The sequence below is a fragment of the Camelus dromedarius genome, chromosome 19 (genome assembly GCF_036321535.1).
Source record: "Camelus dromedarius isolate mCamDro1 chromosome 19, mCamDro1.pat, whole genome shotgun sequence".
Classification (NCBI taxonomy): Eukaryota; Metazoa; Chordata; class Mammalia; order Artiodactyla; family Camelidae; genus Camelus; species Camelus dromedarius.
This window is the reverse complement of record NC_087454.1, coordinates 26388812-26504400: the sequence shown is the minus strand read 5'-3', so window position 1 is coordinate 26504400 and position 115589 is coordinate 26388812. Positions and strand designations below refer to the sequence as shown.

General features: G+C 48.1%; 1 long non-coding RNA gene across 1 annotated transcript; it reads left to right on the top strand.

Moving 5' to 3' along the window:
- Window positions 1-895: 895 nt before the first annotated feature.
- LOC135318582 (uncharacterized) lies at window positions 896-62258 on the top strand. Its single transcript, XR_010376748.1, has 5 exons — window positions 896-965; window positions 10574-10765; window positions 33149-33477; window positions 38423-38536; window positions 62157-62258. It is a non-coding gene; the product is annotated as an uncharacterized LOC135318582 (long non-coding RNA).
- The last annotated feature ends 53331 nt before the right edge of the window (window positions 62259-115589 follow it).

The following is a 115589-nucleotide window of genomic DNA, read 5'->3' as shown; positions in this document are numbered from 1 at the left end:
TATGATAATTCTATGTTTAACTTTCCGAGGGAATGCCAGCATACAGTTGATGAACCATTTTACATTCCTACCAGCAATATATGAGGGTTCCACTTTCTCCACATCCTCATCAACATTTATTTTCATTAAAAAAAAAATATATATATAGCCATCCTAGTAGGTATGAAGTACTATCTCATTGTGGTTTTTATTTGCGTTTCTCTTGCTGTTTGTTTCGTGACTTTTCTGACCTTGTTTTGTAAGGTTTGTATCCTTTAACATGTGTGGTCATTAAAGTCTGTTCTGTTAGATTATTGGTCAGTTAGTGGTTCATAAGGGCATAAGAAATTTCCCTGAAAGAAAAAATATCTCCCAGTCTTGCAGATGGAGTGTGTTTGTGTGCGTGTGTGTCTGTGTGCGTGTGTGCGTGTGTGTGTGTTGGGATGTGCATTCAACACTCAGCCAGTCTACATTTCTGCCTACACCTTCACTTCTTCTACAGAGCCTGAAAATCAGCCAGAGGTAAGAGCATAGGGCCTTCTCAGGTCTTTTCTAAGCATGTTCTCAGCCCTGAGTATGTGCATGGCCTTCTAGATTCCCAGAAATGTGTGGCAAATTTTTATAATCCTTATTTATCAAAGCATCTCATTCCCCAGCCTTTCCTCCCAAACCTTTAGGTTAGTCTGTTAGTTTCCTCAGCTGTTATTCCTTGTCTCAGGAAGCAGCACCTAATACATTTGCCTTTAAAAGTTTTGAACCAGTTTTCCCTGGGTAGCTGCCTCAACCCTGGGAATATTCTGAGTTAGGTGAAGCAAGGCAAGCCATTTGAGGCAGGTCTTCAAGGAACCACAAGACAGGTCAAAACAAAAATCACGTTTGTTTGAGAATAAGGTCTATTCTGTTCCCTCTGGTCCCAGGTACATACTGGGAATGCCAGCTGTTGTCTTCAGGCCGCTGCCAAGCTGAGAAGGGGACATGGGATCAGGGTAAGTTAAAATGTCACAAAGCTCTCTTATCTAGACAACTGTTTTTTCTTGATTAATCATTTCTCTGCTTGAGTTAAGATTTTGGTTAGATTCCAGAGTTCTGAAAAAGCTGATTCTCACACTGTTTGCCAGTTAATTCATTGCTTTTGTGGAGAACAAACTTTTGGAGTTTCTACTCCACAATTTTTGCTTTTGTCACCTCCCCATATCCCTCTGAAGTCAGTACATATTAGGAGCTAAGTTCCTGAGAAGTTCAGTGTTCAAGGAACTCCTAAGAGCAAAGATGTGGCCCATCTGAAACTTGAGAGTGTCATTTCCTCCACATTCTCACCAACACATAACATAATCAGTTTTTAAATTCTAGCCATTGTAGAGTATGTGTAGTAGAGTTTCATTGTGGCTTTAATTTGCATTTCTCTAATGACTACTGATTTGAGTATCTTCGTGTGCTTATTTGCCATCTATCTTCTTTGGTGGAATGCCTCTTCAAATAGTTTGCCCTCTTCTTATAGATTTGTATGGTTTATTTTTACTAAGTTTTGAGAGTTTTTATATATTCTGTATTTAAGTCCTTTGTCAGAAATGTGATTCACAAATATTTTATCCCAGCCTGTAGCTTGTGTGATGCTATTTGTAGGTTTTCCAAAGATATTCTTTATCAGGTTCGGGAGGTTCCCTTCCATCCTTACTTTGCTTAGAATTTTTTATCAGGAATGGATATTCATTTTTTTAGAAATGATTTTTCAGAATCCATAGACAGGATCATATAACTTTTACTTTTTGGTTTCTTAATATGGTAAATTATGTTGATTGATTATTTTAAATGTTAAACCAACATTGAATTCTTGGAATAAATCCCACTTGGTCATGACATATTATTCTTTTACTATTTTGTTGAATTTTATTTGCTAATATTTCATTAAGAATTTTTATATCTATGTTTATGACAGATATTAGTCTTTAGTTTTATTTTCTTATGATGTCCTTGCCTGATTTTGTTATCAGGGTTATGCCTAACTTATAAAATGAGTTGGGGAATATTTCCTTCTTTTTAATTTTCTGGAAAAGTTGATGTTAAATGGGTATTATTTCCTCCCTGAATGTCTATAAGGTTCATCAGTGAAGCCACCTGGGTCCAAAGGATTTTTGTTTGAAGGTTTCTAACTACATGTTAAAATTTAAAGATAGACAGAACTATTCAAGTTATCTATTTCTTCTTGCATAAGTTTTGGGAGTTTGTGTCTTTTAATAAGTTTGCCCATTTCATTAAGTTGTCAAACTTAATAGCCTGCTATTATCTTTTTATTATCCATAAAATCTGTAATAATGCACTTCTGTTATTTTTGATTTTTGATATTAATAATTTGTGTTTTGTCTATTTTTTCCTCGTTAGGCTAGCTGGGAGTTTTTTGATTTGAGACTGTTCTTTTCTGATATGGATGCCTAGTGCTATAAATTTCCCTTTGGATAATGTTTTAGCAGCATCCCACAAATTTTGATAATTTTTTGCTTTCATTTTCATTCAGTTATCCTATTTCCTTTGTCTATTAATGCTAACATTTGTGTCCAGTTCTAGTTGGTTTTAATTAATTGACTTTCCTCTTCATTATGGGTTATATTTTCCTGCCTCTTCGCATGCCAGGTTAATTTTTTTATGAGATATCAGACGTTGGGAATCTCAATTTACTAGATTTTGGCTATTTTTGTATACCTATAAATATTCCTGGGCTTTGTTCTGGAATGCAGTTAAGTTACTTGGAAGCAGTTCAGTCTTTGCTTTAAAAATTTCTCAGAGCAGCGTTTAGTCTAGGGTTAATTATTCCCTGTTTTTGAAGCAAGATCATTCTGAGTACTCTGTATACTTCTACATGAATTATGAGGTTTTCCAGTTCAAATAGCTGGAGCAGACACTGCTCTTGATTCTGTGAGAGTATCTGGCAGTCTTTCCTTTTATCCTTTGAGGAGGTTCTTTCCATGGCTTTGGGTAGTACTATGGTCTCAATATTTGTGTTCTCCCCAAATTCATATGTTGAAATCCTAGCCCCCAAAAGTAATGGTATTAGTAGGTGGGGCACTTGGGAGGGGCTTTAAGTCATGAGGATGGAACTCTCATGAATGAGATTAGTGCCTTTTAAGAGAGGCTCCAGAGAGCTTCCTAGCCACTTCCACCTTATGAAGGTACAGTGAGAAGTCTGAGAGCAGAGGAGGTCTCCCCCTGGACTGTGCAGGCATCCAGATCCAGAACCGTGAGAAATAAACTTCTGTTGTCAGAAGCTTCCCAGTCTTTGATATTTTTTATAGCTGCCTGAATGGATTAAGACATTAGTTAGTTTCTTCATGTATGTTCTGACCAGCATTCAGTTGAATACTTGAGGGGGACCCTCTGGAGCTCTCCTCTCTCCGGTCCTCTGTCCTATGAACTCTGTCTACCTTGGTCTCCTCAGACTCTCAGCTTCTCAAATCAGGGAGTCCATGGGGCTCTGCCTTGCCTCGCCCTCCCTGCACTGGGGCCTCGAAGCTCTCTCCAGGGCCTCAGCTGATGCAATGGTAGAGCTCATCTCATTTGTTTTCCAACTCTTCAGGATCACTGTCCTTCGTGGTTTGAAGTCTAGTCTCTTGAAAACCATTGTTCCATATCTTTTGTTCAGATTTTTTTGTTTTAGGTGGCAGGCAGAGTGAAGTCTGTCTTTTCCTCCATCTTTGAAAGGGCATTTAAAATGTTTTCTTTTTATTTCTACTTTTACTGCATTGAGATCAGAGAATTCTGTTTGTAATATTCCTACTATGGAACCTACTTATATTTCCTTTGTGATATAATATATAATCATTTTCAATGAATGTTTCATGTCTGCTGGAGAAGAAAGTATATTTTTTATTAAAGGGTGCAGCATTTAATACATATTTATGAAATCTAATTTATGATTCATGTTAGTTAAGTCTTCCCTGTTCATACTTATTTTTTGTTCATGTGCCCTTCTCATCCTGAGAGTGGTGTGTAAAACTATCCTATCATTATTGTTCCATCTATTTCTCTTTGTATTGCTATAATTTCTATTTTATAAATAGATGGTTTCTGTCTAATCTGGTGCATAGATAGTAATAACTCATCAATTTTATTGTATTGTAGATTGTGGCTTTTTACATTATAATATGTTTTTATTTGTCTTTTTTTTTTTTTTTTTTTTTTTTTGCCTACATTCTGCATTTTCTAATACTAGGCTTACCCTTGTTTTAGAGTTGTTCTATTTAGCTGGCATAACTTTTCCCATTCTCTTTCAATTTTTTAGCCTTTGAATCACTTTGTTTCAAATGTTTCTCCTATTTATGGAAGAGATCAGAGTTTTCCTTTGTAAGATATTTTAAAAATATATATCTTGTATTAGGCAAGTTAATCTCCTTTACATTTATTGATATGACTAATACATGGGTGTCAGTTCTTTGTAACATTTTATATTATAATTAATCTATGTATTATGTTATGTTTACTTTGTTTCTATATATGGCTCCTTTGTTTTTTTTTTTAATACAAAATTCTTTGATATTTATAAAAGTATACATTTTGACCTCATAGTTTCCTTTGCATTGCCATCTTTTAAAGTATCCTCCTCCTCCTTTTTCCTTACTTAACCTTTTACTATCTGGACTGTCAATTCTAAATGGTATCGTTTGATTCCTACTGTTCCCTGTGCAACAGTGATCTTATTCTACTTTCTTTTTTCTGTCTTCCTTCTTAGCTCAAATTTTAAGTTGCGTTTTTTTCTATATCAGAGCACATGAAATTTACAAACTATTTTCCCCCTTTGCTCTTGATCCTTGTTTAAATTTTAGATCTGCATGCTTTAGATTCACTATAAGTACACTACATCCTCCATCATTCTTTTGCCAAGGATCCCCCCAGTCATCTCTTGATCAGATAGAATTCATCCTCTAACAGGTTATCCAAGAAGGGCTCATGTGCACAGATTCTTTCACTCTTTGTATATATAATTTATTTTTCCATAGCCTTGATAATTGAATGACAGCTTTGTTGCATATAAAATCTGTGGTTCACAATTTGTTTCCTTTCTTTTGGTTACCTGAAAATAATGTTCCATTCTTGCCTTGCTTTGCGGATTGCTCTTGAATATCCTGATGCCAATAGAATTTTCATACTCTTGTAGGTATTATGGGTATTGTGTCTAGAGGCCTTGAGTATGGCTTCTTTTGCCTTTAAAGTCTAATCATTTTATAGTCTGTGTCTCTGAGTTGATTATTCTCAGTCAATTTTCCTAGATGCATTGTTGGCCCTTACATAAATTTAGGTTTTCTCTTATTTCTATAAAAGATTCTTGAATTTTGTTTTAAAAATATTAGTTTTATTCTGTTGTTCCCTCCAACTTTCAGGGTTACCAGTGTTTTTGAACATGATAAAAAAAAGGTGGAATATAATAGAAAAGTGGAGGAACTTGGTTTAGATAGGACCACAGATAGTTCATTTATGTCATGGGCAGGGAAACAGGGGGAGTGGATGTGGATGCTGACAGGTGGTGCCTAAAGAAGTGCTCTCCTAATCGCTTTGGCTTTTTCAGTGGTGAGGAAGCAAGACCTAAGCTCTCTCTAATTCCCCCCCACCTGACAAAAAGGAAAGAGATGAGTGCATTTGCCAAATTTAAATTTGTGTTCTGAATGTAAGTTATTTACCAAAATCTGTGAGTGATGTTCTAGAAGGAGCTCAGAGAACACTCAGTCCCTGGCCCTTCTACCTAGTGGAACACCCAGGGCTACTTGCTCCTGGGATTTGTTCACATCCATAGGGACTGAAGACAGCATTGATGGGGCATGTGAACCAAGGGAGAGGCCAGACAATCCAGAGGACTGTGTGGAAGGTGGTGGGGTCCTGCCCTATATTGCTTTAGGAGCAGTGAGAGAAAACACAGGGACGTGGACTTTGAGTGAGTATAGGAAAGAACTTTCAAGGACTGGGTGAAGATGTGTGAGGTAGTGAATCCTCTCTCCCGGGGAGTGCACATACGGTAGCTGAACATCATGATGTTGGGGATGTTGGGTTAGAGATTTGGTCCTCAGGGTAATTGCCAGATGGTCTCCATAGCAACTCCAAGTTGACTGTTCATCTTCTCTCTATATCTGAATGCCCTTTGTCAACAGCTCTTGTCCACTCTACCTTCAACATATATTCAGAACCCAGTCATTTCTAACTTCCTGCATCTGAAGCGCCCTGGACCAGGTAATGTTTTCTCTCTCCTGAATTATTTCATAGCCTTCCAGATGATCTCTCTGTTTCCTTCTTGGCACCCCTATTCTTCTACCCCAATCTATTCTCAAAACATCAGTCTGTTGATCCTCTTAAATTATAAGGCAGGCAGTGTCACTCCTGTGTGTCAAACTCCGTGTTCCCCAAGTCCTAATAATGGCCTACATGGTCGCATGTGATCTGCCCCTCTCCTCACCCACCTCTGACCTCATCCTCAACAGAGCCCCTCCTTGCCTGTTGCTCCCCACTTACATGGGCCCCCTGGCTGTTCCTCAGAGGTGCCAGACATGCTCTCTCTGCCTTCAAAGGGCCCTAGCAATTTCTTCTTCCTAGAATACTTCTGCCTCAGATATTTAGAGGGCTCACTTTTTTCTACTTTCTCCTTGGATTTCATTACTATTCAGAGAGGCTCTGCCTGTCCTTTAGAAAAAAGCACTCCCATCCTTTTACCTTCCTTTATTTTTCACAATAGTACTTACCACCCACACATGATATTTTTAATTTTTTGTTTATATTCTGACTGCCTTGCCTGACAATGGCTTTGTCTGTTTCTTCATTGCTGAATTCTCAGTGTCTAGAAGGGACCTAGAACAGAACCAGTGCTCAAGAAATATTTATGAAAGGAAAGAATAAGTGAATAGATGTGATAGTGTTTTCATAGGGGTGCAGGACAATGTGACAGTCAGCCAGGACTTGTCTCCTTCCTCCTGGAGGAAAGGGAAGGACCAAGGGTTTTATAACTTGATGGGGCTTTAAAATCTTACTGTGTTCCAGTTCCAGCAGAGATGCAGCAAACGCATGGCAGCCTCTGTCTCCCACTGACTGTGAAACCTGGGCAGAGAGCACCATACAGCTGTTTGAAGTCTCTGAACAATAAGTATCAGCAAGTGGATTAAGGGGTGGGTGGAATGAGGCTTCCAAGCACTACCAAACTGGTAGTGAATTGAGCCTCTTTTTCCCTTGGGCCTCCCCTGAGCAGAACTCAGCATGGCTTGAAAGTGAGCGCTTGGTGCAGAAAGAGAGAGAGAGGAAGGAGACCCTCTGATTCTGGTTAGAGCAGTGAAATAAAGGACTCCTAAAGTTTAAAGCATGGGGAGGGATCCCTGAGTTTCCCTTTCTTTTTTTTTTTCCCCCAGCCTCATGTCCCAGCCACCAGGGAGTCCATGGCAGGAGTAGGGGTGGCAGCTGACGTGGCTGTCAACATACAAAGGATGGCCAGGCCTCTAAGGAAGGGAAGCCTGTGCTCTCACCTCACAATGCTCTTTCTTCCTGCTTTGGGGGAGTGTCCCAGCGTTGGTCACCTCAAGGCTCCTGATACCCATCACTCTCACCTGCCACTTTGTAACCCAGATCCACGGATGTGGGACTGCACGTGCTCTTGGGGACCCAGCTGCTGTCATATCTGGGACAAATCAAGAAGCCTGGCTCCAGATCCCCCAAAATATTCTATAGCTGGGCTCTACCCATCACCCCACCTAGGCCCTGAACTCCTCAGATGAGCTGAGCCCAGCCCACTGGACCGAAGTACAGAGGGCAGAGACAATGAGCCACTGGCCTTTTAGAAATTGTCATGATCCCTGGGTCAACTGTGACTTCTGGGTCTGGGGAGTAGGGTTAAGCTGGAGCTTAAGGAGAGGCAGGCAGAGGAGGAGCTCTGAGATCTGGCCTTCTGGAATATTCCAAAGAGCACTGGGTGGGCCAAGCCATGGTATCTGTGATGAAAAACAGAAGCCCAGGAGGTGGGGCCCCTGTTAACCTTCCTTGGCCATTCTGAGACTCCAGAAAAGGAAGGTTCTTAGCACTGCAGAAAGGGTTTTATGAGTGAAGGGAGATGCTTGTGTTTCTTTGCACCTGTGCTCTGCCAGTTACTGCTTACTAAGCTCGGGACACAGGATAGGATACCCATATTCCACATGAGCAAACTGAGGCACAGAGTTTAAACAAACCTCGGTGTCCAAGGTCACAGCCTTGGTAAATGACAGGGCTGTGGAAGCCTTAAATGTACACATTTGCCTGTGTTGGAATTGACATATAACACAGACAATTCCTTAATTCCTAAAGTCCTGAATCCTAACACATGTGCCCTGAACTTTAAGAAGGCAGAGGCCAGCAGCAGTGTGAGGGAGACACAGAAACCACAACAATTCACTTTCAGTGTCTGGCTGGGTACAAGTCGCCCTGCCCTTGTGCTGAGAAGTGGAGAACCAGGCCCAGGCCCATTGAGGTCTTCAGAAGTCTCCCTGTGGAACTTTTCATGCCTCCAGCTGGTCCCCTTGTGTTTGAGGAATACACAGCTTGGGCAAGGATGGACTGGCCAGAGGACCGCCTGGTCCAAGGTGGCTCTCAGCTGAGAGGATTCATGGTACTTTTGGAGGGTCCCAGACCCACATGCCTCCTGATCTGCATGTGATCACTACTTGAGGGGTGTGGCTGTCCCCCTAGACTGTTCCTGGGCTGGAAGTGGTAAGGTGGAAGGCAGGATGCTGTGGGGAGGGGAGCCCTTCCATCCTATCTGATCTCAGACCTGCCTCCTTAGTGCCCCACGCCTGACCCAGCTATATTTAGGAGCTCAAGTAACTAGATTGACTGCACCAGCTCAGCCCTCTTCCCTTCTGAGAACTCTGGAGGGGCCAATTCTTCATACCTTTTAATCAAGTCTTCCGTTTCTCCAGGCAACCAACACAAAAGGCCTGGGCCCAGCAAAGGAGCTGCTTCAGCTCCAACACACAGGTTCTCTTCTCTGTTCTGCATTCTTCCAGGCTGGGTAATTACAGATCTGTCTCAGAGGCATTCTGTTTCTTAGCATCGGCTGCCAGTTTGTGTTAAGCTGGTCTCGCCACTTCTAGCTGGTGTTTCGCTGCAGAGTACTATCTCCCAGCACACGGCCGTCCGTGGTCTGCGCCCTGTATGGATGCCTTCATGTGCACACTAGTACACAACAGCGTGTGCCCTCTACATGCCAGGCCAAGCTGGTCCAGGTTCAGGGCCCACCACGGTGAATAGAGGGCAAGATCGCTGTGCCCCTGGAGTTTCCATCTTAGTGGCAGAAACTGTAAACCATGAACATGTCAGGTAGTGAGAAATGCTGAAGGAATTTCAGCGAAGGGTGAGTGGCTGGCTCCGGTGGCTACTTTATTTTTTTATGGGGGTGGGCCGGGGACAGGTGCATTCATGTTTGTGCAATTCTAATGATTACAATGAAAGCAAACACTTTAAAAGTTTCTCCTGTGCTTCAGCCTCTGTCCTATATACTTATGTTAACTAACTTAATCCTCACAACAATCTTACATGGTTATTGCATGAGTTCCTTACACAAATTACCACAAACTGGGCGGCTTAAAACAACAGAAATGCATTCTTTCACGGTTTTGGAGGCCAGATGTCCAACATCAGGGTGTCATCAGCACTGGTGCCCTCTGGAGTCTTAAAGGGAGAATCTATTCCAGGCCTCTCTCCTATTTCAGGTGGCTGCCAGCAATCTTTGGCACTCCTTGGCTTGTGACTGCACTCCAGTTCCTCCCTCTGTCTTCACATGGCCTTTCCACCTGTGTGCCTCCGTCTCTTCTCTTTTTCTGTGTCTTAAAGGATAGTCCTCATTGGGTTTAGGGCCACACTAATGCAGGATGGTCTCATTCAGAGATCCAATGGCTACTTTAGATAGTGTCATCAGGCTGCGCCTCTCCCAGGAGACATGGAATTCAGAAGGTCAAGCATTCTAGGCAGGGGGAACAGCAGAGACAGAAGCCCTACTTGGGAATGAGCATGCTGTGTTTGTAGCTAGAGAGCAGTAGCAGGGCTGGGGCGGGAGGGATGGTAGGATCTGAAGTCAGAGATATCAACAGGGGCCTGGTCTAAGGAGTTCAAGGTGCCAGACCTTGGACTCTGCAGTCACATTTCCTGGGCCCAGTTCCCTACTTGCCCACTTATCAAGGGAGTGTCATGGGCTAGCTAGAACTCAAAAGGACACGTCTGTCACCTGGAGCAGGAAAAGGAGGAAAGCAAAGAAATGAGGGAGTAGGCCCGGGCCTGGAGGAGACTGGACAGTAAGGCTACTTCCTGGAAGCCTCTTTATTGCTTTTGGCCTCACCAAGCACTATGGAGATGGCTGGGATAAAGGCATTAAAGGCCCAAGGTCACGCTGGCACTGGGCTTGTGGCAGGCCACTGCCTTATTTCTTTCAAGTGCCTAATGAAGCAGTTGGTTGAGATGGTTAATAAACTTTTTTCTAGCTACTCTTCTCAGAACACCCATGGGAGGCTGAACTGTTTGGGACTCGGGGGTATAAGGAGAGCATCCAGAGGTGGGGGACCTCTTTGGTGATGAGCCCTGGGTTGATCTTTGGTTTCATCTTTGCCAGGGGCAGGTGCAGAAGGAACTGCTGTGTGGGGCTGGCTGGGGGCCCCCCTGTGCCCAGACCTCTCAGGTGTGTAGTTAGCCGTCAGAAATGCCTGCCTCTCCCCATCTAGATGATCAGAGGCATCGACAAGTTCTGCTTATTTACAAACACACATTCGCACCCCACAGTGCATGGGCTTCTGAAAATGTACAGGTAAGTCAAATTTTTGCAAATCTGATTCTGTTCAATGCACTTTGGTTGCTTACTGTTTAAAGAAGGCCTGTTGCAAATCCTCTTGTGAAGTAAGTAGCTCTCCTCCAATGAATATCAATGTTCATATTTCAGTCTTTCAAATATGGGAGTCCCATCTGTTCAAGTGTGTCTGTGTGTGTCTGTCTATGTGTCTCTGTGTGTGTGTGTCTGTGTGTATGTGTGTCGACATTCACTCTAGTGCATAAAAAGATCCACGAATACAAAGGGTTCCTTTCTCTACCTGGCTTTGTTGTGATACGTTGCTGGAAAAAGACACACTGTTCCAGCAAAGGGCAGCCCCCAAGCGGCTCAGATCTCTGTCTGAGTGTGTGGCCTGTCCTTCCTGGTGTCTGACTGTGGCTCCCCAGGGGCATATCCCCACAGAGGCCACCACGGGGTGAGGCCCAGAGGGAACCCAATCATTTGGGAAAAATGAAAACTGCTTGTTGCCTAGAGTGGGATGGGAAAGGAGAGACAGATGTGGGAGAAGGGGTGACTAGGAATGCTCCTGTAATTTGTTCACAAGATTGTGTTCTACCATCAATTATTCATCAGAGGAGCCACTGCTGTTTGCTTTCATTTGCGTGCAGGACAAGGACGGTGGCCCTAATGGTTGTGTATTTCCATGCCAGGAGGAGCGGCCTGACTTCCCCTGGTAAATTCAAGGCACCTCCCTGGGTATCGCCCCTTGTCTCATCACCTCACACCACTGAACTCTGTGTGGGAAGGGGTCCCCTTCACTACCAAGCATTTGGCAAACTGGTGCAGGAGCTAGCCAAGGAGCCCCTAGAAAACTCTTCATCATTTATTTATGGTCCCTGGCCTCATCCCTGAAATAATTAGGGTCGGATATTTTCATATCATGCAGTTAATTGCCATCTGCACTGCGTAACAAGTCAGGGCACTGGGTAGCGATCTGGAGGCTCAGGAGGACGGTGGATGGACGTGAGTCATGGTGTTGGCTGCCACAGCCTGGGTACGGGGGAGGGGAGAGAGCTGTGGGAGGTGCAGGCTCAGGTTCACAGGGAAAGTGTTAAGATCCTGGCAGAAAACTAGGTTCTTAGCACAGCAGACTTCCCAGGCTGCCCCGGGAACTGTCTTATGAGCATGCAGATTTGAGATAAGAAGCCCTGGGTTCTAGCCCTTCTGGTTCCCCAGGAGTGGGGTCTTCAGTGGGGTCCCTGCATGTGTGAGATTTGTTGAGGGAGTGCTCTTGGGATAAGCTGTGAGGAAGTGAGGGGAGCAGAAGAATCTAGGCCAAGAAGCCACTTCAGGTGAGGCTAAGCCATGGCCTGACCCCATGGGGAGCTCTGGGGTTGAATGGCATGCGGAGTGGTCCCACCTAAAGACAGGTGGGTGGCTGTAAGTCCCTACCCAGTATCACTAGCCAAGGGCTGTTCCCAGGGGAGGGGCATGTGATGGAGGCCTTAACCTCCTGGGTGTCTCCCAGGGGAGTGGCTCCTGCTGGCTAGGGACAGTCCCTTGGAGAAGGGTGCAGTGTGAGCCGTTAGCAGCCAGCACTACAGCAGCTTGGGGTGAGTGCCCAGCTGGTGAAGGAGATCTGGGTGGGGCAGCAGGGGCGTCTGATATGTCTTTCCATGCTAAGACTTGTACCAGCCACTCCGAGGCCCAGTTCCCTCCCATGTGGAAGAGGATTAAACAGCTTTCTACTTCTGTCTTACGGTGCAGAGGGTAACAAACTGGCAGAGCGTGGGGAAGGCATCTTGTAGCTGTGATGTGCTCTGTAAATACCTGCTAGTATTACTGCACTGACCCTGCGCTGTTTAGGGAAGAGGTGCCCGGATTTAACTACATGTAGCTGGAGTGCACAGACCAGCATTTGGCTAGATTTATAAGGCTTCTCTCGGCTCCTCTCCCCTGGCCTGGGCTCCTTCCTTTAGACAAACCTACCTTTGGAAGGCACTATCCTTGGGGATAATTTACTAAGTGGAGAGGGTTAATTTCAGATTCTCAGCCATAGATGCTAGTGTGAGGACCATTTTCAGATGGTCTTAGACTAGAGCAAGGGAGAGGCATGAGGACCAAGCAGACAGGCTCGGGCACTGCAGGAGGTCCTCTTCCCATCCTCATGTATTTGGGGGCAGGTAGACTTGGAGGCTGGGAAGGGCTGAGCACTCAGGCCGGTGACAGTGGCCCTCCATCACCCCAAGAGAATAATAAATTCAAAGGAAGCCCTCCCTCCCTGCCTCTGCCAAACCCCCTCCTTGCCTCTCCCTGGCCCCAGCTCATGGGAAAAAGGGGACCCCCACTGAAGTGGCCCCTGTGAGATGAGCAAGGTTGCCTCTGTCTAGGGCGTATCCCAGAAGGAGAGGTAGTCACGGGGGAGGCAGTGAAGGGGGCCGGGAGGACAGTGCTCTGTTTTGACCGGTAATGGGGAGACAGGCAGCTCCTGAGAGCCTAGCTGGGCCTGTGTGGGGAGGGGAGTGGGGAGGCCGTGTCAGCAGAGCCCTCTGATGAGCCTGGGGCTGAGTGTGGCCTGGGGACAGGGAGTGTTAACATTGTCAGGGTCAGAAAGGCTGACCTGTCAGGCCTTCAAGGGAGAGGTGCTCCTTCCCACCTCAGGAAGGACTGCCGTGCCTCCCTCCCCTGCGCTGGGCGCTGCTCCCTGGGCATCCTGCCGGGTGCCCCCTCGTGATGTCAGATGTCATCCTGCTGCAGCCCAACCTGGCCTCCAGGGCGTGCCCCATCTCCCAGGGGTGGGGAGGACTGAAAAATCCAGGAAATGCAGGGGCTTGAGGAAAATGCATTTTGGTTGTCATTAGTGGGAATAGGGGATTATTTCTGGGGAAACAACTCGATTCTACCTTATAGGGCATAAGCATGGTGTGTGTATGTGTCTGTCTGTTGGGGCCGAGGCTGAGCTGTCCCCCACCCCAGGAACAGATGCCTGCATGGAGCAGACTCATCAAGGACAAGTCTGATTTAGGGGATCTTTGGCTTCACTGCTGCTTACCCAGGTCAAGGCTGGGCTGTGTGCATTGAGGTGGGGAGGACAGATGGGCTGGGCAGAGCCCCTGCCTCAGGGCCCACAGACTAAATTTACTCAGAGGAGTAATGTGAGGGGTCAGGCCTAGGGTATCGGAGAGGGGAGGCAGTGCAAATTCACCAAAGTGGTCAGGAAGGCTGCATGGAGGAGGGGTTAGGAAGGAGAGGGAGCCTGGCTAGAAGAAAATCTTGCCAGAATCATCATCATCACTATCATCAGAGCTAATACTGATTGAACACCTACTGTGTCCCAGGCGCCATTCTTGGACCTTTACATATTAACTCATTTAATCCTCACAATGACCCTGTGAGGTAAGTACTATGACTTTCATCTTAGGGACAAAGAAACTGAGGCCCAGAGAGGTTAAGTAATGGACACGAGGACACTCAGCCAGTGAGTGGCAGCATCAGGATTTGAATTCAATCAGCCTTGGTCTGGGGCCTCTACTCTTAATCAGTACACCTTTCGATACAAGCAAGCACAAACTGAGCACTTGCTGTGTGCTAGGCACCATTTTGAACCTTTTGTTCATGGATGCTTCATTGTTAAGCCCATTTTACAGATGAGAAAACTGAGATATAGAAAGTTTCACACAAGATTACTCAGGGTCACACAGCAGTGGAGCCCGCACTGGACCCCAGGTGCTCTTGAGTCCTTAGTGACCTCACCACACCTCCACATGGAGCGGGTGGGGAGGTGGTGTGGGTGAAGGCCTTGGATGTGGTACTTAGGTGTGTGGACTTGCCCTCCTGCACGGGAGCCTTTGTGTGATCTGATGACCAGGAGGAAGAAGAGACATGGGGAGGATGCACACAGACTGGGTGGAAAATGCAGCCTAGACTCAAGCTTATTATAAGCACAGGAAGCCCTATCTGGAAACTCCGCTTACCCAAGCAGTGGGGCAGGTTTTCTAGCTGAGCAGAGAGGCTCTGTCTCCTCTATTCCGTAACTTGGGCCCCACTTCCTGGGAGCTTTCTGAGGCTGGGGCAGGGTACAGGGCCTGCCTCCTCCATGGCTCCTGTGGCCTAGTTTCCAGGCAGCCTCCAGGTACAGGGGCCTAGCAGGCAGGTTATAAATATCCCCGAGTGACAGTGAGGCCTTCACTCTGACGCTGATGTGGATTAAGCTGGATATGCAGCCTCAAGGTCCTAGGCATGGCTGTGGCATCCGGTGATCTGGGAGGCTCTAGTTGAGGCTAGTGCCAAGGAGGCAACAGCAGGGGAGCAGGAGCCTGAGCCCCCTGGTCCAGCCCTGCTCAGACTTCCCTCTCACGTGGTCCAAGTTCTTCACTCCTGCTCTTACCTGCTCAGGGTTTCTCTCTAAATCTGCCCCTGCTCCCAGCTTCCTCTGCCCTCCCCCCAGCCTGCTCGCTACAGGTTTTCTCAGCCCAGTCTGGGCCCAGAGGCCCTCAAACCACAAGGCCTTGGTTAAGGGGATAGGTTGTCAGGTTGGGGGGATAGATTGTCAGGTGAGGGGGGCGGGTTGTCCCTGGAGGCAGTTCCTGGCTTTCTGCCCATCTTCACCTTCAGCCGCACCTTCTTTCCAAGTACCTCTTCCCCTACCCTTTCAGAGTGGACTTGGCCAGTGACTCTGTGTTGACTCAGCAAAGTTGTGCCCAGCTCCCTGGGCACCTTGCATGTGTATGTGCGTGTATGTGATCAAGTCCACTCTGTTTATGAAAAATGACATTTAGAAATCTCAGCGTCTCACAGCCGATAAGGACACAAAGGATGAATTTATTCTGAGAATGAGACTCAGAGGAGGCACACAATGTGTGTACAGCTGAAGCCCCAATTTTCTGAACCCTCTGACTCCCAGCCCAGTGCTCCCCAGTAACAGCCTGCCTTTGGATTTGGTTCCATATCAAAGGAGCCCCAAGAGGGCCCAGGAACCTCGGTTGGGGTTAAGGGGACATGGGCTCAGGGAGCTGGGTGCTGGAGGGGAATGGATGGACTGCCACCTGTGATGAGCATGTGATGCCCTGGGGAAGAAGCTGCAGGTGTTTGGAGAGCCAGCATAAGAGGCTCTTGGGATGGCCAGGAGGGACTATCAGCTGGACTCAGTGACCCAGTTGATGTGGACACTGGAGGAAAGATGGTGGAAATCCCAGCAGATCCTCTCAAAGACAACCTAGTGCCGCCCTCATTCAGAGACCAAGGGCCCTCCCCTCCTCCTGAAGGCTGAATGGGAAAGCAAATTCAGACCATGGCTTACCTGGAGCCTGAGGGCCAAGCTGGGTCAGGCGGTGGAGACCGTTCTGGTACATCCAGGGGAGGATATAATGCCCAATGAGCGGCCCCATTCAAGAAGGCTGGCTGAAGAAATGCATGGGCTGTCAGGAACATTTTCTGGGAACCTGACCAGGCTACCTCGGCCCCAAAGGACTCACCTCCACCATCTCACTGCCTCCGGGAAGCCCAGAAGCCAGTCAGCCTGGAAGGAGGAGGCACTGCAGGGGCCCCGGTGGCTCAGAGGTGAGTGCCCAGGCCCTCATCCTGGCACGCCTACCCAACTGGTGCCTGCACCCAAGGGGAAGAGGAGGCTGAGGCTGCCTCTGTAGGGTCAAGTTCCTGCCAGACCCACATCTGAGCACCATTCTGTTCCTACAGGAGAATAAAAATAAAAGAGACTGTCAGAGACTGAAATGACCCAGAGTAGTGGAGCTCGCATGAGCTGTTCTTGGCTCCTGACACATTTGGTTAGTCTAGACACCCTTGACACAGCCTCCTTCCACCTTGGACACACAAACTCTCCGCGCAGCCCACCTGGTCCCAATGCTGAGTCCCCCAGTTCTGAGTTTGCTTACCCTCTCTCTGCCTACACGCCCAAATGTAAAGTGGGTGTAACAGTAATATCCACGCACTGGGTTGTCCTACGGATTAAACCTCAGGATTAAAGGTTAAGCAGCACTTAGAGCGGTACCAGCCAGTAAGTGCTGGGGAAGTGTGAGCTGCTATTAACGCCACTATTAGTAACTGAACCCGTTAATTAGGTGATAGCCCTAACACTTGGATAGCCAGACCCAGTAGAGTCTTTAAACATTTTCTGGCTTTCTTTGCAGGAGACCAGTCCTCACACTGAAAGTCAAAGGTAAAGAAAAGCTTGGTGATCTCACCTGGCACCAAGGCGCCACCACTGGGCATGTGCAGCCGGACACAAATGACTCTGCCAGGAGCTAGTGGTGGGCAGCCTTGCTGTGAGTGGAAACCAGAGATGCTATTTGCTGAGTATCGCTGCCTGTTGAGTGACCTACAGGCACAAGCCCTAAGAGGGACTTACCATCACTCTGATATTACAGATGGGGAAGCAGGCTCAGGGAGGTGGAGGAAGTCGCCCAGCATCACAGAGCTAGTTGGTGGAGGAGCTGGGATCTGAACCTCATCCCCTTACTTTGGAGCCATAGGTACTGGGTGCACTGAGTGCAATGCCGCACGAAGCTGGGTGCCTGCTGGGCCCCTCCTTGAGGGTCTGTGAGCAGGTGTCACACCACCTCCTGTCCCCAGCTGCCTCCTCCCCAGAGCAAGGCAGGTGAGGAATTAATGTGGAAGCACAGGGCTCTGCTACTTGCTCTGGTCGGGCTTGATGGATGCTGGGTCAGTTTTTCCTTCCTTCCTTTCTGTTCAGGCTGATAACTGTCATGCTGCTCAGAGAACATCCACTGACATTTAAGCCCCAACTCTTTCTAAATGTAGAAAAGACAAGATTGGCCCCAGCTGGTGCTGCAGGGAGGTGGCCACTGAAGGGATGGGCCTTTCTGGCAGCGTTGAAGGGGTGCGAGCCGCTGGGGCCGGCTCTTGGGCTTCCTTTGAGTGGAGCAGTGAGGACCCAGCTTTCTCTGCTGGGTCAGGAGACCTAGAGCCGCCCTGGCTGATCTGAAGGCAGAGGGGGATGTGCCACTACCCTGTTTGTGCTTGATCCTCAGCCTGGAATTCCACTGCCATAGCCACCTTTGTTTCACAGGTGGCAAACTGAGGACTCATAGCCAGGCACTTTATTTGGCCAACAAAGTGTTTCACAACTGTGACTGTGAGCGCTGTGCTAAGTCTTTCTGGTTCCTGTCACTCCCTGTCGTCCTCCTTTCTGCTGTGCGCATTCCCTTAACCTGCTTGCCACCTTGTGAATAGTGCCATTTCCAAACTTCTTGTCGATGCACGTGGCCCTGGGAAAGGTAGAACCTATTAATTCTCATGGGTTACACTTTGTGGGAAATAATTTTTCACAGCTGTCCTCCAATAACTCCTGCTGACTAGGGCTCTGGGGGTTTGAGGGTGGGCTGGGGTCATTTTGGAGCCTGGAACACTGGCTTGGACTAGAGCAGGGCAGCAGGAGGGAGAGATGGTCCTGGCCAGTGGAAGGTGGGAAAAAGTTAGGAGGTTCTTGGCCAGCTTCACTATTTTTCCAGGGTGGGTCTCAATGGGATGGATTCCAGCCACTTTTTTTTAAGCACCTACCATGGGCCAAGGATGATCCTGGATGCTTCTGAGACATGATTTAAGCCAATTGTCCCCACATCACAAATGGGAAAACTGAGCATCAGAGAAGAGTTACAGTGGACAAGAAGCCATGAGGGTCTTGCTGATACTCAGAGGGAACCGCTGTGTCCGCATGGCATTGGGGAGTCACGTTATCGTCACATGCCAGTGTCCCTTCCACTGATTCATGGAACATTCCTTCCTTACCAGGATCCAGGCTGGATAGAGTCCAGGCCTCTGGCCAGTTCCCAGGCTGATGGGAGAGGCAAGATGAACAAGTGGGAACTGTCTAACTCTAGAAGGTGGGTGCTGGAATAGTCCTGCACCAGCGCCACCGACACAACAACCGGCAGGGTTTCCTAAGGGCTCATGGGCACAGTCTGCTTAGGGCTTCGCAGGCATTAACCCTCTCAACAGCCCGGCCAAGGAGGTACTGTCACCATCTCCATTTTAGATAATCAACTAACTGGGTCTCAGAGAGATTAAGTAATTTGCCCAATACCATATAGCTAACAAGTGCAGGGCCAGGGTTTCTTACCACAACATCACCCAACAGGTAAGAACAAAGCGCTGCAGAAGTGCAGAAGGTGGGGCAGCCACAAGGAGAATCCCCACACAGAGCTCACAACAGGTCCGTGTGCAAGACAAGTTAATGGAGACCTCTGGGGCAGGTAAGTGACCGGCCCAGAGTCATAGCAAGCAGAGAGTGGACCTGGGTTTTCATCCCAGGTGTCTCAGAGACCTCATTCATCCCTTTACCTGCACTGGCCGGGAAGGGCTCCTTAGTGATGGGGAGGAGGTGATGGTGATGAGAAATGCTACAAAGAGGGGACATCCTTAGACATTCTCAGCTCCGAAGCAGAAGCTTCTGTAATTCGGTGTATGAAGTGCTGGGCCTGCCGACCTGGGTCTGTTGGAGGAGACTCCACGTGCATGCTCTGTGCCCCATTTGAGATGCGCAGCCTGCCTCTGGCTGACGCCGTCTGAGCCTCTCAATCCCCAAGAGTGATTCCGTCTCATGGATGAGGGCCTCCAACATCTGTACCTGTCGGGCGACAAATCCAGACACACACTCTCTGTCTGGTTAAAGATGCATCGGGCCCAATTAGGCGCATGAACCTGCCTGCTGCCCGTGGATCCCTTTAGCTGAAAGCCACAAAGATAAAAGGAAATGGGGAGGGGGGGTGCAATTCATGCTGGGCACTTGCCTGCTGACACAGTGTGAAGGGTCTGGAGTAGAGACATGGGGGAGGGGCGGAGGACAGCTCCCACCACCTGCGGGACGTGGAATAAAATGCCTGCCTGGTGCAAAGCAAGGGGCCCTGTTCCCCACAACCCTGGGTCCCTATCAGGTACTTGAAATCCCAGCGCAAGTGTCACCTGCCTTTGGAGGGTCCAGCAGGGAGGGTTCTTGTCTTTTATGGCCCTGCCCCAAGCTCAACGGGGAGGGAGCTCAGGCAGCCAATGGGCAGAAGCATCCAGGAGAGCAGGTTGTTGATGGGATGTGTGCTCAGCCAGACTGCCCTGCTTCATGCCTTCCGGTCCAATTCTTCCTCACTTTGGGTACCCTTTTTTTTTTTGCTAGCAAACACAACTGAGAAAAGGCACCCCTGCCACTCCCATCCATTAGCCCTTCTCCAGCCTGACTGGAGAGCTCCCAGGCAGGTGAGCTACAGGTGGGAAGACGCCAAGTGGACATCTTACCTGCTTCCCAGCAGGGCTCTGCTGAGCCTGGATTCAGCCACCTCATCCTTACTGGCTACCCCAGCCCTGTCTGATCACAGGGGCCCCAGCTGCCCCCATGATACGTTCACATGCCTTCCAGGGCAGCTGCCAGTGATGGGACACTGCCTCCTCCATTCTCCAGGCAGTACCTTACTGAGCGCAGGAGCATGTCTGCTACGCCTCTCTGGCTCTCCATGCACTAAGCGTTGGAATAAACAGGGGATTAATTCAGTGAGTGATTTCTTTGCCCACTGCTGCTCCCCGTCCTCTGCTGCACTTGGCCACCCCTTAGTACCTCCAGAGGATATTGGCAAGCTTCCTGGCCACTCACAGCTCTTGACCACCCCTGCCCTGTTTGGAAATTTCCCACTCTGGGAGACCTGCCTCTTGGGGCAAGAAACCACACTTTCTTCCCAGCGTCCCTGACAGCTTGGACACAGGCATGGACCTGGACTCTGCCAAAGGGATGCCCCTGTGGGAGGCTTTGGCTTGAGGCAAGCCTGCAGGTGCAGGTGCCTCACAGTTGCTGTTTCCTGGTCAGAGCTGTGGCAGAGGCGTCTGGCTTTGTTGGGGCGGCAGTGCTGGAGGTTCCAGGACCCAGTACCTTGAATCAGCTGGGGGAACCTTGATATGTGTGCCCAAACACGCAGCTGTGAGGTCTTGGTGGGAGCAGAGCCAAGGGGTGGGTTAGGCATTATTCCTGACTCTGTGGCCTCCCCCAAGGTCTGAGTCTGGTTCCCCCAAAGATTTAATATCATCTTTTTCTGCTTAAACTAGCCAAAGTAGGTTTGCAAACACCCTAACTGACACAGCACTCCCTAGAGTAGGTCCGGGATCTGTGTCAATAGGGTGTGTGGGTGTGTGCGTGCGTGCATGTGTATGCATTTACACAAAGTTGTACACAGAGCCAGGTGACATATAACTCCTGTCCTCAAGCTCACGAGCTGCTAAAAAATAGTAGTTGTGATGGCAGTGAAACTTGCAGGCGAGAAGGCAGCACAGTCTGAACAGGAGGAGGTGGATGGCTGTGACCAGGACTCAGCGGGACCCTGCACGGGCAGACTGGAGGGCTGCCCATCTGGAGGTGAACGGGAGGAGGAGGGAGCAGAACAGAGATACAGTAGCATCTGCATCTGCAGAGGAGGCACAGCATCGGGCCCTCGAGCAGGACACAATCCCACCAGAAGACTCCTTTCCAGCTCCCAGGCCCGGACCCTCTGGCAGACACAGCCACCCCTGCTGTCCATGGAGCTCCTCCCCCAGGTGCTCAGGCAGCCTTTATCCCCAGCAGGGAGCTGAGCAGGGATATAAGGCTCAGGGCTTTCGGGGGACTCAGCTGCTGTTCCCTTCAAAACGCTCAACTTGGCCAGGACTGCGGCAGATAGTGCCCTTGGTGGTCTCTCAGTGAAGCACCGTAATTGCCCATCAAGGACTCTCCGCACTCTGAAGCTTGTGCCTGGTGAGGCCCCTCCTGCCTTTCCACACCCCTGCCTCTATTGTCTCCCTGTGCCCCAACGTCAGTTCCCTCTCTCCCGCCTCCCCTGCAGGTATCCCACACCAGCCCCATCCTTCCCTTTCTTCCCTCTGTCCCTTTCTTCTCCCACCACCTCTCTTAGCTGCTTGTCTGCCACCTACTTTCTCTCCACCGTGGCTCCTAACTTCTCCTCCTCTTCCATCACTCGTCTGCCTGTTCTTTCCCAGGAGCCCTGCCAGCGTCACTTCTCACCTGTCTTGCAAGTCATCCAGCTCCATGAATTCTAGGGTTGTGCTGGTGTGTCCTCCAGGACATGTCAAACTCTCCATGTGCTGGGGAACCAGACAGTGTACGATGGTCAAGGGAAGGAAAAGAGGGCAAGTGGACACTGGGAGAGTCAACTCAAGGAGACCTGGCTCCTGTCCTCCAGGACAGGGAGGGTGTGGAGGCTAGGGGATGAGGGCAGAGACAGGCTGGGGCTATTCTCTGCTTCTGTCTCTCCGTCTCTGAGTTTCTCTTGGTCATTTGTATCTCCGGCTAAGGGCAGTGTAAAGGGTAAGTTGGAATAACTTCTCAGCATTAACCACTGCTTCCGTGAGGGAGAACGTTATTTTAATTGAGTCTCAGCTTGTTCACAGCCACTCAGTTGCCATAAATAATGGATGTCCAAATGGACTGTAAACCAGAAGGACTCAACAAGGCCACACGATGCAATTGCCACCAGCCTCTGCCTTCTGCAAGGAGCCCAGCACCCCTCTTAATAATGCATGGTCCCAGCCTGTCATAGCCAGATGCCCAGAGATCCCAACGAGGAGCCTTGTTATGCACTGGACCAAAGTGAAGCAAGGGGGAAGGAACTGGAAAATTGCTCCCCCAATCAGATCCTTCCAAAGTGAGGACAGTGAGTGCCCCACAGAGAGGTAAGGAGGGCTTCGGTCTTCAGACCATCTTGTTTATGAAAACGTCACTGAAACACTGAAACTGACCCCCACTCTCTCTCCTACATGCACCAGCAAATGGTCTTTTGGTTTGGGGCTTTAATCCATGGGTATGAATCCTGTGACCATCTGCTTACCAGGTCCCCGATGACTGCACCATTCTCTGTATACAGAGCAAGCTGCTGTTTAGAGCATCTGAACCTATTTAACACATTTGTGCTGTTTGCAGAACCTCCCTCTGTTTGTAGAGCCTGCCAACAATTGCAGAATGAGGGCTACTTGCAGACTGATGCTGTTGGCTATTTCTGCCTCTGGGATTCATAGTCAGTGCCTCTGCTCCCACACAGGGGACCTCCTCCATTCCCAAATCCCAGTTCCCACTGTGCTCCCCCTCTCTCTGGCTGCCCTGTGCCTGCCCCCAGGGTCTTCAACTCTGATCCATGGGCCACCCAAGTCAAAGGTATCCCCCACCTGCTATCCCCCTGTATTGCAGCTGTGCTCAGAAATGGTCTCTGGTAATGGGTCTTGAAAATGAACCTCAGACCTGGAGGTTTCTGGGGCAAGGGGTGTGAGGGTGCCCTGGGAGGGACCCCAGTGCTCCTCAGTGCTGCCTGGTGGGCACTATTCTCGGTGCCCTGGGGCTTGCCTTGAAAGCTCTGGGCAAACACAAGGTATTTATAAATCTCAGTGTCCGCTTTCTTCTAACACGCTCTTGTTAGTTTCGTTGTGGATGCCTGTAGGGTGGATGATGGGAACCAAGCTGTGGTTGTTTAGTGGTTTTTAGCTTTAATAGCTTTGGTAATGTAGCTAAAGCCTGTTCAACTTCTGTTGTTTCTGGTACCCAAATGCTTCAGGCAAATCAGTCCCTGGTTTTCTGGTTATCTCCTCAATGGACTAGACTCAAAGCACACAGGTCATTGGGGTATTTGAGGTCCTCAAAGGGCCAGCGGTGGCCCCTCTGGGACCTGAGTCAAAAGTGATAGCTTTGTTCAGTGGTGGCCAAGCTGAGCCTCCTGACGGGATGGCCTTCCCTTGGGCCCAGCATCGCCCCTGGCTCACTTGTCATAGACAGGATTTGAAATCACTGCTATGCTGATGACTGATGCTACTCATAACAGCTAGATTCGTACAACCCTGTGCAGGGAACTGTGTTATCAGAAACATTACTGCATAGATGCTCATGAAACAGACAAGGAAAACAAACTCCAGAGACATGTGGTGCCGTCTCCAAAGGGCAGACCCCAAGTCTGCCGACTTCATACCAGTTCCCCCTCTGGGCTGGGGGTTCTTAGTCTGGTTCCAAAGGGGACTTCAGCCCCCACAGGACTTTCTGTGAATGCCTTGAAGTTACTTTCAAAAATACTGCTGGGAGGGTGTGTGCACAGCTCCCCCTGGGGCGAGGCTCTGTGCCTTCGGGAGATGCTCACAGGGCAGAGATGTAAGGATCATCTCCCATGCCAGCCCCGTGAACTGGGGCTCCCCTGGTGCTCACTGATTCACTTGGCAAATGCTTACCGAGCAGCACGAGGTGCAGGCCCATGTTAGGCCCTGTTTAGGGGAAACAGATGAGCAGAGTAGACAGGGTCCCCACCCTCATGGAGTCTTTGTTCTAGTTGAAGAGGAGACGGGCAATTAAGTCAAAATAAAATGAAAGAAGGAGTGCCTGGTTGTGAGAAGGGACATAAAATAAATAGGGACACCGAGAGACGGGTGGGAGGTGGGGAAGGTCCCCTTGTGTAGGTGACACGAAAGAGAATCTCCCTCCTCCAGGAGCCCGAGAGCTCCCTGAGGGCAGATGCCGTGTCTCCCCCATCAGACTTGGAGACCAGGAAGGGAAGGCACCATAAGTCCTCCCCTGGGTCTAGGATGTGCCATGGTGGGTAGGGATGTTCAGCCACTCTGTTGTCTTGAAATACTGACGAGTCTGAAATGGTCTTTAATTTGGAGGTCATTCACTCAGTTATTTAACAAAGACCTTCTCACTCCCGGCATTTCCGGCCTCAACACCCTGATCTTTCTGCCCTTCTGAAGAAGTTTCTATCCCTTTTCAGTCCTGCAGTTTCTTCCCCAGCGTCATATTCTAAGAATAAAGACATATAGGCTAAGGCCAGACAGACCTCCCTGCCCTCTGCTGTCCCACAGCCTCTGCTCCTGTAGCCCGGTGCCCCCTCCTCTCACCCATGAGTGCCATGCTTTAGAAAACTCCAGCAGCCTGGCCAATGCCCCCTTCACAGTGGAGCATATTACCAAAACTGGCTGTTGTAATGGTAAACTAAATGATGCCCTAATACCCAGATCCATCTTCCTGTGAAATAACTCATTATTCAGGCTCCAACTTCAGGGAATTAAGGCAAGAACAGTTAGAACAGTTCCCAGGTAGCGTTTGGGAAGCACACTGGGAGTTGCAGGCCAGGAGCACAGTGAGGGAGGGGCTGGGCCTGTGAGGAGGGCCCCCGGCTGGGCTTTGGGGGAGGACTGTCAGGTCAAGCCACCCCTCCCTGTTTTCCTTGAGAGGAGAGGTGGGCACCACCTCTGCAGAGCCAGCAACAAGCTACAGGGCCCCCACAGGAATCCCTTTGTTCCTGCCGGCAGTGCTGAGGCCAGAACAGCAGCTCTGAGCAGACAGCAAGCCACAGGGACAAGCGCCTGGCCTCAGCTCCTGGAATGAGGCTTAATTCAGAGAAGGGCCTGGGGCCTCTGAAGATCACTCCATGGAGAACAGTGAAAGTGGCCTTGGGGCCAGGTCAACAGCTGCAGCTATGACCCTGTCCCTGCAGAAGGACGCAGAGGTGAAACTCAGTAAAACCACCTCAGGTCAAAGCCTCACCAGCTGAGGCCAAAGAGTCTCCAAGAGGAAGAGTAGCCCCAACTCCTGGGAAAGCAGGGGATGTGACACCTCAAGTCAGAGAAGGTGCCTTGACCCCCGAAGGCAAGAAGAGGTCTGGGAGTGCAGCGACAAGTCCGAGGAAGGGGAGGAGGCCCTGCAGGACACCCAGCCAGGTGAGGCCTCGGAGAAAAGTGTGCAGGTCAGATCTGCCTTGGGTCCTGCCAAGGGAACTCTGGGAAAGGGGCCACCCCAGCACCCCCTGGGAAGGCAGGGCCTGTAATTTTAAAAAAGAAAGAAAGAAAAAGAAAATGGCCTTTATGCACACGGGAGCCAGTGCAGGAGAGAATGTGGTTGGAGGGGAGGTGGCACTGCCTACATGAGCGGTGGAGACAAGACCTCTGCTGGAGACCCCTGGGCACAAAGGGGCTGCCTCCTCCCCACTGTTATCTGTTCTTATGTTGGCAGTGCAGGGGCCAGAGGTCACGAGGGCCTCCAGAGAAAGAGATGTGCTGTTGTTGGAGCAACTTGTCCCTCCTGATTTCATTCATTCATTCATTCATTCATTCCTCAAACATTGCAGGGTCTCCCACAACATGCTTCCACAGTCTGCCTCAGGGAATGCTGAGAACATAGCAAAAAGGTGGGAAGCCCAGGTTATAAATCCTAGCTCTGGGACAAACTGGCCATGAGACCGTGAGATAGTGTCCTCATCTGAAGAGTGAAGAGGTTGGAATCGAGCGGGAACAGCAGGGTCCCCTCCAGCCCTGACGCTTGAGTGTCTGCATGGCTGAGAGCGGGAGGCCTCCTCACAATGGGATGGAGACTCTGTAGGAGTTTGGAGCAGGACCAGGATGTGCTTCTGGGGTGGGAGGCCCAGGAAAAGAGTACAAATGCCAGTTTGGAGGCTGGAGTGGGAAAGGCTGATTAAGAAAGAGCAAGAGAGGATGTGTGAGAGAGAAAAAGAGAGATGGTGAAGGGAATGACAGAGAGAGAGACAAACAGAGACAGAAAGAGGGACAAAGGAAGAGGGCAGAGAGAGAACAGGAGGGGATGTTCATGTGAAGAATGAGGAAGTAACCCAGTTCCACCTGGCTCTATTCAACACATTCTTACTCTGGAAAATCTCCCACATGCCAGGCACTGTTCTAAGTACTGGGGAACAAAGACCAGTGAGACAGTTGCCTCTTGCCATCGAAGAACCATCAGTGATCCGGTGATAAGGCAAAAAGCGAGCCAAATGTCAAAATGTTGACCAAGTCAGAGTCTCTCTTGCAAGGTGATCTTAATCTGGAATTCATGGACAGTAGGAATAGCTAACACCTCCTCTGGGTTCAGCCTTCACAGTAACCTTAGGAGGTGGGCATAAACTATCACTTCTTTTATAGGTGAGAAAACTGAGGCACAGAGAGGTTAAGCAATATGCCCAAGGTCATGCAGTCAGTACGTGGCGCAGTCAGTACCTGGCACAGCCATGATTCGAACCAGAACAGCCTGTTCTCCAAGCCTGTGCTTAACCATCACCGTCCATGGAAGACCCTGGAACCTGGGTTGGAAAAATGGAAACTGCACTCCTCCAGCGCCAGGCAGGGTGGAAGCAGCTCACCTCCTACCAGGCAGCTTCACCCCAGAGGGGACTGATTCTTACCCTGCGTCTGCTTTGTATGATAATAAGGAGAAGTCTGGTGCTGTATAAATAAATGCACCTCACGAGAGAGGGAACAGAGAGAACTTTGTCGTGGCAAGCACTGATTCTTACAGTCGGGACCAGCCTGTGGCAAGACTGGAGAGTATGCCAGCGTTTCTCTGATGTTTTCCAAGCTCTCCCTACAGGGAGCCGAGGGGTAGGTAGAATCTGTGACTGTGGACTAATGATCCATTCTCTTTGAAACTCAGTCTTCTCATCTGTAAAGTGAACAGATTGAATTATACCCACATACATCTCATCCTGTGTCCCAGACCCCTCTTTTCCTCCACCGTATCTCCTGTCCTTCATTCCTCTCAGACATCACATCCATCAGTGCTGTATCAGAAACTGGTTCAGGCAGTGGGGCCTGGCAGGCAAGCAGTTCCCATCTGACAGATTGAGAAACAGGTAAATGGCTGTCTTCATCGATTAGGAATCATTCAACTACCTACATCTGAAAAATACAAAATAATACTAACTTAAACAAGATGGAAGCTTACTGCTATTGTAAAAGAAATTCAGAGATGAACCAACCACACATACAGGGTGGATCTTCAGTTTCAGGCACCTGGGCTGCCACCTCATAGTCCGGAATGACTGCTAGAGCTCCAGCCTTTGCAGCCACATTCCAATTAGCAAGTAAGAGAAAAGAAATTAAGAATATTGCAAATAAGTAAATAAATAAAAAGAATATTGTGCATTCTCCTTTTTAGGAAGGCTTCACAGAAGTCTCACGTAACCTGTCCACTTAGCTCTCGTCGGCCAGAACCTAGTCATATGCACATACTTGGCTACAAGGGAATATAGTTTTATATGTAAGCTGAGTTTCAAGCCCTGTGCTCAGTTAAGGGATTTTTTTTGCTACAAAGGGGGAAAAATGGATATTTTGTAGACACCTAGCAGTCTTTGCCATTTTCTCTTGACTTTAAATATGCTGACATCCAGGGTGATAGAAATGGTCATCCAGGTCTGTCACAGAAGGTGGGGTCCAGGCATCAGCATATACGGACAGGAGTCCAAGCTTCTAGACTTGGCTAGAGTGGGAGAAGTTTCAGATGGGGTCAGTGACATGAGGCAGGAGCTCTCAGGGCATGACGTGACAGCTGTGCTGCCTGCCCAGGACCGCCACCCTCCCCAATTTCCTGTGCCCTGAACCCGAGGCAGCCCCAAACCTCAGTGGCTAAGTTGCCCAGCTGTGGGGTTTGGGAGCCAAGAAACGGGGAGCCAGGCAACTCATTACACCAGGCATATGGCCTGGGAGAGAGGGAGAGTGAAGAAATGGGAAATGTCAGGTGCTTGGACCAAGGACAGAAAGGTCTGAACTCCTTGTCAGGAGGAGAAGTTGACTTATGGCCCCAGGGTGGGTCCCCACAGAAGGGAGAGCTGGGCCCTTGTTAAGGAATGGGAGGAGGGGCGTCCTGGAAGCGGGTTAATAGCAAGCCCCCACCCCATCCCATAGAAGGGAAATGGTATTCTAAACAGAATAAAGCTTGGGAGACAAAACAAAGCTATTTCGCTGAATAAATGTTCTGCATTAAAGCAGCCAGAATAGCGATGAATTAAACATCAGGTCTGAATGAAGGGAAAATGCCGTGATTTATAATTGCTTCAGGCAGGAGGCAGCCTGGGAGAGAGGCTGAGGCCCCATTAGGGACCAGGTTTCTCCACAGAGGTGCGGAAGCATCGGGAGGAGATGTGGGCCGCCTTCAGGGTGGGGAGACTGGAATGGAGTCTTCTAGAAAAGCAGGTAGCCTGGGGAGATGAAAGAAGTGCGTTCAGGCAGCCAGGAGGCCCACCTGCTTGTCTTAGCTCTGTATGAACTTGGCTAAGTTGCTTGGCATCTCTGGCCTCCTTTGCCCATTTGTCTGATGGAGAAAATGACACCTGTCTCATCTCCCTTGGTTCTTGGGAGGATAAAGGGAAGTAATGGATGATAGAGGGCACTGCACATGTCATGTGCTGCTGTTACTTCTTGGTCTCATCATCGCTGTGAAGGCAGCGATGACACCAGTGCTGAGTCTCCTGGCTTCTCGTAGGTGATCAGTGTTTGGGGAGGCAGAAGGCAGGAAGGGCTAGAACAGGATGTATTGGCAAGTGTTGGGAGGTGTCTGTCAGAACAGCTCCATGTTAGATGGGCTTATCTTCCTGCAGGCAGTGGGGTGTAGTGGTTCAGATCCTGGGGGCCTGGCTTGGGGGGTCCCAGCTCACCCACATATTAGCATGTGACCTCAGGCAAGTTATGAAACATCTCTGCACCTCAGTGTCTTCCTCTGTAAGATCAGTATAGTAATGGTACCTCATTGCAGAGAGTCCTTGTGAGGATTAAATGAGTTAATACACGTGAAACTCTTGCAGTGTTGCCTGGCACATAGAAACTTCCCTGTAATTGCTAGCTCTTACTAAGCTTCTAATGCTGAGCACATCAACTAAATGTCTAGAAAAGAAGCCATGGCTGGCCTGATAGGCTCCGAAACACTGCCAAAGTCATGTTACTCATAACTCTGCTCTGCACAGGAATCCCCTGGGGATCTTGTGAAAATGCAGATTCTGATTTAGCCGGTCTGTGGTGGGGCCTGAGATTCTGCATTTCTAACCAGATCCTGGTGATGCTGGGACCACATGTTGAGTCCTGAGAGGCAAAGGGATGTTCCTGGTGAATCCCCCTGGTGCCTGTAGGGCTATTTCAGGAGGCTGTTAGGTCAGCAGGTCTGCACTGCTGCACTCCACTCCCACCTTCTGCTGGAAGGCTGCCTTCCTGAAAGAAGGAATCATCGGGATACAACAGGGATGAGCCTTGATTTTCAACTGACAGAACTTTATCAACTCACAGAACACTACCCAAAAGGCTCAGGCTGTCTTGCTGGGAGATTCCTATCTATTACAAAGAACATAGAAATTCATCCCTAAAAATTCCCAGTGGCTGACGATGGTGCCAAGGCTGCTGGGAGAAAAGTGGTGAGTGGGCGGCGTAGCTGCAGGTAGATCCCCAATGGATGCCCCGATCCTGGTGGGGCTGACAAGCCTGTCCCTTGTGGGCTGTATACCTGGGGCAACTAACCTTCCCTGAGCCCAGCTTCTTCAGTGATAAGTGAGGGTTACAAGAGACCCTGCCTTATAGAGCAGTGTTTACGGGTCTGAAAACTTGTCCAAGATTGTTAAGTGAAGAAAGCCAATTGCAGAAAAGCTTGATTCCATTAAAAAATATCCAATGATACACATTTGTAACCTCATGGGAAAGTCTAGAAGAATATATATCATGGATAGTAGTTATCTTGGGGAGGGAGAGGTGGGATCATGAGGGCCTTTTACTGTCAATAGTGTGAATTTCTATATTGTTTGATTTTTAAAATAATGAGCATGCATTACTTTGATAATCAGAATGCCTCCATTAAAAAAAATCTGCTTAAAAATGGCTAATGCCAACCTTATAGGCTGTTGTGGAGAGACAGCATTTGGCACTGCCCCTTCTCCTAGCCAGCACAGATCATAGGATCTGGGGTCAGAAGGCCTGGGTGAGAGTTCCGCGTTGTCACTCGATGGCTGTCAAATTTGGGTAGGTCCTATGTCTCCCTAAGCCCTGGGTTCCTCATCAGCAAACTGAAAATGATAAAAAATACCTAAACCAGGAGGTCAGCATCCTGAGTACCAGTGAAGACAGAGTGACACCAACCCCCCCACCCCACCCCAGGAAGGAGGAGGAGAATAGAGAAAGTCTGGGATCCCCACTGAGCTCTTAGGGTAACAAAATTGGGGTTTTCTCTGACTAGCAAGGAAAGGGAAGTCCCTTTGCCCAGACTATGGTATGGCTCTAAGTACCCTACATACCTGTCTGAAAACTTTCATGCCCCTGAACCTCTGTTCAGCTGTTCCTGCTCCCTGGGATGCCCTTTCCTCTTCCGCCTGGCTGTTTCCTGCTCATCCTCCAAGACTTGGCTCCTCCAGGAATCTCCCCTGAGCCTCCTGCCACAGCCTGGGGACAGGGGCCCCTCTTGGGGATTCCCTCAGTAGGCTACATTTCTTTTTGTTTCCCATTTAGGACTGAGAAGTGAGCTGGTCACTTTTTAATCTGTGGCATCTGGCAAAGTACTGGGTGCATATTTTTTTATTTTTATCTATCTATCAGCCTTTTACACCTTTTGATTTAAGCTCTTAGATTATCCTGAGATTTCCTGGTTGGTTCTTCCATGCCAACACAGGGGTCCTTCTGTTCTACAAAGGGGCAATAGGAGAGGGCAGGATTGCTAGGGTGGTGGTGATGGCATGGTGCCCTCTAGTGGCCAGGTACAGAGGCGGCTGCAGCATCTGGGCCAGAGAAAGAGGGTAGGAGTCAGGTGGGACACTGGCCCACATAAAACCAATGAACGTCCCTAGGAGCAAATAAGTGAGTAGGGGAGGGGGGCGTTGTATTAGCTCTTTCTACCTCCATAGACCCAAGTAGGGGCTGTGGTTTGGCGTAAAATCATTAGAAAAGAGAAGAACCCCAGAGACTGCCCCCTTGTGGAGAGCAAGAGGTAGCCACGTGGAGGTGCCTCAAGGGCAGAATGATGGAGCAGAGATCTTTTAGGTGGGTAACTGAGAGAGGGATACCAGTGCGTGTCTCCTCCTCAGATGTTGACCTATGCCTGAGAATAGAGAGGCCCTTCAGCTAGGGGGCTGGATCAGTTTTCTCTGGCAGGAAAATCATATTTGAAAGCCCCTTGGTCCTCCCAGTATCCTTCCTGCCCTGACATCCTAGGATCCATGAGGCTTCCTTATTTCTCCATGGCCCCTTCTCTAAAGCCTGTCCCAGGGCTATGCTCAGAACATGCCGACTGCTCCAACAGACATAAGACATTTCCTAGGGATATAGCCATACAGAATAAGACTGAGGGGAAAGTGTTCAGTATAAAACTGAAACAGTGCTCTTTCTCCAGGCCATGTGAGGAATTTCCAAACCTACAAAAGCCATCTGGTCCAGCCCCCTGACTCATACCCATAAACCAGGGTAGGCAGATACTGGTCAGGCTCTTCTTTCTTATCATGTGACACCGGTGACATTATCAGACCTCTTGTCTTTCAACACCTCTAAGACCTCACTTTCCCCAGTCGCCCTTTGTGCCTGGCCCTTTGTGGAACCAAGGAGGGGCCCACCGAAGTGTCCTGAGAAGAAGGGACAGCCAAGGGAGGTGATGACTTCACCAGAAGCCCAGTCACATCCTCCAGTCCTCCATATCACTCCCTTTTAACCAAGGTTCGCTGCCTGGAGTCAAACTTGAGTCTTTCTTGCTGCAACATAACCCAGGTTCCCTAGTTATGTCCCCCTAAGCTAGAGAGAGTCTCATTAGTCTCTACTTGCCTCCCTCAGCCCCATTTAACTCCTACACCCCCACCAGGAGGCTTTTCCTACTGGTTCTATTTTTTTCCTCCAACTTTTCATCATTTCTCCTATTGGCTCTGGCTCTCCTCCAGAACCTCCAAATCCTTTTTAAATGTGACAGCTAAAATAAGATGCCAGGAGAAGGCCAAGTGCAGTGGGATGATCGCACCCTATCTTGCGTGTGCTGCTTTCTCCTTCCTGGGCCCTCCCAGTGGTGGAGGCTGGCCCTTCACTGAGGATGTTATCAGGTCCCCTACGATCCTGGGCCCCCTTGGGTTTTCTCCTCGCCTCCACCTGAATTGGCGGGGCTTGTGCTTAACTTCTAAAATCCTTGCCTTGTATTTCACCTGTCCTGATTGGATAATTTTTCTAATCCATCAAGTTTCTCCTGAATTATATTCTGGCTCCCTTGTACTGAATGTTTTCCTTGTAGTGCTCCAGCATAAACCAGAAGCTAGTTCTGGTCCTTCTTTTATTCATTTGCGATTCACTCATCCATGTATAGTCAAAGCTACTTTTCCCCTTTGCACCAGCCACTCTGCTAGCTTGGGGAAAATGTCATGCCCGAGGCAGTCCCTGGCTTCTGTGGAGATCGGTCTCAGTGAGGACCATGGACATGGAACCAGGGCTGCTCTGTGGAAGGCCAGCCGAAGAAGACGGGTGCTGATGTGACAGGGGGACTCATTATAGCATATAGCAACTGTATTTTGCTAATGTTAGGTATGCTGCGGTAAAACAAAAACAAAAACAAAAACAAAAACAAAAACAAACAAACAAAAAAAAAAACAGAATAAAAACAAAACTCCAGATCTCAGTATCTTAATGCAATGAAGATTTTCTCACACATGCATTTGGTCGTAGGTTGTGTAACTCTACAGGGACCATGGCTGCCTCTGTCTTGCGGTGTCGTGTCAGCACTGGCCAGCTCCCGGCTGACTGTGGCAGAAAAAGGACTACGGGAACCCTCACACCTGCTTTTACGTGCCTTGGATTGGAGGAGACCCACATCGCTCCTGCCCACTCGCCATTGGCTGGGACTGGTCACGTGCCCCACCCCTTCCGCTTAGGCTCAATGGAGGCTGGGAGATACAGCCTCGCCGTGGGCTCTGGCTGAGTGGTGGGCTGGTCAACGCGAGGCATCGTCTCTCCCACACGGATTTACGTGGCCGGAGCCTAGAAAGAAAAGCTCGGTGAGTCACTATCACCACAGTCAACCCTTTCTCGTCAGCCACCTGCCTCCAAAGCAGCTCTTGGTCTTAAAGACGCCTGCTATGCCTTACCCTGGGAGGCCCCACCGTCGGGTCCTAGCCTTGGGGCAGTCCGCGGAGGCCTTAGCCCAAACCCGAACTAGCTGTGGGGTCTTGACTAAGTGGCCTCACAGCGGGTAGAGGGTGGGCTGGTCACATCCCACTGTGTTGGTCTTGGACCTGTTGTTCTCAAATCCTTCCGCTGCCCTGCATCTCAGAGGGCTGGTCGGTGCAGGCTGCCTCCCCCAACACTCCATGTTGGCCGGGTTTCATCTCCCCGGCGGCGTCAGGAAGCGGAGGGTCAGGAGAGAAGCAGCGGGATCCGGGGTTCTCTCTCCCCGCCTGGAGCAGCTATGGCCCAGCTCCTGGTCTAGAGGCCGTCGCGGTCCCAGCTGTCCCCGGTGGCTCTAGCTCCCAGGCTCCGTCAACACCCCCGCTCCTCCCCTCTCTCTCTCCAGCCTGAGAGCTGGCAGGGGCTTCTCAGGATTGCTCATTTCCAGGTTACTTCTGGCTCTTGACTCCCCCAGCATGTGTGTAACCAGGCCCCCTCATTATTTTCCCTCCACTGTGCATTTGAATTTGATTTCTGTTTTCCTGTTTAGATCGTGACTGATAGACCAGTTCCTTGGCAGGACCCTGGCAAGGGTGGTGGGAGGGAAGCAGAGGGAAAGGGAGTGGGTGTTAAGTCAGGTAGAGAGCATGAAAAATAGAAATTAGGTGCAAATGATGGTCCTACTCCCTCTTTGTGGTCTCCAACCCAGACCTTCAACCTCCCCAGGGCTGTGTCCTCCAAACTAGTCCTTGGCCAGAGAAGGTGGGGGGAGGGAGGAAAACGTGCATTAGAATAAGCTGCGGCTGATGCCCTCTAGGTTGGCGCTGAGACAAAGGGATAAATGGGCACAGCTGAGCTCTCCAAGTCAGAACAGAATTTTCCAGGAGCTTCCTGCAGGCAAGGCCCATGTTGCCCCATCCATCCCAAAGCCCTGCCCTGGGAAAGCTCATGGGGGAGACGTTTGGGTGCCGGCAGGGCCTTGCCGTATCACATAAATCATCCCCAGGAAGGCGACCTGTTCCTCAGCCAGCGGGCTGGGCTAACTCCACTATCCATCCTGGCCTTGCTCACGGCGGCCCTGGCCATGCCTGCTGCAGACAGCTGGAGTTCTCTGTATGCAGAACAGCTCCGAGGTGGGGAAATAAATAAAATCAGAAACCATAAATATACCCACTGGCCTCACAGGAGGTGAACCAGCAGCCCCCTGGGGAGCTAGGCTTCGCTTCCAAGGAGTTGATTAAATTCCAAACCAACCAAGCACCGTCCCTGGGAAAGGTAGGTCCAGGGCTCTGGGAAACGAATAAGATCACAAAGTTTTGTGGTTTTTTTTTGTTTGTTTGTTTTTGTTTTTTAAAAACAGGGACTTCAGAGTGAGAATCAGAACTTTAAAACTGTATGGGACCTTCCTGGTGGCTCTCAGCCCTGGCAGCACATTGGGATCACCTGCAGAGCATTTTAAAAGAGAGAGAAAGGCCAGACTCCTCCCCTTCCCAGTCCCTGAAGATGCTGACTCAGTAAGGCTGGATGGGACCTGAGCTCCTCAGATGAAGAGCTCCTGAAATGCCCTCCAGTCCAGACACTTCAAGCTCCAATGATAAGGAACTCCGGGGTTCTGAGAGTGAGGCCAAGGGGTTTTTCCGCTCAGTGGAATTATGCAGCTCTTCCCAATTCACAGAAGAAATCAAGTTAATAAAGAGAATGATCTATATTTAAGGTTTGCCCCCTATAAATTTTTCCTCCTCTTTTCTACCTGATGCTGCATGCCTGTCTAACCAGTGAGAAACCAATATGAACAGGAAATCTCAGAAGCCATTGATCACATCTACTTTGAAGACTTTTTTTTTTTTGTAAGCTCATGTGCTTGAGCTTATGTTTCTGTATCATGTTTCTAGCACAAATGTAATTAAAGGTAGCATTTCTAGGCAATTTAAGCCCTGGATAACAGAATCAGGTAGCAGTTCCCTCAAATCTTCTTTAGAGTAAAGTGAGTTAAATATAAATAAATACAACCCCATCTTTTGACCGTGCTCCAGAGGGCCATAACTTACATGGTACAGCCCTTCTAGAGGTCAAGACACAAACCCCGAAACTAATCTTCCAGGGGTGAATGTCAACCCTACTGCTAATTAGACAAGTGAGCTTGAATAAGGTAATAAACATCCCTGTGCCTTAGTTTCCCCACATGGGGGACAGGGATGATGAATAGTACCCACTTCACATGGCTGTTCTGAGGACTAAATAAGTCTGTGTATTTAAAGCTTTTTCCCCAGCACCTGGTGCTTAGTAATGCTATTAGTTAAACACATTTTAGGACTCAGTGGGGTTGTCGGATAGCAGAGTTAGTATCTTTAAAGAGGATGCTTCAGTCAAAGGAATCGTCCTTTATCCATTCTTTTTTTAAAAACAATTACTTTTTTTAAGAACAGTTTTAGGTTCACAGTGAAGCTGAAAGGAAGGTACGGAGATTTACCATATACTCCCCGCTCCCACACACACACACACACACACACACACACAGCCTCCCCCTTGAGATCAGCCGTCAGAGTAGTACATTTGTTGCAACTGATGAACTTGTATTGACACATCATTATCACCCAAAGTCTATAGTTTACCTTAGGGTTCACTCTTGGTGTTGTACATCCTGTGGGTTTGGACAAATTTATGATGACACGTGTCCTTCATTATGGTATCATACAGAGCATTTTCACTGCCCTAAAGATCCTCTGTGCTCCACCTATTCATTCCTCTCTCCGCTCTAACCTCTGATCTTTCTATTGTCTTCAGTTTTGCCTTTTCCAGAATGTCATAAAGTTGGAATCATATAGTAAAGAGCTTTTTCAGATTGGCTTTCTTCATTTAAGTCTCTTATGTATCTTTTCATGGCTTGATAGCTCATTTCTTTTTAGCCCTGAATAATATTTCATTCTGTAGATGTACCAGTTTACTTATCCATTTGGTTGCTACCAAAGGACATCAGTTATGAATAAACTGCTATAAACATCCATGTGCAGACTTTTATGTGGACATGAGTTTTCAGTTCCTGTGGGTAAATACCAAGGAGCACGATTGCTGGATCGTATGATTGGAGTATGTTTAGTTTTATAACAAACTATTAAACTGTCTTCCAAAGAGGCTGCACCATTTTGCATTCCCACCAGCAATGAATGAGAGTTCCTGATGCTCCACATCCTCCCCAGAATTTGGTGTTGTCAGTGTGCTGGATTTTAACTATTCTAATAGGTGTGCAGTAGTATCTTGTTTTAATTTGTATTTCCCTGATGACATACAGGTAGAGCATATTTTCATATACTTATTTGCCATCTGTATATCTTCTTTGTTGAGGCATCTGTTAAAGTCTTTGGCCCACTTTTTAGTTGGGTTTTTTTTTTGCTTATTTTTGAGTTTTAAGTGTTCTCTATACATTTTGGATAATAGCCCTTGATCAGATGTGTCTTTTGTAATTATTTTCTCCCAGTGTTTGGCTTATCTTGGCATTCTCTTGACGTAGTTTTTTAAACACACAGAAATACATGAATCGGTCTCCTTTTAAAAATCCAGACACTATAGCAGCATATAGAATGAAGAAGTAACAGTGCCTCTTTGGGACCAACCCCACCCAATGCCACTTCCTCCTGGAGAAAGAGAGCCTCTGCTGTCCAAGCACTTTGAGTTCTGCTAAGTTTTTTTTCCTGAGAATCAACAGGTAATTAAGGCACAGATCCTGTTCTCTAGGGACTGGCAATCTGGGAGGGCAGGCAGACAAAATAAAATACAGTAGAGAATGGCAAGCGGAAGAAGACATCTAAGAGGAAGAAGCACGTGTAGTTTTTTTAGCATTACCCGTGAGGGAGGTTGCAGGGTGGTTCTGGTACCAGGTGAAGAGCTAGACCAGTGGTTCTCAAAGTGTGGTCCTTGGACTGGCAGTTTCAGCATTGCATCATGTGGAAGCTTGTTAGAAAGGAGATTCTCAGGCCCACCCGGACCTGTGAATCAGAGGCTCCAGGTGGGGCCCACCCAACAATCTGAGTTTTTCTCAGCTCTCTGGGGGATTCTGATGTGCCCTGAAGGTTGAGAACTATTGCCCTAGACGAACTCATACCTCTGAACTCACTCCCTGAGACTCCACATCCTCCTGCCTGTAAACCAAGAAGGGCTACAGACAGAATGACTGCGGAGCTGCCCAGGGAGATGCTGCTCTGGCCATGAGCGCATTACGGGGTTGGCGAGTGAAGGGCCCAGAGCTGTCCGCTGGGTGGGCAGCGGGGTGAAGAGGAATCACTTTGCACTTTAGCACTTTGCCCTTCGGGTCCTACCCTTTCCTGGGAGACAGTCTCAGCTCTTCCCTTTGCTTAGGAAAGTGTCGCAGCACACCGTGTAACTGACCCTCTGGAAGACTCAGCAAAGCACATATGCTGTCCATAATGAATGAGCCCATTTCCTGCACGAATCAGGGGGGTCGGGACAGATTAGCCCTGGTAATGGAGTTAAAGTCAAGCTCATTTGTTTGCAAGATTATTGGGAAGTCAGAGTCCCTTCAGACAGAGCAGGGAAGGTGGCAGCAAGTTCCCTTGGTTGAGACTTGTGTTGGGTGTGGCCTGGTCTCCTTTATGTGTGTATATGTATATTTTTGGGTAGATGTTCCTAGGAGAGAAAAAGGAACACGAATGCCTTGTTTCAGAGCCTGACCCTGACTGGGTAGAGTCATGCCTGGGACCTTTTAGCCTCTTTCCACCTTTGCCCCACCCAGGACCCAGTTCTGGCTTTACTCTCCAGCCTGGTGGGGGGGCAGGGACCTCTGCAAGTTTCTTAATGTCAATTAATTGTTTCTTCTTTCAGAGTTCACCTATTCCTGGGTTCTCACGTGTTGAGGTCACAAGAGAACCCAGTACCTGAGCCGTACTGGGTTCAGTACGGAGAAGCTGCACCGAAGGTTTCTGGAATGACTTGAAGGTATGTAAGTGTGGTAGCACGTGCAGGCCAAATCCACAGAGAACACGGTCCAGGGCTGAAGGGACTTGCAAGGCCCTGGCCACCAGCATCAACCAGGCTCCCACATCCTGGGAGGCTAGGCCCCAGGGAAGATGGTCCAAGGGCTCAGATCCCTGCTGCTCCTTCCTGGGAAAGCTGAGGTTTCAGGTGAGCACATGCTGTCCCTCACTGGGGAAGTTACCCCCTGCCTTTGCTGAAAATCTTATGGCTCCCAACACCTACTTTGGATAAATCCAAACCGCTCAGTGCTGCCCACAGGCCCTCAAGGATGTTGCAGCTGCCTGGGTGTCTGGTCTACCTATTGCCAACCCACCTGCATGCCCCTCAGCTGTGTTCAGAGCCTCCTCTGCATTGTGAACTCTGACCTATCCTGTATGAATGGCTCCCCTCCTCTTTGGGAGCCCTCCCTAATGGTTCAGGAGGACTTCCTTCCACTCTTCTGCATCCCCTCAGCATCCGTTGTTCTGTCATTTCTCCCACAGGACTTCTCACACCCTTTGGTGATGATTTGTCTGCAAGGCTGACTCCTACAGCAAGCTGTGGGCTCCTGGCAGGGGTGGGGGTGTTTCCTGTACATCTTTGCCTCCCCATGGCTCACACACTGGAGCACACATGGGAGGCGCCAAATGAACAGGAGATTGAAGGGGCTCAGCCTCCAGGAAGCCCCGCAGAGCTTGGGAGACCGTGGATTCCCCAGGGAGCCAGCCCCTCCAAGGGTAGCCGTGTTCTCCTAGCAGGTTGCACTTTCATCACCAGAATGCCTTTTTTTCTTCCAAAATACTAAAGCAGAAACTGGGGAAGGAAACGCATAGAAGCCACTAGATGATTTTCCTTATTGTCTCTACGCCAGGCATCCCTGGAGGGGTCAGAGCCCACTCTCTACTCCTCCCGCCTGCCAGATGGCTCTCTGAAATAGGCAGGTCTAATTTTATAGTCAGAAGGAGGCTGTAAGGATGGAAAACTCCTGCCTCAGAGACTTTAATACCCTGGCATCCTGAAGGATCAGGTCCTTCTCAGAGAGCAGGGCTTCAGCACTTAGAGCTAAGACTATCTTCTGGGGTGGGTGGAAGAGAGTGCTGGTATGGTGGAGTGGGGGGAGGCTGTCTCAGGAAGTGGCAGTTCCTCCCTCTTCCCTCAAATACATCCCTGCCCACTGACTACGACGTGGCTCAAAGGCCCATCATGAGCACTTCACTCCTGGGGCTTGGGTTTAGACCCTAGAATTCCAGTGTCCCTGTGAGGGATAATAACTCAAGCAATTAGCAGTATATTCTTCAGGGACAGTTACTTAAACAGATAGTGACAACTGTCTTAGTTTGCTGGGGCTGCCATCACAAAACACCATAGACTGGGTGGCATAAGCATTCGGAATTTATTTCTCACAGTTCTGGAAGCTAGAAGTTCAAAGTCAGGATGACAGCGTGGTTGGGTTCTCTTCCTGGCTTGCAGACTGTCTCCGTTTTGCTGTCTTTTGCTGTCTCTTCTTATAAAGACACTGATCTCATCTCAAGGGCTCTGCTCTGGTGATCTAATTCCTTCCAAAAGACCCCACCTACTAATACCATCCCATTAGAGCTTTAACATATAAATTTGTCAGGGACACAAATGTTCAACCCCTAGCATTCCAGCCCTAGCTCCCCAGACTTGTGCTCTTGCATGCAAGATACATTCATTCCATTCCAGCAGCCCCCCAAAGCCTTAACTAAGTCCAGCATCAAATCTAAGGCTAAAGTCCAAAGTCTCACTTAAATATCTAAATACCAGATATGGGTGAGACTCAGATATGATTCATCCTGAGGCAAAATCCCTCTCCAGCTGTGAACTTGTGGATCCAGAAAGGATATGTGCTTCCAGGCATTCCTATTCCAAAATGGCGAAACAGGAAAGAAAAAAGAGTAATGGGTCTCAGGCAAGTCAAAACTTAGCAAGGGAAGTTCCACTAGGTCTTCACTCCTAAAAATAATCCTCTTTGGTTCAAAGCTCTGCCTTCCAGATCCATTGGCAGGAGTCCCCTCTCAGCAGCTGTGCTGAGTGGAGGTCATATTCCTAAGACTCTCTGTGGCCCTGCCCCAGAGGCTCCACAGTTTGTCCACACCCCATAAGGCAGCCCTGGCCCCTAGGCTTCAGTCAGGGGATGTCTGGCCTGTTGAAACCTAGAGGTTGGTCTTGATGGTCTCTGAATTGCCTTTGGGGTCCGTCTCCTTTTCTTGAGGAATAGCACATGTTCACAGTCAAATAGCTCTATAATCCAGTCCTGTAGGCTTATCTAAGAAGTACCCGTTTTCCTTCATTTCATCTTGTTTTTTCTGTCCCCTTTAGTTCAAACTGGCAGTGTCGTTGTATGCAGTCAGTCCTTCGTATCTGTGGATTCCACATCTGTGGATTCCACCAAGGATCAAAAATAGTCCAACAAAAATATTCCAGAAAGTTCCAAAAAGCAAACTTGAACTTGCCACACGCAGGCAATTATGTACATAGCATTTACATTGTATTTACAACTATTTACATAGCATTTACATTGTATTAGGTATTATAAGTAATCTAGAAATGATTTAAACTATAAGGGAGGAAGTGTGTAGGTTATATGCAAATACTGTGCAATTTTATAGAAGAAACTTAAACATCCTTGAACTTTGTTATCTGTGAGGTTCCTGGAACCAGTCCCTGTGCTGGTACTGAGGCATGACTGTAATCCCTTCTTTATTCCTGGCTCCTGCTGAAAAGCTGAGTAAGTCCCTGAGTTGTGCCCATGATCTCCTTAGGAGTGGTTGTTCGGTCACACCCTTAGTGTTTATCTTGAATCAAGATTTCTCATTTTTTGCAATACATATAGGCTGTGAATTTTCCAAATCTTCAAGTTCTGTTTCCTTTTAGCTTAACAACTACTTCTTCAATTCATTTCTCTTCTTCTGCATTTTATTATAAGCTGTCAAGAGGAATGAAACCACTCCTTCAATGCTTTGCCTAGAAATCTGCCCAGCTAAGTATCTGAATATCCCCTGAAAGTTCTACTGAGACAAGGGGGAAGGAGGCAGGGCACAACTGTTAAAAGAATGACACAGCTGTTGAGAAAAACAGGATAGGACAAAAACTGGTTAGAATGGACTGGGCCCAAGATGGCAGAAGATTCAGCTTCCGGTAGACCTTGAGCCTCATTAAATGCCCATTGTAATACATTAGCTGCTGAATGGCACTCCCACGGGCACCATGACAGTTCTGAGACTGACCATAAAAGGCCAAAAAGTGGGTGATGGCCCAATTCCTGAAAATCCCCTCCCTTCCTCAAAATAGTTAGAATATTCCTCCCACTTGTTAGGTATGAAATTACCCAGCCCATAAAAACTAACCACCCCCACACCCTAGGGCCGCTCTCACCTGAGAAGACCGCATTCTGCCTGTGGAATGTGTATCTCTCTAAATAAACTTGTTTTCACTTTACTGTGGCTCTTATTTCACTAATTCTTATTTTACTAACCCAATCTCCCCTCAGGAAAAGAGAGTCTTAAAACTTATGCCTGTGCTCAGCACCCAAAAGCTAGGTGAGTCATATAGGTGAGGCCTTGCCTTCAAAGCTGTCCCTGGTACTGGAATGGTTAGCCCTCTGTGGTGGACAGGTGTGGTTCTTTCTTGCCAGAATAGTGTCCTCGTCATCTGGAGATGCTCCTGTGAATCACATGGTTCTGGTGAAGACTACTAATCATGGATCCCATTCTTGCCCCATACCCCCAAATCCAGCTATAGCCATCGGCCTAGATCAATCCCATGACACAGGTCTGGCCAATCAGAGCCCTTCCTTGGGACTTTCTAACAAGATCTCAGAAGAGAGAGCCCTTTCCTCTCTGGTCACAAAGTTTCCAGATGGAGGCAAGTTCAGAGCTGGGCATTGATCAGCTCCTCAACAACTCCCCATCCTCCACCCACAATGTGAAGATAAAAGGTGGGTGAGGTTAGAGTTTAGGCAGAGAAGAGCTAGGAAGCAGAGGAGAGGAAGGAAAAGAGACAGCTGCTGGTTCCAGGCATTCCTGAGGCCAGCTTCTTTGCCAGCCTTCTAAGTTATTTGGTTACCCAAGAAAATAAATCCCCCATTCTTTTTAAGTGACCTTGAGTTAGTTAGGTTTTTGTCACTTGCTCCCATAATAATTCTGACAAATATACCCCCTATATGAACCTTTGGTTCTGACCAAAGGCCTTTGAAGGTCTCCCCTAATCTTTCTCAGGCTACATCCACTTGGCTATTTTCTTTGTACCAAAACATCACAAGCAGACTCTTTGCTTGTGAAGCCAAGGCCATCAGTCACTTGTTAAGCACACACCTGGTGTGCCCCAGCCCTGGCATGGGCTCCAGGTACGTGGAGGCAATTGGAGGGCCTGGCCACTGACCTTGAACTTTGCAGTGTCCCTGCACAACTTCTTTTAATTGCTTTCTGATTTATATTCCTTTCCTTGGCATGGTATTGACAAGTGGAAGGTTTGATAGATTCTCTCCAGGTCATCTATTTAAGGCATCCTCACTTAATGCAGGAAAGAAATAATGTTTGGTTTTTAAGTAAATGAACTCCAGCCACATTTTATTTTCAGCAGCATTCAGAGGCCTGAATTGGGGAGTGGACTCATTGGCCCCAGGAAGATCAGCCCTGCTTGACTGCTGCCTTCCTAGGTGGTCTCTGAAAACTCTAATGTTGTGTTACCAGGAGCAGGTGTGCAGTAAGAGTGGCTCTGAAGCCAAAGACCTGGTGGATTGAGTAAGGAGGGAGGAGAGTTCTGTCTGTGCCCCAGTGCGAGGGACACCATGATAGCCCATAAACCAGCTACCTGACATGCCCTCTTCTAGAGAGATGCCTGACCCTGGCTGTGATAGATTCTGTCATTTGGCCACAATTCTTGACCTCTCCCTGCATTCACACCATTTGCTGTGTGCTTTCACCTGGTGGACTGACATCCATTCCTTGGCTCTCAGCTAGATCTCAGTTGCTGGGAGGACAGGTGGCAGCTGGACCCAGCCTGGTGGTGCCCTGTTCCCTGCAGTGAGATGGGCAGATGGAAAAGCATTGGCCATTTCACTTTCTCTTAGGCAGGACAGGAACGATGGGGACAGAGGAGCAAGGGGAGGTCTGCTCTGGTAGATAGAACCCAGTAGTAAAATAAGCTACATCAGGGAGGGCCACCCAGAGTCACAAATGCTTCAAAAGATGGTCACAGCAGGTGTCCTGGTGGTCTATTGCTATATAACAAGCCACCCCAAAATTTAGGGGTTTAGCACAACAATAATCATTTATTTTGTTTAGGACTCAGCCATTTGGGCAGGGCTGGGTTGGGGCAGCTTGTCTCTGCGCCCATAGCATTAGCTGAGTTGCTCAACTAGGGGCTAGGGGATAGCTTTCAAAGTGGCCTTCTGGCTGGCTGGCTGGCTGGCTGGCTGGTTGGTGCTGACTGTCAGCGAGGCGCTTGCCGAGGCCTCAGCTCCTCTCCATGTGGGTCTCTCCAACAGTCATGTGGGCTTCCTCACAACATGGTGGCTGAGTCCTTGAAGAGAAGGCAGATTTGTATCATATTTTCATTATCTAGCTTCTGAAGCCTTCAGCCACACTCGGTTGAGGCAGTCACACATACTTTCCCTGGTTCAAGGGGGAGGGGGGAGGGTCTAGAAGAGCACGTGGAAGGAGAGGTGCTTTTGCATCATCTTTGGAAAATACAGTCTGCCAGAGGTGATGCCAATCCAGGTGATGACTGGAGACCCAGACAGGCGGCCCACCACGTTGTCATCACTGGGGTGGGATCTGGCTGCACAATTATGGCCCCTGAAGGAGGGGTAGTTGACAAGAGCAGGGACAAACCTGGAGTTCACTAGCAGATGGCATAACATAGTGGTTAAAAGTAGAAATTCTACAGCCAGATTGCCTGCGTTTGAGTCCTGGCTTCACCAACTAGTAGTTTTCGATTTTGGACAAGAAACTTAGCCCCCCTTTGCTTCAGTTTCCCCATCTATTACAGGGATATTGATAGTACTTAACTCATAGCTATGTTTGTTGTGAGTCTTCAGCGAGTTAATGTAGGTAAAGAGCTTAGAACAGTGCCTGGCTCACAGCAAGTGCTATCTAAGGATAAGTTAATATTGTTAATAGGCTGTTTCTCAGAAAAGCACTAGGAACAGAACAGGGAACCAAACTGACAAATGGTGTGTATCGGAGCTCCAAAGTGAGGCAAACTTCCCTTAATAACCTCCAGTAATGAGAAGGATGCTCCTGGGGGTGGAGGGGTCTGAGGCAGATCCTTGGTGCAGCGAGGATTGTGTCCTAGAGCAGAGAGAATGGTCTCTCCGCCCTGGCCCAGAGATCTTGCTGGGCTCAGAGGCAGTGCCAAGTTCAAACACTGTAAAATTCTCTGCAATGTTATTTGAGCAGTAAAAATAGTGAGGAGTCCTGAGGCTACTTAGAAATAGAACAACTGTTTTCTCCTTAATGAGACACCATACGCAGCGTTTAATTAAAACTGCAGGAGCATGCAGAGAACGTGGACCGAAGCTTGGGGGTGGTGGTCATAGGAATTTGTTCGTCAGGGCCAGGCACAGCCGCACCCCCTGTCCCCAGCTTCTTTCATGCAGGCCCGTGACTGCCTCCAGGTTCCCAAAGGACCCTCAGAATTACTTTCACCCTCCTCATCATGGTGTATAGTCGCACTCCACCTGCTTCAAATATCTGAAGTGGCATAGGGCAAATTACCTCTCCGAGCCATTTCCCCATCTAGAAAATGGGGATACATGAGTCCCCCTTCATAGGAGATACATACTGGAGGAGCCTGACTCCTGTCCTCTCCGCTCTTCCGGCCCTGTGGGCATCCCTGGTCAGAATGATAGAGACTGATAGAGACAGGTCTTGATGCTTTTCAGGTTTCAGGTATCGAATTCCAAGCCATGTCCTGGTGAGGCACTCCTTGAAAAGATGGTTCTAAAGTTGAATAGGTTTGGGAAACACTGTGTTCTTTTTATGCGCCTCCTCACTTGCAGGGCTGCAATGCACGTGAGTATTTGAAAGGTTCTGAGAAGTCCTGGTACAAGAAGTCCTGCCATATTTAACCCAGTGTTTTCTAAAATTTCTCACCTTGGAAACTCTATTTGTGCCATGTGATTTTTCCTTTGTTTCGCCCGTTAGCATCATGGGGAACAGTCTCTAGGAATTACCGGGGTGGCAGAAATCACATGTGCAAAACAGCTTAATTTCTCTGAACTCATTTCTCATCTGAAAAATGAGGTGTAATTAACACTAGCAGGTCGCTGTGAAGATTAGAAGCAGTGTGCATAACACCCCTCACCCGGGCCAGGCGTGCAGTGGGTGGGCAGTAAGTTCAAGCCCCTGTGACTTAGGCGGGGCCGCAGGCACAGGGCATGACACGGGGGGATACAGGCACTAAAGGTGAGAACTGAGGCAGAGGCTTGACCATGAAGGCTGAGAACAGCACAGGCCGGCTGGGCTGAGCCTAGGGGTACAGCATGGGAATCGTTCCCTGCACAGGGCCATGGCTAGGCCTGTGGGAGAGGGGTATCAGGACGTGCTAGCAGCTTGGGGACTACTGCGCACAGGAGCAGGGAAGGGAGTCATTTATTAAGTCCTTCATTCCTCACGTATTTATTGGGCAGCTACAGAGGATAAGTCAGTGAGCAAAACAAAATTCCTGCCCTCCTGGAGCTTACACTATCAACAAGTAAATGAACTAAGAATATTTTAAGTGATGATAAGTGCTGCAAAAAATAAAGCAGGGTGGAGGGGTAGAATGATGGGTGAGTGTTAAAGTAGGGTGGTCAGGGAGAGCCTCTGTGAGGAGGTGATGTGAGCGGAAAGTGGAAAGAGGCAAGTGATCAAAACTCACTGGCTCATCTTCACCGTCGTGGTCATCAGTAAGATCATCATTCTAAGTCCCTACCCATCTCCTTAACCCTAAACTGCAGGATAGGGGCCTCTCGGGATCCACTTTTCTTCCAAAGGTGAAGTTCCAAGAATTACCACAAGGTGGAGTCCTGACTCTAACCCGATCCAGGGGCTGTGAGTTTGTGGATGAATCCAGAAAACTCAATCCAAAGCACCCACCCCTAGAGTCCTAGCGAGGTTGAGAGCAGTCTCAAGCTGTCTGCAGCCACAGGAATCTTATATAATTGAGTTGTAAACAGAATTGATGGTGTGGTGGGGGATCTTTGGCTATCTGCCACTTAGTTACTAGAGGCTTGGGTGGGGGAAAGGGGAAGCATTGGGGAACTCCAGGAGAGCTGAATGAGGGAGAGGCTGACAGGCACCCAGCACAGGATCCAGGGGGTCCCAGGACTGGGGTTGGCATGGCCACCAGGAGAGCAGTTCCAGCTGGGACTTCCTTTGTGATGGGGCGTGGCGGATTTAAGACATCCATTGGCCTCTAGCTGTGGAGAAGGCAGATGAGGAAGCAGGAACTGGAGAGGGAATTGGCTGTAAAAGCTGAACCCTGCATTCAGCACAGCCAGTCTGGAGCCAGTAACAACCTATCTATGTGTGGTTTATGCCCTGCTAGCTGCTCCTGTAAATCCATCGGCAGCTGGAGCTTGACGGCTGCCGGCCCCGGATTCTGGGGAGGAGTCCTGCTCAGACCCCACCCCCCACCCTGTTATCCCATGGGCAGAAGCTGCAGGACAGTCCCTAGTGACAAACTGCCATGACCCTCTGGGGTCTTTCCTGAGTGCCCACTGAAAAGCGGGGAGCTGACTTGCTCCCCTGGGTGGCCAGGACCTCCCACTCTTCCTCCTTATCAAGAGGATTGATTACCCTCCCAGACTCATTCCAGCCAGGCAGAGTTGCAGGGTTTCCAATTTCTAGCATTTTGCTCCCCAGTAACATATGAACAGATGCTGCATGGCTCTCTCCAAGGTGGCGAGGGCAGCATTGTCTCCGTGAGGTTCTTTGCTTTTCTCGGGGAAGAGAAAATCCATTTTACATTGCTCTGTGATCTCACTGACCTGTAAATGCACGGATGGAGGACTTTGGTTGTAGTTCCACCTGTGTCCTGACTTTCTTTATCTGCAGATGGGGTAGATAATATTTACTGGGTGGGGTCATCTGGTCAGATCAATATAATACATCTATAGCACCTGGACCTCATCAGGATTCAATAGTCTAGTATATCTTTTATGTCTAAATAGTCTAAATTTAGAGTCCGTTCTGACTATTAAGGGCCAACCGCATCTTCTTATCCATGATCTTATTTATTCCACAGAAAAACTCCTGTTTGGTGCATCTCTCCTTTTTTTCTCTTATTTTATTGAATTTTTTCCCCACAAGAACCATTTGAAAACATTCTCATTATAGCAGAGTCAAGTACTGCTTCAATATTTGGAGTAAAATACAAACGTCTTTCCTGACCACCCCCTCAGCCGAACCCCCTTGACCCCTCCCCACAGACAGCATATTCACCAGAGGTAACTTCTGGGGTAAATTTGATATTTAACTTTCCAGACCTTAAATATATATACCTGTGTCTTCCTATACAGTCTTTGGAGATGTAAAACAGGCTCTGCCTGACATACTGGCCTTTTGTTTGTTGTAAATTGCCTGTGCATATTCTTTGCCCATTTTTATAGCATTGCTTTTATGATTATTTATAAAAACTCTTCAGATTGTATAAATATCACATAAATATTACACATTAATAATTATTTAGATTTTATCTTAGTCTTAGCTCATCTTAAAAAGATTTTTAATGTAATACATGCTTGTAGTAAAAAAAAAACTTCCAACAATACAGAGGGTATAAAATGATAAAATGAGAACCAGATGTCCCCAGAATGGGAGGCCTTCCTGTAAACTCTGTGAATGTACACAGCATGGAATGTTGACAAATGAAGGTGTGGTTGTGTGAGGCTGACACTCATCACACCCCAGCAGTCTTTAGGAAACCATTCTGTTTTTGCACAGAGTACCCTTTGGGTTCTAGCCAGGGGTAAACATCACGCCTGCAGCCACTCTCCATGCCTGCCCAGGCCTGGGAGCAGCTGACTGCACAGCTGTTCTATGGACAGTCTCCCAATTAACTGCCTTGACTTGGACCTGCCTTCCGCTTCTGGCCCAAGTTTGCTGGCTGCAAGGGAAGAAGGAGTCTCTCCCTCCCCACTGCACTTCAGAGTCCAGGTGAATTTAGGGGATGGTCCTTCTGCTCTGGGTTCTCCCCTGATCTGACTCAGTCACTCCCTGCTCTCCACTCGTGCCCCAGTCCCCTTACTGGCTGGCTGGCAGACTGCAGGCCACTGCCTGATTTGGTAAATAAAGTTTTATGTTGCATCTGTGGCTGCTTTCAAGTCACAAAGAGAGTTAAGTAGTCGCGACAGAGATCATAGGGCCACCAAGACCTACAGTATTTACTGTGTGGCCCTTCACAGACCAAGTCTGACCACCTCTGCACTAGGCCTGCTGCTCTCCAGTATTCAAAAGGAGGGGAGGTCGTTGGTGACCCCGTGCCCTGGACCTTGTGACGTGGTCAGTGGCTCCTCCAGGAGGAAGAAGGGATGACTTTTGGCTCCTCCCCCGGTGGTTGCAGTGACCTGCAGCATGCACAAACTCCACTGTGGCCTGGCCTCTGGGCAGCACACAGCCTGGAACACCTGGCAGACAGAGCAAGATGTGACCCCTGCCTCCCCCTTCAGGAGGTGAGAAAGTTCTGGAGGTGGCGCTGGTGAATGGGGACAACAAACAAGGTCTGGTCTAGAACAGTACGTACCAGTGCCTGGTTCCTGGCAGCCCACCATGCAGCTGCAGGCCGGGAGTGGGTGTGGAGAAAATGAGGGAAGGGGCAGTGGAAGTTTCAGGAAGGTTCCCAGCATCTCAGGCCACTCTGGGCACTTGAAGCTCACTCCAGGAAGTCCCAGAATGCCACTCCCCCAGGGCATCACAAGATCTGCCTGTGTCTACTTCCCGCTGCCCTCAGCCATCCTGGGACTCCCTGGCGCTGCTGTCTTCACCCTTGCTCTGCCCCCAGCTTAACCATGAGGTAATGCTTTGGGAACTTCTAGTTCTACCACGTACAGGAGCTGCTCTTTTCAAGTCACTGTTGACCTCCATGTGGCTGAATCCCATTGTTAATTACCTGTCCTCATGTTGCTGGACCATCCTGCATCCTTTGACATATTCTTAAGTTCTCTTAAACCTTTTAAACTCTCTCTTCTCCTGGCTTTTGTGACCTCAAACAGTCCTCCCTCTGCTCCCTGCTTTTTGTTCTCCCCTACTGGAACCTCCTTCCTATGCTGAGCGCAGCTCCGGGACCCATGATTCTTTGTTGCTGATATCTTCTTTGGCCCCAGGTTTCTGTCTCTCTCCCTGACTTCGCCACTGGGCTCCAAACGGCAGTACAGAATCATTTGCTTGACATCCGGATGTCCACTGTCTTCTCAAACTGAGCATGTCCCAAAGCAGAAGTCCTGATTTCCCCACCCCAGGCTTGTTCCTCTTCTGTCCTTCTAATCTCTACATGGCAAAACCTTCCACCCATCACTCAACACCCCGCCGCCCACAAACTAGGAGGCATTTCCAGGTTTTCCTGTCTCCTCTCACATCTACGTGAACAATAAATTCTGTTGGCTCCAATTCAAAACATAACCCATAATTTTCCTTGTACTGCATCTCCACAGCCCCTGCCCCACTCCAAGCCACTCATTGTTCATTTGAGTGATTGCAATTGCCTCCTAACTAGCTACCCGTCTCTTCTCCTATACACCCAGGATGGTTTTATCTTTTATACGTGAATCGTATCAATCATTCTCCTGCTAAAATGCTGAATGATTACCCATCACACTTAAGATGGTGCATTTTCCTTATTGTGGCTCATGAACCTTGTGGCCATCCCATCTGTCTGCCCTCATTCTCCATGCTCCAGCCGCACTGGCTATGGTCCTGCTATAGCACATCACACTTGTCCCCTCCACGCCTGGAATGCTATCTTAGCTCATCCCAACACTGGATCCCTCTTGTCATTCTTGTCTCAGGTCAAAAGACATCTTCTCAGTGAAGTCTTCCTTGTTCATCAGATCCAGGTGACCACTCTCCCCATCCACCTCCAGTTGCTGCCATATCACACTTACAGTTTTTCCTAGCACTCATCACTACTGAAATGACATTGTCATTAATGTGTCAAGACATTAAGAATCTAGGCTCTGGAGCCCAACTTACCTGGGTGCAAATCTCAGCTCGACCATTTCTAGCTGTGTGACCTCAGACAACCTAGATGGTGTCTCTGTGCCTCAGTTTCCACATCTGTGAAATGGGGGTGCCAAATCCAACCCACTATCTGTTTTCAATCAACCCACAAGTTAAGAATGGTTTTATATCTTTAAATGATTAAAAAAAATCAAAAGAATATTTTGTGACTCGTGAAGATTATATGAAATTTAAAATTTCAGTGACCATAAATAATGTTTTATTGGAACACAGCCATACCTTTACAGCTGCTTCCATATTATGATAGCAGAGTGGAGCCATTGTGACAGAGACCGCAAGGCCCATGAAGCCTAAAATATTGACTCTGGTTCTTTACAGAAATTGTTTGTTGACCTCTGAGGTAAATACCTGCCATCTAGGATTGATATAAGTGAATTATTATATGTAGAGTTCTTAGAACAATGTCTGTATCTGTATAGATACAGATGAGATATAGATAATAGACAGATGGACAGACGGATAGAGGTATAGATGTCTGTCAGCAACATGAAAGTATCAGCTGTTGTTTAATACCTGCCTTCCCTGTGCCAGCCTGTATAGTGGAACTTTACGCCCTCGTGGAAACGTTCTGTATCCGCACCACGATGCAGCGGTCACTCGTTACACGTGACTGTGGAGCATTTGACATGTGGCTAGTGTGACTAAGGAACTGAATTTTCAATTATAGTTAATTTCAATTTTAATTTAAAGTGCCACCTGGGGCTAGTGGCTACCAGATTGGACAGTACTGCTCTAAAACAAAGCCCACGGGAAAATGCACGCCTGGCATATGGTAAGTACTCAGACACATCAGCTATGCTGCTCCTCCCTTCCCATCTCCCAGCCTCTGTTCTCCCACTCCTCTCTCTCCTCTCATGGCCTGTGCTTCTCCTTCACTCTTTGTCCTGCTTTCTCTCTTTGGGGCATGTCCTGTTTCTCCCCCTGTGTCCCCATCACTACCCTGCAGGCCCCTCCATCAGACAGTGGCACCAGTGCCCCATCCTCAGCCTTACACTTAGCTGTAAATCAGCCCTGGTAACTCACCATCTGGTCCAGCCCTTAGCAGAGCACAGGGAGCCAGGCCAGGCAGATCCTGGATGGAGGCGGACAAGGTAACCAGGCCTCTTGGTGTAGCAGCCAAGGATGCTCCATCATTCCTGAGGCTGGTGCTGCACTCACAGGGTGCCTGGTGCCAGGAGTCCGCGCCAGGCCTGAGCAGGGCCGCCAATCACAGAGGAGCCAGGGGCCAGGAGGGTGGAGAGTGGCCAGGAGCCTGGCTGCAGGTGCTGCGGGCAGCCAGCAGGTGGATGGTGCCCAGGCAGCAATGAGAGGGCTGCGGGCAGTGTCCCTGAAGCCTTATGTTCCTGACTTAGAGCCTTGTTACCATCACTGCAGCTGTGGGCCCCTTGTCAGTGGCAGGAAAGGGCATCAAGGAAGCCTTGTGCAAGAGCGAAGTTCCCATCCAGAGATAGCTCGTGCCTTGCAGCCACGGGCCCCTCACATAGAGCCCAGCAGCCATGGGCACACTGCCCTCTGCAGGGAGGCCAGAATAAGCAGGAGGGGCCTGGGTCCCAGCAGGAGAGTGCCAGGTTGTAGGGGACACTGGGCCCAGAGCTCACAGAGAACAGTTCAGTAACTTTTGATGAATGTGTGAGTGAACGAGTAAGTACCAAACCCTCCCAATCTTTTTTGGAACAAGCAGGTTATCGACTCAGGAAACCTGCCTCCAGGTTTGGCTCAGTCTCTCAGACCTAGCTATATGTTGCTAGACGAGTCACTTGCCTTCATGTGGAAAACAAAAGGGTTGGATTGGATCAGTGGTTCTTAATTGAATGGAGGGAGAATGTTTATACATGCGTGGGGGGCTTTTTGGTTGTCACAGTGACGAGGAGGTGCGATGCACCACGGATGCCAACATCCTGCAAAGAGCGATTGTTCCACCCAAGAAAAATCATTGTGCCAAAACACTGGTAGTGCCCAGAGAGAACTGCTCTGATCCATCCAGCTGGGACGTCTGCCTGCCAGTAGGAGTTGCTGTCAGTGCTCCCCCAGTGCCCCAGCCTTGACCGTTTTAGCTACTCCCAGATTAACTCTCAGTTAGCAATACCTGCATTTCTTTGCTAGAGGACTTTCTCTGGCAGCTGAATTCTGTTCTGCCTGCTCACATGGCAGCTAGAATGCTAGGGGGGTTAACAGGCCCTGGGAGCAGCCCTCGCCAGTAACTGAGGGAGCTGGTGTATACAAACCCCAGCTCCCTGTCCCTCGGGTGGGTAGCTCTGAGCTGCATTCCTCCATCTCACAGAGGACTCCTGTGGGTCAGCGTCAGTTGCCTATAGCAGGAGCTAGGATAGATTTGCCACCCATGGGTTCCTTCCCTTCCTCTTCTTATCACCCAGCTCCCTTATTTTCACTTGAATTCTTGTCTCAGGGTTGGCGTTTTGGAGAGTCCAAACAGAGACCTCCCAGCTGAACTGTCCAGAGAGGCCAGAATGTGAGTGCCCCGCCTGCCTTAGTGGAGCTCGATTCAGCCCCACATGGACATTGGAAGGAGCCTAAGTAACTACTCGGGACTTTGAGCTTAACCAAAGTCCCAGGATGGATGGCGGCTGGGCCAGGTGTGCGGATGGCAGGGACCCCACGCTGCCCAGCATCCCAGTGCCCTGAGCAGACACAGGGGCAGCTGCGAGGACCCAGACTTCATTTCTCTCCTCAGCACCCTCCTCTAGGCTCATCACCGGGTGAAATCACCCACTGGCCAGGAGAGGGAAACAGACACATCAAAATACATCCTTCTCACGATGGCCAGTGCTCAGTTCTTGAGGAAATCAGACCATGCTCTCTTCATCTGCAACAAGGGCTTCTTCTTTCAAAGGGAGATAAAAATGGAGGGAGCAACTCCTGGTTATTTTCCATTTCTTCTTATCTGTCTGGTCTCATTGAAAAAATCTAACATTCGGCCTAAATGGTCCCAAAGACCAGGGCCACACAGGGCCAGCAGGAGTTAGAAGCAACAAAGGAAGTGTGTAGTGGGGTCAGCAGAAGAGACCAGCTGCTTCACAAAGAAAGGGAAAATGGGACCATGTCTGTATGGCAAGTGCCATGAGTTGGCTGCCCCAGCCCTCATTCTGACCCCCTTTCACCCAAAGGAACTAAGTGGCCAATGAGTTGCAGTAGGTTTATACTTGAGGGGTCATGGGGAGCCCTAATAAAGATGCTTCCCCTCTCCCCTCCACCACGCTTTTGCTTTCTTCCTACTGGAAATGCAAATGTGATGGCTGGAACTGCAGCAGCCATCCTGGGCTCATAAAGGAAAGACTTAAGAACATCTAAGACTTTGGTGCTGACATCCCTTGAACTTGTACCAGTAGCTACCTACCTCTGGATTTCTCATTATGGGAGGAAGATGAACCTCTCTTTTTTTTTTAGACACTGAAGTTGGGTTTTCTGATCATCGCTGCCTAACACATTCCTGACTGAGACAGCTGGCTACACTCTCTTGCCCTTGCACAGCTCTGTCAGGTCCACTGTGTGCCCAGCCTCTCAGCCCACCTTTTCATCACAGCCATTGTTGTGGGAATCAACTTCTGACAGTACCCTGCAGGCTCTGTTCCGCCTTTCTCTCCACCTTAGCAGTGGCTGCCTAGAACCTGCCCAGCTATGCAGACATAGGCGCAGCCTTGAAAAGTGCAAGGATGTCAATTTCACTGTGGCGTGAGGCAGCCATTGTCCAGTGATGGACAGGAACTGAAGGATAGCTACTACCTTGAGTAGACATTTTGGAAGCATTTAGAAGGCCCCAGTGTGATGGTAAGTTACGCTTGAATTGGCTTGTTCTTCCTGTTTCATTCTTTGCAGCCCCCTACTTCTATTCATTCCCATATCCAGAGACCCTGTTTCGGACTTTGCATTGGTGGGTAGAGGGGCCCAGCCTGAGATATTTGAGATTACTGGGTGATCTTGGACAGCTTGCTCACCCTCTTTGGGCCTCAGTCTTCTCCACACAATGGGTAGACCTTGGACTGAATGCTCTCTGGGGTCCCTCCCTCTGTGCATCCCTGTGCCCTGTCCTTCACGTCAGTGTGTCAGCCCCAACTGAAGGTTCCATGGTGCCAGGACCTACGACTGCCTCAGCCTGTCTCTAGGGGATTTAGGCCAGCATCACACATACAGTCAGTGGAGGAGGGAAGAGAACAGCCAGAAGAAAATGTTAATTATAAAGTGAAGCAAACCAGAAAGAAAAAAGGAAAAAATCTCTCAGGCTGGAAGCTCAATCATGTGAAGGGGGGGAGGATGGAAGTTGCTAGGTGGGTGCTGAGCCCATTAAATGGGAATGAGCTGGGGTGGAGTGTGCCAGCCAGGGGCAGGGGTCAAACACAGCCCGGTGCTAATTAGCTGCAAGTGGCTTTGGTCACAGGTCACCGAGAGCAGGAAGCACTAGTCCTGCCAGGACGTTGCAGAGGGATCTGGGAGTGAGGGGAGGGAGGGCAGAAGACGGCTGAGGGACTGGCGGACGGGCTGGAGGCACAGGGCTGGGATCTGTGGCTGGCACTGAGCTGTCTGAGCCTTTCAAAGCCACCCTGACTTCCAAGCTCTGCTAGTGTGGGAGGCTTAGAGGCAGTGCAGTGAGTCCTTCCTGAGAACCTGCCTGCACTGGAAAAAGGGGGATGCAGTCCCTGACTTTGTGGAGGTCACAATCCAGTGTGGAAAGTGCATCTAGATGGGGCGAGCCCAAGTCACTCAGGGAATGCTCACCAGGTGGAGAAGCTTCGAGAACGGTTTCCAGGAAGAAGTGTCTTTTCTGTTGAAATCTGGGAGAAGTAATCCAGGCAAGCAAAATGGGGTGGCTGGGTGGGGAGGGGACAAGCATGCCTGGCATAGGGAACTGCATGTATCTCTGGAGGGCTCCCCGCCTATGGTCATGGTTTCTTTCCTTCCCCCTAGGCCTTCTGAGTAGTAGAACTGAGCAGTGCAGGGTGTGGCCCGAGCTGGGTGCTTGGACCCTGGGCCTCCAGCTTAGGTTTCCATTCTGCCCTCTCAAGATGAGACTAGAGGGAGGCTCTCCAGGGGTCAGGTGGGAATGAAAGTGTATCATTTATTCATTCAACAAACACTAAATGCCTACTCCATGACAGCCTCCACGCTGGGGGCAAGAGCCACAAAGATAAGTTTTGTTAGGTTCTTACCCTCCCTGAGTCCCCACACTAGGAAGATAGATACATACACAAATAATTACAGAAAACCCCAAGTAAGAGTCACGTAAGCAAAATAGATGTTCATTTGTGTTTCATATTATCAGTTAGAGAAGTAGAGTAGGCCAGGGCTGGTACAGAAGCTCTGTAGGCATCTAAGACCCATCTTCTTATTCCTTCACCTTCCTCAGTATGTAGGTTCCATTGTGCGATCCAGTATGGCTGCTGGAGCTCCAGACATCTCATCTGCATTCCAGCCAGCAAAGTAGAGGAAATGAGGAAGAAAAGGGTGCTCTTCCATTTAAGAACACTTCCAAAGAGTTGTCTACACTGATTTAGCTTATGTCCAGTTGGCTAAAATTCAGTCAAATGGCCACACCTACTTGCAAGATGGGATGGGAATATAGACTTTATTCCAGGAGTCCACGTGCCAGCAAAAAATTACAGATCCTTTCACTAAGGAAGATGGAGGGAAGAGAGATTGGGTATATATAGCACCCTCTGCTACAAATCAGAATCCTTCCTGGCCAAGGATGGCAGAATTTTGGGCTAGGAATTTCTACCACTGCATCTGTTTTGGGCCAAGAGGCCTCTGATATATGTCCCCATCACAGAACCTCAGATTGTTGTTTGGGACTAGAAGACTGGATCCTTGCTCTAGATCCCAAAGCAGACTCTCCTGCCCAGTCTGCTTTCTCTTTTCCTTCTCAGGTGGTACTTTCCAATGAGCCTCTTGCATTGCTAACTCCTTCTCAGCCTCTGCTTCCCAGGAGTTGGACCAGCCCAGGAGGTCAGCAGACACTTTGTGCGTCACTTTCATCTATCTGCTCAGCTCTGTTCCTTCATCCAGTCATTGCTCAGGGTCTCAGACAGGCTTGGACCAGCTTCTCACAGGTGCAGCCCTGTAGCCCTCCCCTCTGCCTGTGCCCTGCATCTCTCACTTCCTGCCCAGGGCTTCTCCGAGGCTGCAGTGTGGGTTTTCTGGTGTTACCAAGTCCAAGCTCCTACTGCTCCCTGCACGATAGGCCAATAAATTGAGTAGCGAGTTGCTGGGGTAAGGAATAGTGACTTTATTTGGAAAGCCAGCAGACCGAGAAGATGGTGAACTAGTGTCCCAGAGAACCATCTTACCCCAGGTAGAATTCAGGCTTATTTCATACTAAAAGGGGATGAGGTGTGAGTGGTTGTTGCAAACTTCTTGGTGCAGGAATCCTTTATTTTTTTTCAGCTGTCCCCAGTAGGTCAGGTCACAAAGTTCCTGTAAGCTACCAGCAAGACAAATGTTTTCCTCTGTTCTGCAACTTTTAATCTCTATATGAAGAGGAAAAAGGTCAGAGTCTTGAGAATGGGCTGTCTTGTATATTTCAGGCTAGAGGCAACATTCTTGTAGCAAAAACAATAGATTACACAGGTTAAAGGAAAAGAAACAGATCCAATACAGAGTTGGATTAGTTCTTCCCTGTTACACCCAGAGTACCTACTTGGCCCTCAGGTGCCTGCAGCCAGGAAGCGCCGGCCACCCTTGGCCAAGAGGGGGTAGTGGCAACTGAGAATCATCCTCCTTCTCAGTGCCCTGACACACAGTTCTGAGACACGTGCCCTAAGGCTCCTGAGATGACCAGTGGGGTCGAGCACCAGTTGCCCATACAGGTGGCCAATCTGACAGTGCAAACTTGCCTTGACTTTTCTCCTCCTGGTGTCGTTTCCCCTATTCCCTCCCTCCTCCTCACACTCCACTTCCCAGGAAGCTTCCCCCAGCCTGCAAGCCTTTGTCTCAGCAAGTCAGCAGAGATATAGGATGTACAGGGAGGCCTTGCTCTCTCCCACTTTCCCTCACACACCAGGAACTGCCCAAGGGGCACGTGACCTGAATTCAGAGACCAGGTTCAAGTCCTGGTTCTGGGCTTGCAGCTCTGAGTCCTTGGACTTGGCCTCTCTGTCTCCCATCCTCTTGTCGGTCAGTTGGCGGAGGGCATGCTTACACCCAGAGTCACCTTCAGAGCATCACCCTCATGGTGTCCCACACAAGTGCTGTCCCTTGTTGTGTGACATGTAGCCCTGCTTACACCACAGGGTAAAGTGAGGTGGTGAGTGCATCGAGCATGCACTTGGCACAAGTGGGAGCTTAATGGAGTTTACTTCCCTTCCTTCTGCCATTAGTCTGGGGATCCTCTGAGGTCAAGGGCTATGTCTCTCCCCTCAGACTGGGGCTCCTGAGGGCAGGGCTGGGAGCTTCCCTATCCCTTCCCACTTCTCAGCAGCTGTCTGCATCCCTTACCCTGCCACCCCTTCTGGCTGTGTTCCAGTCTGCTTTCTGCTCCAGGAGATGGCTGTTCTTTTCCTGGGCGGGCGAGCGTGCTGCCTCCCTGTCTCCTGCTCATCCCTGCTCTCTCTGTGTCCTCCTCCTTCCTGTGTGTGTGTGAGGAAAAACATGTTACATTATGCTCACTGCAGGCTCACCCTTTGGTGATGAAAAGGAACATTGTGCTGCAAGCAGAGTCATGCTAATTACAAGGTGGAAACCACAGCTTTTTACCAAGAGACAAAGAGGGACATTCTGTGCCTTTTCCAAGCAAAGGTCCTAGGGAGCTGGGCAGTAGGGCTCCCCTGAGAAGCTGCCTGGTCCCTTTAGGTCTGTCTGCCCCCCACTTGCCGGGGGAGGAGAGTGACCTTTGCAGGGAGGAAATGAAATCCCTCCACAGGGCAGGTTCATTAATAGGCATCAGTGACCCAGAACCACCACTCTCTTCCCTGGGAAAGCACAGAGGTTGTTGCTGGAACAGCCTGCCAGCCTGGGGGCTGGAGCAGGGGGGAGGTTCACAGAGCCCAAGCAGGACCCAGCAACGGATCAGACTCATGCCTGCAGATCTGTTCCGCCCCAGTCCTAGTCTCAGCCAAGGACCCCACCTTCCCATCACAAGGGCAGCAAAAGCCCCTGGTCCTCAGCATTGATGCTGGCAGTTTTGCAGCTCACTCTTCCACTTTTTATATTCATTCATCCCTCCCTCTCTTCTTCCTTCTTCCCCCTCCTCCCTTCCCATCAGCTTCGGGGCAGTGCTCAGCACTGGGCATACACAGTGAAGAGGGAGACATGACCCCACCCTCATGGAGCTTTGATTCTAACAGAAGAGACAGATAATAAGCAAATGATGATAGTAAATAGGATTGGGATGGGTGTTACAAAAGAAAATTTACCTAATTTGAGGTTAAAATCTTAAGTAATGAAGCTCGAGGTTACTGTGTATCAGAATTGTCACAATTCATCCATCCATTCATTCATTCATTCACTGCTTACTGGCAACCACAGTCTACCAAGCCCTGTGGCCTGGGTGGAAGGAAATCTACTGCACCCCTCTTCTCTAATGGAGCCCACCTCCCAGATAGGAGACAGACAAGAAACGGCTCAGACAATGATGGTTAAGATAATACCCAGCGTCAGGCATCATGCTGTGATTTGGGTATTTCATAGACTTTATTCCTTACAACGATTCTGGGTGTCCAGTATTTCCAACCTTCAGTTGGGGAAACTTATCTTCATGATGCCACAAGACTTTTGAATCTCCATGTTGCCCAGAGTGCTTGGAATTAAGAAAACAAATTCCAGCAGATCAAGAATAACTCTGACCCTTCCCTGGGCAGGAGTCACTGTGAACATTACTGGTTCCTTGTCCTCATCCCAGTGACAGTGTCACCCTGGGTGGTGCCTGACCTATCACTGCTGGGTGCAGACGAGGAAGGACGGTCTGGCTTGCAGGACCATACAGTTCCCGGCACAGCAGGGCCCACTTCTCTCCTTGATATCGAAATTTTCCCCAGGCCTGCGGGGTGACATAATTTTAAATGTAATGATTTCCTTTTACATATGTCTATTGACTTTTCTTTATGTTCCACTAGCATTCTCCAATACTTAGCCAACAGAACAACCCAGTTACACCAATTCCCAGCAAGCGAGGGTGTATATATTCATCGCCTCTGGCTCTCCACTCCCTGAGCTGGGCTGCTGTCCCTAGTCCATCAGGGTTCACAACACTGGGGGCAAGTGGCCCTTTGCAGGTGGGACATCCAGTCCCTAACTTCTCCTTCCTGCATACCTTGCCTTGTGGGAGCTCCTCAGCCAGGGTGGGAGGATGAAAGATACTCACAGGACTCAACTCACTGGTGTCCTTGTGCCTCAAGGCCAAGGATAGGGCAGGGCAGGGGTGGGACAGCTGAAGATATTGGATGGGGTGAGGTCTTTGTCTCATCCTTGAGGCTGTTACCCATGTTCGGGCCTGAGAGTGTGTGTTTTGTGTTAGGACTTGGGGAAGTGTGTGGAATGAGGCTGTAGGGGCTGATCTGTAAGTTGAGACGAGGGGAAGTGGGGACATCACCCTGTGTTCCGGGCATTTCAGATCTTTAATTGCTCACCCCTCTGGGTCTACCCGCTTCGATTTCTGAGCTAGAGGAGAGGATTCATGTCCTCTTCTGCCATCTAGAAGGTTGAGTGGCCATACTGAACACTGGCAGTGCCCCCCTCCCGTATCCCCTCTGGTGCAAGCCACTCTATTTCCAGATACCTGCACATGCTTTTATACTTTTGACTGAGGGCTTCCCTTGGTCTTGGGAGCCTTTTCTGCCCATTCACAGAAGGCTAGAAGACCTGGGCAATAAACAGCCCAGGAGTAGCTTAACCCGTGATTGACCAAAGTAGATGTATGAATGCCCCAGCTCCCTCACAGCTGGGGTGCATAAGTCCAAGGTGCACGTTCTGCGCTGGCTTCCAGAGCTCCTAGCAGGATTAAGCAGGATCAGCTGGCAATCTGATCTTCAATGCACTTCTGCACTGCCTGCCTTGCCTTGCCTTGCCTTGCCTTCCCTTCCCTTCCCTTCCCTTCCCAGCCCTGCCTTGCCTTGCCCTGCCCTGCCTTGTCCTGCCTTGCCCTGCCCTGCCCTGCCCTGCCCCGCCCCGCCCCGCCCCACTTCCCCACTCCTCTTCCTGAGGAAGCTTATTTAAGGGCCATGTAAGGTGGGGGTGGGTCACAGGGTATGTGATCAGCTCGTGCACAATTCTCTGATGGGTTGATGTGAGGGAACAGGGTGATCAACACTATCCACCACTAGGTGCCAGAAGGTCTGAGGGGCCCCCAGAGCATCAAGTAGTTCATTTCTTCCCTTTGGTAGTGGTTTTTAGCATTAGAAAAACTCAGGAAATAAAATGAGATACTATTATCAGAGAGGAGCTACAGCAGAGGATATAGGGGAGGGGTCTGACCCTGGAAGGCCCCTCAGGTTCCTGCCCAATTACAGATTCTGGTCCCATTTCTGCCACTTAGACCTTGGGCCAGAGACTTAAGCTGTCTTTGCCTCAGTTTCCTCATTTGTAAAACAGGGATAAGGACAGGCCCTACTGCACAGAGCTGTTCTGAAGATTAGATGAGCGATTTCCTGGAGAGCCTGACAGTAGTACCTGGCATGTGGCGGCTGCTCAGATGTTACTAAACCATGGGCCCCACAAGGTCAGGGGCATTTCCAGCCTTGTACACCCTGTGTGTGTTATTCACCGTTCCTGCACAGGGTAGAGTGGTCGGCAGTATTTACTAAATCAAATTCCTGTCCTGACCCTGACTCCTGTGACACTGCCCTTGGCTCCTCCACTCCTGACTGTATGTTGTGCTGTGACTCCAGGCTCTGGCTCCCAGCCTGGCGGGGCACTGCTGCCTTGGCCACAGTTGGTGGTGTTGCTGGGCAGTGGAGCCTGAGGCCCTTCCCAGGTGACCCTGCCCTCTCAAGGCATGTGGACAGGCTGGGGAGGTCAGACCTGGAGGTGACATCTTCGTGGTTAATGAGGCTTCTTCTCTGGCTCCCCATCCTGTCACCCTGGGTAGCGGTGCCAGCAAGAGGCTCAGGGCAGCCTCTCTCAGGATTGCAATTTCTAATTAGCCTCCGCTCTTTGAAAGGAGTAAAATGCAACACAAATGTGAGTTGTTAATAAAAACAGTTCATCTTGTTGAGGTTGAGCGTGTGGCCAACCAGGCCTCTTCCCTTTCCTTGATGGAGGCAGCGTAATAGAAAACAGGCCTAGGAAGAAGCACACCAGGGGGCTTGTCCCACCCGTTCCTAACTCATGTGGTGACCTTGAACAAAGTGTGCTTTTTATAGAGGCCTGGGTGTCCTCATGGATAAAATCTCCTCCCGTCTCTGATTCCTTGGCAGACCTCACCAAGGATTGCAGGTGGGGAGCTCGACGTTTAACAGTTATTACATGCCTGAGAATTCTCACCCATGGACTGCCTTATTCTGCACAATGACCTGGATTACTTCAAGGTTTACAGAGAACGACATCAAGGTTGGGAGAAGTTATATAACTCACCTAATGTCGTAAGTTAACAATAATGGAGCTGGTGTGTGTGCACATACCCAACTGTGTGTGTGTGGATGTGCCTGTTGCGGTAGACAAGTGTTTGTGTGTGTTGAGCTGCACCTGTACGTGTGTGGGTGCACATGTGTGTCATCTGATCAACATCCAGGTTCCTCTGAGATGCCCCCGAAGGCAGGCACCCCAGGTCCCATCCTGTCTCCTTTTCCCTCCTTCCTTCCCACTTTCCTGTGTCTCTAGGCAGAACCACCTGAATTGGTTTTCTTTTGAAAAGAAAACAAAGCCTGCTCTTTCCAAACTCCAGGTGCTTTTTACCTGCTGGAAAATCCATAACAATTAACCAGATCTGCTGGAGGGGAAAAAAAAATCCCTGGGACCCGCTGAGATGACTCTAGGAAAGACGGTGGTTCTCCTGCGCTGGTTAAAAATTCAGAAGGCGCATTGGCATATGATATGAGGCGCAGTCTTTTACTAACGAGATTTAATGGCCCACAATTCAATTTGAACTGAAAGAATCCCCCTGATGACTCCTTATAAAGTCTTCTGGAGCCCTGCGTCAACACCTGGGGGGCTGGTGAGAAGCAGCTATGGATTAGCTGTCTCCTCCAGTGAGCGTTACAAGCCAAGGAGGTTGGGGGGAAGTCGTACACACAGTTACCGCGGGCAGCACTGCATAAAGTCGGCCCTGTTGACTGGCTGCAGAGCCATCCAGGCCCGGACAAAGGATGGCTAATGCCAGGGCCTGAGAGCGAATCAGAGTTACCAGGACCCACTTGGCCAAATGAATCCAGAGTTCCCTCTCCTACTAGGGGGCACGGAGCAGAGACCAGATGCCAAGTTTCTAATAATTTCAAGCCAGAGGATCCTCAGGTGTGAGCTAAGACCCGGTCTTTCAAGACTTGACGTTTCTTTGTGTTCTAACTAGTTCACAAAAGAAAAAAGGAAGTTACTGTGATACCACGTTTTATTTTTGGCCACTGATTCGGCAACCTCAGCTATTCAAGAATATAACCAGATTCCAGAGTAAGAGAAAAATGGCTGGTGGGCATTTGAAATGTCCTCGTGATAAAATCTCTGCATTAAAATACATGTGCTATTCAAGGAAGAGCACACGTGACAGTTTGTACTAGTAAACAAAGAAAATTTAAGCAAGGACAAGATGGCTGTGCTAAAGGTAGTAACCATATGGCACCAAGAATAGTAACTGGCTGACAGAGCCAAGGCAAAAATACTATAAAACCAGAGCGGAGCAGGCACTGAAATTTGGAACCCCTCAGGGCAAGGGCAGTGCTACGTTCTGGAGTCTCTGTATTAGTCTGTGTGTAGGCTGCCAAAATAAAAGACCTAGACTGGGTGGCTTAAACAGACATTTATTTTCTCATAATCTTGGAAGCTAGAAGTCCAAGATCAGGGGGCCAGCAGGGTTGGCTTCCAGGAAGACTTTCTTCTTGAGCTGCAGGTTTATCTCCTCTCTGTGTCCTCACATGACCTTTCCCCTGTGGCCCCATGAGGTGAGAGAAGGCTCTGGTGTCTTTTCCTCTGCTTTAAAAAAAAACCAGTCCTACCTAATTAGGGGCCCAGTCTTATGACATCATTAACCATAATTACCTCCTTAATGGCCCTGTCTCCAAACACAGTCACATTGGGCAGTGCGGGCTCCCATATATGAATTGCGGGGGCAGGGAGAGGGACACACGATTCAGTCCAGAACAGTCCCCAAAGTCTGCAGTGCCCAGCCTAGGACAGCAGTTGATATTCACGGAGTTATCAGAAGCAGCTTTTCAATCATGTGTGGTTACTTCTTTTTAAGATGGCAGGAAAATAAAGGATGCATTTTATAAAGACTGCCAAAGAATAGTTGCCAAAATGCTGGCTTTTAAGAGAGAGAGCTCCACTTAAAAAGAATGTCACTCTTGTGAAGTCGTTCTTTTTTCAGGGCCCTGACAGAGCTCTTAAGAAATGTCACCCTCAAATTAGGACCATTTGAGGAGAGTTTAATAAAGGGGTATTTACAAAGGTGCAGGTAGAGAGGGGACCACGAGGGGGAGCTCTTGTAGCCCTCGTGACTGATGAGGGCGGGAGATGTGATGCCCCAGGCCCTGAGGCCCTGGGCAGGAGACCCTGAGGTGAGAAGGCTGGAGTAGGGGACTGCCCAACAAGCAGTGGAATCCCAGGTCCAGGGGGCAGGCAGACCCCAGCAGGGAGGGCGGAGGGAGGTGGGAAATGTGTCACCTGAGTTCCATCTCTTCCTCCCTCCCTCCAATCTCTAATAGGGACTCCCTGTGAGCTGTCCCATCAGAAGTCAGACCTCAGGGAGGGTGGAGTGCATGGTTCCAGCCTCCTGGGGTGGACGTCCCGGTACCTTACCTTACCCGGGTACAGCTGGCTCTGTGGCAGTTTATCTTGCCCATCCCACCGGGTGTCGGGTAGGTGCAGGGGCTGGGAGAGTTTCCTCCTGTCCTCACTCGCCTCCTCCCAGCTCTGGCCCTGTTTCATTTTCTTGTCTTCTCCAAAGACAGGAGATGGAGAGAACTCACCTAAATGCCTCTCCAGCTCCGTCCTGCCATGTCCTGTCATGACACACACCTACCATATACATGATCCCCTCCTCAACAAGAGGAATTCCTTTCACACCATAGGACACTTCAGAACCGGGCTCTATCACTTGCTCAAGTCCCTCGCAACCAGAGGACCCCGTGCCGCAGCCGCCAGTGCCGAAAAGAACAGAGGCAGCTCCTTCACACCTGTGATGACTGATTTGCACCAAACTGCTCTAATTAGCACATTCCATGCTATGATTAGGCGTCCAGGGGACGTATGCCAGATGCCATTAATTATGGATGTGATCTTAAATTTTTCACTCGGAATGTTCCCCCCCACCGGATATGCCCCTTTCATCTCCCACTTTTTGTCACGTCCAGTAGATCCAATTAAGCCTCAAAAAGCGAAAGTTTGTTATGTTAAAGAAAAGGTAAACTAAAAATTAGTCACTCTTTTTTCCTCCCCGACAGTGGTGTTGGTGGCAATCAGGAAGCAACCAAAAGAGGAAAGAAGTGTGGGGTTCTTCCCTCCCTTTTCTTCCTGTAGACCGTGGTCCACGTGGCCTATCGAGGCCACCTTGCTCGTTCTCATGGGAGCCGGGATGGGGCTGTCTTGGCAGGTTCCTGAGAGGCAGATCCAGAGCTGAGGATTCACACGCAAAGGATGCATTTAGGAAGGTGGAAAGGAGTGGGGGAGCAGGACGACGAGGGCCCGGCAAAGTGTAGTTTCAGGCTGCATCCCAGCCTCAGCCTGGTCCTAGGGCATGAAGTACATCTATGTGTTTCTGAGACAAGGGAGCTGGGCTTTCAGACTCTGCACTCGGGCATTGATGAAGGACCACTGAGAGCCAGAGCGGGTGTAAACTCCCAGGCACCTGCCTGCTCACTGCAGGTGTGGACCCGGCAGTTCCCAAAGGCAGTTCTTTGATGAGAATAACAGGCGTGGGCCGTTACAAACTAGATAGAAGCCGGGGCCTGGCTGCGCAGAATTGCCAGTAAACGGGCATCAACAGGGTCAGAGACAGCAGCATAGGAAATGGAGAATACCTCGTTGCTCTGTTTCAGGCCCCCCGCACCCCGAGTTAGCATGCCCCTGTGTGGTCTATGGGTGCAGGTGCTCCAAGCCCCACGTGTGGACCTGGCACTGAGCCGCGTGCTGCAGTAGAGGCACCGGCAAATCCTGCTGGGTTTAACACTCAGTGTCAGAAACTGGCCTAACACAGATGAAAAATTTGAGGGTGTCCAGATTAAATGCAGAGCTGTGTGGTCGAAACGTAATTGCTGGAAGGGTTTATCAGTGTGAAGAGCATCTCCCAGGAGTTAGAATTCGAGCTGGGCTCAAAAGGATGTGAAGGGAAAGCAGTGATTACTTACCTATCATGCTTTATTCTGCACGAAAAGCACTCTCCCATCTGTTTTCTCACTGGCCTTGAAACAAGACCCTAAGGTGGTATAATATCTCCATTTTACAAGTGAGGAAAATTGAGGCTCAGAAAAGTTATGGACTGACTTGCCCAAGATACTCCAGTGTCACGTGGTGAAAATTTGAGTTTATGGCTTTAGATTCTAAGGCCTGTGTTCTCTCTGCTATGCCACACTGTCTCCCAGGGAGTAGACCTAGCAGGGCATAGAGGACAAGGAAGGGCATTCCGGGTAGGGAACAGCATGAGCAAAGTCTTGGAGGCTGAAATGGGCACATAAAGACTAGGAGGAAAGGAGCTGGTTTGATTGATATCCATGTTGTAGCAGCGTTCTCACCCCCTTGATCTGTCCCTACCAGGTCACAGTGGAATAGTAGTCTCCCTCTAGAAGGAATCCAGGCCTGGCAGCAAACCCCACTTGGCTGCCCATCGAGGCCTTTAGTTTTAACAGGAGTCACATAGGAGGCAATATGCAGGAGGCTGAGAGCCAGAAGTTTGTACAGGGCAGCAAGGACACTGTTGGTCAGATATCCAGGCCAGGGAAGGCTGCTTCACCTGTCCCGATAGGCTGGCAACCAAGTGCAACTTTGCACGGCTAGAGATGCCCAAGGACACTGCTACCCCAGGCCAGTCACCACTGTCTCCTGTCCCATCTCAGCTTCAGAGTGGCACTAGGGGAAGACAGGCTGTCAGTCCAATTCATCAGACATCTGGTAAGCATCTCCTATGCCGGACACTGGTACCCAGTCTCCGGTACACTACAGCTGGGATATTTTCAAATCTGCCCACAGAATCATCGGCACTCCTCCCTTCAAAAGGTGGAGGCTAACCCATTGAATGTGGGCTGTGCTTAGTGATTTGTACCTAGTCAGTAGAATGTGGCAGGAGTGATGATATGTGACTTCCAAAGCCAGGTCATTAAAGACATTGTTACTTCTGTCTGCCTCTCTCTCCTGAATTGCTTACTCTGGGGGAATCCAGCCCGCATGTTGTGAGGCACTCTTGCAACCCAGGAAGAGGCCATCCTAGGGAGGAGCAGTGCCTCCCACCATGCCACCCAGCCACTGCTTCTCCTCCTGAGCTCCTCCAGCCCCAACCAGGCCTTCGGATGAAAGCATCCCTGACCAACATCTTAACTGCAGCCTCATGAGAAATCTCGAGCCAGCACCACCCGGCTAAGCTGTACCCACCCAAATGTCCAACCCAGAAACCATAAATGTTTATTATTGTTTTAAAGCATTAAATCTTAAGGTAACTTGTTAAGCAGCAATAACTAATACAAGACAATACAGAGTATCAGGACCCCACTGATAATGGGCCTTCTTGATTCCATCTTAGGTACATATATGCACAGCATCACAGTATTGATACAGAAAAACCTGAATCCAAAAGCTTTTGAAAATAATGGGCCATTTTGCTGAAGATTCTCTGGAATAGGGAGAAGGGAGGTAGGAACTACATCCCACAGCAGCGACCCAAACTCCTTATAATTTTCTTTAACTTCCTCTTCTAGAAGATGCTCTCTAGATATGCCTGCTTTTTCCAGAACACCAGCCCATCTGTGCCACGCCTCCACAGTGCTGCCACTGGTAGTGTTACCAAACCAGGTTTGTTTTGCCCAATGCACAGCAAGCCAAAATGCTAAGAAATTTTGTTGGTTTGCAACAAAGAGAGGGTTTATTTGCAAGGCAGCCAATCAAGGAGACAGGAGAAGAAATCTCAAATCCGCCTCCCCAAAGGCAAGGGCCTCAGGATATTTATGGAATAAAGAAGAAAGAGGCAGGGCAGTCTGAAGTGTGTGGAGCTTGGGAAGCTTGGGGAAAGGTGATTGGGGAAAAAGTGATAATCGAGTCTTCTGCACAGGCGTAATTAACTATACGCCTCCACAGGTTCAAAAGATCATGAGGACGCTCGCACATGCCCAGTTGAAGAGTCAGTGGTCCCATCCAGTCTTAACCAGCTCAGCTCGTACTGGATGTAACTGACTCCAAGTTCCTTGGAAACAAGGAGGGTAAACACCCTACTGTTTAAGCCACGTGCTGCTTGGAGGACATGCGACCTGGACGAGTGAAGGCAGGTGAAATGGATTTAACTACGGTTTCAGTAGCACTGTCCCAGTGTTCCTCCCGACTGTTACCTGCGGCCAGGACAACAGAGGCATCACCAAGTGGACAATCGTGCAAGGTCAGTGCAAGTCTGGGGAGGGTGTTTGTGCCCTCTGAGGGTCACCAGAGCTTCATGGAGGCCTGAGTGAGAGCTGAGATGTGAAAGACGCCAAGAGGTGGAGAGGGCGTTTCCGGCTGAGACCTGAAGTGAGACCTGAAGTTGTACAGAAGCATAGGGAGGGCTGCGTGTTTGGGGAGTGGTGCCCCGCAGCTCTTGCACGGAAAGAGAGAGAGAGCTTTAGGGTGCAGAGGCTCTGGGCAACCTCTGGGGTGGGGTGGGCTGGGCTGGGGTTGCCTAAACCTTGGATTGTTCTTTTATTGGAAAACAGCCCGGTTTGGGGTTTGCTTTGGTTCCTAAGTCATAGTGAGGGCTTGTCCAGCCAGTTCATCTCTCTGGGCCTCAGTTTACTCCTCCGTATACAGGGTTATAACTCTCAAACTGTAATGAGCTCAGACTCACATGGAGAGCTGGTTAAATGCTGATTCCTGGGCCCCATTCCCTGGGCAGAGCCTGGGACTCTGCCTTTTAACAAGGGCCCAAGAGCATTCTGCTGCATTTGGCCCTCATGTTTTAGTAGCTTACTGAACTGTCTTGAAGCTAAGAATCAGCCGGGAAATTGTGAAAAACTTAGCTTCCAGATCCCGCCCCTGGAGATTCTAGTCCAAGGAGCTGGCCTAGAGTGGTGATTCTCCAAGTGTGGTCCCGGGAGCAACCGCAGCTGGGGCACTTGGGGATTTGTTATACGTGCACAATGTCAGGCTTCCCACGAGAGCTACTGAATTGCAAACTCGGGCAGGAGACAACCATTTGCTTGAACAAGCTCTCCAGGTGAGTCTGATGCCTGCTAATCTAAGACAGCCACTGGCCTAGAGTTTGTATTGCTTAACGATTATAGCAGGTGAGTCATAGCATTGGAGAAGGTTGGGAAGCCTTGCATATCCTCAAGGACACTTCCAGCCCCTGTTGCCCAAGGTTCCAGGAAGGCAAGGATTCTCCCCACCTCACCTCTGGGCCTCTCCTGAAAAAAGTATCCAGGAAACCATCAGTATTTCCCCTTCATAAGCAAGTAATTTTTGGAAGAGCTGGGGACCAGGTGATGAAAACCCCCATCTCACAACTGCACACTCATCTATTCCTCCACACCTGGTCTCCAGTGCTCCCCTGAGAAGTGGAGGCCACGGAGGAACTTCCAGAATCCAAGATTTAACGAGAATGAGGCTGGGTCAGCAGGGGCCACTTCCTTTTATTAATTCATTCCTGCCAGCTGACATCTCATTTTCTGGAAGCCGACCTGTGTAGCCCAGCTCCACCCGCACCCCCCAGCTGGCTCCCACTCTCCCTCCTGCCTGCTAGGGAGAGCCTCCCACTAAGAATAATAAGATGTGAGCAGGCACTGGGCCCACTATCCATCAGAAAAATGAGCCGCTTCCTCTGCTCCCCTTTCAACTCATTTTTAAAATTCTGAGGCAGACTCATTATCTTATGGCTGACAGGGAAGGGAGGTTCCTGGCCTCTCGATCCTGTGCTCCCAGTACTGTGGCTCCAGGGGCTCCCCTCTCTTTCCCTTTTCCATAGGGTGTCTGGAACCCACCATCAGTGTGTCCGGCCTTCCATCCTCTCACCTACACACACACTTTATTAATTTATTTGTTCATTCAGCATGTATTTGTCGAGCACATCCCTTGTGCCAGGCGGCATGTTAGGAGATAAGGATGTTTGTGATCATGTATGACCTGAGCAAGTATCTTAGACCTTAGCAGACAAAGCTTGACCCTAGAGCTTCATTAGAGCCTCCCAACAGCCAGGGAGGTCTTGTAGGTGGAGAAATGGGACTTTGGGAGAGGAAGGGAGAATGAGGGAAAGCATGGGGAAAAGAACTAGTCTGACTTCAGCTCAACTGAGAAACCTATTCACTGAGCAATTAACATGTTCCAGGAACTTCGCTGGGGCTCAAGCAGGCCGTGCATAGTGTCACTGCAGATCCCTGGCCTTTGGGGTGGATCAGTCAGAGGCAGTTCTTCCTGGTTTCCTGAGAGGCATTGCAGCATTGAGGACAGAACCCTGGTCTGCAGGCAAAAGAAAGGAATGCTAGTCTGACTGGTCCTCTGGCTAGCTGTGACCTTGGAGAAATCACTTTATCCCAAAGCCTCCAACCTTCTGTGGTGGGGGATGGAGTTCTCTGTAAAACGGGAGTCATCATAACTACCCTGCTAAGACAGATGGGATCATTGTGACTGCACCTTGCAGACTGTGGACAGCCATAGATACTTATTCCACAAATATATATTTAGCACCTACTGTCTTCCAGACATGATTTAACTGCAGATCAGTTAACACAGTGGAGAGAGATCCCTGTCCTCGTGGAGATTTCTGTGAGGGAAGATGGATGATGAATAAACAAATACTGGGTCCATGTGTCAAGCACTCTGGAGGAAAGGCCAGCAGAGTTACGAGATTAGGAAGGACTGAGGGAATTGGTGCTGCTATTTGTATAAAATGGCCAGAGAAGGTCATTTAGTAAGTGACCAAGTGGTGCTTGAGCAGGAGCTGAACGAAGAGGGGAGAGAATCACAGGTTATTTGGGGAAAGAGCATACCAAGTGAGGGAACTGCTGGTGCAAAGGCCCTGAGGTGGGTATGTGCTACAAAGAGCATCAGGGTTACTGATGAGGGGAGAACCAACTGTGAAAGTTTCAGGAATCTTGACAGCTACTTTTAAAACACAACCATTATTTAAAATTATATAAATCTATAATATATCAAAAAGAAAGGTAATAAGTATTCAAAACCCATCACTTTCTAGTCATTTAGCTATATTTTGCTCTGATCCATGCTCTCCAGGTTATTTACATCCACTGTAGGCATGTAGTGGAAGTGCCATATAATAGAGGGTGACTGCCTATCTCTTCTCAACTCTACATTCAGTGACATCATGTCAGGGGCTTGAAATCAGCCACGCTGGGAGTATTTACAACATGGAAATTGGCAAATACTGCAAATCACAGCTGCTCCTCCCCTCCTCCATAGAGTGGACTGTGAACATTTTAGCCCACCGATGCCTCTAGTAACTTGTACGAAGTTGCCTAGCTCATAAGTAGCAATCTTAAGTTGAGCCCCAGCCACTGGCTCCAGAGTCTACACTGTTTACCCCAAAGCAACTTTGTGAGATGAGAGGTGAGGGCCCTAACCTCAGGGAGCTTATACTAGGGAGATAGGAATGTCTGGGCCTTGAAGGACAGATGGCATCTTGCCAGGAAGAGACTCAGGTCAGAAGATGGCATTCTAGGTGGAGGGAACAGACAGTGCAAAGGCCCAGAGTGTGGGGGAGAGAGGGATGCATTCAGGGAACAGTGAATGGCCCCACCTGGCTGTCATCTTCCACATCCTCACCAATCCTAGAGAAGCCTGCCTTTGGGGCCTCCAAATGACAGCTTTCCAAAAACAATTTATCTTCTGTATTGTCTCTGTCTTTGCTCAGTGATTCACATTTTACTCAAGGTGGTAGTAAAGTGGATAAGTACCATGAACACAGAGACTGGGAAAATTGTGTGTGTGGGGGGGGGGGGGGGGAGGTGGCAGGGAGGAGGCCTGGTATAGTGAGTCTGGCCTGGGGTTAAGCATTTCCCTCCAGTCTGTTAATTATCTGCCCTGAGCAAGACCGCTTGGTAGAGGCTGGTGGGAGGCAGGGCAGGAGATGGGTGATGGCTGTGCTTGGGGTCCTTGTCACTCTCTGTAGTAGCTCAGGATCTGCTGTCCTGGTCACTCTCATGAGGTTAATGAGACAATGAACATCTCTGGGTCAACTGTTACGTTATCCAACATCCTTGGTAAGGGTCATCTATGCAGTAAATTCCTCCTGGGAGGACAGATTTCTCTTTCTGAACTCTGTACTGAGACCACCCAAAGAGGGAGAGCAGGAGACATTTCATTTCTCCAGATGAGTCTTTTGGCCTCTTTTTATCTGTTCCTGTGAACTATGTCACCTAGCCCTTGGCCTCTAAGGGACTATATTCTGTAAATTTAATGCTGCTCTCTGTAATGGGTTCCAGAAAGCAGAAAGGCCTCAGTGAAAATTTCCATTGAGGTTCAGAGTAACTATTCTTCCTGGAAGAATACTCTTGGATAAGATAATAGAAATCCTCTTGTTTGCCTGGAATCTTAAAGAGAAGAGTGCTGGTGGAAGGAGCCCAGAGACTACGGTCTTTCCAAAAACGTTCTAGAGCTTTGGAAGATCTTGAGGTCACTAACTTCTGGCAAGAAGCACAGGATCTGCAGAACTGTAGAGTCGTGTTTGAGCGATGAATGAACTCAAGCCAGTGCCCATTTGAGAAGAGCAGAGGAAGGGTTAGGAATAAGTGGTCCTGCACTCAGGGTGGCCTTGCGGTGAACACATGGGATACATGTGTCTGGAGGCTGAGTGTGGAGGGGCTCCCTGACTGAGGGTTGGAGGTGAGCCCTCTGCACATGCAGGTATTGGGAATTGCTGGTTTTGAATCTATAGAGACCAGCCAGTCTCCCCCAAATGAGAACTCTTAACTACAATGCTTTGCCCTTTTTGTCTGGACTACCCGGACACTCAGAGGTAAAATTAGTGTTCGGCTAGTGACTAGACATTCCAGGATTCTGACAAATCTATTTTTTAGTGGATCTGCTTTTGGTCCTTGGTAAGGTTGTGCTGGAAAAAAAAAAAGAATGGAGGTAACATATAACACTAAAATAGAAGTTTTTTTTTTTCTTTTCCAAAATTAATCTTTAGCCTCAAAGAGTAGCTCTTTGTGGGTCCCTGGGGAAGAAAAGTTGAAGAAGCACACGATCGGTCAAAGGGGCCTTGGCTCCCCTCTGCCTTCTGTGTGGCTCTCCTCACCTGTGGGCCCTCTGCTTCCTCATGCTGATCTTTACAGGGCACCTCCAATAAGCCTATATCCCAAACAGTTCTAGCTCTTCCACATCCTCCAGGCTCTATCCCATCCAAGTCCATTCGTCTGCTTGTCCATGGATCCATCCCTCCACCCACCCCCTGAACTCTCTCAGCAAACACTGAGCACTCTTGATCTGTGTCAAGACAGGCCGATAGCATTGACTAGGAATTGTTTTCTGCCTTCCAGCAGCCTTTGCTTCCAGTAGGGGAGAAAACTTGCCAGTGGATAAGTTCAAGAGATGTTAGGACATTGGGTGGTAGTTAATTCAGGGTTCAGAGAAGAGAGAGCATGGGCTCTGGGACCAGGCTGTCTGGGTTTTCAATACTGGCTCTACCACTTAATAGCTGTGTGACCTTTGGCAAACTACTTAACTTCTCTGTGTCTCAGTCTTCTTGGCTGTCAAACAATATTCTATTGGAGCCACCACAGAAGGTTGTTTTGGTTATCTGCTGCGTAACACAGTGTCCAGCCATTTTAGGATATCTCACCAGGTGGTGGGCCAGTTATCAGGCAAGGCTTGGCAACTTGGTGCTTTTGCTCCACATGCTCAGCTGAGGTCGCTCAATGATAATTCAGCCGTAGGGTCCCAGATGGCTTTACTCACATGTTTGGCACCTCAAGCCAGGGTGGCTTGAAAGGCTGGACCCAGCTTGGACTCACTAGAGCACATGGATGTGGCCCCTCCAGCATAGCATCCTTGGGCTAGTCAAACTTCTCCCAAGGCCACCTAGGGCTGCCAAAGAGATGGAGGAGGAAGCCACTGGTGTCCACAGGCACAGTATCACCTCCACCACATTCTCCTGGTCAGAGTGGACCCAGGGCCTGCCCTGGTTCAAGGTGAGAAGACTGAGACTCCATACCTCCAGTGGGAAGAGTGGGGAGGATTTGTGGTCATTCCTTAAGTCTCCACGGTTTTGTGAAGATGGAATGAGTTAATAAGGGGAGAGCAGTTAGGCAACTGACAGTGTAAGAGACACACAAGTGTTTGTGTTGCTATTATTACCGCCCTTGAGCTGATTCTTAACGAATGAGTCTGTGCTTTCTTGGTAGACAAGGAGCTGTGGGGAGCTGGGAAGAAGTGGGTTCCAGGTATATGGTGTGATTTGCATGTACTCACATCTTGTGGGCAATTTTATGAGAGTCCTGGTCTTTGCTAATTCAAAGAAGATGATCAGAACAACTGATATATGCAAAACATGTAACTAACTAAAAATTAACGGGTCTTATATCCATCCCAGGAACATCGGGGATGCAGTCTGGTGGGAGACCCAGAGGGCAGAGTGGCTTGGAGGCCAGTCCCCTCACCCAGGACATGCAGGCTGAGCTCTGAGAGGCTCACAGACCCAGAAACACACAGACGAATAGACATGGCTCTGGGCTGCCTGCCTGGGCTCCCCCTCCCTGAGCCCACTGCCTAATTGGAAAGGGCCATTTCAAAATCTTAGCAGAAAGTGGAGTTTTTCTTTCCTTGATGTTGTGATTTGACTGGGAGTTAGCAAAGCATCAGTAGAATCCTAAATGTCTATTTTAAAAAATCAAGCCTTCATCTCAGCTTGGCACAGGGCTCTGCTCTCCCTTTGTGGGAGGAAGATAAAACGCTTTCATGCGTGTCCTCCTGCCTTGAACGCGGGCTGGTTAAACATCTCTGGTAATGGCTGAGCTGTGCCAAGGATTTTATCTCTTCCCAGTAACAGTTCCTGCCTTTAAACAGCTTCCATAGGGAAGAGGCATAACACACATGCAGAACAGAGGCTGAGAAAGGTTTTGGGAAGGAGGGTGTGTTTCAGAGGGGTAGGTATAGTCATGATGTGAGTCTGTGGGCTGGTGTCAAGCTTGGTCCCTCGCATCAATTATTTTCTGTAATTGTCACTATGCTGGGGTGGGGGGTAGGGGAGGGAATGATGGTTATTTTTAACCCCCTTTATAGTTGAAAAATCTGGAGCCCAGAGAGGCTGAGTGAACCATCCAAGGTCACACCCATGGTAGGGGGCAGAACTGCAATTTCTATCCAATGTGCCTGTTTTTACTCTGCCAGGAAGTACAGGGGTCCTTCCCTTCTCCCTGTCATGCCCTCACCCCGGGACTAATCCTTGTATAGACAAGGATCCCACTCTGTTATGGGGCCCCCACTCTGGACCAGTGACCAGTGCCATGGCTTGGTGATGCGGTTTACAGGGGAAGACCCTAAAGCATGGTGTGTGCTGAGTCTGAATAAGAGCACAAAACCAGGGTGGGGAGTACAGAGGGTACTGAAGGAGGACAAGAGGATGGAAGGGGGCATTTTGACAGCGTCCTAGAGGAGAGGAGGGAATGGGCACAGTGCAACACAGTGGACACATTGTGGTGCTGCTCTGGGAGCCAAGAGCTGTGGGTTCACATTCAGCCATTCCATTGAGGCACTAATGCATGGCCTCGGAAGAGCCTTGTCTCCACCAGGAGCCTTGGTTTCCTCATTTTAAAACTGAGTAGTTAAGCTCTAGGCTTTCTGAGGTCCCCTTGAGTCCCAAGACTCTGGGCGTTTATCAGAGCTGCTATACATAGCTGTGCAGGTTGTGCACTGCACAACTCCAGGTCAGTGCCCCTCACAGACTGCAGTGTGAGGTGTGCACTGTATTCCAGTCTAGGATTCTAGAGTCTATAAGTGGGTATAGAGATAGAAAAGATGGAAGAAAGGACATGAGAAAGTGGAGAACAGGGAGGAGTTCCATGCAGAGGGAAGAAGCGAATCTCTTTTTCTCCAATCAAGAGGCAGACAAGTATTTATATACAAAAAGGAATGGTCAGATAGGTGTGTCTGGACCCGAGGTGTGAGATCTGTGGGGTTTGTCACTAATCACACTCACCATCCACATTTGAGCATGACCACTTTGATTGGCTCTGATTCACAAGGACAGGGTGGGTCCACTAGGGAGAGACCTCACTGATGGGTTTAAGATGTGGGGCCTCCAGTTTTCAGAGGCAGCATCTTATGGGAAGTCTTCCATGACTGAGTCCTGTTGGCCTACGGCTCCTCAGCCACACTTCCTTCTGGGCTTATGGACTTGGTTACTACTTGCTAATAAGTAGTGCCTCGAGAAAAACAACTGTGTGTCCCCTTCAGATAGGGGTTCCTCGAGGACAGGGCTATTTCTCCCCTCAGACTGGGGCTTCCTGAAGATAGGGCTGTGTCTCCCTGCAGACTGAAGATTCCTTACCATCAGAAACCGTCTCCATCCTTCATTCCTTCATTTGATATTTACTGAGGGCCTACTTAGTGCCAGACATTGTTCTAGGCTCTCAGAATATTATATTAATAAATAACAAATACTGTTAAGCAATAATACTTGTTATTTCCAAGTGCTGAGAAGCAAACAAAGCAGGGTAACTGATCCTGTAGGGTAGGGTTGTGTGGCTATTTCATCTGGCATGTTCTGGAAAGGCCTTTCTGAGCTGAGAGATCAAATAAGAAGGAGGAGGCAGCAATGGGAAGGTGGGTGAAAAACATTCCAGGCAGAACTGACCACAAGTGCAAAGGCCTTGAGGTGGGAGGGAGGAGCAGAAAGGTCAGTGTGTCTGGACACAGTGGCACAAAGATGTGGTTAGAGTTGGGGAGATGACACAGGGCCCCATAGACACTGTGACGAGTGGGAAGTCACAGGAAGGGGCGACTGCCATCCTGTGGGGTCTCCTTGAGCTTTCTGTGGCTCCTCTGTGATATGGGCTGAGGGCTCTGGATGTCTGCCTGTGAGAATGCCATCCCCTGTCCACCTTCCTCACCTTCCTTTGCTGCCCCAGCACTCATAGAGGAAGTAACCTGCTGGAGCCATATCCTTCCTGCAGCCACCCAGGTGCTGCCCCCTTGACCCTTCCCACCACTCTCTGAACTCCCTGCCCCCGGCCTTGCTGTTACAGACACGTCCACAGAGCTCAGCCCCTCATTTCCTGCTCCTTAGAACCATCTTAATCAAGCCAGTGAGAAGATCTTGATCCCAACTGTGGATGTAAAAACAGGGTGCCTGAGAAGTGTGTAGCTGGGCAGACTCAAGAACGCCCTCACCTCCAGTCTGTCTCCTGGAACTGACAGTCCTCACCTGAAGCCTCAGACCCTGCCCTGCCTTTCTCCACCCCATGGCATGGACATCAGTAAGTGCCTGGCCCTGTCACGTCCCCAACAAGTGACCCATTGTTGAAATCTGGCAAATCACTTAACCTCCCAGGTCCACAGTTTCCCCAGCTGTAAATGGGAGTAATGGCGCATACTTTGCAGGGTAGAAACTAGATAATAGGTACTGGGGAGGGGGCTGCATACATCATCATGGGTACCAGCTATTGTTCTTACTGTGTGCCAGGCGCTGTGCTTCACTGGTGTAAGCAGTATCTCATTTTATCTTCACAGCCCAACAAGGAAGGCACATTATAATCCCCATTTCTCAAATGAGGACATTGAGGTACAGGAAGGCTACCAGAGAGTGGTTCTCAGCCAGAGGTGGCTCTGTTTCCCTAGAGGACATGCTGAGATACGGGTGTATGGTTTTGGGTTATCACAGTGGTTGGGGTCACTTTGTTGGGGGGTGGGGTGCAGTGGGGCTTTCTAGTAAATGTGTCCCCTGTGGCAGTGTGTGAAACACACTGGAACACACTACACAGGGAGAACTGACTGCCCAAAGTGGCAATAGACCTGTTTTGAGAAACATTAATTCCAGAACAACCCTTCATTAACAGAGGAAGGACTGAGTCCCAGGTCAGGTGACTAGTCCAGGCTTACCTGGTGCATCAGAGCAGAGTTAGGACCAGAGCCATGTCCCCACCTTGACCATCACTTCACCACGCATAGCCCACGCCAGAATGTGAACCACTGCTGACATCAAGGCCATCTGGCAGCACTGGGCTGGTGTGTCCTTCAAGAGCCACTGGCTGTGGACTGATCCCCTACTTCCCAGCCTAGAGAAGACCCCCTTCCTCAGCCCTCGCTTGAAGGATGAACTTTGTTATCTTTGATCAGGTGCTTAGATTCCCATTGCCCACAGCCACCTCCCACAAAGAAGTGTGGATAATTTACACTTCTGCCCTCTGTTCCCTGTCATTGATAATTGCAATTAATCCGGCACACTCAGTCCAATAACACAGGGCCTAACTGGCTGTCGCACCTTTCTCCTTTTGATTGAGACAATCCTGTTCCAGGTGTTGTCAGTGCGGTTAGCTCAGTGGGACCTATCAAGGCTTCTGCAGGGCTATTTCCATGACATTTGGGAGACAGAGCTGAGCCAATGGGCTGGGGAGCTGGGCCTTTGGAGTCGGGAGCAGAGGGGCAAAGAGTTGGAGCCCTGGGCAATGTGTTGGAATAGAGCTATTTAACCCTGGTCTCACCCTGGATGTCAGACAGCACTGCAGGGTTTACTCTGGCTGCCTACACAGGTCCACCCCTGCTCCCTCCTTTCAGTTGTGTGTGTGTGTGTACATGCATGCATGTGTGCAGGTGGACTGGTTCTCTTCTCTTCTTCCCTTAGTGCATTGGTTTGTGTTTCCCATCTGGTAGTAATACCACCACTGTAACCCTGGCCTCTGTCCATCCAGCTCTCTCAGGCCACAGGTGGGTTCCTGGAGCATCCACTCCCTGTGAAATCCGGGTTGGGGAACATCAGCTGAATTCTCTGTCCCCAAAACTCTTCCTGAGACCTGAGATTTCCTTGCTACCCAAGTGCCTGAAATTTTCCGTCAGATTTCTTTCTTTGTGACTTGGCCTGGGGTGGGGTGGGGGTGGAGGACTCTTTTTGTTTTTGTTTTTAGTTCTCTAATTGCATCAGTTAGGATTCTTTTTATTGTAAATGATGGAACACTCAGCTTGGTTTAGGTAACATAATTGAATGAATTAATAATTGACAAGTTCAGAGATGGTCTTTCTGCCTTCAGGCATGGTTTGATCCAAGGGTTCACAACTGTCGGCAGGACTCTGGTCCCATTTAGGTGTGATTCTTTTTGCTCTGTTCTATTCTTGGGTCAGTTTTTGTTTCTTCCTGGCCATCCGCCCCCAACTCCTACTACGTTGGTGGCTACAGTACCATCTGGAGATACACGGCTTCTCTCTGGAAGGTTCCTGTAAAAGAAGTAGCAGCCTTGGAGAAGCCCTCAAAAAAAATCTCACAACTCGCTGACCCAAATTGAGTTATGTGTTCCTTCAACTTCCCTCCCCGAGTAATCACTGTGGTCTAGGTGGAATCAGTTACCCCCAGGCAGTATCATCATATTTATTACATAGATTGGGAATCAGCAAACCACGGTCCTTGAGCCAGAGGACCCGTTTGCAGGTGGTATTATTGGAGCACAGCTTTGCTCATTGTTTTGCACGTTGTCTGCTTTTGTGCTCTATGGCAGAGCTGAGTAGTTGCAACAGAGGCCTAATGCCTATAAAATATAAAATATTTACAGACAGACCTCATTTTATTCAGCTTTGCTTTATTGCACTTCGTAGATACTGCTTTTTTTTTTCAAATTGAAGGTTTGTGGCAACCCGCCGTCAAGCAAGTCTATCAGCACCATTTTTCCAACAGCATTTGCTTACTTAGTGTTTCCACGTCATATTTCAGTAATTCAGAATATTTCAGACCTTTTCATTATTATTATATTTGTATGGTGATCTGTGATTAGTGATCTTTGATGTTACTACTACAGCTTGCTGAAGGCTCAGATGATGGTTAGTATTTTTTAGCAATGAAGTATTTTTTAATTAAGGTATGTACATTGTTTTTTAGATATAGTGCTATTGCACACTTACTAGACTACAGTGTGCTGTAAACATAACTTTCATATGCACTGGGAAACCAAAAAAAAATCCATGTGACTTGCTTCATTATGACATTCAGTTTATTGCAGTGTCTGGAACCCAACCTGCAGTATCTCCAAGGTGTGCCTGCACTATCTAGACTTTTAGAGGAAGAGTTTGCAAACCCTTGACGTAGAATGTCAAAGTCAGAAGATGAATCACACCTCAGCTACCCCCACACCGTTCCTTATTTGGGCGGAAACTGACCCCACGGACCTAGAGCTGCTCCCACACAGAGGGCGTGGCTTGCTGCTGGGGCTGGAATGGAGTGAGAACTCTCCTATTCTTTCATAAACCAACATCTAAGCAGCAGGGGTCATGCAGATTGGTTTAGGACCTAATTTGAGACAGGAGAGTGGTCAAGGGCGTGTGGAGGGGGAAAGAGGGGCTCAAGGAGGCACCAAGGGCAGCTTTTACCTCCTCTACAGCCTTTCCCAGAGGGAACTGGGCCTTGAGCAGGACATTGTGGGTGTCCAGGCTTGGCCTCTAAGGCTGGGCAGGGGGACATTCCTGGCCATTAGAAGCTGACTCCCAGGAAAAGAGACTGCCTCTGCTCAGCCCTGCCATCTGCTAGCTCCCCTGGGGGCTGCCCAGGAAAGGGGGCCAGAGTTGGCATTTGTATGACCTTACTTCAGATGCATCCAGCGGCGTGTGGGCATCGGTCCAAGGGCTGCTTCTTGCTGCAGATCCTTCTTCTGGATGCAGCTGAAGTCCACAGGCAAAGCTGGATGTCCAGGAATGACACTGGCTAACATGGATCGAGTGCTTATCTGTGCTGGGTGCTGATCTAGCCCTTTCTGTGGAATCAGTTACTCCCCACAACTATCTTGTGAGGCAGGTATGGCCATGAGCCCCAATTTACAGATGAGGAAAATGAGGGCTAGAGAGACTAGTAACCTGTCCCAGGTCACACAGCTGTGTCAGTTGGGCCCTATGGGTAGTAGACAATAAGATTTATTGGGGTTTCTTAAAAGTAATGCCTGCAAAAGACATACAAAGGGGAGGGGTGGGATTGGGCAGAGAGAGCCTTCAGGCCATAATTCTGATTTGCAAGCTGGGAGCCAGAAGGCCTCAGACCACCATGTACCAGGTCATGCACCGTGACAGCATCTCAGGCTTCCCAGCAGGGAGCTCTGGGGCAGACTGCCTGCTAGAGGAGTCCAGCTCTGGGCAGAGATTGCCAGGCCCCAGCAACCCCCATGCTTGGTCATTGGCTGGGCCTGACTGGGAGGAACTGCCTTTTGCTCCAGAACAGAGGTGGACCCTGAAGGTGCTGTAGCTGGAGGCTGCCAGCTAACTGCCCTCCTTGTCGCTGAACAGCAAACTCCTCCTAGAAGAAGAGGCATGTCTCCACCACCACCTTGCAGCTAGGAAATAAACCAGGTGTCAGACTCCAGGGGTCTGGGGCTGGACACCTGTGTGCTTATCCTGTGCTGTTCCTCGGAAGATAGTGTAGGGGGTATGAGGAGACAGTTCTAGTCTTGGGTATCCTGGTTCTGCTACCAAGGCAAGTCCCTTCCTTCCTTCCTTCCTTCCTTCCTTCCTTCTTTCTTTCCATCCATCCTTCCTTCCTTCCAACATTCCAACACTTGCTGAGCATTTGTTGAGTAGACAGCTATGTGCTAAGTAAGCCCCAGGAATAAATGCAGGGAATCACAAGGTCTGCTCCAGCAGGTCAGTAGTCTTGGACTAGGGTGTAGGTCCAGCCAGAGAACCAGCCTGGACCTGTGCAAGCTGGGACACAGGCACTGCCGTCCATCCTGCTTCATGCAGAGGGGGCCTGTTCTATCTCCAAGCTGCCTCAGTGAATCATCAACCTTGGGATGGGGTTTGTGCCCTGGGATCTGGAAACCAATGCCTTTGGCACTCCAGGCTCCAGGGCAAGTACTCCATCTTTGCCTTCATCTAGACACAGCAGGTCCAGGCTGAGAGCCAGGCCAGCTGGGCAGAAACTGTGGGTTAAACAATAGATATTCATCAGCTGATGGATGAGTCCGAGAGAAATCAGCAAACTCATTTAAAAAGCCAAGCATCCAGAATTTCCTGAATCCTTTTTCTCACCCAGCCAAGCCTAGATGCATGACCTTGAAGAGGTCCCTTATCTTGCTGCAAATTATTGCCAGGAAAATCTATGGCCAATTAAACAAGCAAATGTTCCTCTTGCACCTTTTACTTTCACTCTTTTAAATAAGCTGTGGCCTGACCTATGGGAGAAGACGCTGGATGCACCAGTTCTCTTCATCAGACTAAACATTGTCTCACAGCACAGACTCCAGGGCTTGGTTATTAAATCAGCAAAACCCAGACACTCCCAAGATGAACTCCTGATGATGGGGTAATAGCAGTCACCCTGGAGAATTCCACCTGGTGCGAATCACCAGCGGAAATGTCTGCAGCAGCAAGCATCCTGGCTAAAACAGCCCAACAGCTAATTTGCTGGTTCTTGGCTCAGATGCTAAAACACGAGTGTAACCAGGCTCCAGCGGCCATTGGAAAAGCCTGGACAGTGCAAAATGTGTTTCCTTACCATCACCAGGGGAAAGTCCCAGAAACGCTGAGCATCCCCGGTCAGGGAGTCTTTCTCTCCGACTCCAGCCATCTTTGGCCGGTGTAAAGGAATATCCAGACTGGCAGGTTGGGGTGGGGGACAGCATTTTTTCCTAAAATTAGCCGGATCTCACCACCTACCCTCCCCCCAGCTCTTCCTGTGGGCCAGGCATGCTCCAGTACCTGCGGCCCACCCCTCACTGTGTCCTGTCTCAAGAGCTGTCCGCCTCTCTCTCCTCTTACCATCTCTGCCTGTCTTATTCTCTCTCATCTGCTTTATCCCATTTCCTCCTTTTCTCCCTCTTTTTCTTTCCTTTTCCTGAGGTGGGTCCTCTGTGACTTTCCACGTCAATGCCCTCATCTCAGAAAGTTCTTCCTAAACCCTAGGACAGTCTTGGAGCTGTTTTCCTAACCCAGGACCAGTCTTGGGGTGTCCCAGTCCTTTTTCCCCCCTCCCCTCACAAGCACGCCTCCTTCCTATAGCCCCAGTCTGGTCCTAGGAAAAGGTCCGGCTTCTCCATCAGGCAGATCTAGAGCAGCCCAGGGCCACTGGAAAAGAGGTGCCCCTTCTTCAAGGCAGAGGCAGCTCTCATGTCAGGGTGCACATCCCGAGGCTTCAGCCCAGCTCACCATTAGCCAAGCACCCTGTGTGCAATGGGTGGAAGACGGGGCTGCCAGGACCTGTTTCTCTGTGAGACACAGCTCTGGGGGTGGGGACAGAGGGACCACTGTGGACTGAGTGGGTTCTTCTCACTGCTGCAGAGGCAAAGCCCAGAGTGACCATCAGCAAAGATTAGTGGCCATAGATTTCCTCGGGAAGCTTGCTTAATGCACATTCCTGGCCCTGCACCCACGGAATCTGCTGTAGCAGGTTTGGCCTGGGACCTCTGAACCCAGCTCCCCAGCGGATTCTGATGCAGACCACACTCTGAGAGTCCTTGGGTCCCCAGAGCAGTAGCCTGGAGCCTTTTCAGATTTGTGTCCCATGAATGAACCCTTTTTACCTCTCACCTCCAAAATAATGGTATCAATTTATAAGTTTTATATATATATTACTGAAAGCCTATTAACAGAAGGAAAACATTTTTTAAAGATAAAAATAAATAGAAATTGTAATATTTTCTTCCTACCCGCCTCAATTCTGCTTTTTAACTCTCAGTGCTCCCCACTTTGGAGGCCATGGCCACAGGGACTGGAGAGGAGAGTCACCCCATTGTGGGCCCTTCTCCCTGAGTCTGCTCTCTGCCTCCCCAGCCCCAATCAGCAAGTGCCGATTCTCCAGTGGAAACCCAGCCCCTTGTGATCAGGGTGAAACCTCAGGCTCCCGTTCCCTCCACCGTGAATTCCTCACAATTGTGTTGCCTTTGGAGGGTGTGGGGAGCCGTGGCAGGGTGTGGTGGGCACCTCCTGACTCCCAGTGTGCCCCGACTGCACGTGCTGCACACCTGCGCTCTGCGTTTTGCCTTTTGCGTGGTCCTTTCTGTAACCTTCGGCCCTAGCCACTGTGCTGTGCCTCAGGACTGCGCTGATTTAGAGGCGATTTGTATTTTGGGCGACAGGCTTCCTGACCTGTAAAATGAGAGGGTCGGGCTGAGTGACTGCTCAAGCCCCTTCCAGCACTGATGGGCGAGGCTTCTACAAACTCTGGCAGCGCCATTTGTGAGGGGAAGGCTTCCAAGTGGCAGCCTTGGAAAAGACCAGGACAAGAGGGAAAGCTGGTTGGTAAGGAGAGAACCATCTTTCAGCCAGTTATTCAGGAAAGGAAGTTTATTCCCCATTTATAGTTATTATAAAACATCAGCTGTATTCCTTGTATTGTACGATACATCCTCCTAGACCAATTAACTTCCTTTCCAAACCTCAGTTTCTTTTTCCAAAAAGACAGGATCGGCCTGGATGACCACTGCAGACCCAAACATGGCTGTAGTCTAAAATGGATTTTCCCCAAAGGAGGGTCATGAAAAAAAAAATCCAATTATTTGGTGAAGCATGGCAGAATAGGAAATTTTCTTGAAACTTCTGTTTCAGGTGTGTGTGCGTGAGCATATGTGTGTGCACGCGCGCGTGTGTGTGTGTACGTACTGGGTCACTGTACCAGTCAGGGTCTCAAGAAGAAGCAGAAGACACTCGAATGAGAATAATTTGAGCAGGGTGTCATGGACTATTCACCAAGGCAGAGAATAGAGAAACCATGGGTGCAGGGCCAGGGACTGGCGGCAGCAGGACTGTTACTACCTCTCAGCCAGAAGGAACGCAGGGAGGGAGTGCTTTCCAGAACCCAACAGTGGAGTCACGTAGAAAAGGCCACCTTGAAAAGAACAGTGGTCTTGACGGGAGGGACAGCCAGGCTGCTGCAACCCAGCAGGAGGGAAAATACCCCAGTTTCTCCACCCTTCTGTGTCCCGCTGGAGGGCGAGAGAGCCATGGGTGAGTGCCTTACAGCCCCTGGGGCAGAAGGCATCAGATCCAAAGGGATGAAGGGACGATTTCTGGCAGAGATGTCACATTGATTTCTTACCATGGACGGCAGTCAAATATTCTTAAAAACCATTGTCCATTGGAGACCAAGGTAACCTTAGAGCCTGCGTGGTTTGGAGTCAGCCAGAACTAGGCTTCGATCCTGGCTCTGCCACTTGTAGGCTGCCTGACCTGGAACAGACCACTTACTTCATGTGAGCCTCAGTGCCCATACCTGTGAGGGCCGGGACAATGCTGCCAGCTGAGCAGGTTGATTGCAAGGATTAGAGATCATACTTGAGAAATGCCAGGCACCTGGGATGTTCAGCATCAATCCTGTGCTCTAAATGTGACAACAGGAATTACTCACTGAGGACAGGCACCCTTCCCAAGCTGTGGGGTGCCTGCTTCTGTTTCTTTAAGCATCACTCTCCTATTGGATGGTCCTCCTCTCTTCTCCATCCTTGCCACCCAGCCTTTGATTGCTTTGTTTATTCTACAGGCAGTTATTGATGGAATGATTTATAAATTACAAGGTGTTTACTGCTCCTGGAGAAAGCACAGACCAGTTGTCAACAAAACTTACCGAGAAATTAAGTGGTAAGAAGGATTAAAGCCCAAGGAAGAGACCAGAGCGGGAGTAGTTTTCCTGGGAGCTTGAGGTCCGTGCATGTTTCACCGTAATTCCCACTTGCAGTCGCAGCTCTTTGGGGGCAAGGAGCCTGCTCGGCTCAGAGGCAGAACAGCTGGGGAGCTTTCTCTGCACTGCACTATGACTTGGGTTGAACCTAAGTTCCCCCTCCTTGTTCCTGCTCCAGAGACCCTGATTTGATTTGTTGCAAAAAAAAAAAAAAAAAAATCAGTTTGTCTCCTTAACACACACTGGGATTCCCTTTCCATGGCAAATCAAGCCAGATTGTTCAGGCTTCTATTAATTGACTGCATCTTATTGGAGCCTCAGTTTCCTCACCTGGAAAATGGAAATCATAACTCCTGCCTTCTGGGATGGTTGTGACATGTGGAAAGAAAGTAAAGAGCCTAGGCCAGATCAGCAACTGGAGGCTCTGATCTGGTTGGGCCTGGGTTAGTTCTTCCACAGATAACTCTCGCCTTCCTCCCCAGGCAACTGTGGTTCTTGCTCTATAAGCAGGTCAGCCTGATCTGCAGGGATTCTCCCTTTGTGATTAAAAGCTGTTGATGCTGCTGAAGGCTGCCCTTGGCTCTGCTCATAGAGGCTGATAATTACACCAATGCTGGGAAAAGGTACAGAGGGAGACTGCTCTGCTAGAGCCTTTAGCCTTGTGCTCATTTGCATTAAAATCAAGGGCTTCACTCACTTTCCAGCCACACACACACACACACACACACACACACAGATGCGCACGTGCGTGCATGCAAAAAAGCACGCATGTACACACACATATACTGGCTTGTGTGTGACTGCAGATCAGACTTGTCATTGGTGCTTTAGTAACAGATGCAGAGGATCAGGGGAGCAAGCCAGGAGTGCTGCCTTGAAAGGGATGACAGTACAGTGGCTCAGAGGACAATTCATGACAGTGCTGAATGCTGTTTGAGAGCAGGATTGCAGGACCAGATTGCTCAGACTGGTCTCTAATCCAAGCTTTCCCATCTTCTAGCTGGATGGCCTTGGGCAAGATACTTAGCCTCTCTGTGCCTTGGTTTCATTAATTGAAAACGGGGATGGAAGTATGTTGTGATGAAGATTTCTTGAGTCAGTGCAGGTCAGGAGGGTAGACTAAGGCCCAGTATATAATCAACATAATCCATGTTACCTGTCATCACTGGCTTCATCTCCACTGCCACGCCACCTCTTCTTCCATCTCCATCATCATCTCCCTAAAACAATTGTATAGTGGGAGGATCCCTGGACTAGGGAAGGAAGAAGAACCAAGATTCATTCAATGATTGTTATTATTTTTCCAAATATATTATTCCAAGTGGGATGTGAGGCAAGTTGTAAACATCCTTACACTTTGCCAAAATAGATGAATAAAATTCATGAGGAAATTTGGGTGCGAGGGAGAGCAAGGGCAAGGTAGGTGCCCAGAATGCCTCCTGTGGGGTCCTGTGGAGCTTCTGCAGGTGGGCTCCTTATTATGGCCCTGAACCCCATAAAAATATCAGTTGCAAAATTCACTGACGAATGCAAGTCAGTTGCAAGATGGATGAAGCCCACTCCCTAAATGGTTGAATAAGCCAGATGCGAAAGAGTACATGCTGTGAAATTCCATTTACGTAATAGGTACAAAAACAGGCAAAACTAATCCATGTTACAAGTCAAGATAATCGATATCCTCGGGGGCAGGGCAATGAATAGGAAGATGGCAGCAAGGGTCCCGCGGGTCCTGGTAGTGTCCTATTCCTCGATCTGGGTATGGAATGGTGAGAATTCATCTAGCTGTACATTTATGATGTATGTTTTTGTGTATGTATGTTTCACTGAAAATTTCAAACAAAAGCAGTTGCTTGGTGGAAGCACAGCTTTTAGTACATTGAGTCTATAAGCAACACATGTTGTTAATGACAGAAACAGAGCTTACCTTCACTGTGCACTCTAACCATTACATATATTTCTCTGGTAGCCATCCTGTGAGGTGGGGTGGCACCCCACTTTTACAGACGGGGCAGCTGAGGCTTAGCGAGGTTAAGTAACTTCCCTGCACCCCAATCTCTTCCTGGCAGAACACACTGGTCGGAGTACCATCTCCCCACCTCCACCCCCACACCTAAGAGCAGATGTAGTACAAAATCTGGCGCCTAGCTGATGCTCCTTACATGAGGGAGGGAGGGAGAAGGCAGGTCATTAAATTGTCACCAGCCACCCTGTCTTGGCATTCTGAAATCATTTCCTGCCTCCCTTCTAATTTCGATTGCACTTTATAGGCAGCGCCAAACGGCACTTAATTGCTTTCTGTTGCTAGGTCTAAACCGTTCTGTCACTCCGGCCTGTGTCTCCAAGCTGCAGAATTGTTTGACGTGGTTGAGGAGTGAAGAGATATATTTCCCTCCCCCGTGCAGAACTGCCTGGGTTGGGAATGAGGAGGGGCAGGAGCCAACTAGGGTCAGGGAGGGGTAGGGAATGATGCCAGAGCCTGGCTGCCTCCCCCCTGTTCACACCCTTAGCTCTTAACTCAGCGCCTGGAGGTAAAAGTGAGTGAATGGCTCCCAAACGGAAACACCTGCTACCCCCACGCCCACCCCAGGGTCTTACTTCTGTCCGTGTTCTCTCCCATGGCCCTTTCCCATCCTATTGGACTCTGTCTGAATTGAGCTCAACAATTAGCCCAGTTGGTGCCCAATTCCCCGACTATGCCTGATTTGCACTCTCCCTGCCAAAAGCCTATTTCTCCTGGGGAGACTTCAGTGGACCCCAAAAAACTCCAGACAAAGTCCTAGGGAGATGGCACCCTCCTCTGATCCCAGAAGCTCTTTACATCTCCCTCGGGGACTGCTGGGGACATGGCTTTCCCGCCCTTTGGGAAGACCATGTCTGCCACTGCTTGTGTTACACTGAGTCAACATGCAATGAATAATGAATTATAATAATAATAACTTGAGGGAATTTATGCCCTAGCTTCAACTGGGTCCAAAACATAAAGGGAAAATTCACTGTAAATTACACCCTGGGACTAGCGAGTGAATAATGCAGGCAGCTTTCCCCAGAGACCTCCAAATCAACTCATTTAAATTAATAAATCCCACTCTCCTCTGTGCCTGAATAGCAGGCTTATTTATGTGTCTTGAAATTGGCCAAAATATCTGAGTGAAGGAGCAGAGCAATTAGAATTTCTTCTTTACACAGAGAGCTTTTTTTGAGACGCCGTCTCAGCTTGCTAACTCTTATTTTGGCTGAACGTGGGGAAAGGAAAAAAAAACCATTGAATTCAGTCTGAGGAATGGATTGCTTCTAAATGTACATTGCTGCCAAATAACCAAATTGACTGAATTTTTCACTTTCCTGTCACGTCTTTTGTATTTTCTGGCCTAAAAACCCTTATATACACCAGTCTTTCTTGAAAAAGTCCGTGCAGAGCTCAAGACTGGGAAATATGGTTTGTTCTGGCAGGTTCCCCTACACGGACCCTTCCACTCAGGGCTGAAATTTTAAATATTTAACAGGGATGGAGGGCTTGGCACTGACCAGTGACAGTGGGTGTGACCTGAACCCTCGCCCCCCGCTGTGCAGGGTTAACTTTTTAGTTTCTGAATCTTAGGGTGGTCCATTCTGGGGGAGATTCCCTGGAAGAGAGGCAAGGCAGGGCACTGGGGGGCTCAAGGCAGCAGCTCTGCTGCAGTGGATGGGGATGAAGGCATTTTAATATTTCAACAGTGCAGATGACTGACCAGTAAGTCTGCTTCTATATGAACAGCTGGGAAGAAGAGGGAGGTTCAAATCTGCCTTTTGTGTGTCATTTATTTTTGTTCTTTCCCTCTGACCCAATTCTTAGACTGTCCCTAATTTGTTATCCCCACCCCAGCTCACACAGCTGCTTTCCAATGCAATTTTGGTACTAACCTTTTTTTTTTTTTTTGATGGAGGTGCTGGTGATTGAATCCAGGACCTCCTGCATGCTAAGCATGTGGCTGTACCGCTGAGCTGTGCCCTCCTCGCCCCCCCCCCCCCCATGCTAATCATTCAGAGTCAGGTCATACTCTGTGAGTTAAGGGCACAGTTACCCAGCAAAACTGCTCTCACTTCAGACACTAGCCGCAGTTTTGAAGGGTCCCCAGAGCCACCCGTGCTTCTGACCAACTGGCTACAAATTCAGGGGTACCACTACCTCCTCAAGTTTGATAATTCAGAATGACTCAGAACTAAGTAAAACACTTTTCTTAGTAACTACAGTTTTATTATAAAGCATACAAATCAGGACCAGTCAGAAGGACACAGAGGAGCTCTGGGATGGTCTCAGATGTGAAGCTTCTCTGTCCTCAAGATGCATCAGTCTTGTAGCCCATGGTGAGTATTCCAACCAGAGAAGCTCACCTGAGCTTCAGTGTCTAGGGTTTTTATTGGAATTTCATTATGTGAGCATGACTGAAACATCAGGCAGGTGACTGAACTCAGTCTCTAGTCCTCTGCCCCTCCTAGAAAGTCGGGCTGATATGTGGCTCAAAACCCCAACCATCTAATCACATGTTTCATCTCCTGGTGTGAACAGCCCTCATCCTTCGTCATCTTGTGAGCATACACTCAGGTGTTGTCTAAGGGCCCACTGTGAATAACATGGGAAAGTCTAAGGCTTAGAGGTTCCCTCCTGGGACTCAGGAATAAAGACCCATCAAATTCTTTATTATTCAACATACAGTGTAAGTGCACATGCTTTAGGTGAGGACTAGCTTCTGTGTCCATTAGGTATGTTCTAGAAAGCTACTGTGTCTTTGTGCATGTGTGTGTGCAAGCGCACGTGGGAAGGTATCTGAGAAACTAGAAAGAGAGGGGATTGGATGATGAAGCAGAGATAGCAAGCCAGCGATTGGAAGTTGAGCCCTAGTCTTGGGTTGGGTGGAACATTGTCCTCAGGGACGGCAAGAACGGTCGTAGTTGTACCACCAAGAACAGCTATATGGTCTTAGAAGTTTGCCCGTAGGCTGGAGGAGAGTAGGTCTGAGAGAGAATCAGAGGATGGAGAGAACTGGGGCGTAAGTGGGAACATCTTATAGGAAATGGAATGTCAGAGTTAGGTGAGGCTGCTGTCCATGGTCCTGTGTGTGTGTGCATGTGTACACATATCTGTGTATGTACACACAGGTGAGCATGTGCCAAGGTAAAAGGGAAGGACAAGCTGAGTTGACAGTCCTCTCCAGCCTTGGGGTGCCATCCACTAGGATACAGACTCAACCAATGGCTGATATATGGTGCCCCTCTCACCATCACTCCTAATTAACCACTTAGAAAAACTTTGCTTCCTTTTCTCATAACCTTGGGCTTTGTTAGATTCCCATGGAGGGAATACACTTCCACCAGGGGACACTGCACTTGAAGCCATGATCACGACAGGGTGACTCTGGGCTTCTCCTGTCAGTGGACCAGCAAGTGAGGAGAGGAGTAGCCTCTACAGGTGGGAATAATGGGCCCTGACCCCCATGAGGAGCTAGGGTTGCTGTGACACACGGAGGGCAGGGAAGAGCACGTCTAGAACTCAAGCATTCACTGCACTGTCTTCTTGGGCTTCCGTCCCTGGTCATGAGACCATCACAGCCTGACAAGGGCAAAGCACCTGCGAGCTCAGCCCCCTGGAGATAAGGCTCCACAGTATCCCAGCAGCAAGCAACCCAGACCAGCTGCCCGGGGGGAGAAACAGCGGGGATGTGTGTCGGAGGAGGGAGATGATGAGACTCAGCCATGGTCTCAGGACCAGCGGCAATTGCAGGGACCAGAGTGAGTTCCACTTAACCTTCCCGTATTAGGTTTTGGCAGAGACTGTAGGCAGCCATCTGTGATGGGTCAGACGCAGTGGGAGACCCAAGGAGGTTTGTGTTTCAAGGGGTGGATTGTACCAGACACCATTTCTATCTTATTTCACACCCTCCTGTCCCCACTGCTCACTCCCACCACTGCTGTGACAATCGGTCCTGTGTAGGCAACAACCAGCTTCATGCAGGTTACAACTTAACAGCGCTTTATATAAATTCGTGCCATTTATTTCTTGCTTCCTTGCTGAGGCTTCTCAGCCCTTGAGGCATGAATGCTGGCAGGAGCCCACTGGTGGGCTCACATGAGTGACCCAGCAGCGTGTGGTAGTTAAGGCCGAGAGGCCACCATTGCCGCCAGTAGGGCAAGGAGGGCAGTGGAGTGGTGCTGCCCCCTGTCATTGTGTGGGCAGCGAGTTCTGAGACGTCTTTCCCAGCGCCCTACTGAAATCAAAGCCCAGTGTCTCATGTTAGTGCCCAGCTCCTGGATGCATCCTCCTTCCTCCTTTTCCAGTTCCACTCTCCTGTCCTTCATTCTTGCTCCATGGAATCACAGGCCAAATAACCCACCTGCCTGCAAGTTTTGTCTTAGACTCCGCACTGGGAGAGAAAGGATCTAAGACACTCTCTCTTCTGTCTGTTCTCAATACAGAAGCTAGAGTGATCCTTAAATGAGCTAGATCACGAGTCCTCTGCTCAAAGCCCAGAGTTCTAACCATGCCCCTCCCGGGCCCCACTTTGTAGTAGCCACCCCAGCCCCTTGCAGTAGTTAGGGCCAGTTATGCCCATTGGGACAGCTGCTCCTCTCCTAGGAGGCTTTGCAAGATCCCACCCAGAGAGTAATCTCTCTGACCTCACACCCAGCCCCCTTCCAGCCACTCCAGCCTCTTTGCTGATCCTGGATCCCATGCAGAGGAGTCTCACCGCAGGATTTGTGCTTCCTCCTCAAGATGTCTGCATGGACAGTTGCATCATTCTTTCCTCCAACATTTCAGGGTAGGGCGACCAGCTGCCCTGGTTTGCCTGGCACTCTGAGGCTCCCCAGAATGTGGGACTTTCAGTGCTAAAACTAGGTCAGATGCAGGCAGACTGGGATGGTCGGTCACCCTATTTCAACAGGACCTGACTCTTCCCTGTAAACTTTCAACCCCTGCTGTCCTTCCCCTCACATCCCTGATTGCCACTCTTATGGTTCTTTCTCTTGTAGCATTTATCACCTCTAACCTACTACATTGTTTGCTTATGTATTAGGTTGATTGCTTACAGCACTCCCTGCTGTATCCCTAGCATCTAAAACGCCTGAGCACAGGGGTTCTCAAAGTGTGGTCCCTGGACCAGCGGGAGCTGCATCACCTGGGAGCTTGTTAGAAATGCAAGTTCCCGGGCTCCACCCCTAACCCACTGAATCCAACACTGTGGGGATGAGCCAGGGGGTGGGGGGTGTCCGTGTGTTGACAAGCCCTTCAGAGGATTCCAAGGCGCCTTGAGGTTAAGCATCACGGCCCTGCCACACAGGATGTGCTCAGCAAGTGTTTCCTGAGGGAATGAGTGGCTCCTGAGGGGAGATTCTCTTCATCCAACCTACAGAAACAGGTTCTCAAGGGCTCTTTCCCAAATAGGATCTGTCTATGTATTGAGGATTTGTCACTTTGAGCCAAAGAGGGATTTCCCTTCAACCCTGTGAGTCCCAGCTTTAGAGCCCAGGGGTCATCACAATTAACCCGGCACAGGCTGCCTGTGTGCCAGGTATCTTAGTGTTTGCTTAGCTCAGCATGTAGAAGGTGTTAGGGAAATAGAACTGCCATTTTCTCATGATACCTGACTTGTTTTTCTCTTTGTTGACCAGGGAACCTCCATCAGCTGTATTATGGTAGGTTATTTCAAAGGGTCAAAAGGGGATTGGAGCAGGAGAGAGACATCTGATCTCTGCCATTACTGAGAAATTAAACATTCTGGAACTGCAGCAGGAGAGATTAAAGCTAGACCTCAGGAAGGACTTTCTGGAGGTCAAGGAAAGTGATAGGCACCTAAAGAAATTATGAAATCCTTTCTTATGAATCCTGAGTCGAAGCTGTTCCTGTGTGTAGGCAGAGGAATGGACCACAAAATGTTCAGGACTCTGGGGACTGATGAGAGGTGGCTGCCTTTCAATGAGGAGTCAGAGAAGCAGGCATTGCCCCTCATTCACCAGCCATGTGGATTTGAACCCATTTTTCCTAGTTTCTACTTCAGGGTTTCTTAATCTTGGCATTATTGACATTTTGGACTGAACGATTCCCGGTTGAGGTACTGTCTTGTGCATTGTAGAATGTTTAGTGACATCCCTGGCCTCTATCTTCTAGATGCTACTAGCATCCCCCTCCCTAGTTGTGGCAATGATAAATGTCTCCAGACATCACCAAATGCCCCTTGTAGTGGGGTTGGGGGCTCTACCTGTACCACGAGGCTTGGAGGATCTGTGAGGTCCTGCTCAGTACCCACATCCTGTCAAATGGAGCAAACACCACCCCATAGCATTTGGGGCAGCAGAATTATAGCAGAGCCTGACTCCAAGAGATGGAGCAGGTGGCCATCCCATCTCATGCACTGTGGACCACCATGACACCAGCCTGGCCCTGATTGGCTCTCTTTAAAATGCAGGTCTTCCAGGCCAGCTGGCAGGGGCTTCAGGGGCTGTCTAGTCTGGGGATTTCAAGTTCTAACTAGGCTGCTTGGGGGAGGGGGCACTGATGTCACACACTGGAATCCTCCCCCCCCTTTTGAAAACCAGTACCACACTTTCTCAGGAAAGCAAGAGCCCAAAGTCAGAGCCAGTAGATGGAAATGTTACTACCTGATTCCCAGTCTGAGCTATTTTTGCGGTATTATCTCCAAAAAGACTCATTTAGGGAGAGGTGAATGAGATCAGATCTTGCAAGTGCAAATCTTTAAAATTTTGACATTTTTGTTCATCTTGGATCTTTTTTTACATTCATTTTGATTTTTAGAAATATGGTATTAAACTTACTGGGTTACTAAGTTGTTTGGTGCCCCTCTGAACTTTTGCACCCTAGCAAGTGTCTCAGTCACCTCACCCTAATCCTGGCCCTGATCACTCAAGTTTTATGATGCAGACAGAACTGCATGACTGAGGGTGAGCAGCATAGCAAAGGGAGCAACCAAGCCTTAATCTGAAGGCCCAGAACACCTGGTGTTGCAGCAGCCCTGAGCAGGGACAGCTTAGCTGGAACGCATGGAAGATAAACCAGACAGAGCCTCCCAGCCCTAATCCTTAGTGAATTAATGGTTCTAGGTTACTACACATCATTCATTCACTTGCTCACGATCATTCTCTGAGGGCCTGCTCAGGGGCAGACATTGGAGGGACCAGTAGGATGCCGCTGCTTCCAGGCCAAAGAGACAGGCTCGTAAGCAAAAGAAGCCTGATGCCAGTGATGAGGGCTGGACAAAGCACTGGCAGGAGCTGCTCCAGCAGTGATTCATGGGACTGGATCTGCAGGGACAGAACCCAAACAGAAGATTCATTCTCACCCCAAGTGGGAGTTTGTCAACCACAAGTCGTTGTCCAAGTTCACTAACAAGCCTGCCAGAGTCACAGTGGTGAGATGAGAGCTGGGGATTTTCTTAGCTTCATTTCCTGGAGTCACTTAGCTAGGCATCAAGGGATTTCCCCCACCCCCTTCATAGAGCTAAGGCTCGGTTGGATGGAAACTATTAATGAAATAATTCCCACATGATTAGAGGGCTTATCTGGTTAAAAACCAGGGTGTTTTTTTTTGGATAGGTGTATACACCAATGAAACTACCACCACAATCAAGATAGCTAACATTTCCATCACTCCCCAAGAGGTGCAGATTTCAAATTCCCAATTTATTCCTTCCAACCCACTTTACCCCCTGGAAACCATAAGTTTGTTCTCTATGTCTATATGTCTCTATGTCTGTTTCTGTTTTGTAGATAAGTTCATTTGTGTCCTTTTTAAAAAAGATTCCACATACAAGTGATATCATACAGTATTTTTCTTTCTCTTTCTGACTTACTTCACTTAGAATGACAATCTCCAGGTCCATCCATGTTGCTGCAAATGGCATTATTTTATTCTTTTTTATGGCTAAGTAGTAGTCCATTGTATGTATGTATGTGTGTGTGTATATATATATATACACATCATATATATAACTTATATGTATTTTTATTTTATAGTGTGTATATATATTTTTTTTACTGTGCACTCTTGTTTTGAGATTCAGGGGATGATGGAGTTGGTGGGGGTAGAGTGGTATTCAGAGAAGAGAAACAGCAAATAATATGCTTGTGAACAATGGTCTATCCCCCATTTTACAGATGAACAAACTGAGGCCCAGAGAGGACAATTGACTTGTTCATGATGGCAGCGTTAAATGAGAACTCAGAAGTAATAATAACGCAGGCCTTCAGGGGTTAGGGGGACGTGGGGAGGGCAGGGCTGCTTCCACTAGTCTAGCTGTGCAGGAATGGGCACTGCTTTTTTCTTTAAGAAATTAATTCAGCAGCAGCTAATCCCTACAGCAGTGATAAACAGAGCTAGTATCCAAGCATTTGGTTTGTGGCAGGAGGCAGGGTCCTTTGTGGCTGGTGCCAGGTGTTCCACACTCTGGAGAAGAGGGGCTGGGTAGCTAAAAAGAGGTTGCACTTGGAACGGATGGGACTGGGTCTCCTCCTGGGCAGCCCAGCTGTCCATCTAAGTTCCCCACAGTGGAGGCATCTGGTCTCCCACATCTTACTCTCTGCTCCTGGAAAGAGGGAGGAGGAACAGAAGCCCCAGTCACAGTTTTATGGTTAAGGAAGTCGGCATTCAGAAATATTCAGCAGTTTGCCCCAGGGCAATTTTCTAAGCAGATTGCCACTAGAGTCTGCCCTGGAGCCTGGACCACTGTGTTTTCTGCCTGCCCTGGGCCCTTTCCCCAGCATTCGAAGGGTCTGCTCCTACAATACACAGGTCGGGGCCGCCATGCCCACAGGGGGCTCTGTCCGGTCCTCTCTGCCACCTGAGCTGTCTCTATGGGACTCCACCAGGGCGGGGAAACCCAGCGCACTCTCAGAACCCCTCTGTCAGAAAGTTCTTTCTTGGTTTGTTCTCTTTATACAGAGAACATCCCATTGTCCCTTCAAAACTCCCCACTCTAAGAACAATGTCTCCCACCTCCTGTTTGCCCCATGCCTGGCCCAGAGCCTGGCTGAGTATGTGTTCTGGAAATGTCAGTTCTCTGCCCTGTCCTTACATGGCCGACCTTTGCAATACTTACTTGAAGATGAGTCTGGGATTTTCTGACTATCCATATCGTAGCCGATCCAATTCCTGGGGGCGGCAGCAGAAAGGCCCTTACCCCTTGAAACAGGATTGTGAATGCACGTGCATCAGGGGCTGCAGGCAGGTAATGGGACGAAGCCCGCCTGATGGTTCTCTAGGGACTCACCTAAGTGAGTGAGCATTCCACTCAGCTCCAGCCCACACTAGTTTCAAGAACATCTGGACCCAGTGCTACCAGAACTTTGCATTGTCAAGGGAAGCAGAAACCTGAATTTCTATGTGAAATTCCCTAATTTGAACAGTGTTGACATTAAATGCATCTTTTAAAAAAGACACTGTGCAGTCAGATTAAACAGAATACACAGCTGAGCTACCCCTTTGCAAACTCACGGTAGCACTTTCTTAAGCACAGGGCTGGAGAGACCACAGAAGGGGCAGGGTGGGTGCGGGTCTGCAGGAGAGGGTTCAGTAGGAGTCCTCCCTCTTTCCCTCTCCTGGAACCTTGTAGGAGGAGCAGGGACTCACCTGGACTGGAGACTGTACTTCACTGGCCGCTGTGGTTGTGCCCTAGGCCCTCAAACTCCACCCCCTACCCCGTTGTTTTCAGGTCCCTCTCTCCCCTTGACCTCATCACACTCCTTCCTTTCCCATGGGTAAATGAGAGGGGAAAAAACCATCAAGTCCCATGCCTTCCACAGCTTGGCTTGTCGACGTTCATCTCAAATGTCTTCTCAGCAAATCTCCATGTTTTCAATTACCTCCTAACTCACCTCCAGGGAGCCCAGCCAAGCGGGAGGATTAGTAGAATAATGAGTTTAAATTATTTAGTTCCCCCCTCCCCTTCTTTATTCTGTGGCAGTATTGAATCTAATCCAGGTCCAGATGCATTGGATGATACATGACAGGTTATGGCTAATAACTGATCTCATTTTCAAATTAATATGCAAATTCCTCCTCAGAGTTGAGGAACAAGAGAGGCTCATTGGGAACAGCAGGGAAGGGAGGGTGTGAGTGAGGAGGGGATGAGGAGGGAGGAGGCTGCAGTGTTCCCGCTTCCCCCTGAAGCCTAATCAGAATCTTCATATGAGGGACAGGGAAGAGGAAACATGACAGCATGGGAAATCTTCATCAAACCGAGTCCCCAAGCATCCTCACATCTCCCTCTCCAGGGAGGCTGGGGGATCTTTGGGCGGCAGAGCTGGAGGGGACTCCACCCCCATTTTACAGATAAAGGTATTACGGAAATGACAGGCCAGCAAGAAATAAGCACCACTCAAGAAAGTTGGAGTACTCAGACTTATTACTCTGGCAGGCTCAGAGGGTCTTTTGCTCCGAATCTCTGAGCACCTCCAAGACGTGTGCATGAGGTTTTACAGGGTTAATTACAAGTATGGGACTATTAGCCAATAAGACTCGAACAACAGAAAGCAAGGAATCAGTACACTGGAGCTTCTCTGTTAGGAACAGACCATGTTACTGACACTTGTTGAGCTTGGATTTATGAGTTAGCTTGTTAGCCCAGTAAACCGACACTAAACTTCAGATTTACGAGTTAGCCCAGCAGAACTTAGATCAGTAAACTGGCACTTGTTACACTTAGATTTATGAGTTATCTTGTTAGCCCAGCCCGGCTTTTCCTTCACAAAGGAACTGGGGCCCGAAGTCACCAAGCCTGTGGGAAGCCAGGTTGTGCTTACAAACCAGAATATTTGAGGGCCCCTGTGCCAGCAGGAAAGCAAGGGAGCTCAGTCTTCCCTGAAGTGGGCAGCAGGAGAAATGAGATTCCTTCCACTCCTGGATGAAAATTCACCCCTTCCTGGTACAGAAAAAGGCCCTCTATTACATGGGATTCTCTGTAGGGCCATACATGGTATCCGGCTGGAGTGCTGACCATCTGTGATAATTACCAGCTGGACAACTGAATTCATCGCTGAAGCCATGAGCATGGAGCACGCAACTGGGCACCTGCTATGTTCCAGTCCTTGTGTGGTGCACTCAGGATAAACATTCGTCCTGTGTTCGTTTACTCATCAGTTCCATGTAATAGATAGGAAAGCCAAGTCCTAGTGAATGGCCTACCCGGGGGAGAGATTTCCTAGCATAGGTGGGTCTGTCCTGGGCTCGCTCTGTCTCCCAGGCTGCCTGTTTGCTTTCAGGCTGATTGTGGCTGTATGCACAATTCCCTGGATTCCCTCTGTGTGTTTTGAAAAGGCTGATGGAAAGATGAGTTGGCACCTTCCCAGCTCACCCTGGAAGATGGGTTATTGGGAGGGAAGGGGGTCACTGGCTGCAGGTGACCCGCAGCTAGTGAAGAGGAAGTAGTGGCTCTTTGGCTGGGAGGGAACTGGGCCCGGCAGAGAGTGTTGTGGGCCAGAGATTGACGTCTGTAATGCCTCATTAGGCAGGATTGTCTCAGCAGGAGCCCTGTTCCCTTAATCACTTAATCTTCATGTTGGTTTCCTTAATGTGTATTTACCCTCCTGTCTTTTCCCTTCTCTGGGCTGCTGTCACTGCTGTCATTAGAGCTGCATCTCAGATTCTGAGGCTGCTGGATGCTGGAGGAGGGGAAGCTGTGGGCCCAGGGGTTCAGGGGGAACTTCCTGCTCATCTTTCTGACTCAGTGTCCTCCGTGGAAAGCAAGGACTCAGGGTCCAGAGTCCCAGGGGGATGCTGAGGAGGCGCAATTAGGAGATACTCAAGTGATGCCGTCTAGTATGACAGCCACTAGCCACACCTGCCTATTTACACTTGCATTTAAATTAATTAAAATTAAACAAAGTTAAAAATTTAGTTACTCCATCATACTAGCACTCACGCTAGTGTTCAGTGGCCACACGTGGCTGGTGGTTACTATATTAGCTTGAACAGAGCATTTCTGTCATCACAGAAAGTTCTGTTGGATGCTGCTATGCTAAGGCGTTTCCTATGTCTTAAGCATCTGATTCCTGGTTTGATTCCTGGGAGATTCTCTGGTCTTCCCAGCCCTACATCCATCGGCAGCACCCAGTTCAGAGCCTTACCTGTGATGGGGCTGGGTACGTGGCTCCCAACCTCCAAAACCAGAAGAGGGGTTGAGGTGATCTGTTTATCCATCCAGGAGTCAAGCCATTTATATTCCAACATGCGTAACCCACATATAATGGGCCGTTAAAAGTTTAAAGCACTTCCATTTGTCTTATAATTAACCAATTGTAAGCGGGAGAGGAGGGTCCCTTTGCCTGGGGGATTGAAGGGAGGTTTCAAAGTAAGGAAACCAGAGAGCATCAAAAATGAGGTGGTGTTGGACTTCCCGGGCGTGAGAGTTGTCCCCTGCTGGTCTTTTCCTTCCAAAATGAACATTTCCTAAAGTGCAGGACCACAGCACAGAGGAATCAGTTTTTAGATGGGCTGCTCTAAGCAGCACCAAAGAAAAGGAGGGAGAAGGGAGGGAGGCAAAGAGGAATCAGAAAGACAGGGAGCGTCCTGACGAGCACAAAACCCCTTAAGCCTGCCGGGCTCCCTCGATGGGCCTCACCGGTTTCGAGTCACTTTGTCATCTTGTGTGGTGCTTGGAAAGTGTTGCTGAGGGGCCTGGGTGCGGATGACTCTCAGGCCTGTGGTGCTGATGGGGAAGTGAAGGCTCAGAGAGGTTCAGGGCCTTGGCTGCATGAGCTTCACCCTGGCCGTCCTTGGGCCTCCTGTGTCCTGTCATCAGGGCCCTCAGAAATTTAATTAGTTAGGGTAGGATCCAGGAGTCAGTATTTTAAAATAATTACCAGGTGTTATCATGTACAGCAGAGATTGAGAGCTACTGAGTTGGTCCAAGCTTTAGTCTACAGATAGGAAAACGGAAGCACAGTGAGAAACACGAGGACATGTGCTTAAGGTCACTTCACTGATTATTTGCTAAACTGGGACTTGAACCCAAGTGTCCCCATTACACCTTCAGTGCTCTTTCTCTTTGGATAACTGATTGCCCTTGTCCCACGAAGAGTTGGGAGGCCTTTAGAAGGTGTTATTAGATTTGGCATGGAGTTGTGGGGCGTTTTAAGCTGAGGGGAACTAAGCCTGGGGCTAGTGGTCCAGGGATTCTGAGGGACCAGAACCACAAAAGGGACCTTAAATGTCTGACATGCACTGTAAACAGCAGCACATCTTACCCATGCCAGTTTCTGTTGTGAGAGTGATCATAAGTGTGAGTGAGCACTTGGTCATTGTTTTTCAAGCCCATAGTTATGTAAAAGAAAAAGGCTGCCACTCAACATTTGATATAAAAAGTTACGGCCAAGAGACTCCCCTCAGCTCAGCTTCCCTTGGGAGCCTTCATCTAACAGGGGCCGTGTTGCTTTTTCCTTACACAGCTTAGGTTTGTGCCTGACACCCAGTTTAGGAATATATGCACAGATGATAAAAAGTTTTTAAAAAGATTAAACTAAAAAATAACTGACATCACAGAGGGGGATGGCTTCATTATTAGCTTAAATAATGGAGAGATATGCTAGGAACAATCTTACCAAGCAAAACAGACTGCTGGATTTATGTATTTTTGGAGTCAGGGACAATTTGGGAGTTGTAATGGTTTTAAAGACCAGAGTAGGATGTGTTAGCCTTGGAAATGTGCTTACATAGGCAAGACTTCACTAGCGTAAGTTGGCTACTGATTGACCTTCAGTGGCTGTCATTGATTGGTTGGTTTTCAGTGAAGCAAGTTATCATTGACACATGACTGAGGCAGGTTGTCATTGATTAATCAGACAGATTTAAACTAGTCCTATAAAATCAGCCCTTTCCTAGGTATATAGAGGCTTCACTTTAATTCTCAGCTGATTGTTCAAAATTATCAGTTAAAAAAAGATTTTTGTTTTCAGATTTGGGGGGAGAAAACAGAACAAACAAACAAACAAAAACCAGATGCTTAGCATAATAGTTCAAAATAGACCCAGAGTGAAATATATTATTGTGAAATTTCAGAACACTAGGGACACATGGAGAAGATACCAAAAGCTTCCAAAGAAATAAAAGTCACATATAAAGGATCAGGACTCAGAATGGCTTTTGACTTCTCAAAGGCAACTGAAAGCTAGAAAGCAATGAAGCAAGATCTTTAAAATTCTGTAGGAAAATGATCTTTGATCTAGAATTCTATATCCAGCCAAACTATCACCTAAGAGTAAGGGCAGGATATTTTTAAATATGTAGAATATCAAAAAAAAAAATACACCTCCTTTGCACCCTTTCTCAATGGTATGCTCTGGAATGTGCTTCACTAAAACCAGAGAATAGATGAAGAAGGAGGAAAATATGAAATACAAGAGGAGACGCATTACAGGGAATGAGACCCTGTTATGACAGCTGTAGGACAGGCATGGAGGGCATTTGGTCCGGATATGTGTGACTCATGAGATACTGAAGACTTAGAAATGAGGATCTGGCTGCCTACCTTAAAAAAAAAAATCTACAGATGAAATTTCTGGTAAGTTTGGTCCAGCTTCTCACCTGCTCTAGGCTTGTGTTAACTGCATGCCCAGTTGACTGCTCCCAGACTATGACTAAAAGACTCAGGTCAGCTCAGTTTCCCTTGGGAGCTTTCATCTAACAGGAACCGTGCTGCCCAGTCCTTACACAGCTAGGTTGGTGCCTGACACTAGTTTAGGAATAGATGCATAGATGGTGACAAGTAAAAATAAAGGATGATTAAGACAGAACACTATGATGGTTACCCCTGTGGGTGAGGGATTATGCAACTGGGAAGTGACACACAGGGGCTTCTAAGGTTCTGGTGTTTCTTAACATTAAATAACCTTATACTGATTCTTTAAACTGTAACTATGAGTTATTAAATACACTTTTTAGATATTTTATTTTATTTTTATTGAAGTATAGTTGGTTTACAATATGATAGTAACAATGTTTTTATACTCTTCTGTCTGTATGATACATTTCACAATTTAAAAAAATCTCTATCTTGATATAAACCAGTGGTCCTGCTTACTAAGCATCTTTCTGAAGATGCATTATTTTCAGTATTAAAGAAAGCTCAATAAAAACTCCAAAAGGTTAAGATGAACAGCTGCACTGTTCTCTTCCTGCTACAGCAGAAGAGATTATTTTTAAAAAATAAATAAACTGATGTCTGACTGTTTTGAAGCCTAGATGCAATGGAACACTTTTTATTTTGTTGATTACCCTTTATATTTATTAACTGCTAAACAAATGTACACACACACACAGACCAGTGACTGTTATATTGGAGAAGCTGGCAGATTCTCTTACCCTTCATCACAAAATTATACCTGGAACCTCCCTTTTGGTGGCTGACACCAGATGGGAACAGGAAGAGGAGGAGAAGGGTATCTTTAGTCTACGAGTGTTTGAGTAAGAGAATGTGCCCCACATGAGTAGTGGAGTTGACAGTGACCTCAGCCAGCAGTAGAACTGTGGTCAAAGGATGTCTGGCTCTCCCCAGTCAGACTGGCTGCTCTTGGTGGGGCAGGGACTAAACAAGATGAAGGAAAGAAAGGCGAACTGTAGTCATTCCAATATTCAGTCATCTTGGAGAACACAGTGAGGGTCCCCATGATGAAAACACGGAGGGAGAATCAGTCCCCTGCCCTGTCCACAGAGAGGAACATGCTAGATGTAACAGAGAGGGACTCTTATCAGTCAGGATTCAACTGAAGAAGCAGATGCACCTACACTGACCTTCAGAGAGTAAGCAGGACTACTGTTTCACTTCTGCCTGGCAAACCTCACTCAGTTTTCTCTTGTGGCCAACTCTAGCCTGAAACCATGCATTCTAGGAAAAGCACTCCCCCATAGCTAAGGCCACCACAGTCCACACCTTAAGGACTTGACATCCATACATCTCTCTTTCTTTCTTTCTTTCTTTGTCTCTTTTCCAATCATAAATACATCAGCACATGTTATTTTTAATGTCTAACAGTTTACAAAGTGTTTTTCTACACATGATTGCATTTGATCCCAACATACTATTACTAATAAAAATAAGATACCATTGAGTGCCTCTCATTTTTCTTAAGCCATGTCATTATAACCTTTGCAAATCTAGTGGGTATGCATTTTTTTCCCATTTTCAGATAAGGAAATTGGGGTACACATCTCTTTATATTGACTTTCCAAATACAGACAATAGCAAAGTCAAGCTTCTGCCTAACATGAAGCAACTCTGTCCCTCGTACAACTGAAAACACCCCAACCCTCTCCTCAAAAGAGAAGATCATTCTTTTATCCATCTTTGTGTTAACTCCCTTCTGGCTATGTCACATCTTCGCCTTAATATTGTGTAACTTAAACACTAAGATATAAAATTAACTACTATTAATACATGATGATAGGAGAATAAGGGGAGGAAGAATGGGTTAATACATATAAAATACATTCATATCAAAATAAGGAGAAATACTCGTTAACTACTCCTGAATCTGGTTATGTGGTTGTGGCTGGTATTTATAACTTAACCTTCTTCATGATTCATTTTACATTTACTTTGCCCATTAGGAAGCACCTTAAACAGTCATGGTTCTTTGCCTGGTGGGCTGACCCAAAATTTTACTCCTTAAGATTCTGGGTCACTGGGTTGTTGTAATTTTCCATTTAATCACAGGACCTGGGAGTGTTATGAGACACTCCAGGAGATTGCCAGTGTTCCATAAATTCCTCCTTACCTACCTTGTATTCCCAATTCCCCTTGTAAGACAGGATTCATCACCCAGCTAACTTCTGTCTTTGTCTGTTGATTCACTGGCATGAAGGGCCCAGAGTGGCCAGGTGGCAATCTCAGTTTCCATTTAATGGAACCATAGTTCTGTTCCCTGGTGGAAACATTCCTCTCTTGGCAACAGAGCTCAAAGTAATGGGGATGAGAAGAAAAATTTTGCTAGTGATTATCTAGGGGTAACAGTGAGAGAAGCCACTCTCGTTGCCACCCCTTGATTCCTATCCCCATAAATTCTGCTATAGGTAAAAATATGTCAGTTAGTGGTTCAAAGCATATAGGACATCCTGGAGAGCATTGCCTCTGCCTATAAGGTGTTGCCACCCGGCTGGAGCAGAAACCAAATCTTCAAATGACTGTTCCACTTGGTATTTCCTACTAGGATAGCCCTCACTCCCCAGGTTAGAAACCAATTTGGGGGATTCTTCCAGCTTCTGTGTTTATTCCAATTATAAATTCTTAAAATACCTACAGGGTGGGCATGGGGACCCAGTGGGCTCACTGTGATTACCTCACCACCATCTCCATCCTCTCTCCCTGGGTGACCTGCAGGGGGAGCTGGTGCTCTGGCTGCAAGGCCACACTCACCTGGCCTGAGATCTCACCAGAGCTGGAGGGGATGAGGGCCCTGCTGCCGCCCACGCCAGCCAGGAAAGTTAGCAGATTTTCCAGACACGTGAGAGCTAAGACACAGCCTGAATCTCAACCTTCAGGGAGCAAGTGTGGCCGCTGCCTCATTTCTACCTTCCAAAGCTGCAAACTTCTCCTGTGGCTCTCACCAAACCCATACGGGGAAGGGGGTTCTGCGAAATGCAGTTCAGCTTAGCTAAGTCCACGGGTTATAAAGCCATCATGGCATCCCAAGCAGCTAGAAATTCACGTGCAAATGAACAGACAGGAGAAACAGTCCGGTGTTCTGGGCAGTCGATGGATATTTATGTCTGTCCCCAGTCTCCCCTTTAAATGGACCCAGCCTGTCCACATGGGGACAGTGAGGAAAGCTGTTATTGGATAACACATTCCAGGCCATATCCCAATCAGGCACTCTGTCTGGACTTTCACTTTTCTGGTTTTCACTGTCTCAGGTCTTACTCTATATTCTGGCTCTGGCCCTGGCCCATCAGGTTAGTGACCTGCTCTTGAGTCCACCTTCTGCCTCTGTCCTGGTCCTGACCTCTGGCTTCTCTGTAGATCCTAAAAGATGCCCGGTTGCTATAGCCCCATGGGCTCTACTTGCAAAAGTCTACTGTCCACCAACCCCAGTAAAGAGAGGGATGACGGAAAGTAGGTAAATGAACCATGCAAATGGGTAATAATAATGCTGCTGCTGCAGGTATATTGTCTAGCCTCTGTGGCTCTTAAATTTCTTTCTTTTCTGTGCTAAGTCTGGACTGGGTGGAATGAATTATGCCCCTTCCAAGCTGCTTTGAGGGGCCAGTGAGTAATAGAGCTCGTGTGAGCTTTGGTTAAGAAAATCTTGTAGTTGTTGGAAACCTAGTGTGAAAATAGCCTGTTCCTACTCCCTGAAAAATGGTTTGTTTGGTTTTGCTCATTAAATGTGTATAGTTACACCTTAAACTTGTTTCCATCTGCATTTCTTTAATTGATAGTGTGAATACCTTTTTCACTGAGATGATTTACCATCTAAATTTCCTTGAGTTCACATTTTCTTCTCATCTCTTATTTTGTGGAATCTGGGTATCAACCTTGTATATTTTATCAAGTCTTCATATATTTTGGACAGTAAATTTTTCTGATTATATTCAAATATATTTCCCTTTTCTGTTGCTTTCCTTCTGATATTTATTTTATTGCTTTTTATTGTACAAAAGTCCTTGGTTTTATGGATTTCAACACATCCATCTTGTTCTTGCTGATAACCTCCATTTTTAATATTCATAAATTTATTTTCCCCAGAACTGAGATAAATATTCTGTTATAGTTTCTTCTATTTTTTTTTATGGTTTGGGGTTTTATATTTATCTCTGATCCTTCTGGAGTCTGTAGAGAGTAGTATTTAAGAGCCTGACCTTTGGTGTCAAAAAGATATGAGTTCAAATTCTGTCTTTTCTCCTTACCTCCCACATAACCTTGGAAAAACATCACCTGTCTTCTCTGAAGCTATTTTCTCAGATTAGTTCACCATAATCACCTTTTCTTTTGGATATATATTTTAATGGTGAAATATAATCCCTAAATTTCATAAAACACACATGGAAACCTTATTACCTTTTCTAAATTATTTCATCATCATTCAGTTCCCCAACTGGATTCCACTCTAAGGTATCCCATGGAAGTCTGAATTTGAATTGCATTATATCTCACATTTATATTGTCCAAGTGTACCAGGAGAACTGCTGGCTAAAGTAATCCCTGACAAGAGGGTGTTTGGAGGTTGACCAATTGAGATAGCAGCCACTAGTTCATCTGACCAGTGGGATAGCTCACCCAAAAGGGATGCCTCAAAATGAATGTGCAGAAAAATGTGCCAAAAATTGGGACCTGAAAAATCAGTGAATGGAAATCAGAATTGGGAAGGTTAGACAGAGGTGGTGATGAAGAAATGAACAAAGCAGAAAGTAAGCTGGCAACAGTGGTGACGTGGACATGACACCACCCTGGGTATCAATGAGGTGGTCCTTTTACAGTGGCACTGCACCTAAGTAGACAGGCTGGGAGCACTAGTGGAGCTGGGGAGTCCCAGGGGAAACCTAGGTGTGCTGTTACCTTATTGCATTTGGTATCCCTAGGCCTGAGGTGGTTTTCTCTTTCTAGGCATTAATGTCTTCATTTTGCCATTAAACATGTATAATGTTATTTGGATAAACCTCTCATGGTGCAGGTGGATATTCAACATTTTTATTACCATAAATGGGCTCTTTGTTTTTATTTTATTTCCAGTGTGCTACTAGTCTATAACAACACAATTGATTTTTGAAGCTGCATCTTATATCCCATAACTCTGCAAAATTCATTTATTACCTCTAATAAATTTTGGGTTGATTTCTTTTGATTCTCTAGGTCACTGATGAAAAGAAACATTTTTATTCCTTACCTTCATTATTTGTGTCTTTTATTGTTTTCCCTCTCGAAAAGTTATTGCAGGCTCTTCGAGCACAGTATTAAAATAGATACAATGAAGAAGGCATCTTTGGGTCCTATTTTGTTTTTGTTTCTTCTAAGAATATAACCCTAAGGCTTGTCCATCGTGTATAACGTGCCTTGCATTTAACTGACACTTATGTGTAGGTTGAAATGAGATGAATAATCCATTTTAAATAAGTGAAAGAAGCTATCCATCTAATCTTAAAGACGTGTATACTTGTATAAAATGGAATTTTAAATCTGCCAAAGTGATTTCTGGTGTGTATTAAGGTAATGGAATGACATTTGCTATTTTGTTTTTCTGCTAATATGGTTAACTGTGTTGAGGCTTTTAATTTCTCTATGATGGTTTGAAATCCATGATTAATCCTGGTTTGGGTTTCATAAATAATTCTCTTAAGGTGCTGTATTTTATATCCTAATTTTTTGTATCTATTTTTCCAAAGTGAATTGTCCCAGTTTGCTTTCATAATTGGCATCTGTCAGATGTGAGAATTAGCCTGTATTTGCCTCCAAAAATGGTAACATTTCATCTTTTTTTTTTTGTTTTTTTAATTCTTAAAGACTACATAAAACTCAAATGTCCTTGATTTTCTGAAGGTTACGCACCTCAGGAATCCATCTGGAGTAGCTCCTTGTGCAGGATAAATCTTCAGTAACAGCACTTACTATTTCTTATTCTGTTATTAGTCTGATTGTGTTCTCCGTTTCATATTAGTTCTTGGAATTTAAAAACATGTATGAGGGATTATGTATTTCCAGTTAGATATATCAGCTTTATTACCATGGAACAGAGAATAATTCTTCTACTAAGTTATAATAAATACAAAAGAAAAACGCATTTCCTTTCTCATTTACTGATTTTATTAATAATCGCGTAGGGCTGGGGCTCTGCCTGGTTTACCTATTTTCCCTCAGAGCCAAGTACAGTATCAAACCACTGCAGGCATTAAATACATCTTTATGGAATGAGTGAAATAAAGGGGGAGTCCCTTTCTGCATGGGATGTAAGTTTAGTTTTCATAGTTGTGTCCTCCTCTGCTTTACTTCCGATTCGTACTTCATCTTTATATCTTGGGAGCCTGGACTACTCGATGAAATAATATACTTTTTAATGATGTATATCTTGCCTAGTCCAAAAAAGGTGGATTGAAATCTTAAAGGGTATGCAAATATTATAATTTTAAAGATAATCAAAAATGTTAAGGGTAGGAAAATAGACATGTTAAGCACTGAGAAGTGTTAGATACTTGTAATAAAATGGTAAAAATTTAATCTTTATATCTTATGGTCTCTCCCAGTGTGTGTTTAATTTCCTGACAGTGTTGACTTTATGTGATTAAATGTGGAGACTGTCAAAGTAGAGATCCACTTGCCTCTTCCCTGTGTTTTCCCTCTTTACTTAGTTGGGTGCTCTTGGCTCTTGCTGCTTCGTCTAACGGTCTTCCCACCTGGAGACTTCCTTCTGGCTGTGCCTGGCCAGGGAAGGGCCAATTCTCCGTGCCTGGTACAATTTCTTCCCGAGCTGCACTCTTGTCCTGTGGTCTGTGAAAGAGGCTGAGATTTGCCTCAATTCTTCCAACTTTAAGTATGAACTTTCTTTTCTCCTTGGCCCCCTTTAAGAATCCTGTCTTTGTCTTTAAAGTTTAAAACAATTCATAAGTTGGTTTGGTTTCTAGGGTGAGGGGTTGGAGTGTGGGAGGAGCTTTCTCTGAGAAATGCACCTGCTTGATATACCCTCTGAGACTGTTTTTCTTTTCCTGGTACTTTTGTTGAATTTCTTTCTTTTTAAAATGTGTCTTGTGTGTTGGGCTTTCTCTTCTTCTCCTGGTAAACCCTGTACATTCACAGAGAAATTTTCATGATCTGTTTTAAAGCTTCTCATTTATCCTTTTAACAAAAATGCACGGTCACCTGTTGTAGTCCTGGGTTCTGATGGAGAGCAAGCTCCTGCTAGAGACCCAGGTAGAAGTCTGATCTGGTGCACTGGGCAGCTCCAAATCTGGCTGTTGGAGGATGTGGTTTAGGGATGAGTGAGCTGAGAGGCCAGAGCTGGCATATTGAGTTAGGAACAACAGGTTACAACCTACTGAGTGAGGAGGCATGAGCCACCCACAGAGGGAGGCAGGTAGCTCCCTCAGCATCCCAGCTCCCACTTGGGAATGTGAAAACCCCAGGGTTGTTTTGACTGAAGATGTAGTTTAGATACACGCATCCAAAGGAAGTGGGGTCACAAGATTTATTACTTGCAGATCCCAGAAGCGAGGGGTCACAGAGACCCAGGGGAAGGGCAGCCCTCTGTCCCAGTTCAAGAGCAAACAGACAGAGCAGGGCAGCAAACTCCTACGTATAAGGAGGTTGGGGCTGGGGCCCCTAACTTTTCAAGGGCTTAATACTAAGTGGTCATTTTATTATTATTTTTTTAATTGAAGTATAGTCAGTTACAATGTACCAATTTCTGGTGCAGAGCACAATGTTCCAGCCATAAATATATATACATATTTTTGTTTTCATATTCTTTTTCATTAAAGGTTATTACAAGATATTGAATATAGTTCCTTGTGCTATACAGAAGAAATTTGTTGTTTATCTTTTTTTTTGTATATAGTAGTTAATATTTGCAAATCTTGAGCTCCTAAATTTATCCCTTCCCACTCCCTTGCCCCCAGTAACCATAAGATTGTTTATTATGTCTGTGAGTCTGTTTCTGTTTTATAGATGAGTTCATTAGTGTCTTCTTTTTTTAGATTCCATAAATGAGTGGCATATGGTATTTTTCTTTCTCTTTCTGGCTTACTTCACTAAGTGGTCATTTAAAAATTTGCCCTAGGGAAAGCAAAGTGGGCACTTCTGGGAGGCAGATAGTCTCTGTCTCAATGTCCAGTCACTGAGTATGAGCAGGGTGATCACACTGTAAAATGCCCAGGCAGCAACTCAGGAAAACAAAAGGTAATTTTTCCCCCCTCAGATGTTGCTTTTCTCATCACAGTGAGGCAGCGAGGAGGTGAGGCCTGGAGGTGTTGAGGAGGTGGTCAACATGAGTCACAGAGACTGCCTCAAACTAATGTAGCAAAGGGCCTAGAGATGGACTCGGAGTCCCAGAGTTAGTGAAGGGATTGCTGGAATTCACTAGATTTAGACTAAGTCAGATTTTAAAGATGTGAACCTTCCATGTTGAGAACTGGTTCTTCATGTGCTGAAACCAGGTGATACAGAGGCCAGGGAAGTTGGACCTTTATCCGAAGTGATGGACAGGATAGGAAGAGAAAGTCCTTGCCAAAGCTGTCAAGGGCCACAGAGCTTGCCTTCCCTCCTGGCCCCCAGGAGTGCTGGCTGGCCCCCAGGCCAGCTGTGGACCACGATGCCCGGCCGGTGGGGGTGGTGGTGGTGACCTCAGGTGGAGAAGATCGGACAAAACTTGCTGGAGTCAATTAGCATCTGTGTTGGGCTCTTGAATCTTAACCTTTTATCAGCGTTTCCTTGATGTGGGAGTAATTCTCTTCTGCGTTTCCTCTATGGGTCAGGTTGCAGGCTGCTATCCCAGGAAGCAGGCTCTGAAGGGGAGAACAGCATGCGGGATGCTTTTTAGGAAGGGTCCTGGGGTTCAGCACCTGTGCAAGGAGGGAGGTGCTGAGCTGGGATGCTGGCTGCAGGGAGCTCTGGCACTTCAGAGTTGTTTCCTCGCCCCTCACACCCATGCATCAGGCACTGTAGAGGGACTGCCCAGGGGGAGGGGGGTGTGACCTTGGGCAAGTGGCTTTTGGCAGCTGCAGGAATCCCCGAAGGCCTGGACCAGGACATGAAATCACTGGGTCGAAGAGCCTTTGCTTGTAAAGAGCTCAGACCTCACAGTGTGACAGGCAGACAGGGCAGGACACAAACCACTGTCATGTAACACGGTAATCACTATAACTGAAATGGGCTTAAAATATCAGCCTGGGTTTGTGTCTAGATATGCAGAAAGGATTATTCACAATTACATGGGTTTAAAATTGATTCTTAAAATGAAAGACTTTGAAGTGTGTTTTTCCTAAGTCTACACTCAAAGCTACACTGCTTGTTTGTTCTATTTATGAATCTAGTCAATTTTAAGCAAAAATGAAATAATCAGTTTTTGTGTGGCTTTCGAATAATGTTCCATCAATTCAAGTTGAACACATTTCTCTCTGAAGCATCCAATTTACACACTTAGCTAAATGTACTAAATGTTTTAAACTATATTCATATATTCAGTATGTTTTGTTTTCTCTCTAACACCTTCAAATGCCTAAGAGGGGACATGTAGGGCTCTAACAAAAAAAGCTTCCCAAATGTTTAAACAACTGTAGTAAACAGATTATATTTATAAATATCAGGCCAATAGTGACATTTTTCCCTAAAATTACTAAAATGGTTTTATAACTTTCAATGTTCAAATCACAAGCCTAAAATAAATTATTAGTTTTAAATTGGTTTCTTTAACAAATACATTGTCAGGGAATTAAAAAAAATTGGAAAGTGGTGATTTTTTAAAAACCAAAGAACCAATCATTGTAACTTACTTGTTTCTTGATTCAGAGAAAAAATCTTCACAAAAAATTTTATGGCATTCATTAGATAAATTTGAACAGTGATTGAACAGTTGATCTTATGAAAGAATTTTTATTAATTTCAATATATAATAATATTTAATATATAATTCAATATATAATGTGCTATGACATCTGGGATTTGTTCCCATTTCAATGGAGGGGAGAAGTAGCTGTAGAAGGGAAAAAGTTGTCCTGAGCTGGTAGTTGCTGAAGCTGGGTGATGGGTTCATGCAGGCTCACGGGATTATGCCATAAACATTTGTATTTGTTTGAAGTTCTGCATAATGAACAGTTTTTAAAAAATTATTGGAATTTTAATACCAACTTCAGAGATTCCTTAAGCGATCATATTTTCAATAAAAACTCATCAAATAATAAATTCACAGACTATCCTTATGTTTGTAAAACATATTCCTTAACTAATCCAAAAGCATGAATGCCATGGATTTGACTCATTTCATCATCTCTTCTTAAAGTACTTAGGGTTGAAAAGAGGGCAGTGGGGCTCAACCCTGGGGGTCAGCATCGTTTTTAACCCCTCGGGTGAGTGTAACATGCAGCCAAGGGTGAGACTCTCCTGCAGGACTTGTCAGCACGGGGATGCCAGCCCTGCCCCCAGAGGTTCTGAATCGTGGGTCTGGGGTGGGGCCTGAGAATCTGCATTTCTCACAGTTGTAGGCAGTGCCAGTGCTGCTGGCTTGGGGGCTCACGTTAGATGACGATGGATGCAAGGCAGGCAGGTTTACTCCCTGGAGAGAGTGGAAGTTACTAGGTCAGTAACTCGGATCCATTACACTGAAACTACCTCATGTGGACTGCAGCCACTTCCTGTCCCGACTCCTGAGTGGACATGGGAACTGTGGCGGGTACGTGACCAAGCATATGGCTGTGTTTGGTCCTTGCTTGACTGCTATGACCGTGGAGTTGGGGGAGGTCCTCTTTTTTATTTGGGTTTTTGCAATCCTTGTCCCTGTGTTCAAATCACACCCTTAACTAATTATATCTCCTGAGCAGAGTCAAGGGGAAGGGTTGATGCCTTCTTTTACCTACCCAGCTTCCTTCCCTGTCTGCCTGGACTTTCCATATTTTTATCTCTCTTAAGACATTTTAGTCTTAATCTTGGAAGACATTTGAATGCATGTCTGTAGGCTCCTGAATTTCCTCACATTTTGTCTGACGTTGTGGTTAAAGTGCTTACATTTTCTTACTCATATAGCTAGAGCATCACAGTTGGCCTCGGGAATCAAGGAAGGCTTCACAGAGGTGGTGGTTTAGTGCTGAGCCTCAGGGGGTGAATAGGAATATGGCAGGTGGACAGGGAAGCAGGGGCAGAGGGAACAGACAGTCTGGAATGACAAATTGGGTGTGTTGGGGATTAGAGGGGGAGGGAGAAATGTGAAATGAGGCTGATGAGACAGGCAATCAGGGGCCAGGTATTTGAAAGGGAAAAGTTAATGTATCTCAGAATTTTCAGCAGAAGAGTGACACTATGAAATTTGCGTGTTAGAAAGATTCATCTGACAGCTGCATGGAGGATGGATTAGGGTTCATGCCCAGAAGCAGGAAATTTTACCAGTAGGGAGGTTATTTGTGTAACAGCGATGTCTGAGTACCAATCTGGGATAGTCTTGGCAGGGATGGGAAGAGAGAACATTATTGACAGTAACAAGAGGTAGTTCTGTTTGTGTGCTGGTGTGTGAGTATGTATGTATTTGTGATCTGCTTTATCTTGAAAAGATTTAAGGTAGTTTAGATAAATGCACAAACATAAAAATAAAATCAGAAATAAATGTAGAAGGAAACAGGACATATAGGAGAACAACATAGGAAAGATAATATGAGGTCGTGGAAGTAGTTTATAGTGGGACATTTAGGGCCTTACGCTGGCCTGAGGTGAGCCATGAGTTCAGCTGACTTTGTAAGAATCAGTAAGAAGGGAGGCTCAGTCCATCACTTGATTCAAGAGTGAATCTATATAAAAGTACTCCAGCTGCCTGGGAGGAGCATGGGGAGTGCTGGTTCTGAAAATAAAGGAATGTCTCGTGGAGCCTCAGAAAGAGGAGAAGGGTTGATATGCCAAACAAAACCCTCAGCATCACTGGCTCTTGTTTGTCCGTGAGATGGTTTCTCTGGGTGGAGATTTAGAATTCAGATGAAAGATGGGGCTTGGGCACTGTTTTTCCCCTTGGTGAGTGGTCCGGTGAGAAGCTACCCGGCCAGGTTATCTGATCAGCAAATATCTGTCTTGTCAAGGAAGGAGGAGATGCCTTCCTAGAAACTAAACAAAACAAACAACAACAATAAACAGCAGGGAAGCTCTGGAGGGTGGCAAACCATAGCCAAGTAAGATGGAAGACCGTGGGATTCCCCAGGCGTACTCAAAGAGAGAGGGTTGGATGAAGTAATTGGTGCCTGGTGATCTGGGGGAATGAGGGATCAGTTAGCAAGTTAGACCAATGGTTTGGGCCAGTTGGTTGGATATCTCTGCAAAAGGTAATGAAGTAGAAGTAGCTTTGTGGTTTGGGTGATGGTGAGGAGAATTATGAATTTGCTTTGGGGACATGTTAACTGGGATGTGTCTGAAAATATGCAGGTGGCCACATAACCAGTTTTTTGTGGTTTAGTTTGGTTTTCATGTGCTGTTAGTGCCTCCAACCATATCCTCTTGGCCTCTGCAGTAAGTCACCTGTAACTCTTGCCCTAGCCACTCATGGTTTCCTGCATCTCTCTGTCCCAGAGTGTTTTCCCCATTGCTGGAGCAGGCAGGATGGAAGTGTTAGGACTTCCTGTCCCAGGAGTGACCTTCAACCAGTAATGCACAGGAGTTGATGGCTGAATACCAAGCTTCTTGCCCCTGCAAGTGGACAGTTCTTAGGTGTATTCCTCATAGTGTCTTAGACAGTCTGGCTGGATTGAGTGCCAGTTGCCCACAAGGGGGAACCACTCATCAATGAGCCCCTTACTGGCTTGTCGTCTTCTCCTTCTCCTCCTCCTTTTTTTTTTTTTTTTTTTTTGCTGTGTCCCAGTAAAACTTTATTTACAAAGACAAGCGGTGGGCTGGATTTGTCCCTGGGGGTATAGTTTGCAGATCCTTGACCTGGGCCTTACTAACTTTCTTCTTCTGTGGCCATACTTCCCCACTTCAGGGATCTTTCTGGGATCACTTTCCAATAACCCACTTGTACCACAGAGTTGGTCCCGCCTTGATGCCAGGAGGTCAGCCACCTGTGTCCCCTGTGCCAGTTGGTTGTTGGCTGAGGTCTGGGGAGGTGGAAGGGGACACAGCCATCTCTGGCCAGGGCC